This window comes from Haematobia irritans, chromosome 5 (genome assembly GCF_050003625.1).
Source record: "Haematobia irritans isolate KBUSLIRL chromosome 5, ASM5000362v1, whole genome shotgun sequence".
In the NCBI taxonomy this organism is placed as follows: domain Eukaryota; kingdom Metazoa; phylum Arthropoda; class Insecta; order Diptera; family Muscidae; genus Haematobia; species Haematobia irritans.
Window position 1 is genome coordinate 45968417 of NC_134401.1, and position 144179 is coordinate 46112595.

Consider the following 144179-nt stretch of genomic DNA (forward strand, 5'->3'; position numbering starts at 1 on the left):
GTTCATGAAAGTCTTTAGCAGAACTTTGTGCGATTGTATATACTTGTTTAATTTTTATAAAAATAAAAAAAAAAAATATTGACATTTATTGAAAAATGGAAAATCATAAATAGAGTTTCAAATTCTGGGGGGGGCTAAAATTTTTCTGGGGGGGTCTAAGCCCCCTCCCAGAGGCCTTCCTACGCTTATGCTAACGTGTGGACCCAAAATATCACTAGATTGTGAATGTCAGGCAAATCCGATAAAAATTGTGTTGCCTAAATCCTCATGAGTTCAAACCAGGAAATCTGTCTATATGAGGGAAATTTTCTATAGAAATAAAATTTTGACAAAATTTTCTATAGAAATAAAATTTGGACAAAATTTTCTATAAAAATAAAATTCTGAGAAAATTTCCTATAGATATAACATTTTCAACAAATTTTCTAAAGAAATAAATTTGGAACAAAATTTTCTATAGAAATAAATTTTTGAAAAAAAGTTCTATAGAAATAAAGGTTTGGCAAAATTTTCAATAGAAATAAAATTTTGCAAAAATTTTCTTTAGAAATAAAATTTTGCAAAAATTTTCTATAAAGTAAAATTTTTCAAAAATTCTATAGAAATAAAATTTTGCAAAAATGTTCTACACAAATAAAATTTCTATACTTGCAGCAAAACTATCAACCAATTATCAGAATTTGCTGCAAGTAGAGGATGCTGATGACAAAACAAAAATGTTCTATAGGAATAAAATTATGCAAAAATTTTTCTATAGAAATAAAATTTTGCAAAAAAAAAATTTATATAATTATGCAAACATTTTTTTTAGAAATAAAATTTTGCATAACTTTTCTATAGGTATACAATTTTGTAAAAATTTTCTATAGAAATAATTTTTTTTCTAGATGCTGATGAGGAATGTGGTAATTCCGAAACAGCTGTACATCCAACTATCTTGCAGTCTATTGGGCTTTGCCAAAATAAATTTGACAAACATACTTTTCCTCTGTTGGTTAAGCTACACTTGTAGTTTAGTCAATGCATGGTTTTAAGCTGAAATCAAAAACAACAATAATGATTTAAGAGTAAACCAACAATAACAAACAAAAAGAAATAAAATTTCCCAAAAATATTGAAATGACATTTTTTAAAAATTTTCTATAGAAATAAAATTTTGCAAAAATTTTCTATAGGAATACAATTTTTTAAAAATTTTCTTTAGAACTAAAATTTTGCAAAAATTTTCTATAGAAATAAAATTTTGCAAAAGTTTTCTATAGAAATAAAATTTTGACAAAATCTTCTATAGAAACAAAATTTTTAAAAAATTTTCTAAAGAAATAAAATTTTCTATAGAAATGAATTTTTTTTTTTAATTTTCTATAGAAATAAAATTTTGCAAAAATTTTCTATAGAAATAAAATTTTGCAAAATAAGAGTTGTTTTGTTTGTTAGTTTTTTTTGGTAAAATTGTCTTCAAATTGTGGAAAATTAATTTTGGCTCGACTGGCAACCGTGGTCGCAACCTGGTTCCCTTAAACACAAATAAATCTTAAGCGTTTATCCTAAACGAACTTTGTTTAGCATTAATGAAACAGTTACCTAGACAATAATTTTTCAATCTGTATCACAATCGAAGGGATTATTCACAGAAACGTCATTATTAGCTGTTCGGTAATGCATTTTGAGATTTTCAAATAATGCTTAATATTGGATTGGTGTTCGAAGGCCATAAGACTTTTGTTTTCTTTATTCCAATTCAGTGCAGTAAAGGTAATTAAATTCTCATATTGCTAATCGACTGGTATTGTATGAATTTCATGTCATTCACAGATATCCATCCGAACATATTACTCTTACTCTTTCACATACTGAATTACACACACACACACACTTATGTATACACTAATACATTATCAACCACAACCACATAATAATCCCTTAATCTATAGAGTATTTGAGGATTTTATATAAAGGAAAGAAGACATGGTAGAGTTGCATGATATTACACTTTAGTGGGCGATGGAATATAAGTTTCAAGAGCTTTTTCTTGGCGAACGTGGAGCATGTTTGTAGCAAATCCAAACTAAAAAAGAAGTTTGGATCCTCAATTTATGATACCGAAGTATTGCAAACTTGCATCACCTCCAATGAATTTTATATGGGCTTGTCATAGGACGAAAATACTCCATTTTTGGAAACTTTGCATTTTTTTGAGAAATAGTGCCTTAAAAGTTCATTTGGATGAAGAAATTTAAAAAACTCGCCAAAAAGTAGTGGATCCGAAAGTGGTCCAAAATTGGCGCAGAAACGATGAATTTAACATGGGCTTATCATAGGACGGATGTCCACCAATTCATCAGCATTTTGCTGAATATGCATCACCTCTTAAAGTGTTATACGAATTCAGTGTTTCGGATGTTTAATAAAAAATGTTGTGATATTTTGCACAAAAAAATCGTAATTTTTCTAGAACGAATTTGGCATTTTATTCGACCAAATTTTTATAATATTTACCATTTTATTAATTCTTACACTGTTTTTGACCTATTTGAATCAAAACAGTTAAAATTACCCATTAACAAGTATATACGGCCGTAAGTTCGGCCAGGCCGAAGCTTATGTACCCTCCACCATGGATTGCGTAGAAACTTCTACTGAAGACTGTCATCCACAATCGAATTACTTGGGTTGCGGTAACACTTGCCGATGGCAAGGTATCTTAAAACTTCCTAACACCGTCTTCTAAATTACAAGGTAGTCCATACGTAGTATATATTAAACTAAACAAGTATATACGGCCGTAAGTTCGGCCAGGCCGAAGCTTATGTACCCTCCATCATGGATTGCGTAGAAACTTCTTCTAAACACTGCCATCCACAAACCTCCTAACACCATCTTCTAAATTGTATGTATGTCCATACGTGGTATATATTAAATCAAACAAGATCGATCCAATACGTATATAATTCAGTTTGACAAAGTAGACATAAAATTTTGACAAAATTTTCTACAGAAATAAAATTTTAACAAAATGTTCTATAGAAATAAAATTTTCACAAAATTTTCTATAGAAATAAACTTTTGACAAAATTTTCTATAGAAATAAAATCTTGGTAGATTATTTTTGGCTCGAGTGGCAACCATGATTATGAACCGAATAAAATTTGAACAAAATTTTCTATAGAAATAAAATTTTCACAATGATGAAAATTTTATTATGAACCGAATAAAATTTTAACAAAATTTTCTCTAGAAATAAAGTTTTGACAAAATTTTCTATAGAAATAAAATTTTGACAAAATTTTCTATAGAAATAAAATTTTGACAAAATTTTCTATAGAAATAAAATTTTGGTAGACTATTTTTGGCTCTAGTGGCAACCATGATTATGAACCGATATGGACCAATTTTTGTGTGATTGGACCAATTTTGGTATGGTTGTTAACGACCATATACTAACACCACGTTCCTAATTTGAACCGGATCGGATGAATTTTGCTCCTCCAGGAGGCTCCGGAGGTCAAATCTGGAGAACGTTTTATATGGGGCCTATATATAATTATGGACCGATATGGACCAATCCTGGCTCGCTTGTTAAAGATCATATACTAACACCATGTTCCAAATTACAACCGGATTGGATGAAATTTGCTTCTCTTGGAGACTTCGCAAGCCAAATCTGGGGATCGGTTTATATGGGGGCTATATATAATTATGAACCGATGTGGACCAATTTTTGCATGGTTGTTAGACACCATATACCAATATCATGTTCCAAATTTCAGGCGGATCGGATGAAATTTGCTTCTCTTTGAGGCTCCGGAACCCAAATTTGGGGATCGGTTTATATGGGCGCTATATATAATTATGGACCGATGTGGACCATTTTTTTCACGGTTGTTAGAGACCATATACCAACACCATGTACCAAATTTCAGCCGGATCGGATGCAATTTGCTTCTCTTTGAGGCTTCGCAAGCCAAATCTGGGGATCGGTTTATATGGGGGCTATATATAATTATGGACCGGTGTGGACCAATTTTTGCACGATTGTTAGAGACCATATACCAACACCATGTACCAAATTTCAGCCGGATAGGATGAAATATGCTTCTCTTAGAGGCTCCACAAGCCAAATCTGGGGATCGGTTTATATGGGGGCTATATATAATTAAGGACCGATATGGACCAATTTTTGCATGGTTGTTAGTGACCATATACCAACACCATGTACCAAATTTCAGCCGGATCGGATGCAATTTGCTTCTCTTTGAGGCTCCGCAAGCCAAATCTGGTGATCGGTTTATATGGGGGCTATATATAATTATGAAGCGATGTGGACCAATTTTTGCATGGTTGTTAGAGACCATATACTAACACCATGTACCAAATTTCAGCCTGATCGGATGAAATTTGCTTCTCTTTTAGGCTCCGCAAGCCAAATCTGGGGATCGGTTTATATGGGGGCTATATATAATTATGGACCGATGTGGACCAATTTTGCATGGTTGTTAGAGACCATATACCAACACCATGTACCAAATTTCAGCCGGATCGGATGAAATATGCTTCTGTTAGAGGCTCCACAAGCCAAATCTGAGGGTCCCTTTATATGGGGGCTATACGTAAAAGTGCACCGATATGGCCCATTTTCAATACCATCCGACCTACATCGATAACAACTACTTGTGCCAAGTTTCAAGTCGATAGCTTGTTTCGTTCGGAAGTTAGCGTGATTTCAACAGACGGACGGACGGACGGACATGCTTAGATCGACTCAGAATTTCACCACGACCCAGAATATATATACTTTATGGGGTCTTAGAGCAATATTTCGATGTGTTACAAACGGAATGACAAAGTTAATATACCCCCATCCTATGATGGAGGGTATAAAAAGGTCGATTAAATACGTATATAATTAAGTTTAAAGTTTCTATAGAAATAAAATTTTGACAAAATAAAATGTGGACAACATTTTCTATAGAAGTAAAATTTGGAAAAAATTTTCTATAGAAATAAAATTTGGATAAAATTATCTATAGAAATAAAATTTTGACAAAATTTTCTATAGAAATAAAATTTTGACAAAATTTTCTATAGAAATAAAATTTTTACAAAATTTTGTATAGAAATAAAATTTTTACAAAATTTTCTACAGAAATAACATTTTTACAACATTTTCTATAGAAATAACATTTTGACAATGTTTTCCATAAAAATAAAATTTTGGTAGATTATTTTTGGCTCGAGTGGCAACCATGAATATGAACCGATATGGACCAATTTTTGTGTGATTGGAGATCGGCTATATATAACTATAGACCGATATGGACCAATTTTTGGCATGGATATTAGCGGCCTTATACTAACACCAGGTTGCAAATTTCAACTGGATCGGATGAATTTTGCTCGTCCAAGTGGCTCCGGAGTTCAAATCTGGGGATCGGTTTATATAGGGGCTATATATAATTATGGACTGATATGGACCAATTTTTGCATGGTTATTAGATACCATATACTAACACCATGTACCAAATTTCAGCCGGATCGGATGAAATTTGCTTCTCTTAGAGCAATCGCAAACCAAATTTGGGGATCCGTTTATATGGGGGCTATACGTAAAAGTGGACCGATATGGACCAATATTTGCATGGTAATTGGAGACCATATATTAACACCATGTACCAAATTTCAGCCGGATCGGATGAAATTTGTTTCTCTTAGAGCAATCGCAAGCCAAATTTGGGGGTCCGTATATATGGGGGCTATACGTAAAAGTGGACCGACATGGCCCATTTGCAATACCATCCGACCTACATCAATAACAACTACTTGTGCCAAGTTTCAAGTCGATAGCTTGTTTCGTTCGGAAGTTAGCGTGATTTCGACAAACGGACGGACGGACGGACATGCTCAGATCGACTCAGAATTTCACAACGACCCAGAATATATATACTTTATGGGGTCTTAGGGCAATATTTGGATGTGTTACAAACGGAATGACCCCCATCCTATGGTGGAGGGTATAAAAATTCGTTCTATTGAGGTTTCCTATATGGTATAAACAACGAAGTCAATCAGACAAACCATGTGCTCACCGCTTAACTTTAATGGATTTTTGTGCGTCTGTTTTAGTGCTTGTATGAACATTTGTCAACAGAAACACTGCTTTAAAAAAATGTAATGCAGTTTAAAGTAAATTAAAAAAACAAAATTTTAAATAATTTTATTGATAAATTTTAATTCATTTAATATTGATATATTTTTATTTAATATTGATAAATTAAAATGTTTTCACTTAAGTTCACTTCATTTAATTAAATCTAATATAATTCATTTATGTCAAATTATATAAATATAAATTAATATTAGTTAATACAATTAAATAAAATACTGTCAACTTGGTTAAGTTAAGATCAGCGAAGCTAAAACGAACCCAAATAATTAAAATTGAATTAAACTAAATGAAATTAATTTATAATGAATTCAATAAAAGCAAACTAAGCTATATTACATTATACTAAGTTAAATTAAAATAAATTTAAGGAAATTATAGTTTTTTTTAATTCAATCACGAAATTATTTTTATACCCTCCACCATAGGATGGGGGTATATTAACTTTGTCATTCCGTTTGTAACACATCGAACTATTGCTCTAAGACCCCATAAAGTATATATATTCTGGGTCGTGGTGAAATTCTGAGTCGATCTGAGCATGTCGGTCCGTCTGTTGAAATCACGCTAACTTTCGAACAAAACAAGCTATCGACTTGAAACTTGGCACAAGTAGTTGTTATTGATGTAGGTCGGATGGTATTGCAAATGGGCCATATCGGTCAACTTTTACGTATAGCCCCCTTATAAACGGATTCCCAAATTTGGCTTGGGGATCGTCTAAGAGAAGCAAATTTCATCCGATCGGGCTGAAATTTGGTACATGGTGTTAGTATATGGTCTCTAACAACCATGCAAAAACTGGTCGACATCGGTCCATAATTATATATAGCCCCCATATAAACCGATCCCCCGATTTGGCTTGCGGAGCCTCTAAGAAAACCAAATTTCATCCGATCTGGCTGAAATTTGGTACATGGTGTAAGTATATGGTCTCTAATAAGCATGCAAAAATTGGTCCATATCGGTCCATAATTATATATAGCCCCCCTATATACCGATCCCCAGATTTGGCTTGCGGAGGAGAAGCAAATTTCATCCGCTCCGGCTGAAATTTGGTACATGGTGTCAGCATATGATCTCTAAGAACCATGCAAAAAGTGTTCCACATCGGTCCATAATTATATATAGCCCCCATATAAACCGATCCCCCGATTTGGCTTGCGGAGCCTCTAAGAGAAGCAAATTTTATCCGATCAGGCTGAAATTTGGTACATGGTGTAAGTATATGTTCTCTAAGAAGTATGCAAAAATTGGTCCACATCGGTCAATAATTATATATAGCCCCCATATAAACCGATCCCCAGATTTGGCTTGCGGAGCCTCTAGGATAAGCAAATTTCATCCGATCCGGCTGAAATTTGGTACATGTATTAGTATATGGTCTCTAATGACCATGCACAAATTGGTCCACATCGGTCAATAATTATATATAGCCCCCATATAAACCGATCACCAGATTTGACCTCCGGAGCCTCTTGGAAGACCAAAATTCATCTGATTCAGTTGAAATTTGGTACGTGATGTTAGTATATGGTATCCACCAACCATGCAGGAATTGGTTCATATCAGTCCATAGTTATATATAGCCTCCATATAAACCGATCCCCAGATTCGACCTCCGGTGCCTTTTGGAGAAGCAAAATTCATCCGATCTGATTGAAATTTGGTACGTGGTGGTAGTATATGATATTTAACAACCATGCCAAAAGTGGTCCATATCAGTTCATAATCATATATAGCCCCCATATAAACCGATCCCGAGATTTGGTTTTGGAGCCACTTGGAGGAGCAAATTTCATCCGAGTCAATTGAAGTTTGGTACATTGTGCTAGTATATGGCCGTTAACAACCATGCCTAACTAGGTCCATATCGCTCTATAGTTATATATAGCCCTCAGATAAATCGATTTCCAATCACACAAAAATTGGTCCATATCAAGTTCATAATTGTATATAGCCCCCATATAAGCGACCCCATATTTCAATTCTGGCTCTCTTTGTAGACTCAACTATACATAACTTTTTTGTCTAATATATACCACGTATGGACTAACTCACAATTTAGACAACGATGTTAAGAAGTTTTAAGATAACACAACCCAAGTAATTCGATTGCGGATGACAGTCTTTGGTAGAAGTTTCTACGCAATCCATGGTGGAGGATACATAAGATTCGGCCTGATCGAACTTACGGCCGTATATATTTGTTTTTAATTAACTTTGAACTTTTTAATTGAAATTTCTTCAATCACAAAAATTATAATATCAATTACACAAATAATTAGAAATAGAAAATATTCTTGTTAAAAAATTTAATTGATTTTTCGGCACATTTAAATGTTTTTAATTGATTTAATAGTTGTAAATTACAAAAATTATTGTTTTTTTTAGCTTTGTAAGTTAAAAGATTTGAAGAAATAATTTTTTATTTATTTTAATTATTTATTGGGGCTATTAATATTTTAATTGAATCTTTAAAAACTTTCAATCATTTTCTTAACAGAATTACTGTTTTAATTTGATTAAAAATGTAATTGTACCAGTTCATTTTTAATTGATTACGTTTTAAGCTTCAATCATCTTTTTAATTGGAACTGTTATGGTGATATTTTTTCTATGCAAGTTTATTAATTTTAAAGTTCTATTTATCGTTTATGATTTAAATATTATATTTAAATTATTTTAATAATTTTAAATATTTGCACGGTCCCATTATAAGAGTACTTCTGTCTCATAGTGTATACCTAAATAATTGCCTTATATTACCATTTAGCCTAACATAAATCTTCTCATATGAGCCCAGCGGGAAATGGAAGCGACGTGGAATCGATGATGGAAGTGCTGTCCGGGTAGCTATAAGGCCTGGGCGCTGCATTACGTGTTCATTTCAAAATAACATTGGATTGGATTGGAGACCAAGGCCTTGCCTCTCGCTTCTATTCGTATGCCTTCTAGAGGTGGTGTCGTCGATGCCATGTTATCAGGCCTTCATACTAAGTACAAAAATCATGCCTTCCAAAGAAGGCCCTCAAACAGGCCTGGCCAGGAAGGCGTAAAAGAAAGCGTGTAAAAATAAATATTTTGAAGGCAAGGTTGTCTATGAACTGAACATTTGCCCTCATACATTTTACGTTAGAATTTAATTTGACTTACTTTTCCTATACAGTTTATCATCTTTTTTTGACTTTAATATTTACCTCAAGTGTATTTTTATTTTTCTGCTCCGTCGGGATTTGAACCGAGGTCCTCGTTATTGGTAGTCCTACACTCATCCACTGGCCTACGACACATTTATGTGATGTGGGCGCCAAAAGGTGAACTTAAGCTACACGTGAGGTCATTCCGCGTTCCCTTCTGTTGGAAGTGAACGTATAATGGGTATCGGATCTTTTATATGTTACAGAGAATGACTTCTAGAAGGCCAAAGTTAGGAGTAACTAGACATAAGCAAATTAATAGCTTGGCAGCCAACAAATAATGAGTATGGGATCATTGGTGGGTTCGAACAGATTCTACTATAGGCAAAGTTATAGATTTTTGTTATTATTAATTTAATTATTAATTATTTAGAAAGATTTATGTTTATTTATTTAACCGCACTATAAAAATAAGTAAATACGACCGGAATGTCAGGCAGGCCGAGTCTTATGGACCATCCACCATGTATTACGAAGAAAGTTCTACTAAAGACAAGGTATCTTAAAACCTCTTAACATTGCCTTAATGTACATGGAGGTATATTAAATACCTATATAAGCTAAATCAGTTCTTGATCGGTTAACATAAAAATTTACAATTTCGATTGGATCGTATGAAATATGCCCCTCCAGAAGCGCAGGAAACCAAATATGGAAATTGCTTAGGCAGATAGCCTCTACTTGCTAGTGCCCGTATAAATAAAGGGTGATTCTTTTGAGGTTAGGATTTTCATGCATTAGTATTTGACAGATCACGTGGGATTTCAGACATGGTGTCAAAGAGAAAGATGCTCAGTATGCTTTGACATTTCATCATGAATAGACTTACTAACGAGCCACAACGTCGAATTTTCAGTGAATGGGCCCTAGAAAAGTTGGCAGAAAATCCGCTTTTTTATCGACAAATTTTGTTCAGCGATGAGGCTCATTTCTGGTTGAATGGCTACGTAAATAAGCAAAATTGCCGCATTTGGAGTGAAGAGCAACCAGAAGCCGTTCAAGAACTGCCCATGCATCCCGAAAAATGCACTGTTTGGTGTGGTTTGTACGCTGGTGGAATCATTGGACCGTATTTTTTCAAAGATGCTGTTGGACGCAACGTTACGGTGAATGGCGATCGCTATCGTTCGATGCTAACAAACTTTTTGTTGCCAAAAATGGAAGAACTGAACTTGGTTGACATGTGGTTTCAACAAGATGGCGCTACATGCCACACAGCTCGCGATTCTATGGCCATTTTGAGGGAAAACTTCGGAGAACAATTCATCTCAAGAAATGGACCGGTAAGTTGGCCACCAAGATCATGCGATTTGACGCCTTTAGACTATTTTTTGTGGGGCTACGTCAAGTCTAAAGTCTACAGAAATAAGCCAGCAACTATTCCAGCTTTGGAAGACAACATTTCCGAAGAAATTCGGGCTATTCCGGCCGAAATGCTCGAAAAAGTTGCCCAAAATTGGACTTTCCGAATGGACCACCTAAGACGCAGCCGCGGTCAACATTTAAATGAAATTATCTTCAAAAAGTAAATGTCATGGACCAATCTAACGTTTCAAATAAAGAACCGATGAGATTTTGCAAATTTTATGCGTTTTTTTTAAAAAAAAAGTTATCAAGCTCTTAACAAATCACCCTTTAAGTTTATTGTAATTTGTAATTATAATAAATTAAATAATAAATAAATAATGTAAATTGCTTTTTATGGAGGCTATATATATCTTTGGAACGATATGGGCCACTTTTGCATCGTTGTTAGAGGCCAGTTACTAACACCACGTACCACATTTCAACTGGATCGAATGAATTTTTCATCTCCAGAAAGCGCAGGAAATAAAATCGGGGGATCGGTTAGGACTAATTTTTGCCTGGTTGTTACAGGCCACGGATGTGATAAAATTGTCTCCTCCAAGAGGATCGTAAGCTACACCTAAATGTGGTCCGATATAGCTCATTTGCAATACCATCCGACCTACATAAATAGTAGCTACTTGTACAAAGTATCCCGTCGCACAGTGGGGTATTTGACCCCCAAACTGCTATTAATTCAAGGGAACAACCGATTTACATGAAATTTGGCAAAACGTTTGCTCTTGTTAATAGTAGTATCTCTGTCAATTTTCAAAAAGATCGTGTCAGGTATATATATAGCGCCCGTATATTTAATCGTCCGATTTGAGTTTATATCCCATTTTACTCAGCCAATTTTTTGAAATTTTGAACAAACTTTTTTTTGAGTGGCAAGCACTTTTACTATGTTCAGTTCAAACCTGATCGGAGTTATATATACCTACCCATATGTACAGGGTGGCTGATATGTAATGCAACAAGTGCTATAATTTTTATTTTTTTTAATTTTATTTTTCAAAAACAAGGGAGAACAAACTATAGTGACCATGTAGAGATAAAACTGCACATATACAAACAAACAATAATTGAAAAAAGTTCATAATCTTAAACTAAAATCTATTTTATTTAAATTTAGTACACGAATCTTTGAAATGATCGTGCCTATATCAAAGTTATAGGACCTTAAAGTAAGGCCGATTTCACTTAATATAAAGAATAAAAAAAATGATTTAAGTGAATAATCTTTTAATTAACTGTGATATTGAACCCTTGTATTAAAGATAAAAAAAAACTTCAAAATAGGCTAATACTTATTTGGAGAATTGTGCATTTTTGGTTAAACATTTATTTGAAAATCCGAAAACATTTGTTGCATTAAAATGTATTTTTTATTCGAAATTTATTTATAGCTGTATACCTGTGTTGATATATCGCAAAACGTGAACGAAAATTCAATAAATGAGACCTGTATCCTAGCTTTAAATTCACAGAGCCTAGATCTAGAGCTAGTTAACTTCCAAAAAAGTGACTTTATATTAAAAAAAAAAAAAAAAAAAAAACAATATTTCAGATTCAATAACGAAATCCTTAAGGAAAGTTCAAAAGATTTGAAGTCAAATAAATTATTATGTGTGTATGCTCTCACAACAACATTACAAAACTGTATTATAACAACAACAAATAATATATGTTAGAAGACAAATAGAAAAATATCACGATCAAAACAAACGTATAAAGTAAAACCAATGGATAATATGTGGGTAAATTGATCTACAACTAACTATATGTCCAACTTAATCCCAAAAATAAGTAAATTTTAAGACATCGTCAGAAATGCTGTTTCGAATACAAAACTTCACTTTTCTACTGCTTTTTTTGTTCCTATGGTGGAGGGTATAAAGATATATTCTATTTTAAATACACTGGAAGGCGGGGAGGGATACTCATTTCCAAATTTCTGCCAAATGGATGAGAATAGCGCATTACATGCTCTAGAACTAAAATCAAGAACTATATCTAAATATAAATCATCTTGCGAAATAACAGCAAATTCTAGTTTTGATGCAAATCGGATTAAAACCGTGTCCTGTTAAAAATGTTGATATAAATGTTTGTTTGATGATTATATAAAAAAACTGAATTTTCGTTCTTATAACAACAATGTAGGGCCTTCTTTTTACAATTCCAAAAGAAGGCACAGAATAATGTTTGCGGGCATTTTTTAGAAAGGAAGTGCAAGGCATTTTAGCATGCATGATAGGAGAAGGCATATGGGAAGGTGTTAAGGATCCCAAAATCATGGGTTAAGAAGGCATGATTTTTGCGGTACTTCGCAATTTTCCCGCTGGGTAAGTAGAGAGATATACATATATCTCCCCATGCATATACACACACATAAACACATACTCCAATATTCACCTTCTTCGTTCGTATCACACCCACCCACTAGTATTGTATGAATGGTGGTTATGTCTTTTATGAATTTGATTGACAGAACTAATTTAGCATCACAGTCAAATGTTATTTTCTCCATTTGAGATTTTTTTCTCTTTGTTGTCATTGTTGCTGTAGTACTTGCAGATTCCTGGTGCTGCTGTTGCTACTGCCGTTATAGTTATTGAAAGCTATTGAAAAACCAACCAAAGATTTTGTAAATTAAAACATATTGTTGAAATTTTTCGGTTTTTATTCATGTGTCAGAAAAAGGTGCGGTTAATAAATAATCAAAATTTCCAAATTTATAAATATGTACATTACAATCACAACGTGGTTCATAAGGCTACAGAATTATTGCTCCACAAACACTCACACACACATTTATATACATCCATACTCAATACAACTAAAGTGGAATGCACCTGTTAAACAGTAGAATAATTAAATGTCTTTGGAAATTTTATTTCGTATTTCGTAGAACAAATTATTTTGAATAACTTCCAGATAATTTGCAAAAAAAATCATTTTTATTCCCTAGAGATCAGGGAATAATAACGTTGATCTCCGAAAAAACGTGCCTACCATAAATATTGATTTTAGACCCCACAAAATATATACCGATCGTCTCAGAATCACCTTCTGAGTCCGACTGTCTGTCCGCCCGTCCGTCCATGTATTTGTTGTTCGCACGATTCCGGTCGCAATTATTAATCGATTTTGATGAAATTTGGAACAGGGTATGTTTTGGCACATGGATAAACACTAAATATTGAATAGAAATCAATTTTAGATACATATATCCCATATATGTTATATGTATCGCCCGATTTCAACAAATGGGGTTATATTACGCTTATTCACTAACTTATTGGCGTCAAATTGGGCACAACGTAATCCAATGCATCACCCTTAAAATGTGCAAAATTGTACCGAAATCGGATCAGATTTAGATATAGCTCCCATATACAGTGACTCACACGTCTAACCGGACATTACCAACGTTAGGTTTAATTTTATCAAATATCTGTGAAAAATATAGATTTATGGGTAAAATGATACACCAAAATAAAGGAAATTTTGTTTATTTTTCTATTACAAAGCAAAAAGGCACAAAACGGTCACCGTGGTGCAATGGTTAGCATGCCCGCCTTGCATACACAAGGTCGTGGATTCGATTCCTGCTTCGACCGAACACCAAAAAGTTTTTCAGCGGTGGATTATCCCACCTCAGAAATGTTGGTGACATTTCTGAGTGTTTCAAAACTTCTCTAAGTGGTTTCACTGCAATGTGGAACGCCGTTCGGACTCGGCTATAAAAAGGAGGTCCCTTGTCATTGAGCTTAAGATGGAATCGGGCAGCACTCAGTGATAAGAGAGAAGTTCACCAATGTGGTATCACAATGGACTGAATAGTCTAAGTGAGCCTGATACATCCGGCTGCCACCTAACCTAACCTAATATATACATTTAAACAAGTACAGTGAAACCTCTGAAAGGTGGACACCCACGGTCGCCTATATTTTGTCCACGTTTGAGAGGTGTCAGGTATGAGAGGTTAATTTTAATGTGTTAATATAGCAAGCGTCCCCAGACAACTGTCCACATTTGGGAGTTGTCCGGTTTTCAGAGTGTCCAAGTTTGAGAGGTTTCACTGTATATACGGCCGTAAGTTCGGCCAGGCCGAATCTTATGTACCCTCCACCATGGATACCGGTGGCAAGGTATCCAGCATTGAAATATGGGGGTCGCTTATATGGGGCTATATACAATTATGAACTTGATATTGACCAATTTTTGTGTGACTGGGTATCGATTTATCTGAGGGCCATATATAACTATAGACCGATATGGACCTAGTTAGGCATGGTTGTTAACGACCATATACTAGCACAATGTACCAAATTTCAACTCCCTCGGATGAAATTTGCTCCTCCAAAAGGCTCCAAAACCAAATCTCGGGATCGGTTTATATGGGGCTATGTATGATTATGGACTGATATGGACCACTTTTGGCATGGTTGTTAAATATCATATGCTACCACCACGTACCAAATTTCAAGCAGATCGGATGAATTTTGCTTCTCCAAAAGGCATCGGAGGTCAAATCTGGGGATCGGTTTATATGGGAGCTATATATAATTATGGACCGATAGGAACCAATTCATGCATGGTTGTTGGATACCATATACTAACATCACATACCAAATTTCAACCGAATGGGAAGAATTTTGCTCTTCCAAGGGGCTCTGGAGGTCAAATCTGGGGATCGATTCATATGGGGCCTATATATAATTATGGACCGATATCGACCAATTTTTGCATGGGAGTTTGAGGCCATATATTAACACCACGTACCAAATTTCAACTGAATCAGATGAATTTTGGTCTTCCAAGAGGCTCCGGAGGTCAAATCTTGGGATCGGTTTATATGGGGGCTATATATAATTATTGACCGATGTGGACCAATTTTTGCATGGTTGTTAGAGACCATATACTAACACCATGTACCAAATTTCAGCCGGATCGGATGAAATTTGCTTCTCTTAGAGGCCTCGCAAGTCAAATCGGGGGATCGGTTTATATGGGGCCTATATATAATTATGGACTGATGTGGACCAATTTTTGCATGGCTGTTAGAGACCATATACTAACACCATGTACCAAATTTCAGCCGGATCGGATGAAATTTGCTTCTCTTTAGAGGCCTCGCAAGCCAAATCTGGGGATCGGTTTATATTGGGGCTATATATAATTATGGACCGATGTGGACCAATTTTTGCATGGTTGTTAGAGACCATATACTAACACCATGTACCAAATATCAGCCGGATCGGATGAAATTTGCTTCTCTTAGAGGCCTCGCAAGCCAAATCGGGGGATCGGTTTATATGGGGGCTATATATAATTATGGACCGATGTGGACCAATATTTGCATGGTTGTTAGAGACCATATACTAACACCATGTACCAAATTTCAGCCGGATCGGATGAAATTTGCTTCTCTTAGAGGCCTCGCAAGCCAAATTTGGGGGTCCGTTTATATGGGGGCTATACGTAAAAGTGGACCGATATGGCCCATTTACAATACCATCCGACCTACATCAATAACAACTACTTGTGCCAAGTTTCAAGTCGATAGCTTGTTTCGTTCGGAAGTTAGCGTGATTTCAACAGACGGACGGACAGACGGACGGACAGACGGACGGACAGACGGACGGACAGACGGACAGACGGACGGACGGACATGCTCAGATCGACTCAGAATTTCCCCACGACCCAGAATATATATACTTTATGGGGTCTTAGAGCAATATTTCGATGTGTTACAAACGAAATGACAAAGTTAATATACCCCCATCCTATGGTGGAGGGTATAAAAATGTAACAGAACATATGAAATTCATTCCACACATCTAACCGGATTATTCAAAAAGCGCGTTACACTAGTTTACACTGAAAGTGTAAACTTGATGAGAGTCGATACGACCCTATCCCTCCACTATAGGATGGGGTATATTAATTTGTCATTCCGTTTTTAACACATCGAAATATTGCTCTACACCGAAAGAATTTTCTTCGTAAAAAGAACGAAAAATTTCGTTAAAAGTACGAAATTTGTCATTGTTTTACAACCAAAGAAACTTTTCATTAAAAGTACGAAATATTTCGTACTTTTTACGAAGAAAAGTTCTTCCAAAATTTTCGTAGTTTGTATGAAAAAATTCGTACTTTTTATGAAAAAACTTCGTACTTTTTATGAAAAATTTTCGTAGTTTTTATGAAATAGGTTCGAACTTTTTATGAAAAACTTTCGTACTTTTTTCTGAAAAATGTTCGAACTTTTAGAAAAAAAAATTATAGTCGAAAGTGCACTTGGTTGTAGTTGCAAGTGTGAAAAATGACATCACTACTTTACATCTTAAGTTTTTGAATAATTTTTAGCTTTATTGCTTCACTTTTATTCATAGCGCGCTATCACCCAAATGAGAAGTAGCATAGACTTGCATAGAAAAATAGAATAAAGGAATACACTCAAGCACATTATAAAAGACAATTTAATGCCGCGAACGGCAATTTTACAACTTCAATGAAACTTCTTCGTTATTTCAAAGAAAATGTTTCGTACTTTTTATGAAGAAATTTTAACGCAGAATGTTTCGTAAAATATTCGTAAAAACTTCTTCACAAAATTCATGAAATGTGAAGAAAGTTTCGTTAAAAGTACGAACTTTTTACGAAGAAAAGTTAATGTAGAATGTTTCGTAGAAGTTTCGTATATTCGTAAAATGTTCTTCGTAAAATTTACGAAGATGAATGAAAATTTCGTTATTTTAATGAAGAATTCAGGAAGAATAGTTAATGAAGAATTCTTCGTAAAATTAACGAAGAGAATTCTTTCGGTGTAAGACGCCACGCTGGGTCGTGGTGATATTCTGAGTCGATCTAGCGATGTCCGTCCGTCCGTCTTTCCTGCTGTCCGTCCGTCTGTGGAAATCACGCTAACTTCCGAACGGAACAAGCTATCGACTTGAAACTTGACACAGGTAGTTGCTATTGATGTAGGTCGGATGGTATTGGAAATGGGCCATATCGAACCACTTTTACGTATAGCCCCCATATGAACGGACACAAATACGCTTCTATTTAGTAAAGGCATATTGAAGTCAAACATTTTCACAACATGTTCCCAATAGGGTTTGTGTTATGACTAATATGTTAAGCGTAGACATAAACTAAAATGATCTGTTCATCAGTTAATTCACCACATTATGGTAAGTTCAGTGTTCGCATTGGTTCGCATCAGTTTTTAATACATGTTTGTAATATTTGATGCATTTTAGAGTTATTATAATTATGCTTCTTGATTTCAGTGTTGTCCGATCAGGGGATTTTTCCCAAAATGGGAATTTTTTCTCGTGGTTGGGGATATTTTTTTTCATTTTGGGGATTTGGCTGGGGATACGATAACGTCGTGATTTGGCGATTTTTCTGGGGATATGTCCACTTTCAATCCCATAGTATTAAATTTGTTATAGAAAGTATAAAAGCGAAGTACAATAAGACTAATGGGCTAAATCGCGTTGATATTTACCATCGCAGCCTCATATTTATGTAACAAATTTGAAGAAGGCCCAATTTCCATTATTACTTGGGGTTATATATCTGTCCGGTCTTAAACGGTCTTTTTAATTACGAAGGCGAAGGATTACGTTAATGTACAAAAAATAAGGATGACTTTCCAGGGTTAATAAAATTAGGCGGTACATATATAACATATGAGGTGTATATGTAAATACGGCGTCTAAGTGACACCGACCTACACACGAGAGCTATATCTTTGTTTGGTCTGATATAGAAAATAGTTTGCAGAAAAACCTTGTGTGAGTCATAAATAAGGGAAATATTATGACATGTCTGATATTACGCAGTTTTGGGTGATATCACACCCAAATGCTTTGAGGCAAATTGGAAAGAGATTGGTTGATAAATAGTTATGGCTAAAGTTATAAAACTTCAACGACACTCATATATTTGGAAGCACTATGCAAATCTGAACCGAGGTTGTTGACATTGTGAAGTTTATGAGAATAGCATAGGACATTAGGTTAGGTTTGGTTAGGTTAGGTTATGTGGCAGCCCGATGTATCAGGCTCACTTAGACTATTCAGTCCATTGTGATACCACAGTGGTGAACTTCTCTCTTATCACTGAGTGCTGCCCGATTCCATGTTAAGCTCAATGACAAGGGACCTCCTTTTTATAGCCGAGACCGAACGGCGTTCCACATTCCAGTGAAACCACTTAGAGAAGCTTTGAAACCCTCAGAAATGTCACCAGTATTACTGAGGTGGGATAATCCACCGCTGAAAAACTTTTTGGTGTTCGGTCGTAGCAGGAATCGAACCCACGACCATGTGTATGCAAGGCGGGCATGCTAACCATTGCACCACGGTGGCTCCTAGCATAGGACATTGATTGTGGCAAATTCAAGTGAAATCGGTTAATAATTAGACGTATTATGAAAATTTTTTTGAAAATCGAGCAATACACTAGTAGCAAATACGTTCCTAAATCGTGAACGGACAGAATTAAACGGAAACGTTCACGAAAATGGCCATGAAAGGACTTTCTCACGACAACTCTTTTAATACTATTTTTATAACATGCTTTTTTCTTATTTTTAATGGGTAATTTTAACTTTTTATACCATCCACCATAGGATGGGGTTATATTAACTTTGTCATTCCGTTTGTAACATATCGAAAAATTTCTCTAAGGTTCTGGGTCGTGGTGAAATTCTGAGTCGATCTAGGCATGACCGTCCGTCCTCTGTTGAAATCACACTAACTTCCGAATGAAACAAGCTATCGACTTGAAACTTTGCACAAGTAGTTGTTATTGATGTAGGCCGGATAGTATTGAAAATGGCCAAATCGGTCCACTTTTACGTATAGCCACCATATAAACCGATTCCCAAATTTGGCTTGCGGAACCTCTAAGAGAAGCAAATTTCATCCGATCCGTCTGAAATTTGGTACATGGGGTCAGTATATGGTCTCTAACAAGCGTCCAAAATTTGGTACACATCGGTCCATAATTATATATAGTCCCGATATAAACCGACCCCAGATTTGGCTTGAGGAGCCTCTAAGATAAGCAAATTTCATCCGATCTGGCTGAAATTTGGTACATGGTGTTAGTATATGGTCTCTAACAACCTTGCAAAAATTTGTCCACATCGGTCCATAATTATATATAGCCCCCATATAAACCGATCCCCAGATTTAACCTCCGTAGCCTCGTGGAAGAGCAAAATTCATCTGATTCAGTTGAAATTTGGTACGTGGTGTTAATATATGGCCTCAAACACCCATCCAAAAAATTTTCGAATTCGGTCCATAATTATATATAGCCCCCATATAAACCGATCCGATGACCTCTGGAGACCCTCGAAAGAGCAAAATTCATCCGATTGGGTTGAAATTTGGTACGTGATGTTAGTGCAGGAATTGGTCCATATAGGTCTATAATTATATATAGCCCCCATATAAACCGATCCCCAGATTTGACCTCCGGTGCCTTTTGGAGAAGCAAAATTCATCCGATATCGGTCTATAGATATATAGCCCATAGATAAATCGATCCCCAATCACACAAAAATTGGTCCATATCAAGTTCATAATTGTATATAGCCCCCATATAAGCGAACCCCATATTTCAATTCTGGCTCTCTAAGTACCGTGCAAAAGTCCATATCGTTTCGTAATTATTTGTAGACTTAAATATACAAACCCTTTTTGTCTAATAATACCCTTTTTGTCTAAAAATACCACGTATGAACTAACTTACAATTTAGAAGACGATGTTAAGAATTTTTAAGTATTACCACAACCCAAATAATTTGATTGTGGATGACAGTCTTTCGTAGAAGTTTCTACGCAATCCATGATGGTGGGTACATAAGATTCGGCTTGGCCGAACTTACTGCCGTATATACTTGTTTTATTTAAAAAAGATCAGAAACAGTTAATAAAAATAATTTAAATTTTGTTGCAAAAAATGCTAAATTCATTTAAAAAAATTTCGAATTTTTGAAAATATTTGAAGTCCAAGAGTTCAGACAAGGAATGTATTAAAAATTATAAAAATAATATATTTGGCAAAATATCACAAAATTGTTTAATTCACATCCAAAATACTGAATTCGGATCACACCTTAAGAAGTGATGCAAATTCAATGCAACGGCTGATGAACATCCATCCAATAACAAGCCCATTTTAAATTCATCGCTTCTGCGCCAATATTGCACCCCTTACACATTCAAAAAGAACAGTTTCAGTAACTTTTTTTCTGGGTGTGTGTTGTCTCTATGCAGGTTCTAATATAGGAATATCATTGAATTTAGCATTCTGCTACTACGACAATTTATCCCATATATTGTAGTCTATATTCGTAAATAAATTCGCAATATGGCAACATTTCCTTCAATCTATTGTGAGTACAATTTTTCCATGAGTATTGAGTCGGTATACCAGCCCCAATGCATTGCTTATCTCTTGCCCCACTTAGAGGAGAGTAAAATCTTTAAATCACTCACTAAGTCTCTGACTAAACAACTTGCTCAAAAACTTCATACAATTTCCAGGTCTAGCAAGCAATTACTGACTACTTTATGTGCTCTTGCTAACTTTGAGACGTAATGTTCTAGCCATTGCAGACGTCTCGACAACATTAACTGTCACCCACAAAATAAACACCCATCAGTAAGCGCGAGATATTCGTATCGTACGGCTGGTAGCTGTTCCTCTGAAAATTCAAAAAATAAGTAAACGGGACGAGTAACATACAAGTGACCCTCTCCCCATTCAATGGAAACAACCAAACAATAATCTTTGTTTTGTAATATAGATAATAATATAACAATAATCAAGAAGAACGAAGTGCTGTCTTTGTTAACGAAATCTTAATTGAAACATAAAGAAAAGGTATTGTGTGTGTGTAACAAACGGAGAGAAAAAAGAAAATTAAAATGAAAATTAATCAAAAATAATAATAACAACTATACATGTGTAAAGTGCAACAATTGATTGATTAGTCTGAGGAGAACTGAAGAGCAACACTGTGGTGGTCAAATTTAATGAATTTTATCTAAATCACTGTGTATGTTTGCCCATATATGCGCCCCCTCCCCCCCACCAACTGCAAAATAATAAACTAGAGAGTGAGTCAAAGAGAAATACACAAATGTGGGAGGGGATTGTAGAGAGTGAGAGGAAACTATCTTGTCTCAGTGTTGCCAATTTGGTGCTTTTAGCACCAAATTTAGTGCTTTTTGATTTCTAAAAAGCACCAAATTGCCTGTTTGGTGCCTTTTCAAAAAAAGCACCAACTTGGTGCTTTCTGGCATTTTCATTTAGTGCTTTTGGTGCTTTTTTTATTTTGAACAGTATTAAGTTTAATTGATACAAAAATTTTCATTAGACTTTCAAGAGCCGAAGAAACTCAAATTTATTGCCAAATATAGAATTTGATTGTTATGAAGGTGGTATTGATTATTTTTCAATTAATATTGTTATTTAGGGTATTCTGTAGGAAAGTCGAGCGATGAGTGTCGAATTTTTGAATTTGGTAAAGATGTCATTAAAAACGTTTGCATTAAATCCACAAAAGCACGCACAACTGAAATAAGCAATAGACTCCTTCCATATATTATTATTTTGAAAGTTGAAAAACATCACTGATCAAAATGAATTGGACGAAAGCATTAAAACTGATCAAGGTGTATACTTGAATAGCGGTTCATAATAGTGAGTACTAAGTTTGAGTTTTGCCGTTAAAGTGAAAACTATATCAGTAAAAATGGACTTAAAATTATGCATATTTGCTGCAAAGTTTATTATAACTTGATGGGGAATAGCCAAAAGCAAATTTTCACAAAGTTTGTATACCTTAAAATGATTTATTAAAGAAAAGTAATTGTGAAAATTAATTGAAATTCAATTCACAAAAGTTCTATAATACATCTTCGGAAGGTTTTTTTTTTTTTTTTTTTTTTTTTTTTTTTTTTTTTTTTTTTTTAAGTAGAGCATTTAATTTTCGATTTTGTGGTGGAAGGTGGTCTGTTAGAATTTATAATATTTTTTTTTTTGGTGCTTTTTGGCCTTGGGGAGTTGGCAACACTGTCTTGTCTGGTTAACACTGCGAATTATTCTCACTTGTACTTACACGAATCAATTGATAATGACAGAGAGAAACATGTTGTGAGTGCGTATGTCACAAAATCATACAACCGAACCCATTGTCTATTTATCCATTTACCCCATTGAACTATTATAGTTTCCCCTCCACTGTGACCCCCTTCAACAATGGAACTATGATTTTTGTTTACATCGAAATGTAATGGTAATATTCAATTGTCTAATGACAACAAGTGTTTGTTGAATGTTGGAAGTGTTGCCACTTTATTGAAAATGCAAACAACTTTGTTAGGATTCAATTGTAATTCAAATGTAAATGAGAAATGTAACCATAGCGGTTACGGGAAATTTCAATTAAGTGATATTCTTGTGATTTATGGTCAAAGTTCATAAAAGCAATAACTTTAACTGTCAAACAAACAGTAATTGGTGGATAAAATAATTATAAATTATTTACTGACAGTTATAGATAAAAATAGTCGAACAATTTTATCTATATAAATAAAAAAAGTAAATACGTGATTAATTGCTGCACAGAAAAAAATATTGTGTGCATTACAAATACTATGTACCTCACGTTTTAAGACAAACAAAGCCATAAAGTCAGCCGGTTCGAATCCTTCTATAGCAGGCTTCAAACCTCATTACATTCCTTGTAAAGGGTGATTTGTTAAGAGCTTGATAACTTTTAAAAAAAAAAACGCATAAAATTTGCAAAATCTCATCGGTTCTTTATTTGAAACGTTAGATTGGTCCATGACATTTACTTTTTGAAGATAATTTCATTTAAATGTTGACCGCGGCTGCGTCTTAGGTGGTCCATTCGGAAAGTCAAATTTTGGGCAACTTTTTCGAGCATTTCGGCCGGAATAGCCCGAATTTCTTCGGAAATGTTGTCTTCCAAAGCTGGAATAGTTGCTGGCTTATTTCTGTAGACTTTAGACTTGACGTAGCCCCACAAAAAATAGTCTAAAGGCGTCAAATCGCATGATCTTGGTGGCCAACTTACCGGTCCATTTCTTGAGATGAATTGTTCTCCGAAGTTTTCCCTCAAAATGGCCATAGAATCGCGAGCTGTGTGGCATGTAGCGCCATCTTGTTGAAACCACATGTCAACCAAGTTCAGTTCTTCCATTTTTGGCAACAAAAAGTTTGTTAGCATCGAACGATAGCGATCGCCATTCACCGTAACGTTGCGTCCAACAGCATCTTTGAAAAAATACGGTCCAATGATTCCACCAGCGTACAAACCACACCAAACAGTGCATTTTTCGGGATGCATGGGCAGTTCTTGAACGGCTTCTGGTTGCTATTCACTCCAAATGCGGCAATTTTCGATAAAAAAGCGGATTTTCTGCCAACTTTTCTAGGGCCCATTCACTGAAAATTCGACGTTGTGGCTCGTTAGTAAGTCTATTCATGATGAAATGTCAAAGCATACTGAGCATCTTTCTCTTTGACACCATGTCTGAAATCCCACGTGATCTGTCAAATATTAATGCATGAAAATCCTAACCTCAAAAGAATCACCCTTTAGCTTCGTTCATATCATATGGAACAGGTTTTTATGAGATTGTCCAAGACTTGTCTACGGTGTGGTCCCAGTATGTATTCGTAAGGCGCAAGTTTCTTATAAGTTTGAGTTTTTCTTATTTGTTTTTCTGCTTTTCGGGCGGGGCCGACTATATCATACCCTAAACCACCCTTACCGATTTAGTAAACATAAGCATTTGTGGCGTATCATTGAAATAGAGTGGGGAAAAACACCGTATTTCCTGATTTAATAAAATTAAGGGGATCATGTTTATGAGAGCTTTATCTCAATCTGAACAGAAAGGCTTCATAGTACTCGTAGGAGCAATAATTGATTTTACACCTACAGAGTTAGTAGGCCACTAATATTGAGTGCATTAATAACCCTACGGGAAATGGATCAACCACAGAAACGGTACAGGACTAGTCCCTGGTGTGTATGGACCAGTCCCAGTTCTGGTCAAAACTTATGGAAGGGACCGGTCACTTTAACATGGGTTTTGTCATCGGCGGGGTAAATTTACATTTTAGGACGCGTCTTGGACTCATCCCAAAGGACATGTCCTGGGACAATTTAGTAGGAGCACCCCATAAAGGGTGATAGGTCAAAATTTTGTCAAGGTAAAACGCGTGTAAATCGGTGAAATCGTTTATTTCAAAAATCAAATTAAATTTCTTTTTCAAGTTCAATTAGTATAAAATTCAGGAAAAATATTCAGTTAGGCTTTCGCTTTTCCAAATCCGAATTGCCGGGCCTCACACTTGACACCTGCCATCAGATTTTGTACAGCCACCTTCTTCGCCGCAGAAAGCCAGTTTGCCTTGAACTGCTGCTCGTCCTTAGCAGTTTTTTGGTCTTCTTTAGGTTCCGCTTGACAATAGCCCAGTATTTCTCAATTGGGCGGAGCTCTGGCGTGTTGGGAGGGTTCTTGTCCTTGGGAACCACCTGCACGTTGTTGGCGGCGTACCACTCCATGGCCTTTTTACCGTAATGGCAAGATGCCAAATCCGGCCAAAACAGTACGGAACAACCGTGTTTCTTCAGGAAAGGCAGCAGACGTTTATTCAAACACTCTTTCACGTAAATTTCTTGGTTGACAGTCCCGGAAGCTATGAAAATGCTGCTTTTCAAGCCACAGGTACAGATGGCTTGCCAAACCAGATATTTCTTTGCGAACTTTGACATCGTCGTGTATTTTGTTTATCATCGCGATTTGGAGTCACTACCTTCTTGTAAGTCGATAGTCCCGCTCGTTTTTTGGGTCGATGCACGGTTATAAACGATACACCCAGCTTATTTGCGGCATCTCGGAGAGAGAGGTTAGAGTTTCGCTTGAAACTACCGGCAACTCTCTTTGTCGTCTCAGCGGCTTCCGGTTTTCGATTTCCCCCCGATCCAGACTTCCTGGCTGCCGACAAACGTTCCCCAAACACTTTAAATACATTTGTAACGGTTGATTTGGCAACTTTTAGCGATTTTGCCAGCTTTGCGTGCGAGTAGCTCGGATTTTCGTGATGCGCGAGCAAAATTTTGATACGCTGCTCTTCTTGCTTGGACGGCATTTTGACAACTGAAGAGTGAATTCCAAAATCAAAATAGGAGCAACATTCTACACACACAAAATGAGGGGTGTTCAGGTTTTTTAAATGCAAAATTGAAAGAAATACGTCAAGTTTGTATTGACCAAATTTTGACCGTATCACCCTTTATTAATTTCGAGCCGCTAAAGTGAAAACTAAATCAGTAAAAAAGGCATACAATTTTACATATTTGTTGCAAATTCTATTATAACTTGATGGGGAATAGCCCAAAGTAAATTTTCACAAAGTTTGTATTCCTTAAAATGGATTATTAAAGAAAAGTAATCGTAAAAAAATGACAATTTTAGCGGCTAAACTCGAACTTAACACCAACCTTAAGATAGATTCCATATGGACTAACTAACAATTTAGAAATCAATAGGAAAACCATGGTGAAGGATACATTCGGCCTTCCCGAACCGACAATCGATCCAAAATGCTAAACCGGTTTACAGTTTTTTTTTTGATTTACCTGAAATTTGGAATCTACAGAAATTTTAGATCCAAATATATGTACCTCTCTATAGTATATATCGTTCCCCGTATAGACCAATCACCCGATTTTTTATTCGATTTTTTTGTGAATTTGGAAAATCCTCACGTATTTGGCCCTCAAATAGGTGTGTCGAATTTGTTGTGTATCGGTCTAGGGTTTGGTATAGCCAACATATAATCAGATCTCACGATTTTGGGTTTTATATATGATATGGTTTCCAGTCTAGTCAACTTATCTTATTTACAGTTTCCTGATATCATATGTCCCTGTAGCCAGGTATTAATATTAAGTGAATATCGAAATGCAAAACCATCACGTGGAGGGAATTTTAGGCTGATGAGATTAGGAATTGGCTGTTAAGGTTGAACATGTTTTTATTGTTAACCTTTGAATGCACCTTCAAATGATTAGAAAAGCAATTTTGTATTCAAAATAAATGGGAATCCCAATAACCGGCTAAATGTTCTCTTTAAGTTCTATTACATTACCATTATTTGAACTGAGTCTTACGAAATTGATTTTGAAAATATTTAATGAACTAATTCGCGTGCTCAAAGAAAGTATATTGGCAGACACACATACTATCTCTACGTAATATCTATGACAGACCATGGTTGTTTTTTTTTTTTTTATAAACTGGACGCATGCGCATATTCCTCAAAGTTTTTTTGTTAATACGTGATAGAAATTTTTTATCTGCAAGCAGCCAACGCTATGGTTTTTATATAGCTACACTATCAAAAAAACCAGCAAACAAATTTGGAAGTTCATTACAACTTTAAAATCACTTCCAAAAATGTCCTCCCAAAGATGTTCTTTATTTTAACTGCACAGGAAGTTCATTTAAGTCAATTTTTTATAACTCGTTTTTTCATATATTTAATGGGTAATTTAAAGTTTTTTGTTTTAAATATTTTTGTTCTTTAAATAAAGTTTCTTTCAATCAGCTTATGTGTGTCCAACAAGCTGATTTATAGAACTAGAACTACTTCACTGTTTGGAAGTTCTTTACAACTTTAAAATCACTTCCAAAAATGTCCTCCCAAAGATGTTCTTTATTTTAACTGCACAGGAAGTTCATTTAAGTCAATTTTTTATAACTCGTTTTTTCATATATTTGATAGGTAATTTAAACATTTTTGTTTTAAATATTTTTGTTCTTTAAATAAAGTTTCTTTCAATCGCCTTATGTGTGTCCAACAAGCTGATTTATAGAACTAGAACTACTTCACTGTGTGGGTTGCTTGTTCATTGTGCGCTAATCACCAGTGGATAGTTTATGGTTTGCGGTTCGAATCTCCGTCTGGACGAATGATAAAATTTTGAGAAAAAAAAAATTATAAAATCGAAAATTTTCTTCTACATTATTTGTATACCAGAAAAAAGTGTTGTATTACAGAAAACAAGTATATATAGCAGTAAGTTCGCCGGGCCGAATTTTAAATACCCACCACCATGAATCAAATATAACAGTTTACATTGAAAACTCTTCGTCGTAGTGGGTTACTTGATAATATATAGAATTTTAGGGGATTTGATGACAAATCTTCTCCCAAGCAAATCAGTTCAACCAGTACGCTTCCCGAAGATAAATTTAAAGATTCTACCTATGAAGACTAGATCAGATTCTGGATTTATAAGAACCAATTTTGTTTGAGTTTTAGAGAAATCATAAACATATCGTGTAAATGATAAAATAACGCCTTGATTTGAAATTCTAAATCTGTAGATTTTTTCCGCCATTATTTAAATGATTACGATGAAAAAAATCTGGAAATTTTACTTTCAGTTTCAAGCTTGATCAGTGCGCCTGCTATACATTGAAAGAAGAGTTTTCTTTTCTGAGGAACGAAATTTTAGACAAGCAAAGTTTTCTTTTGACACAAATTTTAGAGAAAATTGATTCGCTTATCAAAAATTCGGATTAATTTGCTCTAAACGAAAATACTTTATACGAAAGGGGAATTTCGTTTGTCTAAAATTTTATTCCGTAGCAAAATATTTTTTCTTTGGATGTATCCTCAAGAAGTTAAATCGGTCTATATCAGTGCTTCACCAAATGGACCGGTAAAAATAAATGCGATATAGATTTTTGAGGGTCTAAAATACCAGTATATTTACATTTTCAAGCAAATCGGATAAAAACGATCAGAAGATCGGTCTATGTGGGGGCTACACCAAACCATGGACCGATACACCACAATTTCGGCACACACAATTTCGGCACACCTTCTAGATTTCAAGTTTCAGGCAATTCGGATAACAAATACAGTTTCTAAAAGCCTTAGAAATAAAGTCGGAAAATCTGTCAATATGGGGGCTACACCAAAACATGGACCGATAAGCACTATTTGCGGCACACCTTTTGATGGTCCTAAAATACCTCTAGATTTCCAATTTCAGGCAAATTGGATAAAAACTACGGATTCTAGAAGCCCAAGAAGCAAAATCGGGAGATCGGTCTATATGGGTTCTATACCAAAACATGGACCGATAAGCACTATTTGCGGCACACCCATTTGTGGTCATAAAATACTTCTAGATTTCAAATTTCAGGCAAATCGGATAATAAATACAGTTTCTAGAAGCCCAAGAATAAAGTAGGTAGATCGGTCTATATGGGTTCTATACAAAAACATGGACCGATAAGCACTATTTTCTGCACGCCTTCTGATGATTCTAAAATACCTCTAGAATTCCAATTTCAAATAAATTGGGTAAAAAACTACGAATTCTAGAAGCCCAAGAAGTAAAATCGGGAGATCAGTCTATGTGGGGGCTACACCAAAACATGGACCGATACATCCCATTTTCAACACACCTCTTTATGGTTCTAAGATACCTCTAGATTTCTAATTTCAGGCAAATTGGATAAAAACTACGTATTCTATAAGCCCAAAAATAAAGTCAGGGGTTCGGTTTATATTGGGGCTATACAAAAACATGGACCGATAAGCATTATTTTCGGCACACCTTCTGATGGTTCTAAAATACCTCTAGATTTCCAATTTCAGGCAAATTGGATAAAAACTACGGATTCTAGAAGCCCAAGAAGCAAAATCGGGAGATCGGTCTATATGGGGGCTATACCAAAACATGGACCGATAAGCACTATTTGCGGCACACCTTTTGATGGTCCTAAAATACCTCTAGATTTCCACTTTCAGGCAAATTGTATAAAAACTACGGTTTTTATAAGCTCAAGACGCCAAATCGGGAGGTCGGTTTATATGGGGACTATATCAAAACTTGGACTGATATAGCCCATCTTCGAACTTGACCTGCCAGCAAGCAAAAAACGAATCCGTGCCAAATTTCAGGACAATAGCGCCATTACTGAAGGCTGTAGCGTGATTACAACAGACAGACAGACAGACGGACATGCTTATGTCGTCTAAGAATTTCTCTCTGATCAAGAATATATATATATATATACTTTATATAGTCAGAAATCGATATTTCGATGTGTTACAAACGGAATGACAAACTTATTATACCCCCATCACCATTCTATGGTGGTGGGTATAAAAATGAGAAGGATATCAGATGTACACACACCCAGAAAAGGAATATGATCACCTCAAACATGTTTCAAGAGCACCATGTAACTTTTTCACAGCGACCATGTAGCATTTTTGTCGCAAAAATATTCTTTTCTCGTCAAACATAACATGCTTTTCGAAATCAGATACATAATTTCCGAGAAAAGAACATGGTTTCGACAAACATGATACATGTTTTCCGTGAAAAAGTAACATTTTGCTCTTCGAACATGGTTGGGGTGATCATATTCCTTCTCTGCGTGTACAAAGAAAACTGTTTTTCTTACAGAATTTTTATTTTTGCAATAAAAAAAAACACTTTTTATTCCAAAATCCTTTTCGTTTATATCGAGCACTAATCCTTTCTGACATTAAGTCTTTAATAAGACACATTTTGAAGTTTCATATTAAAAAATTAATATAGTAGTATGTAATGGCAAACATCTTATAGAAAATGTTTGGAATATGAGTAAAATTTCTTAATTTCCGTTTACACAAAGTTTATTTGTAAGAAAGTGGACGACTAAAAGATATGTTTCTGTCAAATAAAGTTTATTTACATCGGTTCGTGAGCGGCCGTTTTACTCTATAAATAGAACTGGTTGACTGTATGCATTGCTTGTGCGTTGATTGCTATAGCGCTACTTATCTGTTTATGACAATAACAGCTAGGTAGCCCAGTGAATAGTGTATTGGCTTACAAACTGTATGGTCCTCGGTTCGATTCTGCGTCCAGGCGTAAATTTTGAAAATTTTATAAAATCGAATAATCTCTTCTACATTGTTTGTATTACAGAATAAAGTGCTAAGAACGAAGAATAAACCTCGTGGAAATGAGAAAGATGTGAGGGAAGATGCAATTAGCACGGAAAATTTATTTTCACACCCTGTAAAAAAATCAATGTTTATCACAAAAACTTCCTTACAGCGAAAATTGGATGGTAAATAATGGTTGACTGTCTAAAATTTCGTTTGGGAGGAAATTTCGTTTTGCGTGAAACTAACAGAAATTTAAAACAAAAATATATACAGAAAAAAAGTAAACTGTTTCATAGTAAGAATGAACTACCTCGTTCGAAAATTGAACTAAATTGTACTCCACATTTTGGGATTTCCATAAATCGTTGTTAAAACCAAGAAAATTGAAAGCCCTGGTATACTTTTTAACAGCATTTCATGAAATTGCACCCTCTCATAGAAGAACAAGTATATACGGCCGTAAGTTCGGCCAGGCCGAATCTTATGTACCCTCCACAATGGATTGCTTAGAAGTTTGTACTAAGACTGTCATCCACAATCCAATTAATTGGGTTGCGGTAACACTTGCTGATGGCAAGGTATCTTAAAACTTATTAACACCGTCTTCTCAATTGTAAGTTAGTCCATACGGGGTATACAGTTTGTCAAGAAAGTGTTTTGACAATGGGATAAAAATTATGTTTTGTTCCAAAATTAAATATAATGAAATTTTAAAAAAATATTTTATTATGTATTTTGCAAAGTATACATACGTACACAGAATTAAAAATTTAATAAAATATTTAATATTTCAATTATTTCTAGAATTTGAAATATTTGGCAATGTCAAAAGACTTTCTTGACATACTGTATATTAAACAAAAAAAGGCCGATTAAAGACGTATATAATTCAGTTTGACAAAATTTTCTACAGAAATAAAAATTTGACAAAATTTTCTAAAGAAATAAAATGTTGACAAAATTTTGTATAGTAATAAAGTTTTGACAAAAATTTTCTATAGTAATAAAATTTTGACAAAATATTCTATAGTAATACAATTTTGACAAAATTTTCTATAGAAATAAAATTTTGGTAGATTATTTTTGGGGATTGGCTATATGTAACTACAGACCGATACGGACCAATTTTGGCATGGTTGTTAGCGGCCATATACTATCGCAATGTACAAAATTTCACCACGTACCAAATTTCAACCGGATCGGGTGAATTTTGCTCTTCCAAGGGGCTCCGGAGGTCAAATCTGGGGATCGGTTTATATGGGGACTACATATAACTATGGACCGATATGGACCAATTTTTGCATGGTTGTTAGAGATAATATACTAACACCATGTACCAGTTTCCAACCGAATCGGATGAATTTTGCTCATCCATGAGGCTCCGGAGGTCAAATCTGGGGATCGGTTTATATGGGGGCTATATATAATTATGGACCGATGTGGACCAACTCATGCATGGTGGTTAGAGACCATATACTAACACCACGTACAAAATTTCAACCGGATCGGGTGAATTTTGCTCTTCCAAGGGCCTCCGGAGGTCAAATCTGGCGATCGGTTTATATGGGGGCTACATATAACTATGGACCGATATGGACCAATTTTTGCATGGTTGGTAGAGATCATATACTAACACCACACACAAAAAAATTTTTTTCTGATTCAATCACGAAATTAATTGATCCAATAAATTTTTAATTGAAATGTCTTCAATCACAGAAATGATAGTATCAATTAAAAAATTAATTGAAAGTCAATTAAAAAGTTAATTGATACAATTAAAAAAATAATTGATACTATTATTTTTGTGATTGATTTTTGTTTCAATTACAAAATTTGTTGAATCAATTAAATTTTTAATTGAATATTTTTTAAAACTCAATTAAAATTTTAACTGGAAAAATTTTCGTGAATTTTTTTTGTGTGCATGTACCAATTTTCAACCGAATAGGATGAATTTTGCTCATCCATGAGGCTCCGGAGGTCAAATCTTGGGATCGGTTTATATGGGGGCTATATATAATTATGAACCGATGTGGACCAATTTTTGGGTAGTTATTAGAGACCATATACTAACACCATGTACCAAATTTCAGCCAGATCGGATGAAATTTGCTTCTCTTAGAGGCTCTGCAAGCCAAATCTGGGGATCGGTTTATATGGGGGCTATATATAATTATGAACCGGTGTGGACCAATTCCTGCATGGTTGTTAGAGACCATATGCTAACACCACGTACAAAATTTCAGCCGGATCGGATGAAATTTGCTTCTCGTAGAGGCTCCGCAAGCCAAATCGGGGGATCGAATTATATGGGGGCTATATATACTTATCGACCAATATGGACGAATTCCTGCATGATTGTTAGAGATCATATACTAACACCATGTACCAATTTTCAACCGAATCGGATGAATTTTGCTCATCCATGAGGCTTCGGAGGTCAAATCTTGAGATCGGTTTATATGGGGGCTATATATATTTATGGACCGATGTGGGCCAATTTTGGTATGGTTGTTAGAGACCATATACTAACACCATGTACCAAATTTCAACCGGATCGGATGAAATTTGCTTCTATTAGAGGCTCCACAAGCCAAATCTGAGGGTCCCTTTATATGGGGGCTATACTTAAAAGTGGTATATGGTCTCTACTAACACCATGTACCAAATTTCAACCGGATCGGATGAATTTTGCTCCTCCCAGAGGCTCTGCAAACCAAATCTGAGCGTCGGTTTATAGGGGGCTTTACGTAAAAGTGGTCCGATATGACCCATTTGCAATACCATCCGACCTACATCAATAACAACTACTTGTGCCAAGTTTCAAGCCGATAGTTTGTTTCGTTCGGAAGTTAGCGTCAACAGACGAACGGACGGACATGCTTAGATCGACTCAGATCTAAGCATGTCCGTCACCACGACCCAGAATATATATACTTTATGGGGTCTAAGAGCAATATTTCGATGTGTTACAAACGGAATGACAAAGTTAATATACCCCCCATCCTATGGTGGAGGGTATAAAAAATTAAATCATTGGCGCCAAATCATGACCATTTTAACCATACTGTAGTTAATTCTTACTAGTATTGAGAATCGTGTAAAAATGTTCTTCTGTTTTAGTTCATATTGAACTTATGTATACGGTCATTGAACTTTATACCCACGTTCAGTTCATAAAATGATTGAGACATACTTAACTACGAGTAAAGGAATATTTCATTGGCCTGGGGAAATTTTTGAAAAAAAAAATAAAATTTAGCTACCAACAAAAATTTTTTTCCAATAAAAATAAGTTAAAAATAGCATTTATATAATACGCATTTTTTTCGGTGTATATATCCCGAAGAAATTTAAAATACCATAACAAAAGTACAACGTTAGTGTTTTATTTCATTGCGTGTGGCGATAGGCTTCTGTGACGACGTCGACTTCCTCATTCGATTGATATTTATGCCCAATGACTTATTTTTTGTTTTTAATTTTTTAAGGGATTTCTTATTATCTTTCACTTACTATGTAACGACATTTCTAGATAATACGGGACTTAGGTATTGAGCTCGGATTCACCAAAATGAATGACATTGGAAGTTGACTCGCGAAAATTCTTCCGAATCATGGAAATTATTGTGACTCACTATAGTGAGCGGAGAGTGAAGCCGACCCATTTTTGTCGGCGGTGGCTGAAACTAGTTTTTTTTGCCTCCGGCGGCGGCGGCTTGACCGCTAACCGATGTAAATTTGTCTATTCGGCGGCGGACAATTATCCATTATAAAATCAATTTGAATTGTACAACCAATCTTACAATCACATTTAAATTTCATTCAAATTTTTACAAAATTATTATAGCAACTGATTTTAGGTGGAAAGTTAAATATTTTGACAAAAAAAAATAAAAATATATTAATAAATGTTTGTGTTTTAAATCAACATTTTTGATTAATTGTCGGCTAATTTTGAGTCGACATATTCGGCGGCGACGCGTCTCGGCAGCTTCATTCTCTGATAGTGAGTCTTGATACAATGCCAAGTACAATACAAAATTCTTCTCTTGACTTTCAGATAAGCTTGTTTTTTATGACAATTCGATAGACGGTTTAAAACGTTGACCGCTTTTTAAGAGTTCATTTGTCTTCCGAGCTTAATAATTTTCCATGTACTTTGCTTCTAGGGTAAAGATAACTTTATTTTTCATACAAAAACCAAATCCATTCTATTTTCTGTCTTATCATGAGAAGAAATTTAAAATTGAATTTCAAAAAAATCATGTCCCGCTTAATATCATCACCAGATCCAATGAAGTAATTACGACATCGCTGTATTGAGTAAAGGAGCAAAGTTCAGTATTATTTCATATTTCTTTATTCCAAAGAACTTGGCACCCGATTGGGTAAGGTCTTCATTTTATCAAATTTGTTTATTACAAACAAACACGTACAAGTATTTTATTTCATTTTTTATTTTATTTTTATGTCTTTATCATGATCACTACTTTTAGTCATAGTTTTATTAAAAAAAGTCATCAACCATAAATCCTTTATTAACAAATTGCTTACAAAGTTGACAATGACAATCCGTATGACCTTCGTGTATTATGAGCATACAAGCAATTTAAACTCAAATAATGATATACGAGATATTAGGAAAATTGCAAATAATCCAAATGTTTAATATAATTTGAGAATAGCCTCCTAACACAATAGTTTAAAATTACCTTCACGAAACCGCAAAACACAAATAAGTCTCTCGGTAGAGGAAACCCTTGGCGACATTATACTTTAATATTAAAATTATACTTGATGGAAAAAGATTTAGAAACTAGTTGAAATTGCGGCAAATTTTCCAATTCGTCAGATAATGTTGCAATATTAAATTAGATACTGTTTTTTTTTTTTTTGCGGAATAGGTATCAAAGATTGACTCGCTTGACTTTAAACTTTGTGATTTTTCTTTAGTATGATTTCATCATTAACAAAACAACAAGTATAAACGGCTTTTCGATCGGACGAGACGCATTTTAAATTCTACCAAATTCTACCAAAAAAATAAATATTTTGACAAAATTTTCTATAGAAATAAAATTTTGAAAAAATTTTCTATAGAAATAAAATTTTGGCAAAATTTTCTATAGAAATAAAATTTTGACAAAATTTTCTATAGAAATAAAATTTTGACAAAATTTTCTATAAAAAATAATAGTTTGACAAAATTTTCTATAGAAATAAAATTTTGACAAAATATTCTATAAAATAACAATTTTGACAAAATTTGCTATAGAAAGAAAAATTTTGACAAAATTTTCTATAGAAATAAAATTTTCATAAAAGTTTCTATAGAAATACAATTTTGACAAAAATTTCTATAGAAATAAACTTTTGACAAAATTTTCTATAGAAATAAAATTTTGACAAAATTTTCTATAGAAATAAAATTTTGACAAAATATTCGATAAAATAACAGCTTTGGCAAAATTTGCTATAGAACGAAAAATTTTTACAAACTGTTCTATAGAAATAAAATTTAGACAAAATTTTCTGTCGAAATAAAATTTTGACAAAATTTTCTATCGAAATAAAATTTTGACAAAATTTTCTATAGAACTAAAATTTTGACAAAATTTTTTATAGAACTAAAATTTTGACAAAATTTTCTGTAAAAAATAAAATTTTGACAAAATTTTTATAAAATAAAATTTTGACAAAGTTTTCTATAGAAATAAAATTTTAACATAATTTTCTATAGAAATAAAATTTTGACAAAATTTTTTAAAGAAATAAAATTTTGACAAAAAATTTTATAGAAATATTTTGTTGCAAAAAAAAATTTTTATAGAAATAAAATTTTGGCAAAACTTTTTATAGAAATAAAATTTTAACAACATTTTCTATCAAAAATAAAATGTTTACAAAATTTTCTATAGAAATAAAAATTTGACAAAACTTTCCCTAGAATTAAAATTTTGAGAACATTTTCTCTAGAAATAAAATTTTAACAAAATTTTTATAGAAATAACATTTTGACACTCTTTTCTACCAAAAATAAAATTTTGACAAAATTTCCTATAGAAATAAAATTTTGATTAAATTTTTTATATAAATAAAATTTTGAAAAAATTTTTTATAGAAATAAAATTTTAGCAAAATTTTGTATAAAAAAAATTGACAAAATTTTTTATAGAAATAAAATTTTGACATAATAAAAATTTCTATAGAAATAAAATGTTGACAACATTTTCTATAAAAAATAAAAACTTGACAAAATTTTCTCTAGAAATAAAATTTTGACAAAATTTTCTCTAGAAATAAAATTTTGACAAAATTTTCTCTAGAAATAAAATTTTAACAAAATTTTTATAGAAATAAAATTTTAACAAAATTTTCTCTAGGAATAAAATTTTAACAAAATTTTCTATAGAAATAAAATTTTGACAAAATTTTATATAGAAATGAAAATAGAAATAAAACTTTGACAAAATCGTCTATAGAAATAAAATTTTGACAAAATTTTCTACAGAAATAAAATTTTGACAAAATTTTCTATAGGAATAAAATTTTGACAAAATTTTCTATAGGAATAAAACCTTGCAAAAATTTTCTATATAAATGAAATTTTGACAAAATTTTCTATATAAATAAAGTTTATACAAAATTTTCTATAGAAATAAAATTTTGACAAAATTTTCTATAGAAAAAAAATTGACAAAATTTTTTATAGAAATAAAATTTTGACAAAATTTTCTATAGAAATAAAATTTTGACAAAATTTTTTATAAAAATAAAATTTTAACAAAATTTTCTGTAGAAATAAAATTTTGACAAAATTTTCTATAGAAATAAAATGTTGACAAAATTTTCTATAGAAATAAAATTTTGACAAAAGTTTCTATAGAAATAAAATGTTGTCAAAATTTTATATAGGAATAAAATTTTGACAATTTTTTTTACATTTTTTATTGAACAAAATATAAGGACTTTGAAAGCCGATTTTGGATACATCAATTCAAGTGTTTAGTAAAATACCATTCATTTTCTATAGAAATAAAATTTTGACAAAATTTTCTATAAAAACAAGATTTTGATAAAACTTTCTATAGAAATAAAATTTTAACAATATTTTCTATAGAAATACAATTTTGACAAAATTTTATATAAAAATAAAATTTTGACAAAACTTTCTATAGAAATAAAATGTTGACAAAATTATTTAAAGAAATGAAATTTTGACAAAATTTTCTATAGAAATAAAATGTTGACAAAATTTTCTATAGGAATAAAATTTTGACAATTTTTTTTATAAAAATACATTTTTTATTGAGCAAAATATAAGTACGTTAAAAGCCGATTTTGGATAGATCAATTCAAGTGTTTAGTAAAATACCTTTCATAAATGCGCACCTTCCACCTTCCGAATTACTTCAATGTTTTATAATTTAATTTAAAGTATTAAAATTTAATTTAATTTTAAATAAATTATATAAAAATTCAATAAAATTAAACGAAGTAAATTTGTAATAAATAGTTAATTGGTTCAATCCCACGACCCAAAACTATAAACCATTTTCAATAAAGTTTTCGAAAATCGATGGTGAAGTGAAAAGGTCTCTAGTGAATTTCAGTTTTTGGACACATTGGATTTTTTAAAACTCATTTTCAGGAAATAGAACAACGCTTTGCCAATATAGTCCTATAATTGAAATGATATAGTTACATTCCCAAACATTTTGGGCCACATTTTTTACACCATAAAAACATCAGTAATGATATGCTCATATATAAGCCATTATATTATTACATGTACTAAGGTACATTAAATGTAATGCATACAGCAACGGTCTAGAATGCGTATCATATAAATGATAAATGCATTTTGAAACAAAAAGACTAACAAAAAAACACAAAAAAAATCGTTTTGTTTAACAATTCTTTTATGAGCTTATATGCTTGACTTTTTCTTAGTACATTTCCTACATTCTGATAAACTTAAAAGCATTAATTACAACGACTACAGTTCATATTCCAATTAAGTTAAAATGGTTTTATTCAAATTGATATACCCATTTGAGTAAAATCCTATGAATAATTCCACTTATCACTATAAACGCCAGACGTTAATTGGTCAAAAATGTCACTCCCCATTAAATGTAATGCCATAAATGTTTCATATAAATAATGCATTGTACACCCAAAGAAAAAATAATTTCCTCCGGAACGAAATTTTGGACAAACAAAATTTCCCAGTATAATGAATTTTTTTTTAAGACCAAATAAAGCCGAATATATGTCAAGCATTATAGCGATTTTCTCTAATCTTTTTTGCTTTTAAAGAAAATTTTTTAACTAAACAGTATTACAAACGCCGACATCACGCCGATATCACAAAAATAAGTAAATATTTTTCGACAAAATCAGGAAAATTTATTACACATAATTAATTTTTTTCACCTGTTAAGAAAAATTTTGTAGTTTGAAGGAAAAAATTGGAGTTCAAAATTGCAAGAATGTCTTTAGTGCCATACGAAGTTCATGATGGGCGCATTTGGAGTAAAATTTACAAATTAAAAAAAATAATGAACTATTAGTAAATCTGTATGATTCATTTGTGTATAACTTTTTCTAGTTTTTTAGTTCATTTAACTAATGTACGCAAAAAATTATTAGAGTAAAGGAAACTTTGTCCAAACATAACAATTCCATGAACTTAAATAAACTTGGCTTTAGTGAATTATAGGTTTCAGTTTTTTATACAATCCACCAGGATGAGGGTATATTAACTTTGTCATTCCGTTTGTAACACATCGAAATATTGCTCTAAGACCCCATAAAGTATATATATTCTGGGTCGTGGTGAAATTCTGAGTCTGATCTGAGCATGTCCGTCCGTCCGTCCGTCTGTTGAAATCACGCTAACTTCCGAAAGAAACAAGCTATCGACTTGAAACTTGGCACAATTAGTTGTTATTGATGTAGGTCGGTCGGTATTGCAAATGGGCCATAACGGTCCACTTTTACGTATAGTCCCCATATAAACGGACTCCCAAATTTGGCTTGCAGACCCTTTTAGGGAAGCAAATTTCATCCGATCCGGCTGAAATTTGGTACATGGTGTTGGTATATGGTCTCTAACAACCACGCAAAAATTGGTCCACATCGGTCCATAATTATATATAGCCCCCATATAAACCGATCCCCAGATTTGACTTGCGGAGCCTAAAAGAGAAGCAAATTTCATGCGATCCGGCTGAAATTTGGTACATGATGTTGGTATATGGTCTCTAACAACCATGCAAAAATTGGTCCACATCGGTCCATAATTATATATAGCCCCCATATAAACCGATACCCAGATTTGGCTTGCGGAGCCTAAAAGAGAAGCAAATTTCATCCGATCCGGCTGAAATTTGGTACATGGTATTGGTATATGGTCTCTAACAACCATGCATACATTGTTCTACATCGGTCCATAATTATATATAGCCCCGATATAAAACCATCCCCAGATTTGGCTTGCGGAGCCTCTAAGAGAAGAAAATTTCATCCGATCCGGTTGAAATTTGGTACATGGTGTTGGTATATGGTGTCTAACAAACGTGCCAGAATTGGTCCATATCGGCCCATAATTATATATAGCCTCCATATAAACCGTTCTACAGATTTGACCTCCGGAGCCTCTTGGAAGAGCAAAATTCATCCGATCCGGTTCAAATTTGGAACGTGGTGTTAGTATATGGCCGCTAACAACCATTCCAAAATTGGTCCATATCGGTCTATAGTTATATATAGCCGATCCCCAATTACACAAAAATTGGTCCATATCGGTTCATAATCATGGTTGCCACTCAAGCCAAAAATAATCTACCAAAATTTTATTTCTGTAGAAAATTTTGTCAAAATTTTATTTTTATAGAAAATTTTGTTAAAATTTTATTTCTATAGAGAATTTTGTCAAACTGAATTATATACGTATTTAATCGGTATTTTTATACCCACCACCATAGAATGGTGACGGAGGTATAATAAGTTTGTCATTCCGTTTGTAACACATCGAAATATCGATTTCCGACTATATAAAGGATATATATTCTGGATCAGAGAGAAATTCTAAGACGATATAACGATGTCCGTCTGTCTGTCTGTTGTAATCACGCTACAGTCTTCAATAATGAAGCAATCGTGCTGAAATTTTGCACAAACTCGTCTTTTGTCTGCAGGCAGGTTAAGTTCGAAGATGGGCTATATCGGTCTAGGTTTTGATATAGTCCCCATATAAACCGATCTCCCGATTTGGGGTCTTGGGCTTATAGAAATCGTAGTTTTTATCCAATTTGCCTGAAATTTGAAATCTAGAGGTATTTTATGACCATAAAGAGGTGTGCCAAAAATTGTGAGTATCGGTCCATGTTTTGGTACAGCCCCCATATAGACCGATCTCCCGATTTTACTTCTTGGGCTTGTAGAAACCGCAGTTTTTATTCAATTTACCTGAAATTGGAAATCTAGAGGTATTTTAGGACCACAAATACGTGTGCCAAAAATGGAGAGTATCGGTCCATGTTTTGGTATAGCCCCCATATAGACCGATCTCCCGATTTTACTTCTTGGGCTTATAGAAACCGCAGTTTTTATTAAATTTACCTGAAATTGGAAATCCAGAGGTATTTTAGGACCACAAATACGTGTGCCAAAAATGGAGAGTATCGGTCCATGTTTTGGTATGGTCCCCATATAAAACGACCTCCCAATTTGGGGTCTTTGGCTTATAGAAACCGTAGTTTTTATCCAATTTGTCTGAAATTGGAAATCTAGAGGTATTTTATGACCATAAAGAGGTGTGCCGAAAATGGTGAGTGTCGGTCCATATTTTGGTATATCCCCCATATAGACCGATTTCCCGATTTTACTTCTTGGGCTTCTAGAATCCGAAGTTTTTATTCTATTTGCCTGAAATTGGAAATCTAGAGGTATTTTCGGGTCATAAAGATGTGTGCCGAAAACGGTGAGTATCGGTCCATATTTTAGTATAGCCCCCATATAGACCGATCTCCCGATTTTACTTCTTGGGCTAATAGAAACCGCAGTTTTTATTAAATTTACCTGAAATTGGAAATCTAGAGGTATTTTAGGACCACAAATACGTGTGCCAAAAATGGAGAGTATCGGTCCATGTTTTGGTATGGTCCCCATATAAAACGACCTCCCGATTTGGGGTCTTGGGCTTATAGAAACCGTAGTTTTTATCCAATTTGTCTGAAATTGGAAATCTAGAGGTATTTTAGGACCATAAAGAGGTGTGCCGAAAATGGTGAGTATCGGTCCATATTTTGGTATATCCCCCATATAGACCGATTTCCCGATTTTACTTCTTGGGCTTCTAGAATCCGAAGTTTTTATTCTATTTGCCTGAAATTGGAAATCTAGTGGTATTTTCGGGTCATAAAGATGTGTGCCGAAAACGGTGAGTATCGGTCCATATTTTAGTATAGCCCCCATAAGAACGATCTCCCGATTCAACTCCTTGGGTTTCTAGAAACCGTAGTTTTTATCTGATTTGCCTGAAATTGTAAATATTCTGGTATTTTAGGCTCACAAAAACGTGTATCGGATTAAGTTTTTATCGGTCCATTTGGTAATGCCTCCATGTAGACCGACTTCACTTCTTGTGGGTGTAGAAGGCGCACTGATCATGAAGATTGCTTGAAACTCAATTTAAAATTTCCAGATTTTACTTCTACAAATTTAAAATTTCAAATCAAGACGTTATTTTATAATTTTCTTGCACACTTACAAGAGATGTTAATGATTCCTCTAAAACTCAAACAAAAATGTTTCTTATAAATCCAGAATCTGATATAGTCCTCATAGGTGAAATCTTTAAATTTATCTTCGGGAAGTGTTCTCAAGTCCTCAAGCCCTCCTGAAATTTCAAAGGAAACCCTAATATTTGGTTCATGGTGGTGGGTATTTAAGATTCGGCCCGGCCGAACTTAGTTCTGTATATACTTGTTTAATTTAATATATACCACGTATGGACTTACTTATAAGTTAGAAGACGGTGTTAGGAGGTTTTAAGATTCCTTGCTATCGGCAAGCGTTACCGCAACCCAAGTAATTCGATTGTGGATGGCAGTGTTTAGTTTCTACGCAATCCATGGTGGAGGGTACATAAGCTTCGGCCTGGCGGAACTTATGGCCGTATATTCTTGTTTCTTTTTAATATGTTGATTATAGTTATTGCCGGCCATTTTATCGAATTATTCCGAAAATAGGGCATAAAGGCCTATGCCGACCAAATTATTTCCAAATTAGGCAATGAACTTAACGATATGTCTAATGTTCCCTTTTGGTACGTTTAATCTATCCTTTTATAGGTCCTCTTAACTATTTCAGGTAACAGCACTGTATCTAAATCTGAACCGATTTCGGTGAAATTTTTCACATTTGAATGGTAATTAATTGGATTACATTGTGCCACATTTGACGCCAATCAGTTAGTAAATAAGCGTAAGATGGTCCCATTTGTTGAAATCGGGTGATACATATATATGGGTGATATATCTAAACTTGATCCGATTTTCTCCAAATTCAATAGCGTTCGTCATCAAAATCGGCTTATAATTGCGACCGGAATCATGCGAACAACAAATACATGGACAGACGGACGGACAGAAACCAAGAGCTAGATCGACTCAGGAGGCGATTCTAAGTCGATCGGTATATATTTTATGGGTTATATTTCTGGTAAGTACATTTTTTTGAAGATCAAAGGTATTATACCTTGACCTCTACGTGGTTTAGTTATAATATGGTTTCACTTCTTTTAACCCTAGGATAGGCGATAAGCTTTCGGTCACTAAGCGCTCAAAGTCAAATTTGGTCTGACCAGACTAAGTAGTCTATCCTACGGTTAAGATTATTATGGATTATACCATGAGCCATATACACTTTCTAAGCAGGTCTAGCATATCGCGATAACTATGTTAGTAATTTTATAAATAAAACAAAATACCTAATAGCTTTCATGGAGGTAGTTGTTCAAGATCAAAAATAAATTTCTAGATAATGAAAAGAAAACAACATATAAACATTTTATAACTACCACAAAAGATTAACAAAATTATAGAACGAAATGTATTTATTTTAGATTGGACTCACTAATCAATAATTAAGACAAGCCAAGAAATTTCAAAAAAGAAAAAGAATTCGATATGACTTTGGTTTGACTATTTTAGTGCAACCTAATTACCGTATATAACACTGAAAGAATTTTCTCAAATTTGGCCCACATCTATTCATATCTTGTCTGATACAATTACACTGAAAAAACAGTGAACCCTTCAGAGAAGAAAAAAACAGGGGAAAATTATACACAAGTTAAGCATAAAGATTTACTAAATTCGTATTTCTCACAAAATAGTTCGTTACTTCTTTAAATTTGTAAATTTTACTACAAATGTGTCCATCGTGAACTTCGTATACTATACGCAAAAAAATAATTCTTTCCTTCCAAATGAAATTTTAGACAAACACAGATCGTTTCTTATTTGCTTTTCACTGTAAGGATGTTTATTTGGGAGAAAAGTATATAATTTTTGTGATAGATGTTTATTCCTTTCCAGGATGGTAAAAACAATTTCATAAAGACTAACTCAAAAACACAATTTTTTCTGGCTAATTGCATTTTCACTCACATTTTTCTCACTTCCACAAGGTTTTTTAGTTCTTAACACCTTTTTCTGTAATACAAACAATGTAGAAGAAATTATTCGATTTTATAATTTTTTTTTTTAAATTTTGCCTTTCGCCTGGACGGAGAATCGAACCGCTGACCATGCAGTTTGTAAGCAAACACACTATCCACTGGGCTACACACAAAAGAAAATTCTGATTCAATCACGAAATTAATTGATCCAATTAATTTTTTAATGATAGTATCAATTAAAAAATTAATTGATCCAATTAAAAAACTAGAATTTATAAAATTTATAATTTAAAAAAATACAAAGATCGGACCAAATAGATAATTCAATGAGCCCTTGAGCAAAAAAAAAGTAAGGAAAGTCTAAAGTCGGGCGGGGCCGACTATTTTATACCATTCACCACTTTGTAAGTCCACATTTTCGATACCATATCAAATCCGTCCAATGTGTTGGATGCTATATAAATCCATACACATATATTCTGTATATATGAGCAGATCTGCGATACTTATAGATTTTACATTTAAGTCGGTTAATGCGCTGAGGTGGAACACAATGTTAGTAAAAAAATATAGGAAACATTTAAATATGAACCAATTTTGAGGCAACTTCGCAAAAGTGTATTTATGATTTATCGGTCGATAGATGTGTAATAGAGTAGTAGGAAAATTTGAGTCATTTTGATAAGTTTTCGACTAAGCAGTGGCGATTTGATAAGGAAAATGTAGGTATTTCGGCCAGTTTTGCCTAAATAGGAAAAACATATATATGGAATCTATATCGAAATCTGAAGCTATTGCAATCAAATTTCACGTGCATAGTTACTATGTTGAATCTACTCCCTGTGCAAAATTTCAGTAAATCGGATAACAACTTTGACCTCTGTGGTCATATGACGGAAAATCGGGCGAAAGATATATATGGGTGCTATATCAAAATCTGAACCGATTTCAACCAAAATAAACACGCATATGCAGAACCTTAATTCTACTGCCTGTGCAAATTTTCAAGTTCAATTCTATTTCCTCTGCAAAATTTCAGAGTAGCACTTTTGCCTCTGTGGGCATATTAGTCCAAATCGGGCGAATGATATATATGGGAGCTATATCTAAATCTGAACCGACTTCAACTAAATTTTGCACAATTAGCGATACTATAAAACGTACTCCTCGTGCAAAATTTCAAGCAACTCAGGGCAAAACTCTGGCTTTTGAGGCCATATAAATCCAAATCGGACGAAAGATATATATGGGAGCTATATTTAAATCGGAACCGATTTTAACCAAATTCAGCACACTTAACGATACCATTAAACGTACTTGTTGTGCAAAATTTGAAGCAAATCAGGGCAAAACTCTGGCTCTTGGGGTCATATAAGTCCAAATCGGTCGAAAGATATATATGGGAGCTATATCTAAATCTGAACCGATTTCAACTAAATTTGGCACAATTAACGATACTATTAAACGTACTCCTTGTACAAAATTTTAATCAAATCAGGGCAAAACTCTGGCTTTTGAAGCCATATAAGTCAAAATCGGACGAAAGATATATAGGGAAGCTATATCTAAATCTGAACCGATTTCAACTAAATTTGGCACAATTAACGATACTATTAAACGTACTTGTTGTGCAAAATTTGAAGCAAATCAGGACAAAACTCTGGCTTTTGGGGCCATATAAGTCCAAATCGGACGAAAGATATATATGGGAGCTATATATAAATCTGAACCGATTTAGCTGATATTTGGCAGTTTTGACGGGACAGACAAAACATTCAGATGTACAAAATTTGAAGAACGTCGGTTCATGAATACGTGAATTATGATCAAATCGGTGATAACTATATATGGCAGCTATATCTAAATCTGAACCGATTTTTTTCAAAATCAATAGCGATTGTCTTCTACCCGAAGAAAGACGTTATGTCAAATTTGAGGACGATCGGACTTAAACTGCGGCCTGTACTTTGTGCACAAAATTACACATACAGACAGACGGACGGACAGACAGACAGACAGACGGACATCGTTAATCGACGCAGAATTTAATTCTAAGCCGATCGGTATACTAAAAGATGGGTCTATGACAATTATTTCTTGGCGTTACATACAAATGCACAAACTTATTATACCCTGTACCACAGTAGTGGTGAAGGGTATAATTAATTGATATGATTAATTTGTGAGATTGATTTTTGTTTCAATTAAAAAATTTTTGTTTCAATTAAAAAATTTGTTGAATCAATTAAATTTTTAATTGAATATTTTTAAAACTCAATTAAGATTTTAATTGGAAAATTTTTCGTGAAACTTGTTTCTGTGTACGTAGCTGTTATTGTCATCATCAGACAATTATCGCTATAACCATTAACGCACAAGCAACGCAAACAGTTAAGCTCTTCCCAGCAAAAAAAGAGCTTCCAAAAAAGTAGTTTGGATACCCAATCTATTTTCCTATTATCATTTTTTACAATTTGAAAACCCTTTTCGCTCCGACCAGGGATTGAACCTGGGTTTGTTGGCACCATAGCAGAACGCCTTAGCACACTCAGCCACAAACGCCATTGAACATAAAGCGTCGAAAGGTCAATTCAAATGTTTGTGGTATGATCGTAATACGACACCAAGGAATAACATTCTAATTGCTTCTCGATATGTTATTTATTAGTATGAACGAAAAAATAAGACACCAGCGGCAATTTTTTTTATCAAATATTTTTTTTTATGTTATGTTTTATGCATATATTTTCGTATAAATATATTTTGTCCATTAAAAATCAACAAAAAAAATTAAATATTCTCATAATTTGCAAAACCTTCGCAAAAGAACTCCCATGGAAGGGAAAAAGTCAAACGGCACAGGTTCAAATCCCAGCGGAAATGAAATTTATTTTTTTTATTATTATTTTTTTACTTTTTTTGTTAGTTTTCTTTTTTTATAAATTTTCTTTTTTTTTTTTTGTAAAATTTAAGTGTCCAAAATTTGCATTTAAAATAGCCTGATTGCGTACTTTCTAATACTTGTCCACAACGACTGCATCGGAAGTAGAAAAAAATCATTGGGGGATCCCAAGATGCGCTTTAGAAGAAATGTTTGTGGACTTGTCCAAGAGGACTGCATCGGGAGTGGAAAAAAATCATTGGGAGATCCCACGATGCGCTTTAGAGGAAATGTTTGTGGACTTGTCCAAAAGGACTGCATCGGAAGTTGGAAAAAGTCGATGGGGGATTCTGGGATGGGCTTTAAAAGAAATGTTTGTGGAACAACTTCCAATTTTTTTTGCTGGGTTATTATACCCTCCACTATAGGATGGGGATATATTAACTTTGTCATTCCGTTTGTAGCACATCGAAATATCGCTCTAAGACCCATAAAGTATATATATTCTGGGTCGTGGTGAAATTCTGAGTCGATCTAAGCATGTCCGTCAGTCCGTCCGTCTGTTGAAATCACGCTAACTTCCGAACGAAACAAGCTATCGACGTGAAACTTGGCATAAGTAGTTGTTAGTGATGTAGGTCGAATGATATTGCAAATGGGCCATATCGGACCACGTTTACGTATAGCTCCCTCTGGAGCCCCTTGGAGGAGCAAAATTTATCCGATCCGGTTGAAATTTGATACGTAGTGTTAGTAATGTCTCTAACAATCATGCAAAAATTAGTCCATATCGGTCCATAATTATATATAGCCCCCATACAAACCGATCCCCACATTTGACCTCCGGAAACTCTTGGAGGAGCAAAATTCATCCGATTCGGTTGAACATTGCGCTAGTATATGGCCGCTAACAACCATGCCAAAATTGGTCGATATCGGGCTATAGTTATATATAGCCGATCCGCAATCACACAAAAATTGGTCCATATCGGTTCATATTCATGGTTGCCACTCGAGCCCAAAATAATCTACCAAAATTTTATATCTATAGAAATTTTTGTCAAAATTTTATTACTATATACAATTTTTTCAAAATTTTATTTCTATAGAAAATGTTGTCAAGATTTTATTTGTATAGAAAATTTTGTCAAAATTTATTTCTATAGAGAATTTTGTCAAAATTTTATTTCTATAGAAAATTTTGTCAAAACTTTATTTTTATAGAAAATTTTGTCAAAATTTTATTTCTATAGAAAATTTTGTCAAATTTTTATTTCTATAGAAAATTTTTTCAAAATTTTATTTCTATACAAAATTTTTTTAAAAATTTTATTTCTATAGAAAATTTTGTCAAAATTTTTTTCTATAGAGAATTTTGTCAAAATTTTATTTCTATAGAAAATTTTTTTGAAATCTTTATTCCTATAGAAATTCTGTCAACACTTTATTTCTATACAAAATTTTGTCAAAACTTTATTTCTATAGAAAATTTTGTCAAATTTTTATTTCTATTGAAAATTTTGTCAAATTTTTTTTCTATCGAAAATTTTGTCAAAATTTTTTTTCTATAGAAAATTTTGTCAACATTTTTTTTCTATAGAAAATTTTGTCAAAATTTATTTCTATAGAAAATTTTGTCAAAATTTTATTTCCATAGAAAATTTTGTCAAAACTTTATTTCTATAGAAAATTTTGTCAAATTTTTGTTTCTATAGAAAATTTTGTCAAAATTTTATTACTATAGAAATTTTTTTTCAAAATTTTATTTCTATAGAAAATTTTGTAAAATTTTTATTTCTATAGAAAATTTTGTCAAAATTTATTTCCATTAAAAATTTTGTAAATTTTTTTTCTATCGAAAATTTTTTCAAAATTTTTTTCTATCGAAAATTTTGTCAAAACTTTATTTCTATAGAAAATTTTGTCAAAATTTTATTTCTATAGAAAATTTTGTCAACATTTTATTTCTATAGAAAATTGTGTCAAAACTTTATTTCTATAGAAAATTTTGTCAAAACTTTATTTCTATAGAAAATTTTGTCAAATTTTTATTTCTATACAAAATTTTGTCAACAAATTTTATTTCTATAGAAAATTTTGTCAAAATTTTTGTGTATAGAAACAAGTTATTTTTATAGAAAATTTTGTTAAAATTTATTTCTATTGAATATTTTGTCAAAATTTTATTTCTATAGAAAATTTTGTCAAAACTTTATTTCTGTAGAAAATTGGTCAAAATTTATTTCTATTGAAAATTTTGTCAACATTTTATTTCTATAGAAAATTTTGTAAAAATTTTATTTCCATAGAAAATTATATTTCTGTAGAAAAGTTTGTCAACATTTTATTTCTATAGAAAATTTTGTCAATTTTTTTTTCTATAGAAAATTTTGTCAATTTTTGTTTTTTCTATAGAAAATTTTCTCAAAATTGTATTTCTATAGAAAATATTGTCAAATTTTATTTATATAGAAAATTTTGTCAAACTGAATTCGATTGTGGATGACAGTCATTAGTAGAAGTTTCTACGCAATCTATGGTGGAGGGTACATAAGATTCGGTCTGGCCGAACTTGCGGCCGTATATACTTGTTTTCTTTAACAAGTGCAAAAAATTAATTATGTCTAGTAAATTTTCTTGAATTTTTCGCAAAATATTTACTTATTTTTGGTGATATCGGCGTGATGCCAGCGTTTGTAATACTGTTTAGTTAAAATTTTCTAAAATTAACCAAAACTTTTCTACCTGATGGCTTCACTGTTTTTTGTTTCAGTGAAAAATTCTCTTTACTTTATAATTTTTTATTCTGGCAAATTTTTTTTTCTGTGATCCCATATTTTGTTTACAAACAATTGTAAATAGATTGTTTGAATTTACATGCACAAATAAAAGATCATTGTCACTAATGTCAGCCAACTTGGCTAAGGCGATATTTAATTTATGCCCACAACTATTATTTCTACCAATAGGCATATGGGTATCTTATAACCGAGCCAAACATCAAAGCCACGAATTTACAATGCAGTCTGTCAAGTTCATGCTCATTTGAATACAACACCACCTACAAACTAATAAATGTTCTGATAAATTTAATCAAGAAAATTAAGCTTAGCCGAGAAAAATTTTTTTGACACCAGCACGCAATAGATTATGTGAAATTTTTAGGATTTTTCTTGGAAAATATTTTGCTTGGAACTATTCACAGAGAAAGAATATGATCATCCCAAATATGTTCAAGAGCATACACCCAAAAAAAAGTGAACCTCCCACGAAATAAAATGTAGGTTTAGTTTAGAAAAATTTGACTAAAATATATTTTTAATTGCAACATGTTAAAAATAAGTTAATACTTTTTGTCAAATTGAAGAAAATTTTCTAAAAATAATATTTTTTTTTTCTGTTGTTTAAGAAAGTTGCATATCCCAGCAAAAAAAGCGTCGCCAAAAAAGTAATGGGAATGTTCTTTTTGGATCCGGAAGTGGTGCAAAATTGACGCAGAAGCGATAAATTTAACATGGGCTTGTCATAGGACGGGTGTCCTCCATTTCAACAGCTGTTGCACTGAATTTGCATCACTTCTTTAGGTGTGATCCGAATTCAATATTTTGGATGTAAATTAAAAAATTCTGTGATATTTTGTCGAATATATAATTTTTATAATTTTTAATGGATTCTAACACTTGTCCGAAACGTTTGACCTCAAATATTTTCAAAAATTCACAATTTTTTTCAGACTGGATTTAGCATTTTTTTCGACAAAATTTAAATTAAATTAAATTAAATATTATATTTGATTCATGGTGGTGGGTATTTAAGATTCGGCCTGGCCGAGCTTACTACTGTATATTCTTGTTTGATATCTGGTGGGGGAGGAGACCTCCCCCGTTGCCCTACTTTTTCAAAATTGGAGCAAATTCTCCGATTTGGGTGAAATTTTCAAGGAAGGTCAGAGGTGATGTCTAGAAAATGATCCGCTACTTTAGTTTTCGATATATGGTCGAGGAGGCAGACCTCCCTTGATCACGACGTTTTTTTAAGTACAGTGAAAACAAGTATATACGGCCGTAAGTTCGGCCAGGCCGAATCGTATGTACCTTCCACCATGGATTGCGTAGAAACTTCTACTGATCTTAAAACTTCCTAATACCGCAATATATACCACGTAGTCCATACGTGGTATATATTAAACTAAACAAGTATATACAGCAGTAAGTTCGGCCGGGCCGAATCTTAAATACCCACCACCATGAACCAAATATTAGGGTTTCCTTTGAAATTTCAGGAGGGCTTGAGGACTTGAGGACACTTCCCGAAGATAAATTTAAAGATTTCACCTATGAGGACTATATCAGATTCTGGATTTATAAGAACCATTTTTGTTTGAGTTTTACGGGAATAATTAACATCTCTTGTAAGTCTGCAAGAAAATTATAACATAACGTCTTGATTTGAAATCTTAAATCTGCAGAAGTAAAATCTAGAAATTTTACATTGAGTTTCAAGCAATTTTCATGAGCAGTGCGCCTTCTACACACTCAAGAAGTGAAGTCGGTCTATATGGAGGCATTACCAAATGGACCGATAAAAACTTAATCCGATACAGGTTTTTGTGAGCCTAAAATACCAGAATATTTACAATTTCAGGCAAATCGGATAAAAACTACCTCTAGATTTCCAATTTCAGGCAAATAGGATAAAAACTTCGGATTCTAGAAGCCCAAGAAGTAAAATCGGGAAATCGGCCTATATGGGGGCTATATCAAAATATGGACCGATACTCACCATTTTCGGCACACCTCTTTATGGTCCTAAAATACCTCTAGATTTCCAATTTCAGACAAATTGGATAAAAACTACGGTTTCTATAAGCCCAAGACCCCAAATCGGGAGGTCGTTTTATATGGGGACCATACCAAAACATGGACCGATACTCACAATTTTTGGCACACGTATTTGTGGTCCTACAATACCTCTAGATTTCCAATTTCAGGTAAATTGAATAACAACTGTTTCTATAAGCCCAAGAAGTAAAATCGGGAGACCGGTCTATATGGGGGCTATACCAAAACATGGACCGATACTCACCATTATTGGCACACCTCTTTATGGTCATAAAATACCACTAGATTTCAAATTTCAGGCAAATTGGATAAAAACTACGATTTCTATAAGCCCAAGACCCCAAATCGGGAGGTCGGTTTATATGGGGACTATATCAAAACCTGGACCGATATAGCCCATCTTCGAACTTGACCTGCCTGACAACAGACGAGTTTGTGCAAAATTTCAGCACGATTGCTTCATTATTGAAGACTGTAGCGTGATTACAACAGACAGACAGACAGACGGACATCGTTATATCGTCTTAGAATTTCTCCCTGATCAAGAATATATATACTTTATATAGTCGGAAATCGATATTTCGATGTGTTACAAACGGAATGACAAACTTATTATACCCCCATCACCATTCTATGGTGGTGGGTATAAAAATGTCGATTAAATACGTATATAATTAAGTTTGACAAAATTTTCTATTGATTCTATAAAATTTTGACAAAAGTTTCTATAGAAATAAAATTTTGACAAAAGTTTCTATAGAAATATAATTTTGACAAAATAAAATTTTGACAGTATCTATAGAAGTAAAATTTGGACAAAATTTTTTATAGAGATGTTAACAAAATTTTCTATAGAAATAACATTTTGACAAAATTTTCTAAAAAAATAAAATTTTGACGAAATTTTCAAAAGATTTAAAATTTTGACAACATTCTCTATAGAACTAAAATTTTGACAACATTTTCTATATAAATTTTTAACAAAATTTTAACAAAATTTTCTATTGGAATACAATTTTGATAAAATTTTCTATAGAAATAAAATTTTGACGAAATTTTCTATAGAAATAAAATTTTGCTAGACTATTTTTGGCTCGAGTGCAACCATGATTATGAACCGATATGGACCAATTTTTGTGTGATTGGGGATCGGCTATATATAACTATAGACCGATATGGACCACTTTTGGCATGGTTATTAGCGGCGATATACTAACCCAACGTTGCAAATTTCAACCGGATCGGATGAAATTTGCTCGTCCAAGAGGCTCCGGAGTTCAAATCTGGGATATTAACAAAATTTTCTATAGAAATAACATTTTGACAAAATTTTCTATAAAAATAAAATTTTGACAAAATTTTCAAAAGATTTCAAATTTTGACAACATTCCCTATAGAATTAAAATTTTGACAACATTTTCTATATAAATTAAATTTTAACAAAATTTTCTATTGGAATAAAATTTTGACAAAATTTTCTATAGAAATACAATTTTGACGAAATTTTCTATAGAAATAAAATTTTGCTAGACTATTTTTGGCTCGAGTGGCAACCATGATTATGAACCGATATGGACCAATTTTTGTGTGATTGGGGATCGGCTATATATAACTATAGACCGATATGGACCACTTTTGGCATGGTTATTAGCGGCGATGTATTTTGCTCGTCCAAGAGGCTCCGGAGTTCAAATCTGGGTATCGGTTTATATGGGGGCTATATATAATTATGGAATTATATTAATACAATGTACCAAATTTCAGCCGGATCGGATGAAATTTGCTCTCTTAGAGGATCCGCAAACCAAATCTGAGGATCGGTTTATATGGGGGCTATATATGATTATGGACCGATATGGACCAATTTTCGCATGGTTGTTAGAGACCATATACTTACACCATGCACCAAATTTCAGACAGATCGGATGAAATTTGCTACTCTTATAGGCTCCGCAAACCAAATCTGGGGGTCTGTTTATATGGGGGCTATACGTAAAAGTGGACCGATATGGCCCATTTGCATCCGACATACATCAATAACAACTACTTGTGCCAAGTTTCAAGTCGATAGCTTGTTTCGTTCGAAAGTTAGCGTGATTTCAACAGACGGACGGACGGACGGACATGCTCAGATCGACTAAGAATTTCACCACGACCCAGAATATATATACTTTATGGGGGTCTTAGAGCAATATTTTGATATGTTACAAACGGAATGACAAAGTTAATATACCCCCCATCTAAGGTGGAGGGTATAAAAATAAAATTTCTGATTTACTTGCGATTTACAGAGAACATGTGGTGAGGTTATGAAATTAATATGGGGTACTTGATTTTTTTAGTATTTGCATGGGTGGACCTGCCCTTGCCCGGCTTTTTGAAAATTGGACCAACATTATCCGATTTCGTTGAAATTTTCATGGAAGGTTGAAAGACAAAGATCCGCTACATCACTTTTCAATATTTGGTCGTGGAGGGGACCTCTCTTTTGCTCGACTTTTTCACCGTCTTTTTCTCAGACGTAGTGGAAATTTACGGAGAACCTGGGGAGGTTATGAAATTTATATGTGATAACTAATTGTTTAATATTTGGTCGGGAAACAGTAAAAGGCCACAGGGAAACTTTTCCAATTTACTTGAAATTTACAGAGGATGTGGGGGAGGCTATATGGTCGGGCAAAAATAAAATGGCACAGGGAAACGTTTCCAATTTACTTGAAATATACAGAGGATTTGTGGGGAGGCTATGAATTTAATATGAGGTACCTGATTTTTGTGATATTTGGTTGGAAATAGGGGCGTCCACTAGGCCAGCTTTTTGAAAATTGTGCTTATGATTTCTTGAAATTTTCAGCGAAGTTTGAGGGTGACGTCTACACAAAGATACGTTACTTCACTTTTCAATATTTGGTCGTGGAGGGGGTCATCCCTTTGGTCGACCTTTTCACAGTAAAAATCTGAAATTCTCAGACGTAGTGGAAATTTACGGAGAACCTGGGGTAGGTTATTAAATTTATATGTAACTGATTTTTTTAATTCTTGGTCGGGAAAAAGTAAAAGGCGACAGGTAAACTTTTCCAATTTACTTGAAATTTACAGAGGATGGCACAGGAAAACTTTTCAAATTTACTTGAAATTTACGGAGGATGGCACAGGAAAACTTTTCAAATTTACTTGAAATTTACAGAGGATTTGTGGAGAGGCTATTAATTTAATATGGGGTACCTGATTTTTGTGATATTTGGTCGGCAAGAGGGCCTGTCTGGCCCTGCTTTTTGAAAATTGATTGGCTTGAAATTTTCAGGGAAAGTTGAGGGTGATGTCTACACAAAGATACGCTACATCATTTTTCGAATTTCGACCTCCTCCAAAAGTGAAAAAATAAAATTTTCAATTTTACACAAAGGCCATTTTGGATATTTGGACAGGGAGGGAACCTTGTCCTTGTCCCACCTTTGAAGCTTGAAGAAAAATTCTCAAATTTTCTTAAAATTTTCAGCGAAGCTTAAGGGTGCTGTCCTCTTCTGTATTTATCGATATTTGATCGGGAAAAGTGACGCCCCTTTTAAAAAAATAGAGCAAAATATAGCGTTCTCCGATTTACTTGAAATTTACAGAGAACGTGGCAGAGGGCGATTAAATTATACAACTTACATGATTTTTCGATATCTGGTTGGGGAATAGTGAAAAATCTAAAATTTGTCGATTTAATTGGAATTTTATAAGGACCGTTGGGTAGTTCGTGAAATGAATATAGGGAATGTGATTTTCCGATATCTGGTCGGGGAGGAGCGAAGGAGAGGAGATTTTTTGAATATTGAAAGCAGATTTTTTTAATATTGAAAGTAGAGGGTTGTCCACAAATGGGAACTCGGTACATAATTTTATGATTTTTGCACCGGTTTCTGCCAGCATATTTTAAATAAAAAACTTCGATTTACATGAAATTGGTAACGTAGAGAGTGATTAATTTTCCATTACATGTTCGGGAAAGGCATGTTCTCCGTGTCCCACATTTTAACAAATGTTAGGGTGTTGAGGTATGTTGAGGAGAAGGATACTTCCCCTTGACAAATCAGGCTTGAAATTCACAAGAAATAAAGAGCTGGGTCGAACATATTTAAACAAATTGCTGGAAAGGGAACATCCCCTCCTCATCCCCTGCCAGACTTTTCCTGACCCTCTGTAACCCTAGACAGCTTATGTACGTCTGAGAGACGCATACTGGTCATTGACTAATTTAGTAGTTACAGGAGAAACTAGTCTACGTGACTATGAAGTTTACGTGGTATTCGTTTGTCTGGTACCTATTAGCAGAATCTCGTAATAGGTACCTTTTACATTAGTAGTGAAATTAATTCATGAACATTTTTGTGAGGCACGAAAAATAATTTCATTTAAAGAGAATCTTACTAAATCTGTCTAAACCACCAATAAGTGTCTTTGTATTTTTATACCCTCTAACATGGGGTGGGGGTATATTAACCTTGTCATTCGGTTTGTAACACATCGAAATATTGCTCTAAGACACCATAAAGTATATATTCTGGGTCGTGGTGAAATTCTGAGTCGATCTGAGCAAGTCCGTCCGTCCGTCCGTCTGTTGAAATCACGCTAACTTCCGCACGAAACAAGCTATCGACTTGAAACTTGGCACAAGTAGTTGTTATTGATGTAGGTCGGACGGTGTTGCAAATGGACCATATCGGTCCACTTTTACGTATAGCCCCCATATAAACGGACCCCCAAATTTGGCTTGCGATCGCTCTAAGAGAAGCAATTTTCATCCAATCCGGCTGAAATTTGATACATGGTGTTTGTATATGGTCTCTAACAATCATACAAAAATTGGTCCATATCGGTCCACTTTTTCGTATAGCCCCCAAATTTGGCTTGCGATCGCTCTAAGAGAAGCAAATTTCATCCGATCCGGCTGAAATTTGAAACATGGTGTTAGTATATGGTCTCTAACAACCATGCAAAAATTGGTCCATATCGGTTTATATTTACATATAACCCCCATATAAACCGATCCCCTGATTTGGCTTGCGGAGCCTCTAAGATAACCAAATTTCATCCGATCCGGCTGAAATGTGGTACATGTTGTAAGTATATAGTCTCTAACAACCATTCAAAAATTGGTCCACATCGGTCCATAATTATATATAGCCCCCATATAAACCGATCCCCTGATTTGGCTTGCGGAGCCTCTAAGATAACCAAATTTCATCCGATCAGGCTGAAATGTGGTACATGTTGTTAGTATATGGTATCTAACAACCATGCAAAAATTGGTCCATATCGGTCCACTTTTACGTATAGCCCCCATATAAACCGATCCCCTGATTTGGCTTGCGGAGCCTCTAAGAGAACCAAATTTCATCCGATCAGGCTGAAATGTGGTACATGTTGTTAGTATATGGTCTCTAACAACCATGCAAAAATTGGTCCATATCGGTCCACTTTTACGTATAGCCCCCATATAAACGGACCCCCAAATTTGGCTTGCGAAGCCTCTAAGAAACGAAAGTTTCATCTGATCCGGTTGAAATTTGGAACATGGTGTTAGAATGTGGTCTCTAACAACCATGCAAAAATTGGTCCACATCGGTACATAATTATATATAGCGCCCATATAAACCGTTCCCCAGATTTGATCTCCGGAGCCTCTTGGAGGAGCAAAATTCATCGGATCCGGTTGAAATTTGGAACATGGTGTTAGAATGTGGTCTCTAACAAAAACGCAAGAATTGGTCCATATCGGTCCATAATAATGTATAGCCCCCATATAAACCGTTCCCCAGATTTGATCTCCGGAGCCTCTTGGAGGAGCAAAATTCATCGGATCCGGTTGAAATTTGAAACATGGTGTTAGTATATGGTCTCTAACAACCATGCAAAAATTGGTCCATATCGGTCTATATTTACATATAGCCCCCATATAAACCGATCCCCTGATTTGGCTTGCGGAGCCTCTAAGATAACCAAATTTCATCCGATCCGGCTGAAATGTGGTACATGTTGTAAGTATATAGTCTCTAACAACCATTCAAAAATTGGTCCACATCGGTCCATAATTATATATAGCCCCCATATAAACCGATCCCCTGATTTGGCTTGCGGAACCTCTAAGATAACAAAATTTCATCCGATCAGGCTGAAATGTGGTACATGTTGTTAGTATATGGTATCTAACAACCATGCAAAATTTGGTCCATATCGGTCCACTTTTACGTATAGCCCCCATATAAACGGACCCCCAAATTTGGCTTGCGGAGCCTCTAAGAGAACCAAATTTCATCCGATCAGGCTGAAATTTGGTACATGTTGTTAGTATATGGTCTCTAACAACCATGCAAAAATTGGTCCATATCGGTCCACTTTTACGTATAGCCCCCATATAAACGGACCCCCAAATTTGGCTTGCGGAGCCTCTAAGAAACGAAAGTTACATCTGATCCGGTTGAAATTTGGAACATGGTGTTAGAATGTGACCTCTAACAACCATGCAAAAATTGGTCCACATCGGTTCATAATTATATATAGCGCCCATATAAACCGTCCCCAGATTTGATCTCCGGAGCCTCTTGGAGGAGCAAAATTCATCGGATCCGGTTGAAATTTGGAACATGGTGTTAGAATGTGGTCTCTAACAAACACGCAAGAATTGGTCCATATCGGTCCATAATAATATATAGCCCCCATATAAACCGTTCCCCAGATTTGATCTCCGGAGCCTCTTGGAGGAGCAAAATTCATCGGATCCGGTTGAAATTTGCAACGTGGTGTTAGTATAAGGCCGCTAATATCCATGCCAAAATTGGTCCATATCGGTCTATAGTTATATATAGCCGATCCCCAATCACACAAAAATTGGTCCATATCGGTTCATATTCATGGTTGCCACTCAAGCCAAAAATAATCTACCAAAATTTTATTTTTATGGAAAACATTGTCAAAATGTTATTTCTATAGAAAACATTGTCAAAATGTTATTTCTATAGAAAATTTTGTCAAAATTTTATTTCTATAGACAATTTTGTCAAAATTTTATTTCTATAGAAAATTTTGTCAAAATTTTATTTCTATAGAAAATTTTGTCAAAATTTTATTTATATAGAAAATTTTGTCAAAATTTTATTTATATAGAAAATTTTTCCAAAATTTTATTTCTATAGAAATTTTTTCCAAAATTTTACTTCTATAGATAATGTTGTCAAAATTTGATTTTCTCAAAATTTTATTTCTATAGAAACTTTAAACTTAATTATATACGTATTTAATCGGCCTTTTTTAGTTTAATATATACCACGTATGGACTATGTGGTATATATTACGGTGTTAGGAAGTTTTAAGATACCTTGCCTTCGGCAAGGGTTACCGCAACCCAAGTAATTCGATTGTGGATGACAGTCTTCAGTAGAAGTTTCTACGCAATCCATGGTGGAGAGTACATAAACTTCGGCTTGGCCGAACTTACGGCCGTATATACTTGTTTATTTTTCGTTTGAATATTTATTTTCTCTTTTTAGAAACAAAATTAACCTAAATTTCTTTCTTTCTTTCCATTCCAGCATATCGATTCACTCATGACATCATGAATTTACTCCTGGAATTGAACTTCAAGCAGAAGAATGCAACTCGATTTTTCACCGTACTTGGAGGCTTTCTAACATTTCTGTTAATAAAAGACAATGCAAAGCTTAGCCTATTATTGGGTGCCGTTTTGGCCCTTATGCTAAAGAATCCCACATTGGTGTATGCCTTTTACAATACAATTGGTAGAGATTCAGTGTAAGTAGACAACATACATACTTACGTACATATTACATATCTAATGGTGATCAATTGATTTGTTATCCCCCTACAGGGCTGGCTATCGCTATGCTAAAATGAATATTTTCCTGTTTCTATTGGATCGGAAAAAATGGTCGATTGCACGCATTTTCCAGGAAAACTGTAGAAAACATCCACAGAAGCCTTGTTTCCTAGTAGACAATCGTCAAATGACTTTCCAGGATATTGATGACTACAGCAATAAAGTGGGTTCCTATTTCAAGAGTAAAGGTCTGCAAAAAGGCGATTGTGTTGCCATCCTAATGGAGAATCGACCCGAATACGTTTGCATGTGGTTGGGTCTATCAAAAATTGGTGTTATTAGCGCTTTAATCAATACCAACCAAAAGAGTGCTCCCTTAATACATTCCCTGAAAGTAGCCAGTTCAAAGGCCATAATTGTGGGGACCGAACTCACACAGGCTTTAAGTGAAATTCGTGATGAAGAGGAGATCAAAGCACTGCCAATTTATCAATTCAGTGATGAGGAGCAAAGAACCAATGGAAATTTAGTTTTAATGAAGGGTAAGTATTTGGATCGTTAGTCGTAAAAGCAGGAAAATCATTTTATTGATTTTTCCGTGAATGACAGCATGACTAACGTCCCAGCAAAAAAAGCGTAGCCAAAAAAGTAGTGAAAATGTTCTTTTTGGATCCAGAAGTGGTGCAAAATTGCCGCAGAAGCTATGAATTTAACATGGGCTTGTCATAGGACGGATGTCCACCATTTCAACAGACGTTGCACTGCTGTAATGCGAATTCAGTGTTTTGGATTTGTATTAGGAATTTTGCGATATTTCGAAAAAAATAATTTAAAATTTGTTTTTGGCGATTTTTAATGCACCGTGGTGCAATGGTTAGCATGCCCGCCTTGCATACACAAGGTCGTGGGTTCGATTCCTGCTTCGACCGAACACCAAAGAGTTTTTCAGAGGTGGATTATCCCACCTCAGTAATGCTGGTGACATTTCTGAGGGTTTCAAATCTTCTCTAAATGGTTTCACTGCAATGTGGAACGCCGTTCGGACTCGGCTATAAAAAGGAGGTCCCTTGTCATTGAGCTTAACATGGAATCGGGCAGCACTCAGTGATAAGAGAGAAGTTCACCAATGTGGTATCACAATGGACTGAATAGTCTAAGTGAGCCTGATACATCGGGCTGCCACCTAACCTAGCCTAGCCTAATGCATTCTAACACTTGTCTGGAACTTTTGGCAACAAATAAAAATTTTCAATTTTTCTAGAATGGATTTAGCATTTTTTTCGGAAAATTTTAAATAATAAAACCGTTTTATTAATTCTTAATCTGTTTTATAACCTATTTGAAATAAAAAAAAATTAAATTTCCCAATAAAAATATGAAAAAAGCGAGTTATAAAAATTTGAATCAAAAGAACTTCCTGAGTACTTAAAATAAAGATCATCTTTGGGAGGACATTTTTGGAAGTGCTTTTAAAGTTTTGCCTTTAGAAGTACTTCAAAATTTTTCTGCTGGGATGTGTTCCATCGGTAGTCAAGGGCCACATGAGATGTGTCATCTGTTTGCTTGCCCATCTAAACGTAGCAGACTCATCAATCGGGCCCATGCCACCTTAGTCACATAGTTCCTCGAACTGAACATAAGCTGATGCACCAAAAGAGCAAGACAAGCATGGACGAAAACAGAACACACTTTTACAACTAGAATGTTTTTGAGTGTCCATTCATCGCTACAAAAAGGTCGCAGGACGAAAGTTTAGCACCTGCAGGTTTTTCAGGGGGTCGAAAGAGCAGATTTTCAAGTTGGAAAAATAAAATAGCTTGCGATAGTGTATTTGAAATAACAAAAATAGAAAACGATATAATAGATAATAATCTCTTATCAGCGGATATTTCGTCTTTAATGAACCAAGTATCAGTTACAACAAGTATATACGGCCGTAAGTTCGGCGAGGCCGAATCTTATGTAGCCTCCACCATAGATTGCGTAGAAACTTCTACGAAAGACTGTCATCCACAATCGAATTACTTGGGTTGTGGTATCTTAAAACTTCTTAACATCGTTTTCTAAATTGTTATAAGTTCCTGGTCTAACAAAGAAAAACACATTTTTTTGTCAAAATTCGTTTTTATTATTCAACATAGTTCCCTTCTAGAGCGATACAACGATTATAACGACCTTACAATTTTTTGATACCATTCTGGTAGTACTCCTTCGGTTTTGCCTCAAAATAGGCCTCAGTTTCGGCAATCACCTCTTCATTGCAGCCAAATTTTTTCCCTGCGAGCATCCTTTTGAGGTCTGAGAACAAGAAAAAGTCGCTGGGGGCCAGATCTGGAGAATACGGTGGGTGGAGAAGCAATTCGAAGCCCAATTCATGATTTTTGCCATCGTTCTCAATGACTTGTGGCACGGTGCGTTGTCTTGGTGGGACAACACTTTTTTCTTCTTCATATGGGGCCGGTTTGCCGCGATTTCGACCTTCAAACGCTCCAATAACGCCATTTAATAGTCACTGTTGATGGTTTTTCCCTTCTCAAGAAAAACGATAAAAATTATTCCATGCGCATCCCAAAAAACAGAGGCCATTACTTTGCCAGCGGACTTTTGAGTCCTTCCACGCTTCGGAGACGGTTCACCGGTCGCTGTCCACTCAGCCGACTGTCGATTGGACTCAGGAGTGTAGTGATGGAGCCATGTTTCATCCATTGTCACATATCGACGGAAAAACTCGGGTGTATTATGAGTTAACAGCTGCAAACACCGCTCAGAATCATCAACACGTTTTTGTTTTTGGCCAAACTGAGCTCGCGCGGCACCCATTTTGCACAGAGCTTCCACATATCCAAATATTGATGAATGATATGACCAACACGTTCCTTTGATATCTTTAAGGCCTCTGCTATCTCGATCAACTTCATTTTACGGTCATTCAAAATCATTTTTTGTATTTTTTTTATGTTTTCGTCGGTAACCACCTCTTTCGGGCGTCCACTACGTTCACCGTCCTCCGTGCTCATTTCACCACGCTTGAATTTTGCATACCAATCAATTATTGCTGATTTCTCTGGGTCTGGAAACTCATTATCAAGCCAAGTTTTTGCTTCCAACGTATTTTTTCCCTTCAGAAAACAGTATTTTATCAAAACACGAAATTCCTTTTTTTCCATTTTTTCACAATAACAAAAGTTGCTTCACAAAAGACGCTCTATCTCACAAACTAATTGACTTACAGACGTCAAATTTTGACACGAATCATTTGAAGGTTGGTACTATATAAAAATAATATGCATTTAATACTAGCGACGCTATCTATGTGTCAGACCGGGGATTTATCAGCCAACCTGTTACGTCGTATATATCAGACAAAAAATTTATGTATTGGTAAGACTACAAATAACTAAGAATCGATATGGACTTTTTGCACGGTACGTAGAGAGCCAGAATTGAAATATGGGGGTCGCTTATATGGGGGCTATATACAATTATGAACTTGATATGGACCAATTTTTGTGTGATTGGGGACCGATTTATCTGACGGCTATATATAACTATAGACCGATATGGATCTAGTTAGGCATGGTTGATAACGGCCACATACTAGCACAATGTACCAAATTTCAACTGACTCGGATGAAATTTGCTCCTCCAAGAGGCTCCAAAACCAAATCTCGGGATCGGTTTATATGGGGGCTATATATGATTATGGACTGATATGGACCACTTTTGGCATGGTTGTTAAATATCATATACTACCACCACGTACCAAATTTCAACCAGATCGGATGAATTTTGCTTCTCCAAAAGGCACCGGAGGTCAAATCTGGGGATCGGCTAATATAGGGGCTATATATTATTATGGACTGATATGGACCAATTCCTGCATGGTTGTTGGATACCATATACTAACATCACGCACCAACCGATATCGACCAATTTTTGCATGGGTGTTTGAGATCATATATTAACACCACTTACAAAATTTCAACTGAATCAGATGAATTTTGGTCTTCCAAGAGGCTCCGCAAGCCAAATCGGGGGATCGGTTTATATGGGGGCTATATATAATTATGGACCGATGTAGACCAATTTCTGCGTGGTTGTTAGAGACCATATACTTATACCATGTACCAAATTTCAGCCGGATCGGATGAAATTTGCTTCTCTTAGAAGCTCCGCAAACCAAATCGGGGGATCGGTTTATATGGGGGCTATATATAATTATGGACCGATGTGGACCAATTGTTGCATGGTTACTAGAGACCATATACTAACACCATGTACCAAATTTCAGCCGGATCGGATGAAATTTGCTTCTCTTAGAGGCCTCGAAAGCCAAATTTGGGGGTCCGTTTATATGGGGGTTTATATCCGTAAAAGTGGACCGATATGGCCAAGTTGCAATACCATCCAACCTACATCAATAACAACTATTTGTGCGTGATTTCAACAGACGGACGGACGGACATGCTCAGATCGACTCAGAATTTCACCGAGACCCAGAATATATATACTTTGTGGGGTCTTAGAGCAATATTTCGATGTGTTACAAACGGAATGACAAAGTTAATATACTATGGTGGAGGGTATAAAAATTTCTTCCGTGAATTAGATTCATTTGAATCATTCAATCGAACAACAAAAAAGAACTTTTCGGAAGTCGTGAAGTTGTTGTTACCGGGACTGTGTAGTGCTGGTTACAGCAATCATGTAGCCATATCAAGCTAAATTAAAATCCTGTTAGGAGCAAATTCAATCCTTCGGTCTTAGGCGACTTGTAACACTGGACCAAAGTTGGTCTATCGATGGCGATCAGCCCGTCCGCCTCTTTGTTGTTACCACAAAAGAGACAGCAATTATTATACCTACTTCATGAAATATGAAATTGAGGTGTGTTTGGCATAAGGATTAATGAAATTAAATTTGAATCGTTCTATTTAAAAAAAATCCCCCGTCCATTTCCAGGTGCCATTGATTTAACAGAAGATTTAAAAAACCATAAGTCTGAAAATCTTGCCGCATACATCAACCAATGTGAAAACCGGGATAAACTAATGTACATCTATACCTCTGGAACCACAGGATTACCCAAGGCAGCAGTTATAACAAACCAGAGGTAACAATAAATATTAATAACAGCTTGAGAACATGTTCCATTTGTTTATCCACCCAGGTATCTTTTCATGGCCACAGCTCCAAAACATGTAGTGGATATTCATGAAGATGATGTGATCTACAATCCATTGCCCTTATATCATACAGCTGGAGGTATAGTAGCTGTGGGCATAGCATTAGTCCATGGATGTACAGTGGCTTTGCGTAGAAAATTCTCGGTTTCGAACTTCTGGAAAGATTGCATTAAATTCAATGCTACAGCTGCTCAATATATTGGCGAACTATGTAGATATTTACTAAGTGCTCCGGCAAAACCAGAAGACACGCAACACAAATTGCGTGTAATGTATGGCAATGGTTTGAGGGCCCAGATATGGTCACAATTTGCTACACGTTTTAATATTTCTTATATCGCTGAATTGTATGGTTCCACAGAGGGCAATGCAAATTTGGGTAAACAAATCAAGAAAAATCCTTATCTCCTCGACACATTGATTGCCTATGATTCCTTTTCATTACAGCAAATGTGAACAATCAAGTTGGAGCCGTGGGTTTTATTCCCATACTCCTGCGTAACATAATTCATCTGCAAGTCGTACGTGTCGACGAAGAAACTGGTGAACCTTTGCGCAATGCCAAGGGCTTTTGTATACGATGTAATCCCGGTGATACGGGTCTACTAATCGGCAGAGTAGATCCCAGCAAAGCCATTACCAATTTCAGTGGCTATGCAGACAAAGGAGCCTCCGAGAAGAAACTTTTGCGTAATGTCTTTAATAAAGGAGATGTCTTCTTCAATTCAGGAGATATGATGGTGGGAGATCTTCTGAACTATTACTATTTCAGAGATAGGACAGGAGATACATTCCGTTGGCGCGGTGAAAATGTATCTACTCAGGAAGTAGAAGGTATAATTACAAATGTGATAGGTCTTCAAGATTGTGTGGTTTATGGTGTGGAGGTAAGTTGGAAAAGTTCCAGCACGCCTAGAAAGTTCTAATTCATCTTCTTACAGATTCCTCATATTGAGGGAAAAGCTGGTATGGCTGCCATTGAAGATCCCGAACGTAAGACTGATTTCCAGCATTTATCGGTTGGCATACGTGCCAGTCTACCTCCATATGCTCGTCCCTTATTTGTTCGAGTCATGAAGGAGATACCCCGTACCACAACCTTTAAAATGAAGAAACGAGAACTTATGCTAGATGGATTCGATATCAATAAAATAACTGATCCTCTATACTACCTCAATAACGATGGAATTTATCGCCCCTTGACCTCGGAACAATTCGAAGCTTTACAAAATGGTACGGCAGGTCTTTGAGAATCTCGAGTCTCCTGCCGTTTTATACTCTTGTACATTATTCTAGTTTGCCATAAATCTTTCAGAAAAAAAACGAAATTTGTTTATAATAAATTGTATAGATCGTTGAGAAGAAGAAAAACAATCATAAGAATTATATGTCATGCCATAAATGTAATAATTTCCCGTTTTTATAGAAAAATGTATATGTATTCTCTACCTTTAGTATAAGTAATCAAACAAAAAGACAATAAATAGATTTCATATTTTGAATTAAAACAGGGATGTTGTACATTGCAACCAGTAGTGACTTGGATATAATACCTCATTCACATTACACTTCCAAAATCCACTTTTACTAGATTTTAACTGTCATTTGCCTTATAAAAAGTAGATTTCAAATCTCGAAAATGTAGATTTCGAGCATAATGTGTATAGCCTATAAAATGGAAATATCCATAGTCATTGCAAAAATAACCAAAACATATAAGAACCTCTTGGGTAATCCATTCAAACTTATGGTTAGTACTAAGTTCGTTTCTGCGAAAAACGAGTGTCGGAAGTTTTTACCGTGAATAGTGGGACCTTGGCAGCATTTCAAAGTTTGATTTTATCTATCGCTACCATAGACTCTTATATGACACTTTAATAATCGCCAAAACCGTGATGGAAGGTCAGTTTAGGTTGGGTAAAAGTGGCAGCACGATTTGGCTTGGATATAAAATGGAAGTATATATCAGAGTGTCGGAAGTTTTTACCGTGAATAGAGTCCCACCTTGGCAGCATTTCAAAGTTTTATTTTATCTATCGCTACCTTAGACTCTTATATGACACTTTAATAATCGCCAAAATCGTGATGGAAGGTAAGTTTAGGTTGGGTAAAAGTGGCAGCACGATTTGACTATTCACTCCATTGTGGTACCATATTAACTAAAAGTACCTATTACAAAAAGGCACTTCTAGTTTTTTCCGTTGGAACCACCCTATTATTTTCTTCTGTTGAACCAATCAGATTGTTCCAAAAACATTAGCAGACTGTTTAAGTTAACGTTTTCCGACAGTAATCTAAAGCTATATGCCCCTAAAATTCGCTTACGCCTTACACAAAATGCAGGACACTCACACAAGAGGTGTGAGTTACTTCCGCATCATGGCAAATATCAGGAGTGATATCTGACGTCTTGAGAACACCAGCATATCTAGTGTGTGGTTTAAGTTTAGATTGGGTCATATTCGGACATTTGGCATCATAAAAGCCTTCTCAGAGGCTTATGTACCAACAGATTCTAGTTCCCCTGGAATATGTAAGGTAGTTCCTAGCCTTACTAACTCATCCGCTTCGCAGTTCCCCTGTATTTTCATGTTGTCAGGCACCCATATTAGGTGAATATTGTATTGTTCAGCCATCTCATTGAGAGATTTGCGGCATTCGATGGCCGTTTTTGAGTTAAGGAACCCTGAGTCCAAGGATTTTATTGCTGATTGACTGTCTGAGTATTTCGAATATGCTCCGAAACTCACATGTCCATCCAATTTGGAGTCATCAGTGTAGAAATCTGTATAAAGTTTATTCCCCGGGGTCTGTGTGCACCAAGCCTCACTGTAGGGAATTAGAGTTTCAAACTTTTTGTCGAAAAGTGGTTTCGCCAGGGAATAATCAACAACGTTTGGCAACTGTGGCACGGTGCCTTTTTTGTGATGGAAAATGGACCCAAAAAATTTTGAAAAAAAAAATTAAATTTTAACATTTTATTTCTATAGATAATTTTGTCAACATTTTATTTTTATAGAAAATTTTGTCAAAATGTTATTTCTATAGAAAATAAATTTTAAAATTTTATTTCTATAGATAACTTTGTCAACATTTTATTTTTATAGAAAATTTTCTCAAAATGTTCTCAAAATTTTATTTCTAAAGAAAATTTTATCAAAATTTTATTTCTAAAGAAAATTTTATCAAAATTTTATTTCTAAAGAAAATTTTGTCAAAATTTTATTTCTATGAAAAATTTTATCAAAATTTTATTTATATTAAAAATTTTGTCAAAATTTTATTCTTATGAAAAATTTTGTCAAAATTAAGTTTCAATGAAATATTTTGTCAAAATTTTATTTCTAAAGAAAATTTTATTAAAATTTTATTTCTAAAGAAAATTTTATTAAAATTTTATTTCTAAAGAAAATTTTGTCAAAATGTTATTTCGTTTTGTTTTGTTATTGTTTGTTTATTCTTCAATCATTATTGTTGTTTTTGATTTCAGCTCCATACCATGCATTGACTAAAATACAGGTGTAGCTTAACCAACAGAGGAAAAGAATGTTTGTAATTTTTTTTTTTGCCCAAATAAATTTGAAAAATTTTGCCAAAATTTTATTTCTATAGAAAATTTTGTCAAAATTTTATTGCTATAGAAAATTTTTCTCAAAATTTTAATTCTGTAGAAAATTTTGTCAAAATTTTATTTCTAAAGAAAATTTTGTCAAAATTTTATTTCTATTCTGTCAAAATTGTATTTCTATTAAACATTTTGTCAAAATTTTAATTCTGTAGAAAATTTTGTGAAAATTTTATTTCTATAGCAAATTTTGTTAAAATTTTATTTCTATAGAAAATTTTGTCAAAATTTTATTTCTATCAAAAATTTTGTCAAAATTTAATTTCTTTGAAAAATTTTGTCAAAATTTTATTTCCATAAAAAATTTTGTAAAAATTTAATTTTCTGAAAATTTCTATAGAAAATTTTGTCAAAATTTTATTGCTATAGAAAAATTTGTCAAAATTTTATTTCGTTTTGTTTTGTTATTGTTTGTTTATTCTTCAATCATTATTGTTGTTTTTGATTTCAGCTCCATACCATGCATTGACTAAAATACAAGTGTAGCTTAACCAACAGAGGAAAAGAATGTTTGTAAAATTTTTTTTTGCCAAAATAAATTTGAAAAATTTTGCCAAAATTTATTTCTATAGAAAATTTTGTCAAAATTTTATTTCTATAGAAAATTTTTCTCAAAATTTTAATTCTGTAAAAAATTTTGTCAAAATTTTATTTCTAAAGAAAATTTTGTCAAAATTTTATTTCTATAGAAAATTTTGTCAAAATTTTATTTCTATAGAAAATTTTGTCAAAATTTTATTTTTATCAAAAATTTTGTCAAAATTTAGTTTCTTTGAAAAATTTTGTCAAAATTTTATTTCCATAAAAAATTTTGTAAAAATTTAATTTTCTGAAAATTTTATTTCTATAGAAAATTTTGTCAAAATTTTACTGCTATAGAAAAATACAAGTGTAGCTTAACCAACAGAGGAAAAGAATGTTTGTAAAATTTTTTTTTGCCAAAATAAATTTGAAAAATTTTGCCAAAATTTATTTCTATAGAAAATTTTGTCAAAATTTTATTTCTATAGAAAATTTTTCTCAAAATTTTAATTCTGTAAAAAATTTTGTCAAAATTTTATTTCTAAAGAAAATTTTGTCAAAATTTTATTTCTATAGAAAATTTTGTCAAAATTTTATTTCTATAGAAAATTTTGTCAAAATTTTATTTTTATCAAAAATTTTGTCAAAATTTAGTTTCTTTGAAAAATTTTGTCAAAATTTTATTTCCATAAAAAATTTTGTAAAAATTTAATTTTCTGAAAATTTTATTTCTATAGAAAATTTTGTCAAAATTTTACTGCTATAGAAAAATTTGTCAAAATTTTATTGCTATAGAAAATTTTGTCAAAACTTTATTTCTATTCTGTCAAAATTGTATATCTATGAAAAATTTTGTCAAAATTTTATTCCCTTAGAAAATTTTATCAAAAAAAATTTTTTTTTTGTAGAAAATTTTTTAATAGTTTATTTCTATACAAAAGTTAGTCAAAATTTTATTTTTAAGAATTATTTTTAATAGTTTCGGCTATAGGTCGGCTATAGGTCGATTAAGAAACATAGATATGATGTTTTTCTTTTATTTTTATTTCCAATATTTCGGTTGACTTCGTCAAAACCGTTTTCAAGGATTTGTTCTGGTGTACACAGCTTCACACTCTGTTTTACACAGTGTAACATCATTTCTATATTTTTTAATCGACCTATAGCCGAAACTATTAAAAATAATTCTTAAAGATAAATAAAAATGTCAATATAAACAATTTTGTCAACATTTTATTCCTATAGACAATTTGCTATAGGAAATTTTGTCAAAATTTCTTTGCTGTATGAAATTTTCTCCAGATTTCTATGCTATAGGAAATTTTGTCAAAATTGTATTTTTTTTTCGAACGATCGGTCCCATCGCCCACTTTACCGTCCCTTCCGACCGTGAGGGTCTCGTCCCCATGACGTAGGGACAGCGCACACACCATGATCCGGACCATGGCGGGGTGGAGGCAGAGGGATTTGACCAGCTACAGAGAAAGACTCATCAGCCGGATATATTAAAACACAAGATCAAATATTAGGTTATTCAATAAAACTAATGTATTAGTTATCCAAATATGCTAAAATTCTAGACTTCATCATATCAATACTAAGGTTAGTGTCAACTAGATGATAGATTGAATTAAAAATAATGCACATCCTACGAATAGGCTCCACAGAAGCATAATTCGAACGTTGAAAATCAATGTAAAGAAACTGGTAATTCCTAGATGCCCTAAAAGGAACATTTATCCTAATCCTAGATATCAATTCCGAGCATGGAATATCCCCACTACCGAACCTATACATCATCATGGAGCTCAACATCGTCCGTCGGCTCCTAAGAGTAGGCAATTTAATCAGCCTCAATCTAGAAGTGTATGAAGGAAGAACAAAATCACTGTTCCAATGAAGATGTCTCAAAGCGAAGAACTGCTTCTATTTCTATAGAAAATTTGTGAAGTATCTCGTAGTCGAAGAGGAATATTTTGCAAAATTTACCAAAACTTCAAGAATTCTACCAATCTACCAACCATTGAATAATCTACCAAATTTGGTAGTATTCTACCAACTATGGCAATCGTGACCATGTCGCCATAACGTAGAGCTAACGGGGTTTCCCCAGTTACCCTTTCACAATTATTGAAAGGCCACTGTGAATCGTATGGCGCAATGCCGATATGATATAAATACAAGAAGTTTTACAAACCCTGACTCATAAATATGGCAACACTAAAAAACATGCTAGGGGAAAAAAGAACAGCTGTTCCGCTTTTTAGTTATTATTGATATCAGAAAAAGACGCAGATTGTTTCTTCATCACCAAATCCTGATTAGATACAATGGAGAAATTAGAAGCCCTTAAAATATCAACAATGAGACCGAGAACAAATATTCTCGATAGGCCATTGTCGAAGGGGAAAACAGATGTATCCCAAAGTATAGTGGCCCTGCTCTTTAGCGAGATTGTTCAATACTGTCAAAGCAAAGTTTACACCGTTCCGGAACTACAAAATCGGTAAGATTCCATTAAAGCTAATAAACAAAAATTCCCCCCATTAAATGGAACGTTTATTTGTACTTATAGTTTACATGAATTGGGTCAAGATGTTGGTACTCGAGTCATCGACTTGTATTTTATGAGAGAACGTAGTTCCAAGAGGGAAACAAAACTGACACAAATGTTGCTTTTTGTAAAAACCACTGTGTGGAAGAACCTCTTTGGCAAGGAAGCCGAAAAACTTGAGCATGCCAATGATGATGAACGTACCTACTATATTATTGAGAAACAGCCTTTGGTCAATACCTATATTAGTGTGCCCAAGGATAAAGGAACGTTGAATTGTGCAAATTTTACCGCTGGTATTGTGGAGGCCGTTTTAACACATTGTGGCTTTGTAAGTAGTCACAACTTTCTAAGTATACACCCACTAAATAGGTTTCATTGTTATATTTTCTTTTTATTAGCCCTGTAAGGTAACTGCCCATTGGCATAAGGGGACAACATACATGATTAAATTCGAAGACTTTGTTATTGCCCGTGATAAACAGCTGGAAGAAAAATGAACTTAAGAAAATGAAAACAATTCCGATTTTCGTTAGAAATATACAATTAGTCTATCCAATGCACTTATTTTATTTAACATTTCCCATATGGTAACGTACACTTCGATTCCACAAATGGCTTGAAACAATAAAGAAACGCTTTAAATGAATTTGAATAGGCGATCTTTGTAGGCAACTTCTCCATTACGGTATTGCTGTTCCCGTCCATCACGTTCAGCTTTCATGGCCCAAGCATAGAGAGCAATGGGTAAAACTACTACAGCCATACCAAGACGGAATGCATGTCCAGTAGGTTTGAAGTGTTCGAAGTAGTTCACTCTCATGGATTGATACCGGGCCAAACCAGCATCGAACTGCAAAGCGAAGGGTTAAACAATAACAAATTTTGCAAACTTCTTTACCATATAGGCATTAATAAACATATGACATAACAATGTGTGATCTTACCATGGTGCCGCCTTCACCTGTGGCATGACGGAAAGGATTTGTTGAATTTTTGATAAATTCAGCACGCAATTTCATCGTTTGCTCATGTTTGCGGAGCAAGAATTCCTTTTCAGCTTTTGACATATCACCCATTTTTGTGAAATTTCTAACCAGTGGAAATCCGTCCTCGTACTATTATTTTCAATGCTGACCATATGTCAAATTACAAATGTCAATATGAAATACAATCGTCGGTAATGCAGGGTATTTTTGATGAATGCGCATGTCATAAAAATTGGCGTTGCCGGATGTAGTTGCCAACGTAGTCGTCCACAAATTAACCGGCTATTAGGTCGTTCAGACGAAATAAACATTTTGGGCATAATATTTTCTGAATTTGAAATTTTTACAACAGTTGCATTTACAGGCTTGCACTTCTAGCAAAAATAGTAATGCGGCCAAAATCTCCTCAAAATAGAATTTGCTTTCAGATGATTTGCTATGATGAAATATCAGGCGCCTCGTAGTGATTTTAAACAAAATCCACTATATTGTTTTGTTTTTGTTTCACATATTTGATTATGTTCGCCCAAAACTAATGGAATTAATTGTTGACTTCGATCTTAACTTAAGCCTAGTACTAAGATCACATTTTCGCGCGAAAAACTATTATACTCCATATAAAAAACGTTAGCGCGGAATAAATGCGAAATCTTTGTTTTGTGCATTTTTCAACATATATTAATACAACCCTGGATTTTTCGCACGAAAAAATAGGAAGGCATATTATTTCGCATAAATAAGTTAACATCTCTGGATTTGAGACCCTATTTACGGAATTAGATGAAGGTTAAAGTTAGGTTAAAGGTTAAAGTGGCAGCCCGATTAAGATTCAGGCTCACTTAGACTATTCAGTCCATTGTGATTAATTAGATGAAGATATTCGGTTTTCGCAGAAACGAACTTGGTATGAAGGTAAGTACTATGTTCGCTTTTCGCATTGAAATTTTCGTGGTTACTTCATTAAAACAGTTCAATATAAAACAGATAGATTAACTCAATTGATGTGCAGTTTCATGTTCCTCCAGATTCCGGCAAGACTTTACAGGAATATGCCTATTTTAATTTATAATTTAGATTATTTCAGGAAAAGTAATCGCGAAAATAAAGTGATTTTCAACGAAAACCGAACATGGTACCCACCTTTAAGCATTAAGTAGAAAGAAACGAAAAACTCAAGAATTAATTTTATGTTAAACTTATAACAAATTATTAAACTATAATATACTCGAAGTCTTGTTAGACGATGGCATAACATTTCTAACACAGGGTCACATTCTGTAGGCTTTTCAAGTCATCGGTCACGCCACTGATATAAGTTAGAAGCTCCGAGATAGGTACAAAGTCCAAAAGTCACTTGCCACAAATTTTGATGAAGCTATTTCCTACTCTGAACCTTTGATTTCTATTCTGCCCTTAAACAGATAATACTTTTTCCGGTTGGTGGAAGCATGACAAAACGAAGTCAAACATTGGATTAAGAAAAGAAACCACGTTGTTTTTTTATTTTAATAATTCACGGTAAAAAAAATTGTTTAGTTGATGCTTCGGGTTATACTCTAATAGTATAAAGAAATTTGCAAATTTATACATTTTCATACAGGTCATTCCGTTTGTAACACATCGATATATTGATCCCAGACCCCATAAGGTTCGTGGTGAAATTCTGAATCGATCTAGCAATGTATGTCGATCTGCTAAAGTCACACTAATATACGAACGATAATAGCTATCGGCTTGAATCCTTAAAAAAGGATGGTGTCACTTTTAGGTATAGCCCCCATAAACGGATGCCAGTGTGTACTTTCTAAAAACCATACAAAAAACCAATTTCCAAATTGAAGAAGAGCAAATTTCATCCGATCCGGTTGAAATTTGGTACGTGATGTCAAGTTATGGCCATTCAAAAATTGTGATTTTTGTACATGCTTTCTACTAATCATGCAAAAAATGGCCCACACCGGTTCATAATTATACAGGCCACATATAAACGACCCCAAGTTTGACTTCGGAGCCTCGCGGAGGAACAAATTTCATATGAACAGGTTGAAGTTTGAAGTTCGCCACTGTGGTATCACAATGGACTGAATAGTCTAAGTGAGCCTGAAATATCGGGCTGCCACTATACCTAACCTAACATACTTTCGGCCGTATATGCTTCCTTGCACATATGTTTCTAATTTTATGAAGTTGCACCCGGTACAATATTTGTCAGTCACCGTGGTTAACATGGCCCCCTTCAATTTAAATATTCATAGAATAATTTTAAAATAACAAAATAAACAGTAGAGTTCTACTTCAGCTATTCCGGTATGCAGCCCTTGCGAAAATGTCTGTTGCTTGCCAATAAGACATTTTTGCCTTGTGTTTCTTAAAGTCCTGCATTATGTTCGCATTATCGCGCAAAACAGTAAGTTTTTCACAATTAATGTTTTTTCATAATTGCATTAGAGCATTTCCTTTCTTTCAAGTTATAATAAAATTTACCGAAAGAGTTGTAATATTATATTTCATGTTAGCCTGATACCGAAACAGGCAATTGACGTCCAAATACATTATATCTAATTTTACAATTATTTTTCGAGCTTTATGGACAGATATAGATTAAGGAACTTGGTTAATAGAGCCATTGAAGAGAAAACGCCAGATACAAATCTATACACGCCTGGACTGTACATGTTTCGGTTCGGGCGAATGAACCTTTCCACAGCCTTTAGTATAGATCTGGCTGGGAGAGATAACTCAATTGTGGGCCCTTTATGCTAACTCCTTATGGAGAAAACATTGTATAATTAGAAAGAGTTGTAATTTTATTCTTCTTTTGCAATTTTATTTTTGGATTTGCGCAACCATGGGCATTAAGTTCGAGTTACAACTTGGTAGGGAATGATCCAAAGCAACAATAGAAAAGGTTTATTTTCTTTAAAATAAATTATGAAATAAAAGCAACGATGAAAAAATGGTTATTTTAGCGCGATAATGCAAACTTAATGCAGGCCTTAAACTTAGTACCAGCTCAATGGGAGAGAAATGTAATCGAAAATTTTGCTAGTCAAATTTAGTATCCATTCATTAGCGTATCTAGACCATTCTTAGCCCCTCTTTCAATAAAACAGTAATAATATACAATGAATCTTAATCGCAAAAAGGTTTTCAAATTCTGGGCTAATATTTTTCTGGAGGGGGCTAAGCTCTCCCCCAGAGGTCTTTCTACGCTTATGTATTCACTTCTTTTGGGAAACGTACATTATTCATCTACATTTATCTTGTACTGGTTAATAATATTCGGGATTGGCATCCCTAACCGGTCTATCTGCCGGAAGAATAATTCATTTTATATTACATATTTGTTAATACCGTTATGTGTTAAAAACTAAAATATATTTCCTATATCCTGTTTGAACTTTGTCAAGTAAATTTTAAAATCAAGCTTGTATTTTGTTAGTGCATATTTTATGGAAATAGTTCCCCTTATCCTTTGACCGACCCAAGTGCAGCATATGGCCTTCTTATGTCAGCGTAGGTGTTTTTGTTTTCTGTCTGCAACGGCAGCATCCTGTCATAAATAATTGTTGGTAATAATCTGGCATCCTTGCGCCGTATTGATTAAATCGTATCATCGCGTTGAAAACAGAGAATCAAGAAACAATCGAAGTAAGTAATTATACATGGAATAAAAACGGGAAGAACATCTTGTTAATGGATTTAATAACAATCAATTATTCGGCCGAGAATAAACAATTGCCGGTGAAGCAAATGAGTTATTCCAGAGGTAAGAAGTGATTTGATTAAACCAAAGAAATAAGCCACAGCCCGCAAAAGGTGCATGCATGTTCGAATGTGTTCTCTGTATTATATATCAAAAAAAGTTCCCGTGCCTTGATTTCTGCCCACCACCCATTGCCTGACTGCCTGCCTGCCTGTCTTCCCGTTCTATTATAAATTTTTATCAACGTCTGTACTTGTACTTACTTGCGCCTCCATGATGTACACATGCACATTGCTCTTCGTTGCAATGGATGTGCGCTGCTTTTTTTTGGGTGGGGGTGTAAGCAAAATACTCTATTGTTAACTCGCAGTAGCTGTGGCGTTCCCCAGATACAGGATATTTTTCTAAGTTTCTCTCGCCTAAAACTATCGAAAGTACGGATACTATTGGAAATTAATTTAAAAAAATATATTCGGAATTGGAAATTTGTGCAATTAATGTGGTGTAATCAAATCGCTAATGTGGAACACGGGAAAATGGGAAAGTATGTATGAAAGTGTCTGGTGCCGCGGCCGGGGATGAATTCATTATAACCTAGAAAATTGTGTTACCCCAAGTTTAGTGTAGAAACATGCATGCCGAAATGCGAATGATGCAGAATTGTGTGTGAAAATTCAAAATATTATAAAATATAATGCAGTATTTGTACCCCAATGAAACAACAACAAAAATTGTCATTCATCTGGAAACAAGTGTGTGTGTGTGTGTGCACTCAGTTCTATAACAACTTGTAAACAATGTACACCCATTGTCATAATCATTTTGATTATTATCGTCATCGTCATCATCATCACCACCGCTACCGCCATTGCCATCGCCATCAACACCTTCTCATGCCCAAGCATACCACCCAATCTCCACCCACCTGGAGGTCATTTACAGCGGGAAAAACGAAAACTTTTACATACAAAATTATCAATCGTCCCTGACTGGAGAAAGCAACGTGCTGTTGAGAGTATTCGGTGGTGTTCCCTCCATGCAATTTCTTCTTTGCCAAAGAATAAAACACGCTCATAGTTGGACTCTGTCATAACATTGCCAACAACCCAACGAAATTTTGTTCATAAATCCATCCACAGAATCCATCTCATTGTGACATGTGCTAGTGTTAGTTTTTGCAAATAAAAAAAACGTTACGCGTTACTTTTGCAAGTAACTGCCAACAAGCCAGCAAGCAACCATCCATTCTCGCAATGCACCCATGATATACATATTTAAAAAATTACCTACCGCACCTATAGTTACTCTAAACATAGTTGTATATGTGGTGTGGGGGATTTTTATTCTTAAGAGAAAAGCTTCATTATGCAAATACCTATGCACCATTGCGAAAAGATTTCATTTTCAAATTAATCTCATATTTACCAACCACTTTTTATTAAATGTTCCAAAAGTTAAATATAATTTGTAATAATGATCCTAGATGAGTAGGAAAATAATATTCTTTTAATATTTTGTTTTTCCTTCTTTTTTTTTTTGTATATCGGCAATGATTTGCCCATGTATATATTATGCATGAGATGGGAGATCTTGGAGCGAATACATTACTGAGAAATGTGCATGCCGGTGATTGAATTAAAATTATAGATAGATAGCGTTGTGTCTTGTTATTTTATTATGAAGAGCTATCGTTATTTTCGTAGTTATAGTTATATTATTATACATTATGTAAATGGGTATTAAGATGGGTCGATATCAAAAATATGTTGGCTCTTCTTACATTAAACTAAAGTGCAAATTTTAAATTGTTGGAAAAATTGAAGTTTCAATTTGTGACCCTTAAAAGTATTTGTAATCCTAAAACATCCAATGAAAATGTATGCTAAAATTTGAAGTAAGAATTTTTACCTCATGTTTAATTACAGTCCAATTCCAAAATTTTTGGTGTTGTAAAAAGAAACTTATTATTTTCCTATAAGATGGGTATTAAGTTCGAGTTTAGCCGCTAAAATCGCCATTTTTTCACGATTACTTTAAGGAATACAAACTTTGTGAAAATTTTCTTTGGGCTATTCCCCATAATAAAATTTGCAACAAATATGTATAATTTTATGCCTTTTTATACCCTCCACCATAGGATGGGGGTATATTAACTTTGACATTCCGTTTGTAACACATCGAAATATTGCTCTAAGACCCCATAAAGTATATATATTCTGGGTCGTGGTGAAATTCTGAGTCGATCTGAGCATGTCCGTCCGTCCGCCCGTCTGTTGAAATCACGCTAACTTCCGAACGAAACAAGCTATCGACTTGAAACTTGACACAAGTAGTTGTTATTGATGTAGGTCGGATGGTATTGCAAATGGGCCATATCGGTCCACTTTTACGTATAGCCCCCATATAAACGGACCCCCAAATGTGGATTGCAGACCCTCTATGAGAAACAAATTTCATCCGATGCGGCTGAAATTTGGTATATGGTGTTTGTGTATGGTCTCTAATAACCATCCAAAAATTGGTCCACATCGGTCCATAATTATATATAGCCGCCATATAAACCGATCCCCCGATTTGGCTTTCGGAGCCTCTAAAAGAAGCAAATTTCACCCGATCAGGCTGAAATTTGGTACTTGGTGTTAGTATATGATCTCTAACATCTATACAAAAATTGGTCCACATCGGTCAATAATTATATATAGCCCCCATATAAACCGATCCCCCGATTTGGCTTGCGGAGCCTCTAAGAGAAGCAAATTTCATCTGATCCGGCTGAAATTTGGTACATGGTGTAAGTATACGGTCTCTAATAACTATGCAAAAATTGGTCCACATCGGTCCATAATTATATATAGCCCCCTTATAAACCGATCCCCAGTTTTGACCTCCGGAGCCTCTTGGAAGACCAAAATTCATCTGATTCAGTTGAAATTTGGTACGTGGTGTTAATATATGTACTCAAACACCCATGCAAAAATTGGTCGAAATTGGTCCATAATTATATATAGCCCCCATATAAACCCATCCCTAGTTTTAACCTCCGGAGCCCCTTGGAAGAGCCAAATTCATCCGATTCGGTTGAAATTTGGTACGTGATGTTAGTATATGGTATCCAACAACCATGCAGGAATTGGTTCATATCAGTCCATAATTATATATAGCTCCCCTATAAACCCATCCCCAGATTTGACCTCCGGTGGATAAGCAAAATTCATCCGATCTGATTGAAATTTAGTACGTTGTGTTAGTATATTGTCTCTGAAAACCATACAGGTATTGGTCCGTATCAGTCCATAATTATATATAGCCCCCATATAAACCAATCCCGAGATTTGGTTTTTGAGCCTCTTGGAGGAGCAAATATCATCCAAGTCAGTTGAAATTTGGTACATTGTGCTAGTATATGGCCGTTAACAACCATGCCTAACTAGGTCCATATCGGTCTATAGTTATATATAGCCCTCAGATAAATCGATCCCAATCACACATAAAGTGGTCCATATCAAGTTCATAATTGTAGCCCCCATATAAGCGACCCCCATATTTCAATTCTGGCTCTCCACGTACCGCGCAAAAGTCCATATCGATTCGTAATTATTTGTAGACATACGAATAACTTTTTTGTCTAATATATACCACGTATGGACTAACTCACAATTTAGAAAACGATGTTAAGAAGTGTTAAGGTACCTTGTCATTGGTAACGCAAGTAATTCGATTGTGGATGACAGTCTTTAGTAGAAGTGTCTACCCAATCCATGGTGGAGAGTACATAAGATTCGGCCTGGCCGAACTTACGGCTGTATATACATGTTTTTTACTGATTTAGTTTTCACTTTAGCGATTTTAGCGGCTAAACTCGAACTTAATACCCACCTATAGATGGAAAAGTCCCATACAACTCCTATCGGGTTCAGCTAAATGACTTATGCAAGAGTTAGAGATTGGACAGAAAATAGTTTGGAACAATGTAAATAAAAACGCAATTTCCATCCGCGAATTATTGCTGCCGCTGCTTTGATTAGAAGTGGAACCACGGCTGCCACAGTTGGTAGAATTCTGTCAACAAAATTTCTATAGACAAAATTGTTGAACAACATTTTCTATAGAAGTAAAATTTTGACAAAATTTTCTATAGAAATAACATTTTGATAAAATTTTCTATATAAATAAAATTTTGACAAAATTTTCTATAGAAATAAAATTTTGACAAAAATTTCTATAGAAATAAAATTTTGACAAAATCTTCTATAGAAATAAAATTTTGATAAAATTGTCTATAGAAATAAAATTTTGACAAAATTTTCTATAGAAATAAAATTTTGTTAAAATTTTCTATAGAAATATAATTTTGACAAAATTTTCTATAGTAATAAAATTTTGATAAAATTTTCTATAGAAATAACATTTTCAAAAAATTCCCTATAGAAATAAAATTTTGATAAAATTTTCTATATAAATAAAATTTTGACAAAATTTTGTATAGAAATAAAATTTTGACAAAATTTTCTATAGAAATAAAATTGTTGACAAAATTGTCTATAGAATTAAAATTTTGATAAAATTTTCTATAAAATTAAAATTTTGAAAAAAAAAAATCTATAGAAATAAAATTTTCAAAATATTCCCTATAGAAATAAAATTTTGACAAAACTTTCTATAGAAATGAAATTTTGATAAAATTTTTTATAGAAATAAAATTTTGATAAAATTTTCTATATAAATAAAATTTTGACAAAATTTTCTATATAAATAAAATTTTGACAAAATTTTCTATAGAAATAAAATTTTGACAAAATTTTCTATAGAAATAAAATTTTGACAAATTTTTGTATAGAAATAAAATTTTGACAAAATTTTCTATAGAAATAATATTTTGACAAAATTTTCCATAGAAATAACATATCGACAAAATTTTTTTTAGAAAAAAAAATTTGACAAAATTTTGTGTTTAAAAAACGAAACAAAATCCCCAGAAAATGAAATAAATTCCTTTTCAGTGATCAATCCCGTTTGTCTATTTTTTAAGATTTTCTTGTGATTCAACATACTGGCTAGGTCTACTTATAATCTCAGAAAGATAAATATTTGTGAGCTCAATATATTTAAAATTAGATGTACACTCATAGTAGACAGTCTACAAAAAACAGCAGTTGGTGCGTGATTCTTAACGAGCGAATAACAATTTGAAAAATTGGTAGTCTTTAAAATATTACCCAGATGATTCAAATTTTATTTCATTTATTTGTAATTAGAACTCAAAACAGAACTCAAGAATCCATCCCTCTAATATAGGAAAATTCTCCTAAAAACATTCTGCAGACATTTTGTTAAAAAAAAAGTGATGTTTTTGCAAACATATGCCATATTCCTAATTCATTGGCTATTATGACCCCATATTACATATTTTGCTTATTTAAGCCATAGTTATTTAGCAAGCAATGACTGTTTTTCCTTTTTTCAGCAGACTTTTTGCTATATCAGCAGGTACATCGGTTGTGTCTACCGATCGAATTTCTTTGAGTATATAGTCCGTGTTTTGGCGATCACTTTTGCTGAATACCCGATTATTTGAACCCTCATCTCATAATGTTATCATATGCGGATAGCAATTGAACCCTGTTAAAAATACACATTTTTATTTGCTTATTTGCCATAAACCCCCCATTAACTTGCTTTTCCAGCTAAAATGCATCCAAATCGCAGGAGCGCCAGTGGCTTTTCATCTCCATCGAGATCATCCCGATCGAGTTATGAAAGAGATCGGGACGATTCTCCCGACAACTACAATAGACGGGGTCACCGTGGTGGAAACACAGGTGTTTCAAAAAAACGTGTACGAAGATGGCCCTGTATGATTTGCAGAAAAGATCACCGCTTGGCAACATGTGACAAATACAAAGAGCTCAGCACCCACGAGCGTTTGGAGTTGGTGCGCAAAATGCAATACTGTGTAAACTGTTTGGCCGTTTCGCACACCATAACATTTTGCAGTTCACCGAAAACTTGCATCAAATGCCATAAACGCCATCACAGTTCATTGCACCATGTTGAGGAATTCAAGCCGTTAATAAAACCCGATGCAAAGCCCTCAATATTGGCCCCACCGCCACCACCCATATTTCGAAAACAGGTTGTTATACCCACTGTACGTTTGGCTCTAATCTATAATGGTATACGCAGAATTGTTCGGGCTCTCATAAATCCCTCGCAGCCCTTCACCACCATATCCGAGACAATAGTGAAGCAGTGTAAATTGTCCCAGACCACACACGACAATAAAAGCATGTGTTCCATACAAATTGGCACAGTACAAAATCTCAATTGGATACTAGACATACAGGCTTTAATAACAGATGTATTACCCTTACGACCATATCCCCAAGACTTGAAAGTGTCATCGCCATTTGACAGCTTAATATTAGCTGATCCAGACTTTTATGTCTCAGATGAGGTGCATATTGTATTGGCTGCCGATGTTTTTCCCAAAATTATAGTTGATGGTCTTGTGTCGCATGATAGCGGCGATATAGTTGCACAAGGTTCAATTTTCGGTTGGACCTTGACGGGTACTGTGTCTGTTTGAGTCATAGATCAAAGCAAATTAATATATTAACATAATGAGTGAAACAAAACATATTTAGAATTACATATATAGTACTTTATAAATTTTTAGCATATAAATGCATATTTGAATTTAATCTGTGTAGTGATTAGGATATCTTGCCTATATTTTTTAGACGGTTAGATCGAGCGGTCCCAACGTTGTTCCATAAAGAGGTAATGATCTCTATAAAAAAAAAAATAAACTTGAGTAGACAACGTCAAGGCTACTCTTTATATATAAAAACATGAAAGTTATAAACACTTATGTTTTAGTTTAAAAAGTTATTTTTATTTTCTATTAAATGTTTATTTATTTTTTATTGAAATTTATTTTATTTATAAAATACTAAGAAATTTCGATTAAATTTTGTTTTCAATTTATTTCTTTAGATTTATAATATAATTATAAATCTTTTGTTGTAATATATATACAATATACATTACTTTTATAGTTTTTTATTTAATAAAAAAATGTATGTATTTTGGATTTTATTTTTTTAATCAATCTAGAGTATTTTCATTTATTTTTTTTATTGTAAATTTTTCGACGGGATCGAAAATTACTCTTTTATCCCATAGGGATTTAGATTTAAATATTTTGTAAGAGTTTTTTTCATATTCGGTTAATTATATGAGTATATCTCCTTGTCGTTGTTTGTAGAAACCAAAAACAAACAAAAAACATATCTCTGGAACAGTATTAGGATACGGTCGCTATATAGTTTTTTTTAACTTTTATCAGTATCTAGGATAGGTTTTAAAAAGACATAGTCAATCCATATGTATTAGAATTTATTTTTATTCTTCTTCTAAAGCTATGAATTTCAATATATATACCATACATTAATGTTTAAACATAAAACACACGGATCTTTTACTCAACTTCACTACAGGTAAGTTCGATATACCCGTTTATGGCAACTATGGAACCCAATATTACCCCACATATACTATGTGATATAGACCCAAAAAGCTACTAAAATAATGTAAAATTTCGTAAAAACCCAAAATTGTACTTGTTTCTACCAATTTAAGAAACCCCTATATAGCCTATTCTTAAAATTTTAAATACTGTCGTAGATATTAAGAAGATAGCTGTTCGGACTTTTACATCTTCATCATTGTTACCGTTATGTCAATTTAGTGGAACCTTAATGACATACTTTTTTGTAATTTTGCACAGGAAGTATAATTAACATTGTAACTATGCACGCCAAATTTGGTTGATATCGGTTCAAATTTAGATATACCTCCCATATATATCTTGCGACCCATGTGGACTTATATGGTCCCCTGATTTGCTTTAAATTTTGTACAGGGAGTATTATTAACGTTCTAAATATACATGTCAATTTTGGTTGAAATCAGTTGTGATTTAGATAGAGCTCCCATATAATCCTTTGCCCGATTTACACTCATATGTCTGCAGGGTCAAATTTGTAATGTGATTGAAGTGAAATTTTGCGCAGGGAGTAGAATTAACATTGTATCTGTGCATGCCAAATTTGGTTGAAATCTTTTCAGATTTAGATATAGCTTTCATATATAAAGGGTGATTTGTTAAGAGCTTGATAACTTTTTTTTAAAAAAAAAACGCATAAAATTTGCAAAATCTCATCGGTTCTTTATTTGAAACGTTAGATTGGTCCATGACATTTACTTTTTGAAGATAATTTCATTTAAATGTTGACCGCGGCTGCGTCTTAGGTGGTCCATTCGGAAAGTCCAATTTTGGGCAACTTTTTCGAGCATTTCGGCCGGAATAGCCCGAATTTCTTCGGAAATGTTGTCTTCCAAAGCTGGAATAGTTGCTGGCTTATTTCTGTAGACTTTAGACTTGACGTAGCCCCACAAAAAATAGTCTAAAGGCGTCAAATCGCATGATCTTGGTGGCCAACTTACCGGTCCATTTCTTGAGATGAATTGTTCTCCGAAGTTTTCCCTCAAAATGGCCATAGAATCGCGAGCTGTGTGGCATGTAGCGCCATCTTGTTGAAACCACATGTCAACCAAGTTCAGTTCTTCCATTTTTGGCAACAAAAAGTTTGTTAGCATCGAACGATAGCGATCGCCATTCACCGTAACGTTGCGTCCAACAGCATCTTTGAAAAAATACGGTCCAATGATTCCACCAGCGTACAAACCACACCAAACAGTGCATTTTTCGGGATGCATGGGCAGTTCTTGAACGGCTTCTGGTTGCTCTTCACTCCAAATGCGGCAATTTTGCTTATTTACGTAGCCATTCAACCAGAAATGAGCCTCATCGCTGAACAAAATTTGTCGATAAAAAAGCGGATTTTCTGCCAACTTTTCTAGGGCCCATTCACTGAAAATTCGACGTTGTGGCTCGTTAGTAAGTCTATTCATGATGAAATGTCAAAGCATACTGAGCATCTTTCTCTTTGACACCATGTCTGAAATCCCACGTGATCTGTCAAATACTAATGCATGAAAATCCTAACCTCAAAAGAATCACCCTTTATATAAATCATAAATACACTTTTGCAAAGTTGCCTAAAAATTGCTTCAGATTTAAGTGTTTCCCATATTTATACCCTGCGCCACACTGTAGAACAGGGTATTATAAGTAAGTGCATATGTTTGTAACACCCAGAAGGAGACGAGATGGACACATGACGTCTTTGGCAATAATGCTCAGGGTATGTCCCTGAGTCGATATAACCATGTCCGTCCGTCCGTCTGTCTGTGAACACATTTTTGTGATCAAAATCTAGGTCGCAATTTAAGTCCAATCGCCTTCAAATTTGGCACATGTTCCTAATTTGGGTCAGAATAGAACTCTATTGATTTTGGAAGAAATCGGTTCAGATTTAGATATAGCTTCCATATATATCTTTCGCCCGATATGCACTAATATGGACCCAGCAGCCAGAGTTTTATACCGATTTGCTTGAAATTTTGTACAAACATAACACTTAGTCGTATAGTCAAGTGTGTAAAATTTGATTGAAATCGGTTCAGATTTAGATATAGCTCCCATATATATCTTTCGCCCGATATGGACTAATATGGTCCTAAAAGCCAGAGTTTTGGCCCAATTTGCACAGGGAGTAGATTTAGCATTGTAGCTATGCGTGCCAAATTTGGTTGAAATCGATTCAGATTTAGATATAGCTCCCATATATATCTTTCGCCCGATATGCACTTATATGGATCCAGAAGCCAGAGTTTTATCCCGATTAGCTTGAAATTTTGCACAAGGAGTACAATTGGTAGTATAGTCATGTGTGCCAAATTTGATTGAAATCGGTTCAGCTTTAGATATAGCTCCCATATATATCTTTCGCCCTATATGGACTTATATGGCCCCAGAAGCCAGATTTTTGGCCGAATTTGGTTAAAATTTTGCACTAGGAGTACAATTAGTAATATAGTCAAGTGTGCAAAATTTGATTGAAATCGGTTCAGATTTAGATATAGCTTCCATATATATCTTTCGCCCGATATGGACTAATATGGTCCTAAAAGCCAGAGTTTTGGCCCAATGTGGTTGAAATTTTGCACAGGGAGTAGATTAAGCATTGTAGCTATGCGTGCCAAATTTGGTTGAAATCGATTCAGATTTTGATATAGCTCCCATATATATCTTTCGCCCGATATGCACTTATATGGATCCAGAAGCCAGAGTTTTATCCCGATTAGCTTGAAATTTTGCACAAGGAGTACAATTGGTAGTATAGACATGTGTGCCAAATTTGATTGAAATCGGTTCAGCTTTAGATATAGCTTCCATATATATATTTCGCCCGATATGGACTTATATGGCCCCAGAAGCCAGAGTTTTGGCCAAATTTGGTTGAAATTTTGCACTAGGAGTACAATTAGTAATATAGTCATGTGTGCCAAATTTGATTGAAATCGGTTCAGATTTAGATATAGCTCCCATATATATGTTTTTCTGATTTCGACAAAAATGGTCAAAATACCAACATTTTCCTTGTTAAATCGCCACTGCTTAGTCGAAAAGTTGTAAAAATGACTCTAATTTTCCTAAACTTCTAATACATATATATCGAGCGATAAATCATAAATAAACTTTTGCGAAGTTTCCTTAAAATTGCTTCAGATTTAAATGTTTCCCATATTTTTTTACTAAAATTGTGTTCCACCCTAGTGCATTAGCCAACTTAAATTTTGAGTCTATAGATTTTGTAAAAGTCTATCAAGTTCTGTCCAAATCGAGTGATAATTAAATGTATGTATTTGGGACAAACCTTTTATATATAGCACCCAACACAATTGACGGATGTGGTATGGTATCGAAAATGTAGATCTATAATATAGTCGGCCCCGACCGACTTTAGACTTTCCTTACTCGTTTAATTCTATTTTAGTTCATGAAATAATTATGTTTTGAGAATGTTTTGTTTATTTGTATGTTCCGAGTAAGCTCGGAAACGGCTGAACCGAATTACTTGAAACTTTTAGAAATAGTAGGGGCCGCTCATGTGGTGAAAATAGGGTATCTCAATTTTTGATACCTGGTCGCGGAGGGGAACCTCCCCATTGTCCGACTTTTTGATACTTGGACCAAAGTTCACCGATTTGCTTAAAAAAGTACAGACAATAAAATAAGAGAGATTTACAGAGAACATGCGGTGAGGTTATGAAATTAATATGGGGTGCCTGATGTGTTCATTTTTGGACGGGGAGGGAAGACCTCCCCCTTGCCCGACTTTTTGAAAATTGGAACAAAATTATCAGATTTGCTTGAAATTTTCAGGGAAGGTTGAAGGGGAAACTAGACAAAAAACGGCTTCTTTATGTTTCGATATTTGGTCGGGGAGAGGGACCATCCTTTTGCCCGACCTTTTTTTTAAATACAGTGAAAACAAAACTAAAATTCTCCGACTGAAATTTTACGGAAAAACTGGGTGAGGTTATGAAATTTATATCAGGTTCCTGATTTTTTAATATTTGGTCGGTGACAAGGCCGTATTCAGGGGGGGGGGATGAGGGGGATCAAACCCCCCCCCCCCCCCCCCCCCCCCCCGAAATGAATGAATATTTTTATATAAATATATATTTTTAGCTGCATAGAAAAATCTTATCGAAGATGTTGAAGAAAAGCTGGAGGTTTTATTTTGAAAAACGCTTACCTATAAAACTTGCACAAATCATAGAATACTAGTTGAAAAGTCCGTCAAACGACGGCCGAAAAAACAAATTATTTTTGTTCTCGCACCACAAATTTCATTTTTGGAAAATGTCTTTCTGCTCTTTATTTGTGTTTGTTGTTCTTTTTGTGAACATGACTCGCTTTGTTTAGCCATAGCAACAACAACGAAATAGCCAAACACACATGTGTAAATGAAATGGCGCAAAACCTGCTAAAAGAACCTGCCTAATTCAGCGATGGAAGCACTTGGAGAGTGCAATAAAGAGATATTTCCAAACGTGCATATTCTTTTAAAAATTTTGGTCAATTTGCCAGTTACTCAGGGATGGAAAATACAATTTTTAAGAAAGTACAAAAAAGGTATTTTTTGAGCGGATAGGTACTTTTTACAAAAATTTCACTGGAAAATTATTGTCAAGAGACTAAATTTTAAAGAAAATAAAATTCTGACAAAATTTTCTATATAAATAAAATTTTGACAAAATTTTCTATATAAATAAAATTTTGCAAAAATTTTCTATAGAAATAAAATTTTGCAAAAAAATTCTGTAGAAAAAAAAATGTTGCAAATTTTTTTCTATAGAAATAAAATTTTGCAAAAATTTCCTTTAGAAATAAAATTTTTACAAAATTTTCAATTGAAATAAAATTTTGACAACATTTTCTACCGAAATAAAAAATCGATAATATACAATCGCATTCTTTTTTCGACTAAAACATTCTTGAAGATCAATAAAATCCTGTTTTTGACTATGTCTTTTACAAAATCGAGATTTTCTTCCCACATGAACATGTCTGTTTTGCCATATTTGTAAAAGACTATTAGCAAATAAGGTTGATAAAGACTTTCTCAAAATATTAAAATATTTTGCCAAAGATATTGTACCATAAATCTGATATCGACTCAAAAATGTCTACACAAAAGGTACTAAATCATTCGCGGGGGTACTACGGTACTGACCGGGGTGAAAAAGTATTGAAAAAAGTACTATAGTACTGCATTTTCCATCCCTGCAGTTACTACGTGCTCATCCGAACGTTCATTTCCAACAATGAAGAGATTAAAGACGTATCTTAGAAATTCGACTAGCGAGAGTAGACTCAATGGATTGGCATTAATGTCGGTTCATCGCCGAATAAATGTGCCGACTGAAGAAGTCATTGATTTATTTGCAGCCCAAAAAGCCCGTCGGCTCAATTTAATATTATAAAAATATTGTATACATACCTATGCATAAATAAAATTTTCTACACATGAGATTATATGAATATTTTTTTTTTAAGTTGAAGAAAGGTTAAGGGTGCTATCCACTTCTGTGTTTGTCGATTTTTTGTCGGGGAAGTGACCATAAGCGTAGGAAGGCCTCTGGGGAGGGGGCCCCCAGAAAAATTTTAGCCCCCCAGGTTAGTTTTTATGATTTTTAATGCATTATAACGCTTGTCAGAACAATTGACCTAGAATATTTTCAAAAATTATTAAAATATTAAAATTTTCTAATATGGCTTTAGCAGTTTTGCGGCAAAATTTGAAAAATTTGTACCATTTTATAAACTCTTACTCTTTTTTAACCTATTAAAAAAGACCCATTAAACATACGAAAAAAACAGTTGTAAAAAGTTGAACTAAAACAACTTCATGCGTAGTTAAAATAATTAACTTCTTCTTTATTTGTGCCATTAGAACACCCATTTTTTATGGGAAAAAGTGTGGAACTACTTTTAGTTGCTTTTTTATAAATTAATTGTCTAGTTATGTCGAAGTCTGATTTTTTATTCATTTTTATAAAATAAAACATTAATTGAACCTATAACTTCAGTCTATTAATTTTTTGCTAGGGGGGCTATACCCCCCCCCCCCACTCCCCCAGGAAAAATTGTATAGCTACGCTAATGGAAGTGACCCCTTTAAAAAATAGAGAAAAATATAAGCTGTTCGGATCTACTTGAAATTTACAGGGAACACGGGAGGAGGTGATTAAATTAATCCAGGGTACATGATTTTTCGATATCTGGTTGGGGAAGGGGAATAGTGAAATAAACTTTGTCGATTTACTTGGAATTTATAGGGACCGTCGAGTAGTTTGTGAAATTAATATAGAGTATGTGAAATGGGTTCCTTTTGTCCAATTTTTTGAAAATTAAAAGTAGAGGGTTGCCCTTAAATGGGAACTCGGTTTATATGGGGGCTATATATAATTATGGACCGATATGGACCAATTTTTGCATGGTTGTTAGAGACCATATACTAATACCTCGTACCAAATTTCAACCGGATCGGATGAATTTTGCTTTTGCTTCTCCGGAGTTCAAATCTGGAGATCGGTTTATATGGGGGCTATATATAATTATGGACCGATATGGACCAATTTTTGCATGGTTGTTAGATGCCATATACCAACACCACGTGCCAAATTTAAGCCGGATCGGATGAAATTTGCTTCTCTTTGAGGCTCCCCAAGCCAAATCGGGGGATCGGTTTATATGGGGGCTATATATAATTATGGACCGATGTGGACCAATTTTTGCATGGTTGTTAGAGACCATATACTAACACCATGTACCAAATTTCAGCCGGATCGGATGAAATTTGCTTCTCTTAGAGCAATCGCAAGCCAAATTTGGGGATCGGTTTATATGAGGGCTATACGTAAAAGTGGACCGATATGGACCAATTTTTGCATGGTTATTAGATACCATATACTAACACCATGAACCAAATTTCAGCCGGATCGGATGAAATTTGCTTCTCTTAGAGCAATCGCAAGCCAAATTTGGGGGTCCGTTTATATGGGGGCTATACGTAAAAATGGACCGATATGGACCAATTTTTGCATGGTAATTGGAGACCATATATTAACACCATGTACCAAATTTCAGCCGGATCGGATGAAATTTGCTTCTCTTAGAGCAATCGCAAGCCAAATTTGGGGGCCGTTTATATGGAGGCTATGCGTAAAAGTGGACCGATATGGACCAATTTTTGCATGGTTGTTAGATGCCATATACCAACACCACGTGCCAAATTTAAGCCGGATCGGATGAAATTTGCTTCTCTTTGAGGCCCCCCAAGCCAAATCGGGGGATTCGTTTATATGGGGGCTATATACAATTATGGACCGATGTGGACCAATTTTTGCATGGGTGTTAGAGACCATATACCAAACCCATGTACCAATTTTAGCCAGATCGGATGAAATATGCTTCTCTTATAGGCTCTGCAAGCCAAATTGAGGGGTCCGTTTATATGGGGGCTATACGTAAAAGTGGACCGATATGGCCCATTTGCAATGCCATCCGACCTACATCAATAACAACTACTTGTGCCAAGTGATTTCAACAGACGGACGGACGGACATGCTCAGATCGACTCAGAATTTCACCACGACCAAGAATATATATACTTTATGGGGTCTTAGAGCAATATTTCGATGTGTTACAAACGGAATGACAAAGTTAATATACCCCCCATTCTATGGTGGAGGGTATAAAAAGGAGGGCAAGGAGAGGCCATCTTCCCATCCAAATATCACAAAATCAGGTATCCAATATTAATTCCATAACCTCTCCCCACGTCCACTGTAAATTTCAAATAAATTGGAAAAGTCATAACCTCACAAAGTTTTCCGTAAAATGTCAGTGGGAGAATTTTAGTTTTGTTATCACTGTACTTTAAAAAAAAGGTCGGACAAAAGGGAGGTCCCTCTCCCCGACCAAATATCGAAAAATAAAGTAGCCGCTGGTTGTCTAGACGGCCCCTTCAACCTTCCCTGAAAATTTCAAGCTAATCGGACAATTTTATTCCAATTTTCAAAAAGTCCGGCAAGGGGAGGTCACCCCTCCAAATACGAAGACATCAGGTACCCAATATTAATTTCATAACCTCACCGCATGTTCTCTGTAAATCTCAAGAAAATCAGAGAATGTTAGTTTATTCACAGCACTTAAAAGTCCGACAAAGGGGAGGCCCCCCTCCGCGACCAAATATCGAAAAATAAAGTATCGGATCTTTGGCTAGATGCCAAACCCAACCTTCACTGACAATTTCAAGCAAATCGGTCAACTTTGGTCCAATTTTCAAAAAGTCGGACAAAGGGTAGGTCCCCCTCTGCGACCAGGTGTAAAAAATGAGGTACCCTATTTTCACCACATGAGCGCCCCTTACGATATCCTCAAGTTTGAAGTAAATCGGTTCAGCCGTTTCCGAGCTTACCCGCAACATACAAACAAACCAACAAATATACAAACATACTTTGAATTTTATATATATAGAAGAAGAAGATATTGGAAATTGATAATATCAATCAATTAACTTTTTAAATTTTTAAATTTTGCCAAGAAGTTATTGTGCGTTATCTACATTGTACTAAAATGTTATGTGCAGGTCTTATATTGTTGAATATAGACAAAATAATTATAAAAATACCGCAAAACCAGATAAAACTTATTTCTTCGCTGTGGCCCAGATGCTTTGACTTAATAATTTAAAAAAACTGTTTAAATATTTCTAATTTGTTGTTGTATTTACTATTTAATTTGGCATGCTTTAAATTGTTAAGTGTTATTTGTTAAAATAATTCCCCAGCCCAAAATACAAAGTAATGTAATATCAAAAATCCTGTATTAATATTCAAATTGAACCCCCCCCCCCCCTTTCTACACGCAACCATCGATACATGTAAATCCAATTTATTTATAAAAATCCCTCGTAGTTTAATTATTGTGCCGTAAAGAACACACACACACACATACGTACATAAAAACACACATACAACAACAATTGTTTTCTAAATTAATTGTTCCAATAAAATCGTTTATTGTATATTCCATAAAAGTTAATCACATCATGGCCAATATGCGTCGCACAAGCTCCCCCAGTGATGATTTAGGTAGTACCGATGAGTTAAAAATTTTCAAAGATGAAGGCGGCCGAGAGGATGAGAACATATCATCGGAAAATCTATTCGAAGAGAAATCCAGCTTGATCGACTTAACCGAAAGTGAGGAGAAAAGTGTAGAGATATCAACACCGTGCGGACCCAATCGCATGGAACATGATCCCTCGGTTTTTAACATGGGCTACCTGGTGGCCCCATATTCATATCCGAATGCGACAATCGGAGGCCTGCCGGCCACAATAGCAAACAGAATTACCTTATACGATAGTCTTCCCCCTCCCGCACACTGTGGCATACCGCCTTATCAATTGGATACCAAAGCCATGGGCTTAACGAAACAAGCTATGTACTCCCTTCACCCCAGCCAATATCCCCACCCCATGTTGGGACCGGATCTGTCCCAAATTGCCTCTTGGCATCCGCCATCTGTATATTCACCACCATCTAGTTTTACAATTCCCAATATTTTGAATTCAGTACACCACCGAGCACCCTCCAATATGATTGGTCCCCATCACCTGCCGTTGGCGCCCAGTCCCAAAGAGGAATTCGATCAGGACACCAATAATCCAACAGTCAATCATAGATATACCAAGAATCCCTACAATAAACCCTCAACAAAGAATACCCAGCGCAACAATAACAACGACGATAAGAAGAAACCGCATATCAAGAAACCCCTGAATGCCTTTATGTTGTACATGAAGGAGATGCGGGCCAAGGTTGTGGCCGAGTGCACTCTCAAAGAGTCGGCAGCCATAAATCAAATTTTGGGCAGGCGATGGCACGAGTTGTCTCGCGAGGAGCAGAGTGTCTACTATGAGAAATCCCGAAGGGAGCGACAATTGCACATGGAACTGTATCCGGGTTACGTTTTGAAGAATAGCAAACGCAAGAGAGAGCGAACGGCGAAAAATGCAACAAGTACAACGAAAAAAATTGAGTCTGAATCGTCGATTTATGGCGAATTGAAAAAGTAGTGTCCAAGTGTCCAAACTCACCGACTTTATGTCAGTTGGATTGGGAGCAGCAATGCCACATATCGGCTATTGCTAATGAAGTACAACATTGTGAACATGGCGGTGTTTTTAAAGACAATGAGGATGATGATTGAGGATGAGGAGCGGGAGTATATGAAGAGAAGACGATCAACGACAACACAATTGGCTAGGATGACAAGAAATCACTCAATCATAACCGATCACATCGGCATCATAAGCGACATTATCGTTATGTTGTTCTATCCATACCAAGCAGCGATTATCCCCATTGATGTTCTAGTACCCGATGTCGTTTGTAGGCCATTTGTATTCGTCGTTGGCAGTTCAGCAATATTGGCAATATTTAAACAACAACGTTCTTATGCTGTTATGTTATGTTCTACAAAAACAACAACAACAACAACAAGTGCTTCTGATTTTATACAACAACACATGCATTATACACATATAAATCTACAAAAAGGATCAATTTGCATCACCAAAAAGGGATTCAAAGGAGGATTCACTTGAATAATGAACAGGTAACAAGAATCTACCCTCCTCCAAATACCCTCCCCCCCCCCCACAAAATGTCCAAAATGGCAACAAAAACCAAAGCAGCCCAAAGCCGTTAAACAAAAAAAAAAAAAAAACTAAAATCCTAACATGCATTAGCTTTTTGATATTTTATTTTAATTACAATTTTCATTTTTAATATTCAATCTCAATCTCAAATTGAAATTTCAAGGAAATGATTGTTTTTTTGTGTTATGAAAATACAAAATAATAATAATAGCTTGAATATGAATACCAGAGAACTGCAACTGGTGCAGAGAATGGGACGGCCCAGTTTTGGCAACTTGCTGTGCCAAGTTTCCAAGTTTCTCCATTTGATCAAATTATTCACTAAAAATCAAATCAACAGTATCTCCGAACTGTCATGAGATTTGTACTACAATAAATCTTACAAGAAAATTTACATTTTATCCATGAAGCCGCCGAGTCGCGCCGCCAATTATAGCCGCCGCCGACGAGTTTTTGCCAGTCGACGCCGCCGCCGAATATGTTGACCAGGGATGGAGAATGCAGTACTATAGTACTTTTTTCAATACTTTTACACCCTGGTCAGTACCGTAGTACCCCCGCAAATGATTTAGTACCTTTTGTGTAGACATTTTTGTGCCGATATCAGATTTATTGTATACTAGTTTTGACAAAATATTTTAATATTTTGAAAAATGTCTTAAACAGACTTTTTAAGACTACAACAAATATTATTTAGCAAAAATGTTGTCAAAATTTTATTTCTATAGAAAATTTTGTCAAAATTTTATTTTTTGGTCAAAATTTTATATCCATAGAAAATTTTGTCAAAATTTTATTTCTATAGAAAATTTTGTCAAAATTTTATTTCTATAGAAAATTTTGTCAAAATTTTATTTCTATAGAAAATTTTGTCAAAATTTTATTTCTATAGAAAATTTTGTCAATTTTTATTTCTATAGAAAATTTTTTCAATTTTTTTTCTATAGGAGATTTTGTCAAAACTTTATTTCTATAGAAAATTTTGTCAACATTTTATTTCTATAGAAAATTTTGTCAATTTTTTATTTCTATAGAATTTTTTTTCAATTTTTTTTCTATAGGAGATTTTGTCAAAATTTTATTTCTATAGAAAATTTTGTCAACATTTTATTTCTCTAGCAAATTTTGTCAAAATTTTATTTCTATATAAAATTTTGTCAAAATTTTATTTTTATGGAATTTTTGTTTAAATTTTATTTCTGATGAAAATTTTGTCAAAATTTTATTTCTATACAATATTTAGTCAAACTTTTATTTCTTTTGAAAATTTTGTTAAGTTTTATTTTTATAGAAAATTTTGTCAATATTTTGTCAAAACTTTATTTCTATAGAAAATTTTGTCAACATTTTATTTCTATAGAAAACTTTGTCAAATTTTTGCTATAGGAAATTTTGTCAAAATTTCGTTTCTCTAGAAAATTTTGTCGAAATTTTATTTCTATAAAACATTTTGTCAAAATTTTATTTCTATAGAAAAATTTGTCAAAATTTTATTTTTATACAATTTTTGTCTAAATTTTAGTTCTGATGAAAATTTTGTCAAAATTTTATATCTGTAGAATATTTAGACAATCTTCTATTTCTTTTGAAAATTTTGTTAAATTTTATTTTTATAGAATATTTTGTCAAAATTTTATATCTAGTTATAAAAAAATTTGTCGAAATTTTATTTCTATAAACATTTTTGTCAAAATTTTATTTCTAAAAACAATTTTGTCGAAATTGTATTTCTATGGAAAATTTTGTCAAAATATTTTTTCTATAGAAAATTTTGTCAAAATTTTTTTTCTATAGAAAATTTCGTTAAAAATTTATTTTTATATATCTGCAGAAAATTTATGAAATACCATGAATTCTACCAAACCGTGATTACAATACTACTGTAATCTTTGTAAGTGGATATAAAACGAAAAAAAAAACAAGTATATACGGCCGTAAGTTCGGCCAGGCCGAAGCTTATGTACCCTCCATCATGGATTGCGTACACAGAAAAAAATTTCACGAAAAATTTTCCAATTAAAATTTTAATTGAGTTTTAAAAAATATTCAATTAAAAATTTAATTGAATCAACAAATTTTTTAATTGAAACAAAAATCAATCACAAAAATTAATAGTATCAATTAATATTTTAATTGGATCAATTAATTTTTTAATTGACCTTCAATTAATTTTTTAATTGATACTATCATTTCTGTGATTGAAGACATTTCAATTAAAAAATTAATTGGATCAATTAATTTCGTGATTGAATCAGAAAAAAAAATTTTTTGTGTGTAGAAACTTCATCTAAACACTGCCAACCACAATCGAATTACTTAAGTTGCGGTAACGCTTGCCGATGGCAAGGTATCTTAAAACCTCCTAACACCATCTTCTAAATTGTATGTAAGTCCATACGTGGTATATATTAAATCAAAAAAGATCGATCCAATACGTATATAATTTTGACAAAATTTTCTACAGAAATAAAATTTTAACAAAATTTTCTATAGAAATAAAATTTTCACAAAATTTTCTATAGAAATAAAAATTTTGACAAAATTTTCTATAGAAAGAAAATTTTGAAAAAAATTTCTACAAAAATAAAATTTTAACAAAATTTTCTATAGAAATAAAATTTTGACAAAATTTTCTATAGAAATAAACCACGATTATGAACCGATATGGACCAATTTTTGTGTGATTGGACCAATTTTGGTATGGTTGTTAGCGACCATATACTAACACCACGTGCCTAATTTGAACCGGATCGGATGAATTTTGCTCCTCCAAGAGGCTCCGGAGGTCAAATCTGGAGAATGTTTTATACGGGGGCTATATATAATTATGGACCGATATGGACCAATTCTGGCACGGTTGTTAAAGATCATATACTAACACCATGTTCCAAATTACAACCGGATTGGATGAAATTTGCTTCTCTTGGAGACTTCGCAAACCAAATCTGGGATCGGTTTATATGGGGGCTATATATAATTATGGACCGATGTGGACCAATTTTTGCATGATTGTTAGAGACCATATACCAACACCATGTATCAAATTTCAGCCGGATCGGATGAAATATGCTTCTCTTAGAGGCTCCACAAGCCAAATCTGGGGATCGGTTTATATGGGGGCTATATATAATTAAGGACCGATATGGACCAATTTTTGCATGGTTGTTAGAGACCATATACCAACATCATGTACCAAATTTCAGCCGGATAGGATGAAATATGCTTCTGTTAGAGGCTCCACAAGCCAAATCTGAGGGTCCCTTTATATGGGGGCTATACGTAAAAGAGGACCGATATGGCCCATTTTCAATTCCATCCGACCTACATCGATAACAACTACTTGTGCCAAGTTTCAAGTCGATAGCTTGTTTCGTTCGGAAGTTAGCGTGATTTCAACAGACGGACGGACGGACATGCTTAGATCGACTCAGAATTTCACCACGACCCAGAATATATATACTTTATGGGTCTTAGAGCAATATTTCGATGTGTTACAAACGGAATGACAAAGTTAATATACCCCCATCCTATGATGGAGGGTATAAAAATAATTAAAATTGTGGAGTTGACAAACAAAATGCAGTCTAAAGGTGCTCTTTACAATAATCTTCCAATGGAATTTTTGTTAAAATTTAGTGAAAAGTACTTTTTCGCTAAAACAAAAATACATTTTTGGTACTTTCTTAAAAATTGTATTTTCCATCCCTGATGTTGACTCATCTCGACTCAAATGTAGTCGCCAATTAATCAAAAATATCGATTTAAATCAGAAAAATGTATTAATAATTGTCGTATATTTAACCAAAATTTTGAACCTTCCACCCACAATCTATCATTACTAAGCTGATATAATAATTTTGCAAAAATTTAGCCCACAAAATTTTAATAGAATGTAAATTTGATTGTCAAATTAGTTGTACAATTAATCTCTTTAAAATTCGGATAACTTCGAAATCAAAATCGAGGGACTTAATATATGGGTGATATACCGAAACAATGAACCGATAGGTTATGTTAGATAAAATGGCAACCCGATTAAGTTTCAGGCTCACTTAGACTATTCAGTCCATTCCATCCATTGTGATACCACATTAACCAAAAGTACCTATTACATATGGGCACTTCTAGTTTTAACCACTACCTATTACATATGGGCACTTCTCCATTATTTTCTTCTGTTGAACCAACCAGATTGTTACAAAAACATTAGCAGACTGCTTAAGTTAACGTTTTCCAGTTCCACCAGTAATCTAAAGCTATGTCCCTAAAATTCGCGTACGCCTTACACCAAATGGGGGACACTCACACAAGAGGTGTTTAATTGATTACTTTTTCTCCGCATCATGACAGCCCATATAGTAGTCATTATACTTCGCGCCAATAGGTTTTGCAAAATCGCCTATCAGGCAGCGACCCTTTATAGCAGGTCTCAGGAATGATATCTGACGTCTTCAGAACACTAGCATATCTGGTGTGCGGTTTAATGGTGTTTTCTGAAAAAAGTGATTTGCCTTTATTTTGCCTGTACAGAATGCGTATTTTTGAAATGTTACCAGCAACCTAAAAAAATGCTATTATTTCAACGGGCAGTAAAGAATTCAAAGAAGGAAACAGTGCAATCGCAGCACTCCCGTTTGTTGGCAGTGTTGAAAATGCCCGCAATTAGCCTCTATGCGTGGCGCTATTTTCACAACAGAATTCGAAGCCTTTTCGCACTTTTGCCTGTTTTTTAGAAAAGAACCTAAACACTACATTTTCCGGGCAAAATGCAAAAAAAGTGCGCATGTCTTACAAGAAAAGAAAACGCCATAAGTTTAAACGGGGCCAAATTTGCTTGGTGTCGTTACAGCCCTTGCAATTCTCCAATCGAACAATTGCCATCGTAACAGCCTTCTCATGCAGTAAGAGCTTGCAGGTAGCCAGAGGCATACCAACAGATTCTAGTTCTTTGGAATATGTAAGTAAGTTCCTAGCCTTGCTAACGCATCCGCTTTGCAGTTCCCCGGTATGTTCCTATGGCCAGGCATCCATATTAGGTGAATATTATGCTGCTCAGCCATCTCATTGAGAAATTTGCGGCAGTCGATGGCCGTTTTCGAGTTAAGGAACACAGAATCCAAGGATTTTATTGTAGGTTGACTGTCTGAGTATATATTAATTCCAACATTTGTTGGAACTGTACTTCTCAGCCAAGTCGCCACCTCTCTGTTTGCTAATATTTCAGCCTGAAAAACACTACAGTGATTAGGTAATCTTTTCGCTATTCGAAGTTCCAGGTCTTTAGAATATGCTCCGAACCCCGCTTGTTCATCCGATTTGGAGCGCCATCAGTGTAGAAATCTATACATATATCGTTCATTCCACGGGGTCTGTGTGCACCACGTCCCACTGTTGGGAATTAGAGTTTCAAACTTTTTGTCGAAAAGTGGTATCGTGTAATCCACTACATTAGGCACATCTGGCATTATTTTGAGGACCGAAATGTGACCGTACAACGGACCGATATAAACCATCTTCCGCACACTTGTTTATGAAACCAAAGCATTTCTAAATTTGGAATTTCAGGCAAATCGAATAAAAATTGAGGTGTCTAGAAGCCTAAGAAGTCAAATCGAGAGATTGGTCAATATGGGGGATATATCAAAATGTTGCTCGATAGCCCTATATTCGGCTTACTTATGTGTGGACCCTCTAGATTTTGAATTTCAAGCAAATCGAATAAAAATTGGGATGTCTAGACGCTCAAGAGTTCAAATCGGGGGATCCATCTATATGAGGGAAATACCAAAACATAGACCGATACACACCATATTCGGCACACTTATGTATGCACCCAAAATATATCTTTTTCATTATACCCTAAACCACATAGTAGTCAGGGTATAAAAACTTTGATCGGCCAAAAAATGTTCCTACCAGAAATATTGATTTTACACCCCTAATGTATTCCGATGGACTCAGAATCAACTCCTGAGTCGATATAGCCCTGGGTGCCCGTCCGTCTGTCCATGTATTTGTTGTTCGCAAGATTCCGGTCGCAATTATTAAACGATTTTGGTACATGACGTTTTGTTGACACAAGGACGAGCGCTATTGCATTTGGAAAAAATCGGATCAAATTTAGATATAGCTCCCATATAAATGTATCGCTCGATTTCGATAAATGGGGTCAGATTGCGTTTCTTTTCTAACCTATCGGCGTTAAATTTGGCAGAACTTAATGTAATACACCACCCTTCAAGTGTGCAGAATTTCATCGAAATCGGTTCAGATTTAGATATAGCTTCCATATATAACATATGTATCACCCGATTTTCTCAAATATGGCTATATTACACTTATTTAATAACCGATCTTGCTCAAAGCTGACACAACTTAATCTTCTATAGTATCGCCTAAACCTGTAAAATATCATTCAAATCGGTTCAGATTTATATATAGCTCCACTATATATGTATCACCCGATTTTCACAAATTTGTCCATAAGAAAAATATTTTATTTTTGTGATAAGCCTTTTTCCCATGTTTTTGTTATTTCCACTTCCATCAGTCCTATAATACAAACTATCAAATTGTTTTCGTTTTTGAATTGTACCTTTTTCCCGGACGGAGAATCTAACCCACTGGGCCATGTAGCTCTTATACTCATCAACACACAAATACCGCTATAGTCATCAGCACCAGCAAGTAAACGCATGCAGCCAGACAGATCTCTTTATAGATGTGTATAGCGCACACAAAGTGCATTTAAAGAAACTTCGTTTAAAGAAAACAAATAACTTTAGATTTTCTCCTTTGCCGAAGACTGAATAATATTCTTTTATGTATTTTTTGTTTGTGTTTAACATTTACGAAATTTCATTATAAAATCCCTTAAAATTATGAAGAAAAGGCGAAAATAAGACTATATTTGTACACACATTTTCTATGGGTGTAGACTATTAGGGGAATATTTTACTAAAGGAACATTAGATCCCCCACATATCATCATTTTGAATCTTCATTTATTTTAGTTTTACATTTTTATATAAAATTGTTACTAAATATAAACAAGTAAACATTTTTATTAACTAACCGCGTATCTCTTGTTCTTGTCTATTGCAGGTGGCCAAATGTGGCCCATGTTTGGGCCAGAATAACCCAGTGGTGTGAAAGGTATCATTTGAACGGTCTTGTTCTACATACATTATATACAATACAAACTAGTCTCTAAGCCATATGTACATGTTATTGAATGCCAAAAATACAAAATACAAAAAAAAACATAAAACATAAAACCAACAAACAAACAAACAAGCAACAACAAATAGATTATAATAAATAAAAGATAAATGTTAAAGACCACAACAACACCATTTCACCACCAAAGCGAATCATTCTGCATTCGAATCGAATTGAAATCGAATTTATTTTTTTTATGATTTTCATAGAAATGAAATTGGCTGTAAATATGAATTTTTATTAAATAAAAATAACAAATTATACATACCCTTCCCAAATGTTGTTAAAGATTAACAATTTGATTCGAAGTTTGTAGATTTTATTTATATCCGATCGAATTGCTTCGATCAAGGTGCTCAATGGAAATATTTAAACAGGTAGGTAGGTTAAGCGAAGAAGAGTAGTGATAACTCGCATATTTTAAGAAAAAATGAGGAAAAACAAAATATTACACATATTGTTAACCACGTAGGTGGGAATGTGACGGCATGAAAAAGGCGTTGCAAACATCATATTTATTGAAGGACATACATACAATGTAGATACTTTAAATATTCTGAAGAATAATTTAGCCGAATCTGCCCAAAAAATGGGTCTGGAAGATGGATTTGTCCAAGATAATGACTCCAAGCATTCGTCCCATATTGTTAATAAATACTTGCTATACAACACCAAAAAAGTATTACCTCACCCTCCGCAGAGCTCAGCCTTCATTTTGATAAAATTTTCTATAAAAATACAATTTTGACAAAATGTTCTATAGAAATTAAATTTTGACAAAATTTTCTATAGAAATAAAATTTTGACAAAATTTTCCGTAGAAATTAATTTTTGACAAAATTTTCTATAGAAACATTTTTTTGACAAAATTTTCTATAGAAATAAAATTTTGACAAAATGTTCTATAGAAATAAAATTTTGACAAAATTTTCTATAGAAATAAAATTTTGACAAAATTTTCTATAGAAATAAAATTTTGACAACATTTTCTATAGAAATACAATTTTGACAAAATTTTCTATAGGAATAAAATGTTGACAAAATTTTTATAGAAATAAAATTTTGACAAAATTTTCAATAGCAATAAAATTTTGACAAAATTTTCTATAGAAATAACATTTTGACGAAATTTTCTATAGAAATAACATTTTTACAAAATTTTCTATAAAAATAAAATTTTGGGAAAATTTTATTTCTCTAGAAAATTTTGAGAAAAATTTTTATAGGATTAAATTTTGAGAAAATTTTCTATTGAAAATAAAATTTTGACAAAATTATCTATAAAAATAAAATTTTGATAAAATCTTCTATAGAAATAAAATTTTGACAAAATTTTCTATAGAAATAACATTTTGACAAAATTTTCAATAGAAATAAAATTTTGACAAAATTTTCTATAGAAATAACATTTTGACGAAATTTTCTATAGAAATAACATTTTTTCAAAATTTTCTATAAAAATAAAATTTTGGAAAAATTTTATTTTTATAGAAAATTTTGAGAAAAATTTTTATAGGGATTAAATTTTGAGAAAATTTTCTATTGAAAATAAAATTTTGACAAAATTATCTATAGAAATAAAATTTTAAAAAAATTTTCTATAGAAATAAAATTTTCTTTAAAAATAAAATCTTGGCAAAATTTTCTATCGAAATTCTATAGAAACAAAATTGTCTATAGAAATAAAATTTTGACAAAATTTTCTATAGAAATAAAATGTTGAGAAAATTTTCTCTTGAAAATAAAATGTTGAGAAAATTTTCTATTGAAAATAAAATGTTATCACAATTTTCTATAGAAATATAATTTTTGACACAATTTTTTATAGAAATAACATTTTAACAAATTTTCTATAGAAATAAAATTTTGACAACATTTTCTATAAAAATAACATTTTGCAAATGTTATCTATAGAAATAAAATGTTGGCAAAATTTTCTATAGAAATTCTATAGAAACAAAATGGTCTATAGAAATAAAATTTCGAGAAAATTTTCTATTAAAAATAAAATTTTGGCAAAATTTTAAGAAATAAAAGTTGAACAAAATTTTCTATAGAAATAAAATTTGTACAATATTTGCTATAGAAATAACATTTTGATAAAACTTTCTAAAGAAATAAAATCTAAACTGATTCTAAAATTTAGCGTTATTTCCGACGATTTGGAAAATTGGAAGTACTTCTAAAGGCACAACTTTAAAATCACTTCCAAAAATGTTCCCCTAAATATGTTCGTTGTTTCTATAGAAATTCTATGGAAACAACATTTTCTATAGAAATAAAATTTTGGCAAAATTTTCTATAGAAATAAAATTTTGACAAAATTTTCTATAGTAATAAAATTTTGACAAAATTTTCTATAGAAATAAAATTTTGGTAAATTATTTTTTTGGGGATAGGCTGTATATAACTATAGACCGATATGGACCAATTTTTGCATGGTAGTTAGAGGCCATTTACTAACACCACGTACCAAATTTCAACCGGATCGGGTAAATTTTGCTCTTCCAAGAGGCTCCGGAGGTCAAATCTGGGGATCGGTTTATATGGGGCTCCATATAATTATGGACCGATATGGACCAATTCCTGCATGGTTGTCAGAGAACATATACTAATATCACATACCAAATTGCAACCGAATCGGATGAATTTTGCTCAACCATGAGGCTCCGGAGGTCAAATCTGGGGATCGGTTTATATGGGGGCTATAATAATTTTTGCAGGGTTGTTAGAGACCATATACTAACACCATGTACCAAATTTCAGCCGGATCGGATGAAATTGCTTCTCTCAGAGGCTGCGCAAAATAAATCGGGGGATCGGTTTATATGGGGGCTACATATAATTATAGACCGATGTGGACCAATTTTTGCATGTTTGTTAAAGACCATATACTAACACCTTGTTCCAAATTTCACCTGGATCGGATGAAATTTGCTCCTCCAAGAGGCTCCGCAAGCCAAACCTGAGCGTCGGTTTATATGGGGGCTATACGTAAATGGGCCGATATGGCGCATTTGCAATACCATCCGACCTACATCAATAACAACTACTTGTGCCAAGTTTCAAGTCGATAGCTTGTTTCATTTCAACAGACGGACGGACATGCTTAGATCGACTCAGAATTTAACCACAACCCAGAATACGAGGGCGGTTCGGAAACTTCTTATCCTATCAATGAAAGAGAATAGTTAGTTTTTCAAAAATATTTTTATTTTTTAATATAATCTCCTGAAACTTCAATACACTTCGTCCAACGCTTTTCTAGCAATTCTATCCCTTGATTAAAATAGTTTTCCTCAAGGTCTTCAAAATAGAGGTTTACAACTGTAATTGCATCTTCATTTGAAGTAAAACGCTTGCCAGCTAGGAATTTTTTTAGATTTGGGAACAAGTAAAAGTCACTGGGAGCTAAATCAGGAGAATAAGGTGGGTGATCAAGTAACTCGTACTTTAATTCGTTGATTTTAGCCATTGCTAAAACACTCTTGTGCGTTGCCTTGATGAAAAATTATTGTTTTGTGTTGTAAGCTAGGACGTTTTTCTCGAATTTGAACATTTATTTGATCAAAAAGGTTGCAATAGTACTCTGAATTTATTGTTTTACCCTTTTGCAGATAGTCAATCAATAAAATACCTTTGAAGTCCCAAAAAACTGTTGCCATAACCTTACCAGCCGATTGAATTGTTTTTGCCTTCTTTGGGTCACTTCCTCCAGCTTCCGTCCATTGTTTGGATTGTTCTTTTGTCTCTGGAGTATAGTGGTGGATCCATGTCTCATCAACAGTTATGAAACGACGCTTAAAATCCATTTTATTTCGCTTAAAACGATCCAAACAAGCTTGAGAAATGTTCATTCTTATGCGTTTTTGATCGACTGTTAACAAATGCGGCACCCATCTTGCAGAAAGCTTTTTCATCTGTAGTTCTTCATGCAAAATTTAATGGACTCGATCATTTGAGATGCCCATGATATTAGCAATTTCACGCACTTTTATTCGTCGATCATTTAATACCATACCATGCACTTTGGCTACAATTTTTGTTGTTGCTGCTGTTTTTGGACGTCCACTACGTGGTTCATCTTCAATGCTTGTACGACCCGGTTTAAATTCACCAACCCAATTTTGTACTGTTGCATATGAAGGAGCACTTTCACCTAACACATTTACCATATCATTATGAATTTCTTGTTCCGATAAACATATTTTATGTAAATATTTAATGACAGCACGCATTTCTAATTTTTCCATTGTAAAAAAATTGCGGATGCGTCTTTTTTGAACACCTGTTTCTATATGAAGGAGTTGCCAGATCGAAACAAAATTTAACATGTGTTCATAACAGAGATGGAAATTTCCAAAACACTTAACATTTTTCTGTTTATACCGCGCTTTTTGTACTAGGCTAAGAAGTTTCCGAACTACCCTCGGAAGTGTGTCAAGTTTGATCTAATTTGGTTCAGCTTGAGATAAAGCCTGCATATATTTGTTCTTCCGGTTTATACAAATATGGCCAAAATACCCATATTTTGCACAAAATTCTGTGATGATTTCCCCATATCGTAGTCATAACCTACATACTAAAGGGTGATTCTTTTGAGGTTAGGATTTTCATGCATTAGTATTTGACAGATCACGTGGGATTTCAAACATGGTGTCAAAGAGAAAGATGCTCAGTATGCTTTGACATTTCATCATGAATAGACTTACTAACGAGCAACGCTTGCAAATCATTGAATTTTATTACCTAGAAAAGTTGGCAGAAAATCCGCTTTTTTATCGACAAATTTTGTTCAGCGATGAGGCTCATTTCTGGTTGAATGGCTACGTAAATAAGCAAAATTGCCGCATTTGGAGTGAAGAGCAACCAGAAGCCGTTCAAGAACTGCCCATGCATCCCGAAAAATGCACTGTTTGGTGTGGTTTGTACGCTGGTGGAATCTTTGGACCGTATTTTTTCAAAGATGCTGTTGGACGCAACGTTACGGTGAATGGCGATCGCTATCGTTCGATGCTAACAAACTTTTTGTTGCCAAAAATGGAAGAACTGAACTTGGTTGACATGTGGTTTCAACAAGATGGCGCTACATGCCACACAGCTCGCGATTCTATGGCCATTTTGAGGGAAAACTTCGGAGAACAATTCATCTCAAGAAATGGACCGGTAAGTTGGCCACCAAGATCATGCGATTTGACGCCTTTAGACTATTTTTTGTGGGGCTACGTCAAGTCTAAAGTCTACAGAAATAAGCCAGCAACTATTCCAGCTTTGGAAGACAACATTTCCGAAGAAATTCGGGCTATTCCGGCCGAAATGCTCGAAAAAGTTGCCCAAAATTGGACTTTCCGAATGGACCACCTAAGACGCAGCCGCGGTCAACATTTAAATGAAATTATCTTCAAAAAGTAAATGTCATGGACCAATCTAACGTTTCAAATAAAGAACCGATGAGATTTTGCAAATTTTATGCGTTTTTTTAAAAAAAAAAGTTATCAAGCTCTTAACAAATCACCCTTTATAATGCCGGACTTTCCACAGAATGGTTGAGTTTTAAATAAGGCTACGACAAATATCTTGGCGAGATTTAACCAATATCCTTGTAAAATCGCCAAAATTGTCATATATCTCGAATACATATGTATCGTCCAATAAATCATAAATGCTCTTTTGTACAGTTGCATTAAAATTATTCTAGCTTTATATTTCCCATATGTTTTTACTTAATAATTTTTTTTTACAAATAATTGTCTCCAAGTCGGCTAAGCGAAATTAACTTTTTTTTGTTTTTGTTATTTATTTCCCTGAACAGAAATAAATCTGAATTAATTTTCTTTATTTTGTAGCTCGGATTTCAAGCTTCATTTTAATACATATAATACATATGTATATATTTACTTCATATTTTTCATATCGTTTCGGCAAAATTTTCTATAGATATAAAACTTTGACAAAATTTTCTATAGAAATAACATTTTAACAAAATTTTCTATAGAAAAAAATGTTGGACAAAATTTTCTATAGAAAAAAATTTGGACAAAATTTTCTATAGAAAAAAATTTTGGACAAAATTTTCTATAGAAAAAAATTTTGGATAAAATTTTCTATAGAAATAAAATTTTGACAAAATTTTCTATAGAAATAAAATTTTGACAAAATTTTCTATAGAAAAAAATTTTGGACAAATTTTTCTATAGAAGTAAAATGTTGGACAAAATTTTCTATAGAAATAAAACTTTGAGAAAATTTTCTATAGAAATAAAATTTTGACCAAATTTTCTATAGAAATAAAATTTTGCAAAATTTTTTATGGAAATACAATTTTGACAAAATTTTCTGTAGAAATAAGACTTTGACAAAATTTTGTATAGAAATAAAATTTTGACAAAATTTTCTATAGAAAAAAATTTTGACGAAATTTTCTATAGAAAAAAAAATTGGACAAAATTTTCTATAGAAATAAACTTTTGGACAAAATTTCTATAGAAATAAAATTTTGACGAAATTTTCTATGGAAATAAATTTTAACAAAATTTTCTATAGAAAAGTTTCTATAGAAATAAAATTTTGACGAAATTTTCTATAGAAAAAAATTTTGGACAAAATTTTCTATAGAAATAAAATTTCGGACAAAATTTTCTATAGATATAAAATGTTGACAAAATTTTCTATAGAAATAAAACTTTGAGAAAATTTTCTATAGAAATAAAATTTTGACAAATTTTTCTATAGAAATAACATTTTGGACAACATTTTCTATAGAAATAAAATTTTGACGAAATTTTCTATAGAAAAAAAATTGGACAAAATTTTGTATAGAAATAAACTTTCGGACAAAATTTTGTATAGAAATAAAAATTTGACGAAATTTTCTATAGAAATAAAATTTTGCCTTATTTTCTATAGAAATAAAATTTTGACAAAATTTTCTATAAAAATAAAATTATGACAAAATTTTCTATGAAAATAAAATTTTGACAAAATTTTCTATAGAATTAAATTTTTGACAAAAGTTTATATAGAAATAAAATTTTGCCAAAATTTTCTATAGAAGCAAAATTGTCTACTTTGTTGCATTACATATAAGCCGCACTGTATATCACTTCTATCAAGGCTAATCCCTAAGCCGGTCTAAATGTGTCCATCCATTTGTTGGTATCACACTTTCGAACGAAAATAGTTTTAATTGCAAAAGGGACCCTCAAAAGAATTATTGAACTAATATAATCTGTTAGGCCTTGTTAATTTTTGGATTCTAAATTTACCCAAAAATAAGGACAAATATCTTTAAAATGTAGAAATTTGAATTAGAAGAAAATTTGTAAATTTTTAAAATTTCTCTTTGAAAAATTTCTCCGCTGAAGTCGTGTGTCTTATTATAAGGTTAAAAACAACGTTTATAGTTGTAAAAATTAGTTTACTTCATGAAAAACATGAGTAAAATTTTACATCAATGTTCTTTATAAAAACCCCACACAACTTGAAATAACGGCAAACAACTTCTGCTTCATTATTTATCAGTTTTTGCAAAAAGCTTAAGAAAGGATATCTCAAAAACTTCTTTGAGTTAAATATCAAATAAATTCACCTCTAAAAGCTTATCTCTTAAACTTTTTCAGGCAATAAAGAGAACCTAAAGTTTGTAATATCTTACGAAATATAACACCACGTAAGCGATAAAGTGTTGGCATGAAGGTGAACTCTTAAAAGGATACCAATACTCGTTACGTATGCTTTATGTTACCTTTTAAAAATCTTGCAAGAACAACAAAAACTTCTCTATTGTTTTGTCATTTTACCATTTTGTATAAAAACCACGTACCCAAGGTGGGAAATAGCAAAATCCATCGATAACCAATCATCTTCACAACACCCAGAGCAATGTTACCAGGTATCACAAAAAAAAAAAAAAACAAAAACATCCCTACACTCAAAAAAAAGTTTACTTGGATCCAAAGATATTGACTTCCCCTTAAAGATTTTGGTATTGATTCCGCGCCAAAGATGCGGCTTCTTAAAAATAAAGACATCTAGCTTTAAATCTAGGATCAATAAAATTAAAATTAGCATACAGATATCATCGAGTTCTCATTCTCTTTTTGCGATATATTAAAAAAACTATCCACATCTGTATCTGTTATACTTCAAATTAAAATAGGTTTTCTTAATTCCACAGAAAAACTTTAAACCAAAGATACAAAATCCTCAAACTAAGTCTTAGTCTGTATTTGAAGCGTTTTTATACCCTCCACCATGGGATGGGGGTATATTAACTTTGTCATTCCGTTTGTAACACATCGAAATATTGCTCTAAGACCCCATAAAGTATATATATTCTGGGTCGTGGTGAAATTCTGAGTCGATCTGAGCATGTTCGTCCGTCCGTCCGTCCGTCTGTTGAAATCACGCTAACTTCCGAACGAAACAAGCTATCGACTTGAAACTTGGCACAAGTAGTTGTTATTGATGTAGGTCGGATGGTATTGCAAATGGGCCATATCGGTCCACTTTTACGTATAGCCCCCATATAAACGGACCCCCAAATTTAGCTTGCAGATCCTCTAAGAGAAGCAAATTTCATCTGATCCGGCTGAAATTTGGTACATGGTGTTAGTATGTAAAAAGCATCCATAATTACATATAGCCCCCATATAAACCGATCCCCCGATTTGGCTTGCGGAGCCTCTAAGAGAAATAAATTTCATCCGATCCGGCTGAAATTTGGTACATGGTGTTGGTATATGTTATCTAATGACCATGCAAAAATTGGTCAACATCGGCCCATAATTATATATAGCCCCCATATAAACCGATCCCCAGATTTGACCTCCGGAGCCTCTTAAAGGAGCAAAAGTCATCCGATCCGATTGAAATTTGGTACGTGGTGTTAGTATATTGTCTCTAACAACCATGCCAAAATAGATCCATATCGGTCCATAATTATATATAGCCCCCATATAAATCGATCCCCAGATTTGTCCCCCGGAGCCTCTTGGAGGAGCAAAATTCATCCGATCTGGTTGAAATTTGGAACATGGTGTTAGAATGTGGTCTCTAAGAAACACGTAAGAATTGGTCCATATCGGTCCATAATTATATATAGCCCCCATATAAACCGTTCCCCAGATTTGATCTCCGGAGCCTCTTGGAGGAGCAAAATTCATCCGATCCGCTTATAACCATGCCATAATTGGTCCATATCGGTCTATAGTTATATATAGGCGATCCCCAATCACACAAAAATTGGTCCATATCGGTTCATAATCATGGTTGCCATTCGAGCCAAAAATAATCTAGCAAAATTTTATTTTTATAGAAAACATTGTTAAAATGTTATTACTATAGAAAATTTTGTCAAAATTTTATTTCTATAGAAAATTTTGTCAACATTTTTTTTCTATAGAAAATTTTGTCAAAATTTTATTTCTATAGAAAATTTTGTCAAAATTTTATTTCTATAGAAAATTTTGTCAAAATTTTATTTCTATAGAAAATTTTGTCAAAATTTTATTTCTATAGAAAATTTTGTCAAAATTTTATTTTGTCAAAATTTTATTTCTATAGGAACTTTAAACTTAATCAGCATTTTTTAGTTTAATATATACCACGTATGGACTATGTGGTATATATTACGGTGTTAGGAAGTTTTAAGATATCTTGCCATCTGCAAGTGTTACCGCAACCCAAGTAATTCGATTATCGATGACAGTCTTTCGTAGAAGTTTCTACGCAATCCATGGTGGAGGGTACATAAGATTCGGCCTGGCCGAACTTACGGCCGTATATATTTGTTTTATCTTAAATCTAATCGTCCTTAATGTAAGGACGATTGCTTCAAATCAAAAATGAATTTCTTAACTTTAAGGAAATTTTGCTTTAGTTCAACGACATACGACTTTAACGGAGTTATACAAAGTTCCAAAATTTGTGACCTAAATTTAACGAAAAAAAATTTTGAAGCAAAGATTATAAACTTTATTTTAATTAAAATTTCATTATTTTAAAGAAATTTTTCCTTAAAATTGTGCAAATTGCGTGTCCTAAAATTTAGGTTGCCAAATTTTAAATATTACGTGTACATATTTTTCAGTGTAGGGAAGTTTAAAATGTTTTCCGGGGATTAACGTTTATTCATTGCCAATGCATGATGTTCGGTGAGTACAGTAATGGTAAATAATATAGCATTGGTTGTTCTGCCAAGTACTCAACATAGGATTAGAGACTGGCCATTAGACCAGGAACACTGAAAAAACAGTGAACCCACCAGGAAGAAACCGTTTGGTTAATTTTAGAAAATGTTGATTATTTAAAAAAAAAAAAACAAGTATATACGGCCGTAAGTTCGGCCAGGCCGAAGCTTATGTACCCTCCATCATGGATTGCATAGAAACTTCTTCTAAACACTGCCATCCACAATCGAATTACTTAAGTTGCAGTAACGCTTGCCGATGGCAAGGTATCTTAAAACCTCCTAACACCATCTTCTAAATAGTATGTAAGTCCATACGTGGTATATATTAAATCAAAAAAGATCGATCCAATACGTATATAATTCAGTTTGACAAAAAAAACATAAAATTTTGACAAAATTTTCTACAGAAATAAAATTTTAACAAAATTTTCTATTGAAATAAAATTTTCACAAAATTTTCTATAGAAATAAACTTTTGACAAAATTTTCTATAGAAATAAAATCTTGGTAGATTATTTTTGGCTCGAGTGGCAACCATGATTATGAACCGAATAAAATTTGAACAAAATTTTCTATAGAAATAAAATTTTGACAATGATGAAAATTTTATTATGAACCGAATTAAATTTTAACAAAATTTTCTCTAGAAATAAAATTTTGACAAAATTTTCTATAGAAATAAAATTTTGGTAGACTATTTTTGGCTCTAGTGGCAACCATGATTATGAACCGATATGGACCAATTTTGGTATGATTGGACCAATTTTGGTATGGTTGTTAGCGACCATATACTAACACCACGTTCCTAATTTGAACCGGATCGGATGAATTTTGCTCCTCCAAGAGGCTCGGAGGTCAAATCTGGAGAACGCTTTATATGGGGGCTATATATAATTATGGACCGATATGGACCAATTCTGGCACGCTTGTTAAAGATCATATACTAACACCATGTTCCAAATTACAACCGGATTGGATGAAATTTGCTTCTCTTGGAGACTTCGCAAGCCAAATCTGGCGATCGGTTTATATGGGGGCTATATATAAATATGAACCGATGTGGACCAATTTTTGAATGGTTGTTAGAGACCATATACCAATATCATGTACCAAATTTCAGGCGGATCGGATAAAATTTGCTTCTCTTTGAGGCTCCGGAACCCAAATCTGGGGATCGGTTTACATGGGCGCTATATATAATTATGGACCGATGTGGACCAATTTTTGCACGGTTGTTAGAGACCATATACCAACACCATGTAGCAAATTTCAGCCGGATCGGATGAAATATGCTTCTCTTAGAGGCTCCACAAGCCAAATCTGGGGATCGGTTTATATGGGGGCTATATATAATTAAGGACCGATATGGACCAATTTTTGCATGGTTGTTAGAGACCATATACCAACATCATGTACCAAATTTAAGCCGGATCGGATGAAACTTTCTTATCTTTGAGGCTCCGCAAGCCAAATCTGTGGATCGGTTTATATGGGGGCTATATATAATTATGGACCGATGTGAACCAATTTTTGCATGGTTGTTAGAGACCATATACCAACACCATGTACCAAATTTCAGCCGGATCGGATGAAATTTGCTTCTCTTTTAGGCTCCGCAAGCCAAATCTGGAGATCTGTTTATATGGGGGCTATATATAATTAAGGACCGATATGGACCAATTTTTGCATGGTTGTTAGAGACCATATACCAACACCACATACCAAATTTCAACCGGATCGGATGAAATATGCTTCTCATAGAGGCTCCACAAGCCAAATCTGGGGATCGGTTTATATGGGAGCTATATATAATTATGGGTCGATATGGACCAATTCTGGCACGGTTGTTAAAGATCATATACTAACACCATGTTCCAAATTACAACCGGATTGGATGAAATTTGCTTCTCTTGGAGACTTCGCAAGCCAAATCTGGGGATCGGTTTATATGGGGGCTATATATAATTATAGACCGATGTGAACCAATTTTTGAATGGTTGTTAGAGACCATATACCAACACCATGTACCAAATTTCAGCCGGATCGGATGAAATTTGCTTCTCTTTTAGGCTCCGCAAGCCAAATCTGGAGATCGGTTTATATGGAGGCTATATATAATTATGGACCGATGTGGACCAATTTTTGCATGGTTGTTAGAGACCACATACCAACACCATATACCAAATTTCAGCCGGATCGGATGAAATATGCTTCTGTTAGAGGCTCCACAAGCCAAATCTGAGGGTCCCTTTATATGGGGGCTATACGTAAAAGTGGACCGATATGGCCCATTTTCAATACCATCCGACCTACTTCGATAGCAACCACTTGTGCCAAGTTTCAAGTCGATATCTTGTTTCGTTCGGAAGTTAGCGTGATTTCAACAGACGGACGGACGGACGGACGGACATGCTTAGATCGACTCAGAATTTCACCACGACCCAGAATATATATACTTTATGGGGTCTTAGAGCAATATTTCGATGTGTTACAAACGGAATGACAAAGTTAATATACCCCCATCCTATGATGGAGGGTATAAAAATTAACTAAACAGTATTTCAAACGCTGACATCACGGCGATATCTCAAAAATAAGTAAATATTTTTCGACAAATTCAAGAAAATTTATTAGACATAATTAACTTTTTCACTTGTTAAATAAAATTTTATAGTTGGAAGGAAAAAATTTGACTTCAAAATTGCAAGAATGTCTGTAGTGCCATACGAAGTTCAAGATAGGCGCATTTGAAGAAAAATTTACGCATTTAAAAAAATAATGAACAATTTTGTGAGAAGTACGAATTTAGTAAATCTTTATGCTCCATTTGTATATAATTTTTCTCCGTTTCTTAGTTCATTTATCTAACGTACGCAAACATTTTTAGAATAAAGGAAAATTTCTTCAAACATAATAATTCCATGAACTATAATAAAGTTAAATTGTCTTTAGTGAAATACAGGATTCACTTTTTTTGAGGGAATGTTAAATAGCAAATATGAAATGATACTAAATTTGCTTCAAACAAGTACATACGGACGTAAGTTGGGCCGGAACGAATCTTAAATACCCACCACCATAAATCAAATAATATAATTGTTTCCTTTGGTTAATTGGTTACTTGAAAATATATAGAATTTCAGGTAGATTTGATGACAGATACTCTGCCAAGCAAACAAATAGTATGGAACATGGAAATCGGGAGACTTAATACATGGGGCCTATACAGGAACATGGACCGATCTACACCATGTTCGCTACACGTGTTTACGGACTTAAAATGTCTAGAGGCCCAAGAAATCAAATCGGTCGGTCGTGTTATATGGGGGCTATACAGAAACATGGACCATTTCGGCTTACTTATGTGTGGACCCAAAATACTTCTATATTTTGAAATTAATATGAAACTGTGGCCTCCTGAGGCATATAAGTGCATGCGAAAGCCATACTCGTATATGGGAGCTACACCTAAATCTGAACCGATTGCAGGTATAACGGGACTCATAAAACATTCAGATGTACGAAATTTGAACAAGTTCAGTTCACGTCAATTATGATGAAATAGTTGATAATTATATATGGCAGCTATATCTAAATCTGAACCGATTTTTTCCAAAATCAATAGGAATCGTCTTTGAGCAAAAGTAAGACAAGTTTTCGGCAAGTATTTCGATTAAATCTGATCTTAAATTCTTGGATAGTTTCTGGTATTGTTACCGGTTATTTGTCCACTTTTTCGACGCTATGCAACAATGCTAGCATCACGCAAATCGGATAAAAATTTGGATGTGTAGACGCTCAAGGGGTCAAATCGGAGGTAAATACCAAAACATGGACCCTAAACACCTCTAGATTTTGAATTTCAGGCAAATCGGATAAAAATTCGGATGTCTAGAGGCCGGAGAAGTTAAATCCGGAGATCGGGCTATATGGCGGCTATATTAAAATGTGGACCAAATCACACCAAATTCGGCATACGTATACCGCTCAAGAAGTCAATTCGGGAGATCGGGCTATATGAGAGCTATATTAAACATTTCTTTATGGACCCAAAATATGCACCCAAAATACCTCTAGATTTTGAATTTCAGGCAAATCGAATAAAAATTGTAGTGTCTAGAGGCCCAAGAAGTAAATCAGGAGATCGGGCTACATAGGGGCTTTATCAAACCATGGACCGATACACACCATATTCGGCACTCTTGTTTATGGACCCAAAATACCTCTAAATTTTGAATTTCAGGGAAATCGGGTTAAAATTCGAATTCGAAACTTTCGGTTAATTTTAGAAAATTTTTAATATTTGTAGAAAATTTTAACTAAACAGTATTACAAACGTTGGCATCACGCCGATGTCATAAAAATAAGTAAATATTTTTCGACAAATACAAGAAAATTTAAGAAAACTAAGTTTTTTTCACTTGTTAAAGAAAATTTTGTAGTTTGAAGAAAAAACTTGGAGTTCAAAATTGCAAGAATGTCTTTAGTGACATACGAAGTTCACGATGGACGCATTTTTGGTAAAATTTACAAATTTAAAGAAATTCTGAACTATTTTGTGGAAGACACGAATTTAGTTAATCTTTATGCTTCATTTGAGTATATTTTTTCCTCGGGTTTAGTTAATTTAACTAACGTACACAAAAAAGTATTAGAGTAAAGAAAACTTTCTCCAAACATAATATTTCTATGAACTAAAATAAAGTTAAATTGGCTTTAGTGAAATAGAGAGTTCACTTTTTTTTGAGTGAAGTTGAAAATTAATGGAAATTTGATAATGGAATCAATTAATTTTTTAATCAAGTATTTTTTTATGCCCAATTAAAACTATGATTGATACTATCATTTTCGTGATTGAAGACATTTCAAATAAAAAAATAATTGGATCAATTAATTTCGTGATTGAATCAGAAAAAAAATTTTTTGTGTGTAGGGTCTGTATCAAAATGTGGATCAATTCACACCAAATTCAGCACACTTATTTATGCACCCAAAATACCTCTAGATTTTGAATTTCAGGCAAATCGAATAAAAATTGTGATGCCTAGAAGGCCAAGAATTCAAATCGGAAGATCGGGCTATATGGGGTCTATATCAAACCATGGATCGATACACAGCATAATCGGCACACTTATTTATGGACCCAAAATATGCACCCAAAATACGTATAGATTTTGAATTTCAGGCAAATCGAATAAAAACAAGTAAGGAAAGTCTAAAGTCGGGCGGGGCCGACTATATTATACCCTGCACCACATTGTAGATCTAAATTTTCGATACCATATCACATCCGTGTTGGGGCCTATATATAAAGGTTTGTCCCAAATACATACATTTAAATATCACTCGATCTGGACAGAATTTGATAGACTTCTACAAAATCTATAGACTCAAAATTTAAGTCGGCTAATGCACTAGGGTGGAACCAGGGATCCGGAGCGGAGCGGAGCGGAGCGGAGCGGAGCGGAGCAAGCCCTTTTTTTGCCGGAGCGGGAGCGACATTTCTAAAATCCGGAGCGGAGCGGGAGCGGAGCGGTTTCCAAATGAAAAACCGCTCCGCTCCGAATAAAATATTACTTGAATGAAATGTGTAACTTTGAAATTACACTGTGTAGGTAATTTCAAATATAGCTAGTACTTAGCGTAGTGTGCGTAAACGTTTAAAATGTACGATATGTATTTTTGTACGTACGTACATTGGGGAAAACACAACGTGTTTTTTTAGTAATTGTTTTCGAAAACGGCAAATGTCAAAATATATCTCTAGTATGTGTTGTAAAAGTAACAACAGTACTTTCGATCAATTTAATCCCGTATTACTACAAAGATGGGAGCCACCGTGGTGCCCGCCTTGCATACACAAGGTCGTGGGTTCGATTCCTGCTACGACCGAACACCAACAAGTTTTTCAGCGGTGGATTATCCCACCTCAGTAATGCTGGTGACATTTCTGAGGGTTTCAAAGCTTCTCTAAGTGGTTTCACTGGAATGTGGAACGCCGTTCGGACTCGGCTATAAAAAGGAGGTCCCTTGTCATTGAGCTTAACATGGAATCGGGCAGCACTCAGTGATAAGAGAGAATTTCACCACTGTGGTATTACAATGGACTGAATAGTCTAAGTGAGCCTGATACATCGGGCTGCCACATAACCTAACCTAACCTAACCTAACCTACTACAAAGATGTTTGTAATGAACGTCAAAAAAATGCAATTAAACGATCTTATTTATATTTAATTTTTTAGTTTTCTGAAAAAAATATTGTTGTGAAGTCAAAGATTTCATGTCCTTAGAATAAGAATGCAAATTTTGCTTAACATGGAAGACGCATTTCTCTAAAATAAAGTTTGTTTCCTTGTCCAAATGTCAATAAACTTTTGAATGAAGTTGTAATGTCCTTATAATTAAGTGATTTTACTTAAAAATGTGTATCATAACATGAAAGATAAAATTTTTGAGGTAAGGTCAACGTGACTTTAATAATTAAGAAAAATTCTTTAAAATTAATAAAATTGTCTTTAAATTTGTTTCCTTTTTGCATCTTGCCTACAAAGCAAAAAATCGTTAAAAAATAAGACATGTTTTTCAACACTTTATTTTAAAGACGCTTTTTACTTGAAAGATAGCATAATTTCTACTGGAAGTCGAGTCTTAATATGGAAAATAAAATTGTCGGTAACTCGTTTTTAAAGGATTTTGATAACAACTGACGAAAAAAATATAAAAAAATGAAAAATTAGCATTTGCTTCCTAGAAGCAAGTACATAACCCCCAAATTTAAAAGAAAATAAATAGTTTCAATTTTGATTGAAAAATGTGCGCATATACATTTATTTTAATTTTTCTCACATTGAAAACTAATGACTTGATTTGTATTATTGCATGTTATCTACTTTTTTTGAGAACGAACATTTCTTAAAAACGCTGTTCGAAAATGTATTTTTACAATAAAGGGGAAAAAAGCGATCTGAGTAAGAATATTCGTAGGTATACCACGGACTGATTTCGATGGAGGTTGTTGCAAACATAAACATACACACACACATTACAAATATAACAAAACCTCTTCTATACGTCTGTTGCAAAACAAAAAAAAAACTTTCGGAGAGTACACTGAAAAAAATATTGCCGTGAGGTCAAAGATTTCATGTCTTTAAAATACGAATACAAATTTTGCTTAGCATAGAAGACGCATTTTTCTAAAATAAAGTTATTTTCCTTGTCCAAAAGTCGATAAACTTTTCTATGAAGTCGTATTGTCCTTATAATTAAGTGATTTGACTTAAAAATGGGTATCTTAACATGAAAGAAAAAATGTATAGGCTAAGGTCAACTTGACTTTAATAATTCAGAAAAATTCTTTAAATTTAATGAAATTGTCTTTAAATTTGTTGTCTTTTTGCATCTTGACTACAAAGCAAAAACTCGTTCAAATATATGACATGTTTTTCAAAACTTTATTTTAAAGAAGTTTTTTACTTCAAACATAGCATAATTTCTACTGGAAGTCGAGTCCTAATTTGGAAAATAAAGTTGCCGTTAACTCGCTTTTAAAGGACTTTGATAGCATATGAAGAAATAAAGCTGAGAAAGCGAAAAATTAAAATTTGCTTCCTAGAAACAAGTACACAAAACCTAAATTTAAAACAGAATTGTGTCTTAAAAGTATCCTTATCCTTATCCTTGTATTCTCCGCTTCGTTGGCTCGGAATCAATACCAAATTTTTTAAAGTAAAGACAAAATCTTTGGAACCGAGTATGCTTTTTTTCAGTGTAGTTACTTCTACTCTGTGTATAGACTTTCCTTGCCAAAACGGCAACGCTGATTGGAATTGGAATCGGAGCAAAATTGGCCCAAAAGATTTCTAATTTTTAAATTTGGTCCGATGGTCGGACCAAACAGAATTTGGTCCATTTTCATAAATTTGGTTTCTACCACATATTAAATAGTAGATGGTGCACCGCAAAGAATATTGTCGGGAGGCCAAATATTTCACATGTTTAAAATACGAATTTTGCTTAGAATAGAAGACGTATTTCTCTGAAATAAAGTTGTTTCCTTGTCTAAAAGTCTCTAAACTTTTCAATGAAGTCTGTTTGTCCTTATAGCTAAGTGATTCGACATAAAAATGTGCATCCTACCATGAGTGAAAATTTCGTTTTAATGAAGTCAAAATGGATTTAATATTTCTGAAAAAATCTTCAAAATTAATAAAATGTTTCAAACATTGTTTTAAAGTCATTATACCCTAAACCACATAGTGGTTAGGGTATAAGTTTGATCTGTCAAAAAATGTGCCTACCAGAAATATTGATTTTAGACCCCATTAAATATATACCGATCGACTCAGAATCACCTCCTGAGTCGATCTAGCGCTTGGTGTCCGTCCGTCCGTCCGTCCGTCCGTCCGTCCGTCCGTCCGTCCGTCTGTCCATGTATTTGTTGTTCACAGGATTCCGATCGCAATTATTAACCGATTTTGATGAAATTTGGTACAGGGAGTTTTTTGGGCACAAGGACGAACGCTATTGAATTTGGAAGAAATCGGATCAAATTTAGATATAGCTCCCATATATATGTATCGCCCGATTTCGACAAATGGGGTCACGCTGTGCTTTTTTCAAACGGATCGTCGCCAAACTGATCTTTCTCAAATTTTGCACAAGGTAACCTTTTGTGGTATTAATTAAACCCGCAAAATATTATGCAAATTGGTTCAGATTATATAATTATATAATATACTATAATTTTCTCGAAGAGGAGCGGAGCGGTTTTTTTTCTCGGAGCGGAGCGTGGAGCGGAGCGTTTTTCTTTTCTCCGGAGCGGGAGCGGAGCGGAGCGAAAAAAATGGACCGCTCCGGATCCCTGGGTGGAACACAATGTTAGTAAAAAAAAAAATATGGGAAACATTTAAATATGAAGCAATTTTAAGGAAACTTCGCAAAAGTTTATTTATGATTTATCGCACGATATCTATGTATTAGAAGTTTAGGAAAATTAGAGTCATTTTTACAACTTTTCGACTAAGCAGTGGCGATTTTACAAGGAAAATGTTGGTATTTTGACCATTTTTGTCGAAATCAGAAAAACATATCTATGGGAGCTATATCTAAATCTGAACCGATTTCTTCCAAAATCAATAGGGTTCTATTCTGAGCCAAAACACATACTTGTACCAAATTTGAAGTCGATATCTCGTCTCCTTCTGGGTGTTGCAAACATATGCACTTACTTATAATACCCTGTTCCACAGTGTGGCGCAGGGTATAAATATTAAAAAAAAAAAAACAAATTATAAACAAATATATATGGCCGTAAGTTCGGCCAGGCAGAATCTTATGTACCCTCCACCATGGATAACGTAGAAACTGCTACGAAAGACTGTCATCCAGAATCGAATTACTTGGGTTGTGGTATCTTAAATCGTTTTCGGTATGTGTAGGTAAGTCTACAAATAATTACGAATCGATAATGACTTTTGCACGGTACGTAGGGAGCCAGAATTGAAATATGGGGATCGATTTATCTAAGGGCTATATAAAACTATAGATCGATATGGACCTAGTTAGGCATGGTTGTTAACGGCCATATACTAGCACAATGTACCAAGAGGCTCCAAAACCAAATCTCGCAATCGGTTTATATGGGGGCTATATATATGATTATGGACTGATATGGACCACTTTTGGCATGGTTGTTAAATATCATATACTACCACCACGTACCAAATTTCAACCAGATCGGATGAATTTCGCTTCTCCAAAAGGCACCGGAGGTCAAATCTGGGGATCGGTTTATATGGGAGTTATATATAATTATGGACCGATTTCCACCAATTTTTGCATGGGTGTTTGAGGCCATATATTAACACCACGTACACCCATAGAAAAAATCATGAACGGCGTGGTCATTTCGAAACGATCCGTTCATGAAAGTGAATCAACACACATGTGTTGTCAAACTGAGAACAGATGGGGTCAATCTGACAACGTAAAAATGACACCATACGTTGTGAAAACAACAACCAGCGTTCATGATCTGAAAACGTAATGGTTACGAATTTATAAATAAAATAAAAAAAATATTTCCGCTACCGTGACTCGAACCTGTGTTGCCTGCACGATACGCGTTAACAGTCGCCTTAGCACATTGCACCAATGGCGGAGTTGCCATAACAACGTCTACCGATTATTTTAAGATTTTTCATGGCCAAAGAAAAAAGAATGCCTTTCATGAAATCGTGAACGCCCGTGGACGAAATCGTGAACATTCCGTTTTGATTTTTTGTGAACGTTTCCGTTTCATTGTGACAACGTCCGTTCACGAATGTGAAACGTATTTTTTTCTATTAGTGTACCAAATATCAACAGAATCAGACGATGGTCTTCCAAGAGGTTCCGGAGTTCAAATCTGGTGATTGGTTTATATGGGGGCTATATATAATTATGGACCGATGTGGACCAATTTTTGCATGGACATTAGAGATCATATACTAACACCATGTACCAAATTTCAGCCGGATCGGATGAAATTTCCTTCTCTTAGAGGTTCCGCAAGCCAAATCGGGGGATCGGTTTATATGGGGGCTATATATAATTATTGACCGATGTGGACCAATTTTTGCATAGTTGTTAGATACCATATACTAACACCATGTACCAAATTTCAGCCGGATCGGATGAAAATTGTTTCTCTTAGAGGCTCCGCAAGCCAAATCGGGGGATCGGTTTATATGGGGGCTATATATGATTATGGACCGATGTGGACCAATTTTTGAATGGTTGTTAGAGACCATATACTAACACCATGTACCAAATATCAGCCGGATCGGATGAAATTTGCTTCTCTTAGAGGGTCTGCAAGCCAAATTTTGGGGGAACATTTATATGGGAGCTATATGTAAAAGTGGACCGATATGGCCCATTTGCAATACCATCCGACCTACATCAATAACAACTACTTGTACCAAGTTGCAAGTCGATAGCTTGTTTCGTTCGGAAGTTAGCGTGATTTCAACAGACGGACGGACGGACGGACATGATCAGATCGACTCAGAATTTCACCACGACCCAGAATATATATACTTTATGGGGTCTTAGAACAATGTTTCGATGTGTTACAAACGGAATGACAAAGTTAGTATACCCCCATCCTATGGTGGAGGGTATAAAAAATTGGATCAAATGAACTTCCTGTGCAGTTAAAATAAAGAACATCTTTGGGAAGACATTTTTGGAAGCGCTTTTAAAGGTGTGCCTTTAGAAGAACTTCCAAATTTTTTGTTGGGTAATTTTATAATTTCTTTTTCTAAGGTGAGCAACAGACAGTTTGTAGCATTATTCTAAAGTAAAGGTGAAATAAATGATCCTTGGCTGGCAAATAGTTACGAATGTTGCCTTTTATTTGTAGGTATTGGCCAACTCTATAGTAAAGCTTGGCGTTTTGTGAGGTTACACGTATTCAGAACGTTTTGAAATACGAGCGCTATTTGTGTTGTTTAGAGGAATTGAAAAGATGTATCTCGCTCGTGTCGATTGGTAGAATGAAATGCTCCAAATATACGGTCACGTCTATCACAAATAGTGGAAATATAAAAGGCAACCCTCGTACATAGAATAAACTATCACCAAAATTTTTCCAATTAAAATTTTAATGGAGCCTAACAGAAGCATATTTCATCCGATTCGGCTGAAATTTGGTACATGGTGTTGGTATATGGTCTCTAACAACCATGCACAAATTGGTCCACATCGGTCCATAATTATATATAGCCCCTATAAACCGATCCCCTGATTTGGCTTGCGGAGCCTTAAAGAGAAACAAATTTCATCCGATCCGGCTGAATTTTGGTACATGGTGTAAGTGTATGGTCTCTAACAACCATGCAAACATTGGTTCACATCGGTCCATAATTATATATAGCCCCCATATAAACCGATCCCCAGATTTGGCTTGCGAAGCCTCTAACAGAAGCATCCGATCCGGCTGAAATTTGGTACATGGTGTTGGTATATGGTCTCTAACAATCATGCAAAAATTGGTCCACATCGGTCCATAATTATATATAGCCCCCATATAAACCGATGTCCCGATTTGCCTTGCGGAGCCTCAAAGAGAAGCAAATTTCATCCGATCCGGCTGAAATTTGGTACATGGTGTTGGTATATGATCTCTAAAAACCATCCTAAAATTGGTCCATATCGGTCCATAATTATAATAGCCCCCATATAAACCGTTCTTCAGATTTGACCTCCGGAGCCTCTTGGAGGAGCAAAATTCATCCGATCCGGTTCAAATTAGGAACGTGGTGTTAGTATATTGTCGCTAACAACCATACCAAAATTGGTCCAATCACACAAAAATTGGTCCATATCGGTTCATAATCATGGTTGCCACTCGAGCCAAAAATAATTTACCAAAATTTTATTTGTATAGAAAATTTTGTCAAAATTTTATTTCTATAGAAAATTTTGTTAAAATTTCATTTCTATAGAAAATTTTGTCAAAACTTTATTTCTATAGAAAACTTTGTCAAAATTTTATTTCTATAGAAAATTTTGTGAAAATTTTATTTCTATAGAAAATTTTGTTAAAATTTTATTTCTATAGAAAATTTTGTCAAAATTTTATTTCTATAGAATATTAATTAATTGCAATTGAATATTTTCGTGATTGAAGACAAAAAATATTTTTTTCTGTGTATGTGTATTTTTGTTTTTATACAATTGCAATTTCTGAGTCCCCCGCATTGTTCCTCATTTATGATACATTTAGCACATTTTAAACCGTATCCGTATTTTGTTGCTATTTCTTTGATCACAAATGTATAAAATAGTATTTCTTTTTCTTTTTCCCAGATGTTTTTTTTTTTGTGCTTAGAAAAATAGTTGTACATCGTCCAACAGTAAAGCCAAGTCGATATTAACGTTGCTCTTTTCGAAAATAAACAGCTGAGGACGCGAAAATTGTAAATCGTCTTTGCAACAAAACGGATATGAAAAAAAATCATTTGACTTTTTAGTGTTTTTATAAAAACGAGGTAACCTATAGATTTAAAGGCGATTTTGTTTTGTCCTAAATTATGTTTTGGAGGAAAATATTAGAGAATGTTCTTGGTTTCATACGAAAGGCGGGGAGGAGGAACTTTACCCTCGGAATTGTTCTGGAAGCCATTTTCCCACTAACATAGTAGATGGGAAAATCAATCACACAATTTTTTGTGCTAAACATGCTACATGTTCCTCATCCAAAAATAACATTTTGCTCTTGAAATATGTTAGAGGTGATCATATTCCATCTGTTGGTGTAGATGGTAAAGTTTCACTCTTATTTATTTGTGTTTAACTGACATTCTAGCTACGCTGAAAAAATATTGTCTTGAGACCAAATATTTCACGTCCTTAAAATACGAATGCGAATTTTGCTTGGCGTAGAACACGCATTTCTCTGCTATAAAGATTTTTTCCTCGTCCAAAAGTCGATAAATTCTTTAATTAATTAATTAATGAAATCGTCTTTCAATTTGTTGAATTTTTGTATCTTGACTACAAAGAAAAAAGTCTTTAAAAACAGAAGGTGTTTTCAACACGTTATTTTAAAATAGCCCTACTTTAATATGGTCAAATCTTGGAAAATTTTATTTCTATAGAAAATTTTGTCAAAATTTTATTTCTATAGAAATTTTTATCAAAATTTTATTTCTATAGAAAATTTTGTCAAAATTTTATTTCGATAGAAAATTTTGTCAAAATTTTATTTCTATAGAAAATTTTGTCAAAATTTTATTTCTAAGCAATACTTTTAATAATTTCGGCTATAGGTCGATTAAAAAACATAGGATTGATGTTTTTATTTCCAATATTTCGGTTGACTTCGTCAAAACCGTTTTCAAGGTATTTACATTTATTCTGGTGTGCACAGTTTCACACTCTGAAAACGGTTTTGACGAAGTCAACCGTTTTCAGAGTGAAACTATGAAACGTATGGCTTAAAAATACAATAAAAAGGTCAACGATAATCAATCAGAAATAAAATTTTATTTCTATAAAAAATTTTGTCAAAATTTTATTTCTATAGAAAAATGTGTCAAAATTTTATTTCTGTAGAAAATTTTGTCAAAAGTTTATTTCTAAAATTTATCAAAATTTTATTTCTATAGAAGATTTTGTCAAAATTTTATATCGGTTTTGTTTTGTTATTGTTGGTTTTGTTCTTTAAGCATTGTTGTTGTTTTTTATTGCAGCTTAAAACCATGCATTGACTAAACTACAAGTGTAGCTTAACCAACAGAGGAAAAGAATGTTTGTCAAATTTATTTGGGCAAAGCCCTATAGACTGCAAGATGGTTGGATGGACGCACGTTTCGGAATTACCACATTCCTCATCAGCATCCTCTACTTGCAGCAAAACTATCAACCTATTATCAGAATAAATTCTGGCAGTTTATTAAACCCAACAAAACCCACACTTGAACTTTCCGGAACCATCTTGCAGTCTATAGGGCTTTGTCAATATATGGTTTTAAGCTGCAATAAAAAACAACAACAAAATTTTATATCTATAGAAAATTTTGTCAAAATTTTATTTCTATAGAAAATTTTGTCAAAATTTTATTTCTATAGAAATTTTTGTTAAAATTTTATTTCTTTATTATTTCTATATATATAACATTTTATTTCTAACCCCTGTCAAAATTTTATTTTTATAAAAAATTTTGTCAACTTTTATGTAAATAGAAAATTTTGTCAAAATTTTATCAACATTTTATTTCTATAGAAATTTTGTCAAAATTTTATCAACATTTTATTTCTATAGAAATTTTTGTCAAAATTTTATTTCTATAGAAAATTTTTTAAAATTTTATTTCTGTAGAAAATTTTGTCAAAATTTTATTTCTATAAAAATTGTTGTCAAAATTTTATTTCTATAGAAAATTTGTAGAAATTTTATTTCTAAAGAAAATTTGTCAAAATTTTATCAACAATTTTATTTCTATAGAAAATTTTGTCAACATTTTATTTCTATAGGAAATTTTGTCAAAATTTTATTTCTATAGAGAATTTTGTCAAAAAATTTATTTCTATAGAAAATTTTGTCAAAATTCCATTTTTATAGAAAATTTTATCAAAATTTGTTTCTATAAAACACTTTGTCAACAGTTTATTTCTATAGAAAATGTTATTTCTATACAAAATTTTATCAACATTTTATTTCTATAGAAAATTTTGCCGAATTTTATTTCTATAGAAAATTTTGTCAAAATTTTTTTTTTCTATAGAAAATTTTGCCAAATTTTATTTCTATAGAAGATTTTGTCAAAATTTTATATCTATAGAAAATTTTGCCAAAATTTTATTTCTATAGAAAATTTTGTCAAAATTTTATTTCTGTAGAAAATTTTGTCAAAATTCTATTTCTATAGAAAATTTTGTCAAAATTTTATTTCTATAGAAATTTTTGTCAAAATTTGATTTCTATAGAAATTTTTGTCAAAATTTTATTTCTATAGAAATTTTTGTCAAAATTTTATTTCTATATTATTTCTATATATATAAAATTTTATTTCTAACCCCTGTCAAAATCTTATTTTTATAAAAAATTTTGTCAAATTTTATGTAAATAGAAAATTTTGTCAAAATTTTATCAATATTTTATTTCTATAGAAAATTCTGTCAAAATTTTATCAACATTTTATTTCTATAGACATTTTTGTCAAAATTTTATTTCTATAGAAAATTTTGTCAAAATTTTATTTCTATAAAAAATGTTGTCAAAATTTTATTTCTATAGAAAATTTGTAGAAATTTTATGTCTAAAGAAAATTTGTCAAAATTTTATCAACAATTTTATTTCTATAGAAAATTTTGTCAACATTTTATTTCTATAGGAAATTTTGTCAACATTTTATTTCTATAGAGAATTTTGTTAAAAAATTTATTTCTATAGAAAATTTTATCAAAATTTTGTTTCTATAAAACACTTTGTCAACATTTTATTTCTATAGAAAATTTTATTTCTATACAAAATTTTGTCAACATTTTATTTCTATAGAAAATTTTGCAGAATTTTATTTCTATAGAAAATTTTGTCAAAATTTTTATTTCTATAGAAAATTTTGCCAAATTTTATTTCTATAGAAGATTTTGTCAAAATTTTATATATATAGAAAATTTTGTCAACATTTTATTTCTATAGAAAATTTTGTCAAAATTTTATTTCTATAGAAATTTTTGTCAAAATTTTATTTCTATAGAAATTTTTGTCAAAATTTTATTTCTATGCTATTTCTATATATATAAAATTTTATTTCTAACCCCTGTCAAAATTTTATTTTTATAAAAAATTTTGTCAAATTTTATGTAAATAGAAAATTTTGTCACAATTTTATCAACATTTTATTTCTATAGAAAATTTTGTCAAAATTTTATCAACATTTTATTTCTATAGAAATTTTTGTCAAAATTTTATTTCTATAGAAAATTTTGTTAAAATTTTATTTCTATAGAAAATTTTGTCAAAATTTTATTTCTATAAAAAATGTTGTCAAAATTTTATTTCTATAGAAAATTTGTAGAAATTTTATTTCTAAAGAAAATTTGTCAAAATTTTATCAACAATTTTATTTCTATAGAAAATTTTGCCAAATTTTATTTCTATAGAAAATTTTGTCAAAATTTTTATTTCTATAGAAAATTTTGTCAAAATTTTATTTCTATAGAAAATTTTTTTAAAAATTTATTTCTATAGACAAATTTGTCAAAATTTTATTTCTTAATTTTATCAAAATTTTATTTCTATAGAAAATTTTGTCAAAATTTTATTTCTATAGAAAGTTTTGTCAAAATTTTATTTCGATGGAAAAATTTGTCAACATTTTATTTCTATAGAAAAAATTTTCAAAATTTTATTTCTATAGAAAATTTTTCAAATTTTTATATCTATAGAGAATTTTGTCAAAAAATTTATTTCTATAGAAAATGTTGTCAATTTTTTTTTTTTTTTTTTTTTTTAATTTTATTTATATTAGGACATGTGTTTCATAATACAGCGCTGTATTCAAAAACTATATACATTACAATATCTATTACTATACAAAATTTTCTTAAGATTTTAAGATTTCTATAAAAAATTTTGTCAAAATTTTATTTTCATAGAAAATTTTGTCAAAATTTTATTTCCATAGAAAATTTTCTCAAAATTTTATTTCCATAGAATTTTTTCTCAAAATTGTATTTGTATAGAAAATTTTCTCAAAATTTTATTTCTATAGAAAATTTAGTCAAAATTTTACTTCTATAGAAAATGTTGTAAAAATTTTTTTTCTATAGAAAATTTTGTCAAGATTTTATTTCTATAAAAAATTTTGTCAAAATTTTATTACTATAAAAAATTTGTCAAGATTTTATTTCTATAGAAAATTTTGTCAAAATTATATTTGAATGCGTAGCACCGAAAAATAAAATAAATAAAAACACAAGGGATTTAGTTTTTCTTTTCAATGATGTTTCAATAAAACGTAATTTTATTGAATTTTTGGGAGATTATTATTTACCTTTTACAAAACAATCGTTGGACGGACGTAATCCAGTAACGAATAATAACAAAAGTTAGACGCCGCAAGACGGTAATGGCGCGACTCGTTAGAGAAATGTAACGAATTGTGCTGAAAGCACAGAGCTGCATCCAGAGCTTAGGGTACATTTTCTAACGAGGGGGAAATTATCATTTTACAATATTTTAAGTCCCCACCTAACGAATAAATTTGACCATACGAATTTGAACTTAAACATTCCGCCCGCCTTGCAACATCCAGCTATGTTGTAATTGAAATTCATTAATTCATAGAATATTACATATGTACAATATATTGATATCAAAATAAATATAAAATGCGTTGTCAGTATCATTTTCAAATTGAGCAATTTTTTTTTTATTAGTTCTTTAAATTTTTTCAAACTTCATGAATTCTTAACTAAATGCTCGTAGAGCCGTTGACCCGGAGGGTCTGAAGTGTCTGGGTTATTGGCCAGGATGACCTACGACACTTATGGTTGGCATTGACCTGACACTATCCAGCCAAACATCGTTAGCTGCGCCAATGGGAATCCAGGACTCGAAAATATTTGTGTCTTTAGAACCCGTGCGTAGACATCGGGCCCTAGAACCAACCCCACCCCGGAAGGACGGTAAAACCTTGGGTCGGCCAGCTGGAGACACTCGAAATGTTCCCGTATCGTATCTGGAGCCGACGACGATGGGGTGACAACACGGGTCAGGTCTGTTACCCGGGCAGAAAAAACCAATTTACTTTCTGCATTGTGTCGGGAGACAGCAACAAGCGGACAAAATGCGTCATGCGACGTCATCGCTGAGACAAGCCGTAGGCTGAGAGCTAAACTACTACAAATCATACTATACCCCGCACACGGGTCGAGGACAGCTCGGACAGGAATTCGACGATCGGGCAAGACAAGCAAGAGGACTATAGTGGGACCAAGCGTGACGGTTGGTTGTAGAACCAACATCGGACCAGATATGGGAGCGGTATTCGTGATACAGTACGCGGACGAGTTAACGGACGAACTTGACTTGGACTTTCTCGTCGACAAGGTTTGAGCGGAAGGACGTTGTTGCTGGTCAAATGAATGTAGCAGCGTATGGTGGCTATCTCCACATTCGCGGCACCTCTCGCGACTATTGCAGGTCGATCGCATGTGAGACCTGCCCAGACAGTTTGAACATACCCGATGCAACACTACAGTGCGCAATCGTTGCTCCAAACGCATGTTCAAAAATTTGCGACACGACCTGAGATTGTGACTTCGCCTACACAACACACAGACATTCGAGTGCACTCTTTTATTCGCACCTGAATTCTTTTGGGCAGTCCCCGTAGGGGATGACGATGGTTTGGCTACGTTGGTTGCGGATACGTCAGCGGGAGCCGTATCAGCCCCCGACGGAGGGACAACTTTCTGCGTCGGTACTACCCCTTGTGAAGAGGCGACGACTGGGGTCATCCCGACGTCAGGGACCTGCTCGATGGCTGGTAACGGCTCGCGAAGAACCGGTGCAACATTATTTTCTAAAATCTCTTTTTCCTCATCGGACATCGGGACGTCATCCTCGTAGTCAGGGAGAGTCTTAACAATTTCCCTCATATTTTCCATTGTACTGCGAAAAGAAAGATGACGCTTACTATATGAACGATCGAAAACTATTCGGTCAGTATGACCAATTTTACCACCGGCCGTCTTACAACACCGTTTGCCGTTCTCACGTCAGCAACTCTAACGCGACCGTCAGATCCCGGGTGGACGTCATCCACACGACCTAACTTCCACGATGTAGGAGGCAATTGTTCATCACGAATTACTACCAAGTCCCCTACTTCGATATCACGCTGCGGAAATTTCCATTTATACCTTTTCTGTAAGCCTTTCAAATATTCATCTTTCCACCGTAAGCAGAACTGTTGCGACAGCGCCTTCATTTTCCTAAATCGATGCACCAAATGAAGTGGTGATTCCTCCTCTAACTGTTCAGGAGGCGCAAAGATCGGAGATCCTACCAAAAAATGGCCAGGCGTAAGTGCCACCAACTCTTGAGAACTTTCACTCATCGGGCACAACGGCCTAGAATTTAAACAAGCCTCAATTCTCGAAAGAACAGTCGAAAACTCTTCAAATGTATATTTGAATCCAGATGCATGTTTCCTAAAATGCGTCTTGAAGCTTTTGACAGCAGCTTCCCAGAGACCACCCATATGTGGCGCCCCGGCAGGGATAAACTGCCAGGAAAGCTGCTGAAACTGGTATGCGGAACACACCTTATCACGTCCCTCCTTAAGAACACTTCTCAATTCTTTTTCCATTTCGCGTGAAGCGCCTACAAAATTTGTACCATTATCCGAAAAAATGGTCTTGGGACAACCACGCCGAGATATAAATCTGTGAAAGGCAGCCAGAAATGTTGTCGTAGACAAGTCTGATGTGGCTTCCAAGTGTATGGCCTTCGTCGAAAAGCATACAAAAACGCAAACATAACCCTTTGTTATCTTACATGCGCGCCCTATAAATGACTTAATTTCGAAAGGCCCCGCAAAATCAACGCCAGTCGTAGTAAACGGTCTGGTAAGTACAGTTCTCTCCGGTGGGAGAGCCGCCATGATCTGCGTACAAGACTTCTTCCTATCCAACAGACACCGTTTACACCGGTTAATAGTCGATCTAATCAAAGATGTTAAACGAGGAATCCAATACTCAATCCGAATAAGACGTAGAACCAACTGGTTTCCTCCGTGAATAGATATGTCGTGAACATATTTCACCAGTAACCTAGCGAATCTACTATTATACGGCACTATAATTGGATGTCGCTCACTATACGAAAGGGTAGGACACCTACTCAAACGACCATTCAACCTCATAACCCCCTCCTCATCCAGGAATGGATTCAATGACAACAACGAACTCCTGGAACCTAACGGTTTCTTTTCCATCAAACAACCGTACTCATCTGGATAATGAGCCCTTTGAGAAAGAACAGCTAGACGTAATCTCACTGCCTTTAATTCGGTTGCCGTCAACGTCGTGTCGTCATACACATTTCGACTAGCATGTGAATAATGGGTCCTTTGATAAAACCTAAATATATACGCGATGACTCGTAGAGCCCTATCTAACGAAGAAAATCCCTCTAAAATGTCCTCATAGTTCGTAAAAAACGATGCGTGAGTCTTGACCGCCCGTACCTCAACGTCAGTCTCAAGAGGGGTCAAATCACTAATATCCCACTGAGAACTATCTGAGTAGAGCCACTCTGGTCCATGCCACCAAAGCGTTGAAACTGCCAACTCTGCAGGCGACACTCCGCGACTTCCCAAGTCGGCCGGATTGTCCTCAGAACGAACATGGTACCAATTCTGTCCCCCAGTATTCTCCTGAATCCTACATACGCGATTCGCAACGAAAGTAGACCACGTAGATGGCGTCTTTCGAAGCCAAGAGCGGACGATCGTAGAATCCGTCCAACAATAAACACGTCGAAATTCAATATCTAACTCCCTGGCTATAGACTTGTAAAGTTCTGAGGCCAAAACTGCCCCACAAAGCCCCAAACGTGGCAAAGATATAGATTTGATGGGGGCTACCTTAGTCTTACAAGATAGCAAATGGGTGAAGATATGTCCCTGCGGCGTAACCACACGAACATATACTACCCCCGCGTATGCTTTTTCCGAGGCGTCGGAAAAAACATGTAATTCTACCTCACAGTCTGTGGAGTAATTGACCCATCGAGGAATACGAACGTGATTCACATCCTGATAGGTCTCGACAAACTTTCGCCATTGTCGCTCTGTTTGTAACGGAAGAGACTCGTCCCATCCTATCTTATCCAACCAAACCTGTTGCATAATTATCTTCGCCACTATAATAACTGGCCCCAGCCAGCCAACAGGGTCAAATAGCCTAGCTATAGCCGATAAAACCTCTCTCTTCGTAAACCGAGATTTTTGCTCAATCGGTTTCATCTCAAAATAAAACAAGTCTAACTGCGCATTCCACCTAATGCCCAACGGTTTCGAACTACTGGCCTCAACAAACTCCAGTAATTTGGCGTCAACCAAATGGTCAGCCGGAAGCGATTCTAAAATGGCTAGCTCATTAGAAGTCCACTTCCTCAGTTCGAACTTTGCCGATGATAGTACTCTAATCAATTGGTCCCTAGATTCAACAGCAGTATCCACGTCATGGTACCCTGTCAAAACATCATCCACGCACATGCACCTTCGTAGAATATGTGCCGCGTGGGGATATTCATCTTCGGAGTCATCGGCCAATTGCAATAACGTCCGTATGGCTAAATAGGGAGCACAATTCACTCCAAATGTCACGGTCTGCAGATCATAGTCTTGTACATCTTTTTGTGGGGAGTCCCTAAAGACAATTCGCTGCAGAGAAGTATGGGCAGAATTTACCCTAATTTGGCGGTACATCTGTGTGATGTCGCAATTAAAAACGTATTTGAAAAATCTCCACCTCAAAATCAAATGAACCAATTCCAATTGTAATGTGGGTCCCACATAAAGAATGTCGTTCAGACTTTTACCATTTGAGGTCTTATGCGAAGCATTAAAGACAACTCGAAGTTTGGACGTCAATTTGTCCGGATTGATTACCGGGTGGTGTGGCAAATAACACACAGTTTGATCTGCAGGAGAAGTCGACGACACTGGTCTCATATGTTGCAAGTCCAAATATTCTTTAATCACCCCGTCATACATTAATTTCGTTTCAGGCTTTCGTAAAAGCGAAGCCTCACCACGAATAAATTGCTTCAAACAACTTGTCCGCGAATGTCCAAGCAAGACGTGTCCCTTTAATTCGGGTTTTATCGGAAGAGTCACTACGTATCTTCCATCGGAATCCCTATATGTGGTATTCTTAAAATTTTCCTCACAAAATGTATCTGCGGGAGAACAAATTGCCCGTCTTGGTAAGTCCTCTAATTCCCAAAACCGAAGAAGAGTCTTGTCAAGACCATCTTCTTCCATAAATTCAACAGTCGTTGAAAAAACCGTCACATTAGAAGTGGGAATTGAACCAGTAATGAGCCAGCCGAAGACTGTCTGTTGAGCAATCAACGACCCTAAAATACCAGACTGAACCCCCTGTAATATAATTCTGGGATACACGTCTGCCCCCAACAATAGATCAACCGGACGACTATCGAACAGATTAGGATCAGCTAAACGCAAATTTGGCAAACGTGACATATAATTCCGACTCACTTGGAAAGACGGTAAATTCCCAGAAATCTTAGGCAGGACCAACGCAGTCGCCTCTACCAAGACCGATCCATCTATGGGTGACCCTATACTCAGAGGGCAAATACCTCGAGAAGTTATCGAAACCGATTGATTCACGCCCGATATCGAAGACGTCGCACTCGTTATCGAAATCCTAAGCAACTTTTGCATTTTTTCGGTAATAAAGGAGGCTTCCGATGCTGGGTCAATAAGAGCCCGAGCTGGGTACGTCATACCCTGATGAACGATGTTCACCATAGCCGTCCCTAATAGTACCGACCTGTTCTGGGAAACATGAAATACTTGCCTGGCCGAAGTGCCAGACACGATTCCAGACGAAGTGGAAGGCTGCGGGTCAATCAAACCGCTAGAATCCGTAGGACGAGCGGCCGAAACCGTCGAAGACGTAGTTGCCACATTCGTAGAATGGGAAAAATCGCGATGAAGCAAAGTATGATGCCTTCCTTGACACTTCTCACAACTGCGAGATGTAGCACAGTTGTTAACGTCATGTCTACGAGATAGACAATTGAAACAACAGCGGTACCGTTTCACAGCAGTCAACCGATCATTCACAGAAAGATTCCTAAATCTCGGACAAACACGAAGATGATGGCTTTGTCGTGGACAAAGAACACACATCTTATCGACGGAATTTCTAGAAGAATGAGAAGTGTATTGCGAATTACGCGACCTAGATGGCGAAGATTTCGGAGCTGCATTCGTAAAATGCGTTCGCAGTTTCCTGCCATCAGTTTTCTTCGAAGCATCGATACCCTTCAAATCGCGGAGACACGTGAGTGTCTGAATCCTTTCCGTAAGAAAACGATCCATGTCCACCCAAGACGACAACGCAGACTTATCACTTATACCCTGTTCCCACAAAGTAACACTAATCTTCGGTAGACGTTGCACACACAAATATATCAAAATCGGATCCCAATCGTTCGTAGGAACGTTATTCACAGCCATCGCCGAAATACATGCATTTATACCACGCTGCAAGTTCTTCAACCCAGAACTTGTCTCGGTGTCTAAGACCGGAAGGTCAAAAAGAAGCTTCAACTGATTGCTGACTAAAATTCTCAAGTTGTCATAAGTTTCCTTTAACGTCCTCCAAGCTAACTCGAAACTCCTATCAGTGAGAGGAAATCTTCTTACAACTTCACGGGCGTCGCCACTAGTCTTTTTGAGCAAATGACACAAGCGCTCAATATCACTCAGACGGGAATTTTTTACATAAACAGCAGTAAACAAATCCCTAAATGTTGGCCAAGACTGAAAGTCACCATCGAAAACCTCAATATCGCATGGTGGTAAAGCCAAACTATGGACCGCACCATGGTCAACACCTAACAAAAGAGAATTCCCCGATATATCCACATTACCAGAACGAGCAGAAATATCCGCCACATCGGCCTGCCGTATAGGAGTGGACGCCCTATGAACGGCTTTTAGACCGTCTATCTTCCTTTCGATAGAGGAAACAATACGAATATAGGCATCATAAGTTGCCTCATACTTGCCGTCAGCAGATTCTACCTTTCCCTTATCTGAATCTTCCTGAAGATCGTCTAAACACTCCTCATACCTCTCTTTCACTTTCTCCCAGAGTGATTTCGCCTCTTCGACCTGAGCCCTTAGAGAATAAACATCTAAATTCTCCTCCTTCAAAGAGCTAACCCGTGTCCCAAACTTCACAACCGCATCAGCGGCTCTAATGAATCGCGCGAATGTATCAACTGGCATATCGAAAATAATCTAGCGTCACAAAAATTCACAAAAACTCGTAAAGTATGTGAACACGCACTTATCGACAGCGAAAACTGGCCGAAAAATCAATAAATTTGCACAAAATGCCCAAAAATGCAAAAACAAAAATTTACAAAATTTTTCTTTCAGTGTATCAAATTCTCACACTGCACCGAAATTACCACAAAATTTCTTGAAGTGTAAACAATTGTTCGTAAAACAACCACTTCAAAACTTAAAATCAAAAATTTCAAACAATTTGTAAACTATTGGACTATTTTTCTCTCAGTGTAGAGACAATTAATTTTCGTTCAGTGTACCGAATCACAAAATATTTTTCCCCGTGTACAAAAAATAGGCAAATTATTCAAGTTGAATTCAAAAAATCTCAAAATTCTACTAAAATTTTCAAACTATTTCTCTCAGTGTAAGAATGAATTTACGAAAATTACGCTCAGTGTACCGAAGAATACTGACTGCCGCCAATTTGTATCAAAACTTCACACACGAAAACCAAATAATTAAAAAAAAATTCAACAACTTATAAGAAATTATAAAAAATGTCTGTAAGACCACATGTAGGGTGTACGGACTGTAAAATACACCTCTACACTTCCACGACAGATAATCTCCCCAAAAAAAATTAAAAATCACAAATAATAAAAATTATAGAAATAAAAATATATATACGTAATATATACGATAAAATAAAAATTATACGATCGTACCGGACCGCCTGTAGGGTGCACAGTGACCAAAACGATAATTTTTACTAATGCGCGTAACGCTAATGGGTCATACAACACGATAACCCAAAAAACTCAATTTCAAAAATTTTTATAATATTCTTCAAAATATTTACAACTCGCGGCCCCGTGAGGGTTAACAAATAAACCAAAGAAACACAGCTCAAAAAAAATATGTATGTATATACGTGTGTGTATCACTGATCATACGTAGGTATGTAATTCAAACGTTGACTGCAATGACGATTGATGTATGTTTACAATGGTAATACGACCAACAGAGCCTTTGCAGTCTGCGTGTATTTTGTTATTGTTTTATTTACTTCAAGTTAAAGGCAACGTAATTGCAAATAATGTTTTGAAGTAAATAAGCACTGTCAACGTTTAAATTCACCACACAACACCAATATACAATAGATTTTTCACTTTTTATTTTGATTATTCTTTCACTTGAATATCATTTAACAAAACGAAATTAAACAAACGAAAGAAATGTGCGTACGTATGTAGCAACGAATGTGTGCTTTTTGAAATGCAATTTGCCGTCGGCAAAACGAAATAATTGTATCGATGTTGTAAAACGACCGCGGTTTAAATTTAAAAACACTCGCGATTTGCTCAATTATTTTAATAAAACACTGACATACGCACCTGTGTGTTGATAAATAATTATTTAAATAAATTTTCAATATAAATCCTTCACAAATATGGCTGCAAAGTGGCTGCTTTTTGTTGTTGCTTCACAATGATGAGCACTTTCCTTTGGAAAAGAAAAAGAAAACCCTTTATTAATTGCTGTAAGCAAGTATCCGGCTCGATTGGACCAATGAATGCGTAGCACCGAAAAATAAAATAAATAAAAACACAAGGATTTAGTTTTTCTTTTCAATGATGTTTCAATAAAACGTAATTTTATTGAATTTTTGGGAGATTATTATTTACCTTTTACAAAACAATCGTTGGACGGACGTAATCCAGTAACGAATAATAACAAAAGTTAGACGCCGCAAGACGGTAATGGCGCGACTCGTTAGAGAAATGTAACGAATTGTGCTGAAAGCACAGAGCTGCATCCAGAGCTTAGGGTACATTTTCTAACGAGGGGGAAATTATCATTTTACAATATTTTAAGTCCCCACCTAACGAATAAATTTGACCATACGAATTTGAACTTAAACAATATTACTATAGAAAATTTTGTCAAAATTTTATTACTATAGAAAATTTTGTCAAAATTTTCTTTCTATAAAAAATTTTGTCAAAATTTTATTACTATAGACAATTTTGTCAAGATTTTATTTCTATAGAAAATTTTGTCAAAATTTTATTTCTATATTATTTCTATATATATATAAAATTTTATTTCTAACCCCTGTCAAAATTTTATTTTTATAAAAAAATTTTGTCAAATTTTATGTAAATAGAAAATTTTGTCAAAATTTTATCAACATTTTGTTTCTACAGAAACTTTTGTCAAAATTTTATCAACATTTTATTTCTATAGAAATTTTTGTCAAAATTTTATTTCTATAGAAAATTTTGTCAAAATTATATTTCTATAAAAAATGTTGTCAAAATTTTATTTCTATAGAAAATTTGTAGAAATTTTATTTCTAAAGAAAATTTGTCAACATTTTATCAACAATTTTATTTCTATAGAAAATTTTGTCAACATTTTATTTCTATAGGAAATTTTGTCAACATTTTATTTCTATAGAGAATTTTGTCAAAAAATTTATTTCTATAGAAAACTTTGTCAAATTCCATTTTTATAGAAAATTTTATCAAAATTTTGTTTCTATAAAACACTTTGTCAACATTTTATTTCTATAAAAAATGTTATTTCTTCACAAAATTTGTCAACATTTTATTTCTATAGAAAATTTTGCCGAATTTTATTTCTATAGAAAATTTTGTCAAAATTTTTATTTCTATAGAAAATTTTCTTAAAATTTTATTTCTATAGAAAATTTTGTCAAAATTTTATTACCATAGAAAATTTTCTCAAAATTTTATTTCCATAGAAAATTTTCTCAAAATTGTATTTCTATAGAAAATTTTGTCAAAATTTTATTACCATAGATAATTTTCTCAAAATTTTATTTATATAGAAAATGTTGTCAAAATTTTATTTCTATAGAAAATTTTGTCAAAATTTTATTCCTATAGAAAAATTTTTCAAAATTTTATTTCTATAGAAAATGTTGCCAAAATTTTATTTCAATAGAAAATTTTGTGAAAATTTTGCGAAATCTACCAAAACATCAAGAATTCTACCAAAAAGTAAAAAATCGACCACTTTTGGTAGAATTCTACCAACTGTGATTCGGATGAAATTTTGCACATTTGAAGGGTGATGAATTAGATTTCGTTGTACCAAATTTGACGCCGATCAGTTAGTAAATAAGCGTAATATGACCCCATTCGTTGAAATAGGGCGATACATGTATATGGGGGATGTATTTAAACTTGATTCGATTTTCTTCAAGTTCAATAGCGTTCGTCCATGTGCAAAAAAAAAAAAAAAAAATACCCTGTACCAAATTTCATCAAAATCGGTTAATAATTCCGACCGGAATCCTGCGAAGGCGGACAGACGGTCACCAAGGGCTAGATTTAAAGGTTAAAGTGGCAACCCGATTAAGATTCAGGCTCACTTAGACTATTCAGTCCATTGTGGGCTAGATTTGGAAGGCACATTTTTTCGGAGATCAAAGTTATTACACCCTGACCACTATGTGGTTTAAGCTACAAGAAGTGATTTGGAGAACCCCTGTCCAACGCCGTTTGCTGCCTCACCTTAACGAGTTTTCTAAACTTTTGTGTGTTTCCCTCGTTTTTTACATTTTTCGAAACACTGCAACTTATTGGTGTTCACGGTATGATTCCATCTAGAGTTGTTGGTAACAAAACAACTCAAAACTAAGAAATTTTAGGACTTAAGCAAAGGTGCCTCATTGGTACAGCAGTAACAGGAAACGGAAGCTACGAAAGTGAGTGAGAGAGAACGATGTTGATGACTGTGTTTGCTACATTATAGGTAGCAGTTTTGATATTTAAAGCATCTCCTATTTTTTTAGTTCCTTTATACCTTGGTACGTATTTATTGTTGTTATCCTTTCCTTCAGATATTTACATTTATATTTGGCCATGTTTTTTGGTGTCATCGACGCCATCGTCCTTGTTGGCTATTTACACGCGTGTAAGGAAAAACATTTAAATTTCCAATAATTCGAAAGCTTTTATATTGTACTGCTACTCCTTTCTTTCCTTCCGTTTTACATGCCTTGCTCTGTTGTTTTTTTTTTGTTCATACTCTTACGTTTCCGTCCAGTTATTGGCAAAGTCCTACAAATGTTGTTGTATATGCAAGTGGTGCCACCAACAGGAATATCATCATTACCGGTTATGTTGTGTATTGGAGCACAGCTGTTGAATGACTTCCAATGAGATTAAATCGTTTTAAAGTATCCTCCAAACATCGGGTGCTCCTTCAGTGCCAGCTAAAGTGCACAAGGATGTTTTTTTTCGTATGTCAATGAATGAGTGAATGCAGTTGCGTTGGGGTATTGTATGAGGGTTCCGGTGAAAAAATTGTTGAGGTAGCAGGAGGAGGAGGAAAGATAAGTTACCATGTTGTTTGCACTGTTGTGCTATTTGAATGGTAGCTATGATATATCGGGAACAAACATTATTCCTTTGTTTTTATTTCCATTGTCAATATGTTGTGTATCCTGGCGCATAGTTCCATAGCAGGCATGGGACAATGGTAACTGAATGTATGGATTTCTTAGTGGGCATGCTTGACCTCCCAACCGACAAAACTCGAAAATAAATCTTGGTATTTCAATATTTCTAATAGGAATAAACAACACAAGAATACTCTAAAATAAGTAGAAGATTGTAATTGGGCAACTCGAGTAATCCATGAGAAAAAATGAACTTCGAATCTGACCAATATTTTGGCACAGTACAACGCTGTAAGCTTCTCTTGCCAGTCCCAGAAATCAATGGTCATAACCTAACGAGGGCTCCAAGCAATATTATGTCATTACGGAACGAAATAGTTCCTATGAAAGATTCACCACATGGAACGACTGGTACTATTGCCCCCACTTACGCTCCTATTTTTTATTTAATATCTCATTCCACCGCTGTTTGACACTATAAGTGACAAAGAGCCTCTGAGATAAGGTTAGAGACAAACGAAATCTGAACAAGTACATACGGGCGTAAGTTCGGCCAGGCCGAATCTTATGTACCCTCCACCATGGATTGCATAGAAACTTGTACTAAAGACTGTAATCCACAATCGAATTACTTGGGTTGCGCTAACTCTTGCCGATGGCAAGGTATCTTAAAACTTCTTAACACCATCTTCTCAATTGTAAGTTAGTCCATACGGGGTATATATTAAACAACAAAAGACCGATTAAATACGTAAATAATTCAGTTTGACAAAATTTTCTATAGAAATAAAATTTTGACAAAATTTTCTATAGAAATAAAATTTTGACATAATTTTCTATAAAAAAAAATCTTGACAAAATTTTGTATAGTAATAAAACCTTGACAAAATTTTTTATAGAAATAAAATTTTGACAAAATTTTCTATAGAAATAAAATCTTGACAAAATTTTCTATAGTAATAAAATTTTGACAAAATTTTCTATAGTAATAAAATTTTGACAAAATTTTCTATAAAGGGTGATACGGTCAAAATTTGGTCAAGGGAAAACGCGTGTAAATCGTTTATTTAAAAAATCAAATTAAATTTCTTTTTCAAGTTCAATTAGTATACAATTCAGGAAAAATATTCAGTTAGGCTTTCGCTTTTCCAAATCCGAATTGCCGGGCCTCACGCTTGACACCTGCCATCAGATTTTGTACAGCCACCTTCTTCGCCGCAGAAAGCCAGTTTGCCTTAACTACTGCTCGTCCTTAGCAGTTTTTTGGTCTTCTTTAGGTTCCGCTTGACAATATCCCAGTATTTCTCAATTGGGCGGAGCTCTGGCGTGTTGGGAGGGTTCTTGTCTTGGGAACCACCTGCACGTTGTTGGCGGCGTACCACTCCATGGCCTTTTTACCGTAATGGCAAGATGCCAAATCCGGCCAAAACAGTACGGAACAACCGTGTTTCTTCAGGAAAGGCAGCAGACGTTTATTCAAACACTCTTTCACGTAAATTTCTTGGTTGACAGTCCCGGAAGCTATGAAAATGCTACTTTTCAAGCCACAGGTACAGACGGCTTGCCAAACCAGATATTTCTTTGTGAACTTTGACAGTTTTATGTGCTTGAAAATATTTGCTACCTTTCCCCTTCCTTTTGCCGTATAAAACTCCTGTCCCGGAAGCTGCTTGTAGTCGGCTTTGACGTAGGTTTCGTCGTCCATTACCACGCAGTCAAATTTCGTCAGCATCGTCGTGTACAGCCTCCGGGATCGCGCTTTGGCCGTCGTATTTTGTTTATCATCGTGATTTGGCTCGATGCACGGTACACCCAGCTTATTTGCGGCATCTCGGAGAGAGAGGTTAGGGTTCGCTTGAAACTACCGGCAACTCTCTTTATCGTCTCAGCGGCTTCCGGTTTTCGATTTCCCCCAGATCCAGAATTCCTGGCTGCCGACAAACGTTCCCCAAACACTTTAATTACTTTTGTAACGGTTGATTGTAACGGTTGATTTGGACGAATAGTCCGTCCGTCCGTCTGTTGAAATCACGCTAACTTCCGAACGAAACAAGGTATCGACTTGAAACTTGGCACAAGTACTTGTTATTGATGTAGGACGAATGGTATTATCGGTCCACTTTTACGTATAGCCCTCATATAAACGGACCCCCAAATTTGGCTTGCGAATCCTCTAAAAGAAGCAAATTTCATCCGATCCGGCTGAAATTTGGTACAAGGTGTCACCATATGATCTCTAACAACCATGCAAAAATTGGTTCACATCGGTCTATAATTATATATAGCCCCCATATAAATCGATCCCCCGATTTGGCTTGCGGAGCCTCTATGACAAGCAAATTTCATCCAATCCGGCTGAAATTTGGTACATGGTGTTAGTATATGGTTTTTAATGACAGTGCAAAAGTTGGTCCACATCGGTCTATAATTACATATAGCCCCCATATAAATCGATCCCCCGATTTGGCTTGCGGAGCCTCTAAGACAAGCAAATTTCATCCAATCCGGCTGAAATTTGGTACATGGTGTTAGTATATAGTCTCTAATGATAATGCAAAAATTGGTCCACATCAGTCCATAATTATATATAGCCCCCATATAAACCGATCCTCAGATTTGACCTCCGAAGCCCCTTGGAAGAGCAAAATTAATCCGATTCGGTTGAAATTTGGTACGTGATGTTAGTATATGGTATCCAACAACCATGCAGGAATTGGTTCATATCAGTCCATAATTATGTATAGCCCCCATATAAACCGATCCCCAGATTTGACCTCCGGTGCCTTTTGGAGAAGCAAAATTCATCCGATCTAGTTGAAATTTTGTACGTTGTGGTAGTATATGATATTTAAGAACCATGCCAAAAGTGGTCCATATCAGTCCATAATAATATGGACTAAGTCACAATTTAGAAAACGATGTTAAGAAGTTTTAAGATACCACAACCTACACTGAAAAAAAAGAATACCCGGTTCCAAAGAT

The 144179-nt window shown here is 34.1% G+C and overlaps 6 protein-coding genes across 11 annotated transcripts; 3 read left to right on the forward strand and 3 right to left on the reverse strand.

The window, feature by feature from the left end:
- Positions 1 to 21381: 21381 nt before the first annotated feature.
- On the forward strand, positions 21382 to 66690 carry Fatp3 (Fatty acid transport protein 3). Its single transcript, XM_075309974.1, has 7 exons — positions 21382 to 21633; positions 59752 to 59971; positions 60048 to 60538; positions 64959 to 65109; positions 65167 to 65561; positions 65630 to 66069; positions 66124 to 66690. The coding sequence occupies exons 2-7, from the start codon at positions 59775 to 59777 to the stop codon at positions 66430 to 66432; spliced, it is 1983 nt and encodes a 660-aa protein (XP_075166089.1). The 5' UTR covers positions 21382 to 21633; positions 59752 to 59774; the 3' UTR covers positions 66433 to 66690.
- Positions 66691 to 71581: 4891 nt separating this feature from the next.
- On the forward strand, positions 71582 to 72442 carry Trs31 (trafficking protein particle complex subunit 31). The gene is made up of 3 exons (XM_075310581.1): positions 71582 to 71835; positions 71905 to 72214; positions 72285 to 72442. The coding sequence occupies exons 1-3, from the start codon at positions 71660 to 71662 to the stop codon at positions 72381 to 72383; spliced, it is 585 nt and encodes a 194-aa protein (XP_075166696.1). The 5' UTR covers positions 71582 to 71659; the 3' UTR covers positions 72384 to 72442.
- ND-B15 (NADH dehydrogenase (ubiquinone) B15 subunit) lies at positions 72410 to 73036 on the reverse strand. Its single transcript, XM_075310582.1, has 2 exons — positions 72831 to 73036; positions 72410 to 72736 (listed from the first exon to the last, which is right to left on the reverse strand). The coding sequence occupies exons 1-2, from the start codon at positions 72960 to 72962 to the stop codon at positions 72524 to 72526; spliced, it is 345 nt and encodes a 114-aa protein (XP_075166697.1). The 5' UTR covers positions 72963 to 73036; the 3' UTR covers positions 72410 to 72523.
- Positions 73037 to 76228: 3192 nt separating this feature from the next.
- On the forward strand, positions 76229 to 102286 carry LOC142239143 (protein pangolin, isoforms A/H/I/S-like). 6 transcript variants are annotated; one of them, XM_075310914.1, is made up of 3 exons: positions 76247 to 76641; positions 93160 to 94744; positions 101892 to 102286. In XM_075310914.1, exons 1-2 carry the CDS (start codon positions 76569 to 76571, stop codon positions 94200 to 94202), a joined length of 1116 nt encoding a protein of 371 aa, XP_075167029.1. In that variant the 5' UTR covers positions 76247 to 76568; the 3' UTR covers positions 94203 to 94744; positions 101892 to 102286. The 6 variants fall into 6 exon arrangements, 5 of the variants coding, with proteins under 5 accessions (XP_075167029.1, XP_075167033.1, XP_075167032.1 ...); XM_075310915.1 differs by lacking the exon at positions 76247 to 76641 and adding an exon at positions 76711 to 77122; XM_075310916.1 differs by lacking the exon at positions 76247 to 76641 and adding an exon at positions 83161 to 84077.
- A 27819-nt stretch (positions 102287 to 130105) lies between these two features.
- On the reverse strand, positions 130106 to 138351 carry LOC142238716 (uncharacterized). The gene is made up of 2 exons (XM_075310425.1): positions 138160 to 138351; positions 130106 to 131373 (listed from the first exon to the last, which is right to left on the reverse strand). The coding sequence occupies exon 2, from the start codon at positions 131367 to 131369 to the stop codon at positions 130245 to 130247; it is 1125 nt and encodes a 374-aa protein (XP_075166540.1). The 5' UTR covers positions 131370 to 131373; positions 138160 to 138351; the 3' UTR covers positions 130106 to 130244.
- Positions 131417 to 136759, reverse strand: LOC142239664 (uncharacterized). The gene has a single exon (XM_075311451.1). It carries the CDS (start codon positions 136757 to 136759, stop codon positions 131417 to 131419), a length of 5343 nt encoding a protein of 1780 aa, XP_075167566.1.
- Positions 138352 to 144179: the final 5828 nt, after the last annotated feature.

Bases quoted from the DNA above. Each gene is read 5' to 3' on its own strand.
- LOC142239143 (XM_075310914.1), top strand. From the start codon at position 76,569: ATGGATTTAATAACAATCAATTATTCGGCCGAGAATAAACAATTGCCG. The intron at 76,642-93,159 runs GTAAGAAGTGAT...ATTCCATAAAAG, and splicing joins GCAAATGAGTTATTCCAGAG to TTAATCACATCATGGCCAAT.
- Trs31 (XM_075310581.1), top strand. From the start codon at position 71,660: ATGGAGAAATTAGAAGCCCTTAAAATATCAACAATGAGACCGAGAACA. The intron at 71,836-71,904 runs GTAAGATTCCAT...TTGTACTTATAG, and splicing joins GTTCCGGAACTACAAAATCG to TTTACATGAATTGGGTCAAG. The intron at 72,215-72,284 runs GTAAGTAGTCAC...TCTTTTTATTAG, and splicing joins TTTTAACACATTGTGGCTTT to CCCTGTAAGGTAACTGCCCA.
- LOC142239664 (XM_075311451.1), bottom strand. From the start codon at position 136,759: ATGCCAGTTGATACATTCGCGCGATTCATTAGAGCCGCTGATGCGGTT.
- ND-B15 (XM_075310582.1), bottom strand. From the start codon at position 72,962: ATGGGTGATATGTCAAAAGCTGAAAAGGAATTCTTGCTCCGCAAACAT. The intron at 72,737-72,830 runs GTAAGATCACAC...TTCGCTTTGCAG, and splicing joins CAGGTGAAGGCGGCACCATG to TTCGATGCTGGTTTGGCCCG.
- Fatp3 (XM_075309974.1), top strand. From the start codon at position 59,775: ATGAATTTACTCCTGGAATTGAACTTCAAGCAGAAGAATGCAACTCGA. The intron at 65,110-65,166 runs GTAACAATAAAT...TTATCCACCCAG, and splicing joins GCAGTTATAACAAACCAGAG to GTATCTTTTCATGGCCACAG. The intron at 65,562-65,629 runs GTAAACAAATCA...TTTTCATTACAG, and splicing joins AGAGGGCAATGCAAATTTGG to CAAATGTGAACAATCAAGTT.
- LOC142238716 (XM_075310425.1), bottom strand. From the start codon at position 131,369: ATGGAAAATATGAGGGAAATTGTTAAGACTCTCCCTGACTACGAGGAT.